We start from the raw sequence: 144,179 nt of genomic DNA on the forward strand, positions 1-144,179 counted from the left end.
AACATGTGGTTCTTTATCATTAGGATACAAATGGCACAATATGGGCATATTATGAACTAAGATCGATGGGTTCCGCAGTTCCAACCATGAAATTGAAACTGTTAATTATGTCTCTTCTGACTTGTTTTATTGGGGCTCCATATGTCTATAATTAGACACAATTTTCTCCTGTATAATTTAAATAACTTTAAGTCCTGTAACATAGTGCATTTTCTAGCATGGTAAGGTATTTATACCGTTAGTTTTAAATCTGTTACACTTGTGCTTTGCACGTTTGAAACTATCACAATCTGGTATTTACACCATTACTCATGTGATTAATAATGCATGTTACATGCAACCAATTTTGGGCTCAAAATTGTGTAAACTCCTGCTTAACATCGCAGCGCACCCTAGATATTTTAAAACCTGTCTATTTTTGCACTCGCACAAGCACTTTTCAGTCAGGACGATTCAAAGATTTTTGTCCTTGCTCTATTTCACCATTGCACTTTATATTCTCTTTTTAAACTTGGGTTGTTTATGTACCTCTGATATTGACATAATGTACTTTAACTGCGATGTTTTTAAAGTCACTGTTCCTTGAAAAAACTTTTCTATGTCTATGGTACTATGCTGATGTCATCAATCCTAACCAGCATTTAAACCCATGTGATTGATTACACTGTGTCATGTGATCAAGGTCCAAGGAGGGACCGAAACGCGTCGTGACGCCTAAACACCGAAAATAAACCTTTGCACAAATCTGAGGACCGTGTCCGTATCTTCATTTTCCACGAGGACTGTGGTTTTTGTTATTTTGGATATGGAACCTGCACAAATATATATATATATATGTATATGTATGTATTGACAATAATGTATAAATATATATAGGGATATATAAGAGTCAGACAAGATAATGATTGTATCAACCACGTTATCTGACCCTTGATCAACATTATATTGATTCGGCTGTTATGAAATAGAACATAATTTGTGTGGACAGACTACAATATAGCCTTTATATGTGTATTGTATATGTATATATTTTTTAAAAATTGATAAAATTGTAACTTACTTGTAAGAATGAGTTTAAAAGGAAATTTAAATCGTGTACGGGTCGCTACTCCTGATGAAGACACCGTGGGCGCCGAAACGCGGGTCGGAAGACTTTACTTTTGCCACCGAATTGTTTTTTATCTAGATGAAATAATTTAAGTAATTGAAATGTACTTTTTAATTGAATGTATTTTATAACTTTGATTAAAATCTGATAATTTTTTTATCTTCTGTTTGAACTCATTTATTGTTACAATAGTTACTAATATTTATTGCTGTGTATACTTCAAGTTGCTTGGGAATGATATTTTCCAGTGTGCCAATATTATGAACACCAAGATCAGGAGGAAACGGATAAAACTGATAAGAAACATAAGGATTTAAAGATGAAAGTGTTGTTGCAGCAGGCATTTCGGTGTAACACCAGAGGATAGGGAGGTACTACTCGACAACTCCCACATACTAGGCAGCCCTCAACGACCCCTTTGGGACAAAATCAGTGTGCGCATTGTAAGGAAGAAGGACATTGGCCTAGCCAGTGCCCTGTGCTTTTATAGAAGGCTGTATCCCCTAGAGGAAGGGGCTCTGGCGGCAGGGTCCATGGGACTGATCGGAATCAGAATCCCACAGCTTCTCGGGCCACTTTGACAATAACTATTTCAATGACCCTAGAGCAGGGCAGTATTATCATGATGATTATGATGTGACATGTATGTCTTATAGTTAAGACAGACAAGGACAGGGTGGGGGACCAGTTCAGATACCTGTAGATTAGTGTGGTCCTTATATCACAGCAGATTTGCAGGGTTGGACTAAGTAATTTTTGGAGGATACAAGTGCGACAAAAAGTTCTGTTTCTCGACATATGGTCCATGGGGCTGCCCTGTCTGGCAAATATAATGTCTAGATAGGTTTTTCAAATGTACTTTTTGTCAGCCCCATATCACGCCCCCTTGCACTAATTGCTGGTCCTTTCACTGTGAAATCTGTATTCTTGATAACATCCAATTGTGGGGAGAATTAGATGTGTTTGGACTTATTAAAGAAGTTACATACTACTATTTATTGCTCCCCTGCTGGTGTTTATATTGCCATGGGTCCAGATGTGTGTATTAGGCAGTGATTGTTTCAGGATGCACTCAGGTACAATTCACTGAGGTACCACCCACACTATGGGCCACAGGTGATACAGATGTAGGTTTGTTGCATATACCACCAGTTTCTATACAAGTGAGAGAAAATGCTATTTTGCCCCTTATTCCTCAATAAAAAATACCACAGGCAGGAGAACGGGCCCTTCTTCAGATTATTCAGGATCTGAAATGAAGGGGGTGGTTGACGATACGTCTACCAACATTTGCAATAGCCCTATTCTTCTAGTCCTAAAGAGGGCACCCTCAGGTCCCTCTGAGACTATTGATGATGTTTATTGCTTTGTGATTGATTTGAGAGAGGTTAATAAAATTGTAGTTGCGCAGTTTCCCGTGGTTCCTGACATCACTACGCTTTAAATGATGATCGCTTCTGCTGCTAATTCATTTTCTGTTATTGATTTGCAAAATGCATTCTTTAGTATTCTTATCCATCTGGGCAATAGGTATTTGTTTAGATTTACACTGGCCGGCAGAAGCTCTAGATTCTGTTGGCTTCTAAAGGCTAAACAGAGAGTCCTAGTATTTATAGTCAAGTATTGAAGAGCCAGTTGGATTCACTATCGCTTTCCCCAATCAACGTATTGGTGCAGTAACCTATTATTTGCTTCTGATACGGAACAAGGATGTAAGGACCAACCTTGTAGCACTTGTCAGCTGCAGGATCCTCAAGTATCCAATATATTTTACGGGGAGAAATTGCTCTAGCTGAACCAGAAGCATACAGGTGAGTCAATCCACTTGTAAAACTTTGCTTCGGTGTCTAGCAGCTACCTAGCTCCTTAAGGTCTTGGCCATCGAACATTAACTGGTTCAGCAGCCAATTAGTCATCTGATGTGCCTATGGTCGAAAGAATTAAGTTTGACAGCAATCTACCGGGAATAGATCCCTTTTTAAAAATACAAACAAGTCTGAAACACTTCTGTTTACTACAACGTGGCCACTGTGAAGTGGAATTCAGTCTATACCTCAACAGCTTGGAGTATGGAATATCGAGTAGTAAATATTGTGCCACCTTAATATTGTAGCTAAAATATTGAGAACAAATTTATTGAAATTTAAGTGTATGTAGGGAAGTATAGATTTACGGTTTTATTCTGTTCTATCTATATATATATATATATATATCTTCAAGGTTAAATTATGTGGAATTAGGTGTCAAAATTTGATACAAACTTGCCTATCAACACTTTTGTCCTCGATATAAAAAAGCATTTTTGTCATAGATATAAAAACCATGAGATGAATGCCCTATAAGCTGTAGACTGTAGACCATAAATATTCAACGCTGTGCTGTTATATTGTAAAGAGGTCACAATTTAGAAATTGTGTACCTTGATTCAACAACACGGGTGACGTGATCAATTAATCTAATTCTCACCTCATCCTCACAAGTGCACTAGAGCCAAAATGTACCTAGAAGGTACAACAGAATTTAAGAAGAATGGGATTGAGAGCAAAAATAGGCAGTAGCATTAATAATGCCTGCCTACTGCACCTATAGGGAGAAGAGGAGGGCAATGTATTAGCATCAAACATAATGTGTAGGAAAGATAGTGCATGTACACACCATAAATTCTAAAACTGCACTATTTTCCTGTTGAATATGTCAGCTAGGATCTGCAAAAAATGTCATGTTTAATATATTCAGAAATGGGTTTTTCCTATAGTTTAATATAATGTGCCTCTCAAGATTACCTATTTACTTAATACCTTATTACACGTTTGGCAGTATTAGAGCAAGCCACCATACCAGCGTCCTGCTACAAGACTGCCAAACCCATTGTCAGTACACGCGCCAGATTACAAGTTGTAATCCTTGTGGCCGGTGCTGGGGTGGTGGTCCCATGGCGGTGCCATTCTAAGGTTCAAAGAAAGAGCATTAGAAAGGCACTACAGTAGGAGCACAGCACCCCATTCCTGCACAGACAGAAATGCACAATGTTGTGCATTTCTGTCCCTGCAAGAACAGGGGGTGCAAAAATACAGGGTTTCACTATGTGCCCCCCTTGATCAACCCCATGCACAGAGGCCCTGCCTCCGTTTCCTCACTGCCACCCTTTTCATGGCGGGCTCACTGGCATGAAAACGGTTTCCGTGAGGAAACTCTTAATATGTTTGGCGGTGGTGCAGTGGCTACACCAGCGTATTTCAGCCTCACACCGCTGTGTCAACGACACGGGATGAGGGCTCCCCTGTGGTTAGGGCGGTCCTGTGTCGGTCCCACCACCATCATTGTAATATGGAGGGTGGACCGCCAGTCTGGTGGTCCAGGGACCACCACCTCAGGTTCGGCAGTCCCATGGACCGGCAAACTCGTAATTAGGCCCTAAGTGCCTTATTTAACACATGCTGAATCAAAATCTAATGAATAACAAGTCCTTCTCTCCAAAGAATATATTACATCATGTCTCAATGTTTGAGTCAATTATGAAGGCCTTCACTCATCATAAGAATTCTGTTAATTCAGACCAACTTCATTGCGCTTTAAGCAAATATATTTTGCTTGATTTTAGAATTTTAAAATTAATTAGGCTCTTTCGATTCAATCCTGACACACAGTTCTTTATATGCATTCGGGAAAATGAAATGTTTTTAAACCAGTAAAGAATAAGTGTACTTAAAAATCAAATAAATGTGAACAGACTTCAGTTTCTGATAATTTAGCAACTTAAAAATGTTTGCTGTTGACTCCACCAATTAAAATGGTCACAGTGAGCATAAATCGTCCAACCTATACCAAAACTGGGGCTTTGAGGTCCCGGGAATTCTCAGAAAGAGAAAATACAGCCTCCTGAAATTCAGCTAACCACTCAAACAGTTGAGAAGAGGGGCTCAAAAGGTCAGAAGGTCTTTTATGTTGTAATGTCATCTCAACAACTAGACCACATTAGGAAATTCTGTACTTTCCTTTGAACTCATCTCTCTCAGTACTTTCACTTCCTGTCAGATTCGAAGTGAGCATGGATGTCTCAGCATTTTTGTGGTCTTCCAGGCTTCAGTGAGCATCTGATAATTCATGTTAAGGTAGGAATTAACCGTACATATTGCAGCCACCTTCTTACCTAGCCTGAACACTCATCTTCTATCCCTGGCAATTTGACCTGGAAAAACCTTGCAACCCGGATGTCCTACCCTAGCAGAGGTTAGCGGTCTAGCTGCCAACCTTCCAGCAACTTAACTTCCACAACCCCACTCTCTTCCCTCTTGATGTTTATTGATCTTAGAATTGTTGTAAAGGTCCTTATTGGTTGAATCTTGGCCCTTTTTAAGATCATCTGACCTTAAATCCTGACTCTTCCAAACATTTTTCCCAAACATATGCTTTCATATTTGTGCCTTCTTATTTCCTGTTCCATAGAAGGTAATTTAATATCTCGTGACAGACTTAAAGGCTTCTTAATCTTCTTGAAGTGGTGTAAAGTTGGAGTTTATTTTAAACACTTCTATTTTAAGAACATAGGGCCCGATTCACATAAGTAATCTGAGACAAAATCCTAACTTTACGACTTTTGGTATTCTCAAAAGGCCTTCAGGAGTAGTAAAGTTAGGAATTTATTTATTTATTTATTTACCATATTTATAGAGCGCACAGCTACTCAGAAGAGTGTCCCGGCGCTAGCGAAGACAAAGCGATAGAGGGTGACGCGAGTACGGAGTGAAGCCAGAGTTAATGCTGAAACAGCCAGGAATCCTAACTTTACTATTCCTAAATGCCTTATGTGAATGCCGAAAGTCGCAAAGTTAGGATTTTGTCTCAGTTTAGGAGTAGTAAAGTTAGGAATCTTAACTTTACTACTCCTCAATGCCTTTTGTGAATACAGAAAGTCGTAAAGTTATGATTTGGTCTCAGATTTGTTTTGTAAATCAGGCCAATACTGTTTATGTAATTTAGTGTCCTGTAGCAATACTCATCAATTTAAAATCCTCATCATTGGTTCTAATTACATGTCTAATACAATGTCACTGTGATATGAGGGATAAAATGGGTCATGATTACTATCTGTCTCAGAATTGTTGGAGAATAGGATAGATATGTTGGTACATTTTGTTAACTAGTTTGAATCCAAACAGATTAAGCAAGCCTTCCATCCCATCAAGAGCAATTTGTTGAGTACCAATAAACTGGATTACAGTGACATGCGTTATTGATAGCATTTTTAAACAGCTGAAGCTCAATATGAAAACAAGTATTCTTAACTGAGGCTTATATTTTTGTGAGCAGTGTGTGTAGGGTTTACTTGAAGTGGTCTGATCAAATGGTATATAGCTATAGCTCTAGCATCATGATTTTAACACTTTCAAAATTTGTTTGCATCCTGTTATATTGTTTCTTTGGGCCAGATGTATGACCGTTGGGATGAGCGCCTCACAATTTGAGACAAATTTCGAGTCACAAATTGCGAGGCGCTAACTCCAATGTACAACAGTGTCTCAGACAGTGTTTGCGATTCCCAATGGGGTCACAAATTAGGAGGCTCATGAATATTAATGAGTCACTCGCAATTTGTGAGCCCATTGGGAATGACTGGCTCTCCCAGGGATGGTGGCCTGCTAGGCTCAGCAGACCATCATGTCTGGAACTGCTTTTCAATAAAGCATTTTTTTTTTAAATGCAGCCGATTTTCCTTAAAGGAAAACGAGATGCATTTTTAAAAAAAAATTAAGCAGATTCGTTTAATTTTTTAAGGGAAGGGTAGTGGTCCTTACGACATTACCCTTCCCTTACGACATTTTAAGCAATACATGGTGCAAAATATCCTCTTGTTTTGTTTAAAAACCCTTAAACCATTCTCACTTCAATGGCTTATTTCAACTGTGTTCCTAAGGTCAACTTCCAAAGAAGGCATGTACTATATTTGTTATCTTTAAATATAAATAGTTCACACAGGGCTCGTTTATTAGGGTGTTCAGTTCAACTAGGTTGCGTCCTTGCAATCTTCTATCATCTCTTTTTAGAAGTTTAGGTAGAGGGCGGAGGTCTGTGCCTAATGAGTCTAATGTATGGAATAATCTCCAAAGTTCTTTGGTTGATGTTAAACACAGTGTGTTTATTTTACTTCCATTTGTTTCAACTATGACAGCATTTAACAAACAATAGCCAGCACGTGTTTTCTCTTGTTGGCCAATCGGCCGGGGGCTTTTTCAAGGCAGACGTGACTGGTAATCATGTTCCTCAAATGGTTGAATCAGGTGGTCTTTGCAGTCCCAGGAACACGACTTTGTTCCTAAGGTCAACTTACAAAGAAGTCATGTAATATTTGTTATCTTTAAATTTAAATAGTTCACACAGGGCTCGTTTATTAGGGTGTTCAGTTCAACTAGGTTGCATCCTTTCAATCTTCTATCATCTCTTTTTACACTTTGTTTGTTTTTAAAACATTCTCTTGTGTTCCCATTCATTAGTGCCGGTATTAAAACTCCTCTCATCCTTTTGTTCTCCTTCTCAGGCATATAGCGTCTTCTTTCTAAACCAGATACATTCACCACCACCGCCTTGGAGTGACGCCCGTTGCAATGCTGAAGAATATTCTGTGGCAATTTAGTACTCCACCAGTGCTTGACAAAATGTTAGATCTGTGTCATTTCCGTGAGCCTGTTTGTCCTATCGAGTAAATTACTTTAGAAAAGTAATTATTTGATTCCTATAGCTCCTTACATATATCTGAGGCTGTAAATGAATTGTCTTCTAAGTTTGCTCTAATCATTTGTTGATCTATCCTTTCAGAGCTATCTGCTGGATTATTGTGTTCCACTTCCTGCCCTCAGTAACAAAACATAGGGGCATATTATCAAGCCTGGGCGGTAAAATTATCGCCGCTTCATCGGCAGGAAACTGCCGATAAAGTGGGGATAATGGGCTTGATAAATCAAATCAAAACAAGCTTTATTCGATTTTGTTAAAAAACCATAAAAGCGTACATTTAAAAAAAACATTTATGAAAGCACACATACATTACCATAAAGTATTTACAAGTTAAAAATAACATGTACATAACCTGGGACAACGGAAATCCTTGTTAGTGTTGTATTTTTCCAGTGAGTCAAGGTGCGCGAAAACCTCAATTACAACAAAGGTGCTGTGGGTACAGACAATAAATAAAACATTCTGGACTTGTAACCGTCATACAGGGACCCGAGGTGGCTAATTTTTGAGTTAGCTCTGTCACTCAATACGCAGGGGATTCTGCCTTTCCTATAATTAAACTCAACCTTTGCTCTTGGTAAAGGGATATACGACCTGTAAGGATAGAAGTCATGTAAGTTCCAGGTAGATATAGGTCCATCTCCTTCCTGGGGGTGATAATTTTGCATATACGGAACAATGAGATCACTCTTAAATCTCACTAAAACCAGGTCCCCAGTAGTGTCTTTGGGAAGGGACCCTAACCACCCTACCAGCCTGACACTCAGTATTGTTCCATCAAGGCTGTCTGGCAGGGATCTGTTTTTTGTAAGCCAGAAGCTAACCTTGTTTAACAGATCTGTTTGCCTTTCTACCTTCCCCTTAGTTAGTACAGGCACACCTGCAAGTACACAGACAAACGGGCGGCCTCTGGAGGTAGGTTTATATGTGAAGGTTTATTTGGCTCTACTCTGTCCCGCGTGTATTGTCCCGCCGCAGAATTAAGATTTTTGGTGGAAGCTATTGGTGCTGGTGGAGGAAGGGCCAGTGGTTGCTTTGGCACTATACTATTTGCCCATGGCTGAGAGCGGGGCATGGTCAGCATATTTTTAGTTAATTGCTGATTAGCCTGAATAGTGTTTTCTAGTACCAGTAACCTATCCCCTAGGCTATCCATTTTTTCTATCAGAGGCGACACTGTTGATGTGAGCAGTTGTTCAATTTGATATACTAAGGCCGACAAAGAGGAAGGGTCTAACTGGTTTACATTTTTAGCATCCCCTAGAGCCTGGGAGGGTACTACAGTTTGAATGTTAAGTGTTCCAAGTTTAGGGGAGGGATTCCGCGGACTATCATAAGAAGGTGGTAAGGTGCTTATTGCCGGGCAGGGTGGGTTATCTTTTGGGGATTCCACTAAGATATGTCTTGTCTTGCACATATTGTTTAGTTCCTCTAACCATGCTAAATCTTGTACTAAGCTAAGAGTTGGTAGGGGAGAGTTATTGCAGGATGGGCTATCCACAGATTGGGTAGGGGCGGCATTTTCTTGGTCTCTGAGAGGGGACAGTATGGCTCTATCTGAGATACGATCATGAGTCCCATGATACAAACCCTTCTGAAGCATATCAGGTGTTCTATTGTCTATTGTTCTATTGTCGGGCTGGCAACAATCTTTTAGTTTGTTTTCTACGTACTTGGGCGGGGTTACCATATTCAGCGCGCGAACTTGAGACCCAAGGGACAAACCTCTCTGCAGCGTAGCTTTTTTATTGACTCTTTTACTAACCCCCTTAGTTGCGAGTCATGCTATGATTTACTCCCTGAAGGTCGACAACCCTGACAAAAACAAAAATATATATAGGGGCGTGTGATGCAATGCAATACAGCAACCAGACTGTTTGGGCGAGTAGATATCACAGAGATAATGTCCGGGAGAAGAGTCAAATGTTAGGTGATATGCACAGTTAGTGTATGAGTCTCTTTACCTTCTCTCTGACCGCGTGATGCAGCTGAATGAATCCGCCACCGTGCGGGAATGGCGTGGGACAGGTGGCATTGGGGATTCTGGGGGCTGTGGACCCCCCCCTCCACTCGGCGGCCACGGGATGGAAACAGTGGCGGCGGGAGGGGGATCCTGAGAATCTTAAGATTGCCCAGACTTTCGGCTGGCCAACTGGTGGGTGGTATGTGCTCAGTGCACACACTCCTCCTGCGATGGAGCCAGGTGGGAAGGCCCGACCCGGCCTCCTTGTGCCTCTGAGGGCCACAGAGGGCCCGCCCTTTGCCCGGGCTTAGCCCGGCGTCCCGCTCGCGTCCCGCGAGGGAGGGCTGACAGAAGTTTAAAGTGCCTCCTGGCGCTACGATTGCTCTAAGGTGTTTCTCTGGGTTGCTGGGGCTTGTAGTTTCCCTGTCCTGCACTCACGCAAAGGCCAGCGCTTCCCCAGATGGTAGTGGGAGCGGGCAGCGTGAGGCAGGCAGGCGGCAGGCAGGCGGCAATCCCCGTGGGTCTGAGGGGTCAGCAGTCCTCCACCCGGGCTCCCGACGGCAGCAGCAGGCAAGTTCCCAGATGCTCCCCCCGCTCTGCAGGGCTGACGGAAGTTTAAAGCGTCTCCTGGCGCTACGATTGCTCACGTGGTGCTCTGGGTTGCTGGGGCTTGTAGTTTCCCTGTCCTGCACTCACGCAAAGGCCAGCGCTTCCCCAGATGGTAGTGGGAGCGGGCAGCGTGAGGCAGGCAGGCGGCAGGCAGGCGGCAATCCCCGTGGGTCTGAGGGGTCAGCAGTCCTCCACCCGGGCTCCCGACGGCAGCAGCAGGCAAGTTCCCAGATGCTCCCCCCGCTCTGCAGGGCTGACGGAAGTTTAAAGCGCCTCCTGGCGCTACGATTGCTCACGTGGTTCTCTGGGTTGCTGGGGCTTGTAGTTTCCCTGTCCTGCACTCACGCAAAGGCCAGCGCTTCCCCAGATGGTAGTGGGAGCGGGCAGCCTGAGGCAGGCAGGCGGCAGGCAGGCGGCAATCCCCGTGGGTCTGAGGGGTCAGCAGTCCTCCACCCGGGCTCCCGACGGCAGCAGCAGGCAGGTTCCCAGATGCTCCTAATGAGCTTGATAATATGCTCTATGGAATTCCAATCGAAGCTCATGTTAAATGCCCTTCACATCTAACATGAGCTTCGATTGGAATTCCTTGTAGCATATTATGAAGCCCATTATCGCCACTTTATCGGCAGTTTCCTGCCGCTATAGCGGCGATAATTTTATCGCCCAGACTTGATATTATGCCTCATAGTTTTAACTGTGCGGTTTACCTCTATTTTTATTATTATGTATCTTTCTAACCATACCTCTCAGTCTGGGGAGAATGGTTAGAATGTCTGCCTTGATGGGCTGTATCTGGTGCAATCTGTGGGTTTTCCTGATGCTCCTTTTTGGATTTCATAGTCATCTATCCTATCAGTTACAACAATGGATAATGTAAATTTGCATGTGCTTCATTTCTAACACCATCATCTTATGGCCAAGCATAGTGACCTTAGGCAAGAGCACCACTCTGGTCACTCATGCATGACACCAAAAGGCTTCTCAAATAGGCCAAATATCAATTCAACATTCTCCCAACCATGCACTTCCCACAGTGTTGCATGCGTACAGTCCCCTAATGCACTTCAGTGCTTCCCCAGTGTTGAGAAGCATGGTATAAATGCATTTACAATACGATACAAATACGCATTTCTCCGTTTTTTAATTCATCAAAATGTGGTTCAAGTCTCGTAATTTTGTACAGTGTTTAATTTAATTAACTGTGCTTTGCACTCTACAAACTACACAGCTTGGTAGCTTTTACACACTAATTAAAGAAGATGTCTAAACCGGCCCAGACCATTGTATTTGAATGAAGTACTTATAAGCTCACGTTCACCCAGGGGCATCTTGGCACGAAGACTAAATTACTTCAAATGAGTGTAAGAAGTAATTTAGAGCTAATGAAGAAGCTCGGGTTTCATGACTTCAAGGGAGGAAGTATTCTGCGTAATGGTGCCCCTTGCTATAGGGAATCCTTTCCCTTCCACAGTTTTGGAGCTGGACTCAAAACGTCTCTTAGGTGAGTGTTTCACATGAGAAGATACATGCTCAGTTACTGGTACCATTTTCCATGCATTAAGTGCCAACATTACTACACAGAGCTTTCTTAAGGAAATATACCTTTAAAGGTCCATTTGAATGATGCTGACATGTTATATCATAGCTGCACTGTATAAATAAATACTTCGTGAATGACCCGAGGCATGATAATGTCTCCAATTTGTATTTTCATTTACCATTCTGTTTTCAATTAGCAGGATTCCAGATGTTCATGCTTTTATAAAGGACGTTTTATCTGTTCTTTTACGACCATCATCTGAAGACACACGAGGTTTATCTCCTTGAAACTTAATTAAAACATTTTTTTTCGATTTGGAATGTGAGCTGAAGAAGCGTGTCCAAATTATTGTGTAATCAGAGTAAAACTATAGTTGGGGCATACGAGTCTATTCTTGCAAGTTGTCCATACCAACAGAACATACCCTTAGACCTTGAAGTGTTTTATATCAGCTCCTAGTGATATATCAGTACACTTGTAATATGAGATGTGCTTAAACCTTGAGATTAGAACTTGTTACTAGATTCTAGTTTCATAGAATCTACTTTTCTTGATCGTAAGAATATAGAATGTATCTAACTCTCATGCTGATTTTATTACACTCCAACACATCGAGAACGCCTCCGCACGACTCATCCTGAACATCCCCCGACACAGCCACATCTCCGGCCAACTGAGAGACCTACACTGGCTCCCCGTCAGTAAGAGGATCGCGTTCAGACTCCTCACCCACGCACACAAGGCCCTCCACGACCTGGGCCCCAAGTACCTCAAAAACCGCCTGACCTTCTACACTCCCACCCGCCAGCTACGATCAACCAGCCTTGCCCTCGCAGCCATTTCACGCATCTGCAAAGCCACTGCCGGAGGAAGATCCTTCTCCTACCTGTCAGCCAAGACATGGAACTCCCTCCCCACCCACCTCCGGTTAACCCAGGACCATCTCTCCTTTAGGAAGCAACTCAAGACCTGGCTTTTCGAGCAGTAAGTACCCCTCTCCCCCAGCGCCTTGAGACCCCTCCGGGTGAGTAGCACACTTTACAAATGTCATGATTGATTGATTGATTGATTACACTGAGGTGTATGTCTATATTCATTGGAACTATGGTAATCATGGAGAAAGTGATGAAGTTTTTTGGTAGTATTTGTGTCTTATGTCTGTCTTAGGTGTTACTTACTTCCCATTACAAAAGCCTGCAGATGCAGTGCAGAGTGGCACAATACCACGTCAGAGCCTGTACAACCTTCAATAACTAACCCCCTTAGGGGATTATTTTCAAGTACCTTGCGCTGCTGGCGCATCAAAGCTGGGTCTGGTGGCTCAGTGGACTAATGTGTCCATTACAGGGGCCTGTGTTCGACCTCATGGTCAAAGGTTCAAATCCCGGCAGGTCCACTCAGCCTTTCATCCATCTGAGGTTGATAAAATGAGTACCATTGAGTTGGGTAACAATGAACATCTGTTATTCAGCGACAAGAGACCTCTGGGTGAACGTGCACTTTACAAATACACATGTTATGTTATGTTCTGCATCTCTTTTTATCACACAAAAAGTGATGCACTGGCAGCGCAAGGGGCTTGTAAATAGGCCCATTAGTGACTAGGCCTGGATGCCCATTGGAGCCCCGCAGGGTAAGCCCAAAGGTCTTTAATCACCACAGCTTTTCTGTGTTTTATTTTTTTTAATCAAAAGTTGGTAAAACACTAAAGGGCATATTTACAAGAGAATTGCTCCATCAGAACGTCTGGAGTTAGATTGGCACAACGAGGAGAAATAGTTTTATTTCTACTCATTTTTGCTCTTTCTATGTGTGCAGCATTCTGCAGCACACATAAAAAGACCAAAATGCCTTATAAGATTGTTTATGTGCAGGAAAGTGTCCCTTCCTGCACATTTAAACAACAATTCCTTGCAACTCAGACACCTTTGCACTATGCACTATAGTGCAAGGGTTCCTGCTATGCAGGGATGAACGTAGGCACCCTTGCACCATGGTGCAAAGGTGTCTGTGTTGCAGGAAATCATCCCTGCAATATAGACACTCTAACAAGGGTGTCTGTGTTGGCACTATGCAGCTATTTTTAGCACCAATGCAAGGAAAGACACAGGGGTGCTTTGTATTTTTGCAAATACTGCATATCCCTTTGTTTTTTAAATGGCACAGAATGGAGAAACAAAATTGCTTGCAGCACCACGCTGAGCCATTCCTAGTAAATATGCCCCCTAATAGTACTGCTATTTTATCTATTATGGCAGTGTGATAACTTTTGCCTTAATTTCAGATAATGGTATCCTGACTTTATATAATAGTGTATGGCAGTACCTGCTGTATTATGCCATTACTGACTCTAGTGCTACTGCCTTTTACATGATGGTTCATCCTAATTTATTTTCAGATGTACTGAAATTGTAACTATCGTCATTATTATTGAACTTTTGAGAACTTGTCAGATTTTTTTATTTACTACACCAACATTCTCAAATAATTTCAGAGTTGTTTGCACTAATGATAGTAAGGTAAGTGGCTGGTTCTACATTAGTATTGCAGTTACTTTATAATAATGTTTTCTTCCATTTACAGTGTAATTCTCTGTCCTGCAGTAAAGGTGAAATTGAATTACAGTGGTGCTTGCTAGCGTTGTTACATTCTTAGCTGAATGCCAATAGTGCGAGAACTATGATGTTTCCTTGCACACATTCCTGTAGGTGTGCAGAAAAGACAGCTTGGAAAGTACAATACAAGCCTGGTGGTTACTAAGGTTGAAATTGGACATTTTCCTCATTCAGAACGGAAAAAAACGTAGGGCCTCATTATGATGGCAGTCGGACGAGTGTCCGACCGCCATGGTATCAAGCAGGTGTCCGATTGACTGCATGTTGGTGGTTCCACCTGCCCGATTACAATGCGACAGCCATGCAGGTGGCTGGAAAACTGTTCTTATCCTTTGCGGCTTCTGCTGTGCCCTCTAGTAAAGGGGCACAGCACAAGCCGCAGTGGACAAGGGCAGTTTTCAAGCATCCATGCACTGTGTGTCAGGCATCATGTGGTTTCGCTATCAAAAAGGAAGGGAAGAGGAAATGGAGTCCATTCAGTTCCCCTACGTGAGTAATTGGTAATCAAAAGGAGAATGGACACTGGTATCTGCAAAAACCAAATAGTTTTTTATCGAGAACCCTCATAGACTTCCTGGAATCGTGTCGTAGCGGTATATCTTTTATCCGCCCCCTCAGGAGTCATGGCATAGTCATTGGGTTAACGATTAACGTGCAGGGTGCCTGCCTCACCAGAGGCTACTTCCGGTATTTACAGAAGTGTCCAGAAATAAAAAGTGGGTAGAAAAAACTGTTAAAAATAGTGAGTAGATCAGAAAAGTGAATTTTATTTACAAAGTCTAATCACTAAGCTAAAAAACATTGTGATATTAAGTAGTCGAGTTAATGAACTACTATATCGTATTCAAAGAAGGTGTCGACATGTTTCAGCTCTCGGGGCCCTACAGGGTCAGGGGAGCTTTCGTCAGGACAAGGACAAGAAACAAATATACAAGGAAATACACACACTATTTGCGTGGTATTAGATGCTGATGGCATGGAATTTCCAAGCTGTATTCAAAGACAAAAAGAACACCAACAAATAGTGAGTTGGATAGTGTGTGAGGTACGGCACTATCGGGCACACATTATGTACAGCGCATAATTAATGCTATTAACAGATTATTCTGATTGTAGAAATAATCCCAGAAAAGGTTAAAAAGTGGAGAAAATCACAGGTCCAAGGGAACTAAGGGGAGTGGGAACAGCCAAATCGCCGTCTAGTATATCAATGTCTTAGAGACGGGTATCATGCAGGAGTCTTTACACGATGACAGGGTGGGAGCAGAACATGGATTGGTGCATTAGATTCATGTCTCTGCTGCTAAAGACCCCAGCACACATCCAGCAGTCAGTGTTCGTCATACATGTATCCGAAGGATACCCAATCTTTCAATTAAGTTTACCTTTCTGATTGAGTTTTTAGGCATCAACAGGGACTCGGAGTCGCTCCAGGAGTTTCACTATGGGGGAGACAACAGCGGGTCTAAGGTTATTAGTAGAGGCGTTCTTACCTGGATAGCTGTGTGGAAAATCAGGAAACGCCATTCTTACCCATGCGGCCCGGATTTCGTGCCTAGTGCTGACTCTGCCCCTGGTTCATGATAGGTCAGAGCTCACTGCACTTATATGCTGGTTGTAGACACTAAAAAGGGACTACTGTTCGGACATGTAATTGACATACCAAGATGGTGGACTCACTGGTGGGGTATCTAGGTATAATTAGCTGAACTGATGCCAGGGGATATGGTCATTCATACCTATTATATCAGTTCCTAAGCGGTCAACCTATCTCTGTTCTTTGTTAAACAAGACTTGTTCAGCATTGTGATCTTTGAAGTCGAGCATTTCCAAAACTGTCCATTTCAGGTCATCACACGTGTGACCGGCTTCTACCAAATGGGCACATAGTTTGGTCGTGTTCTTTTTCAGCCTCACATTGCTTCGGTGTTCTCCTATACGGAGTTTGACTTTACGGCAGGTCATGCCAATGTATTGTTTTCGGCAGGGACATGTGATCAGGTAAATCACATGTGAGGAGTTACAGTTCGTATGACTCCTTTGGGTCCAGAGCAAATCGTCATTTAGTTGGAGAGTTTTTGTACAGGTGGTGAATTTGCAGACCCCGCATGTACCACAAGGGTAATGTCCGGTCACTGGAGTCATGTTGATGTCTCTAATGTTGGACCTTGGCATAGGTTTCCTCGGTCTTGTGTGGACCAGAACATCTTTTATATTCTTGGTTCTTCTGTTGGCAAACCTAGGTTTGGGCCAGTTTAGGTTGCCAGAGGTGAGTATTTGCCATTTCTTCTTGATGAGTTTTTGGACTTCATGAGTGGCTGGGCAATAGGTGGTTACGCAGGTTACAAGGTCTTTCACTGGCTCTTTGGTCGTGCTTTGTAGTAGACAATCTCTCGGCTGATATTTCGCTCGTTTTGCGCACTTCTTTATTATTGCCGGAGTGTAGTTCCTTTTCTTCAGTTTACGGCTTAGTTCTGCTGCTTGTTGTTTATAGTCAGTTATTTTGCTGCAGTTACGTTTGTGTCTCAAGAATTGGCTATACGGGAGGTTGTCTCGTAACGGCCGTGGGTGGTAACTGTAGTAAGATAGTAGGCAGTTCTTTGCCGTGGGCTTAGTGTAGGTTTTGGTCTCAAGTTTGCCATTTTCTGAAAAAATGGTTAGATCCAGGAAGTCAATTGTAGTTCTGCTGGATGTGAAGGTGAACTTTAGCCAAGGGTCTCTGCCATTAAGCCAGTCCATGAAGGTGGTTAGATCTGATTGTGTGTCCCATAGTAGTATGACGTCGTCAATGTAACGTTTCCAATATTTGATATTGGAAAAGTAGGATTGGTGTTGTTCAGGATGCAGTCCTCTTCCAAACGGCCCACATAGAGTCCTGCTACTGAGGGCGCAAACGCACTCCCCATGGAGGTCCCATGACATTGGAGGAATAATTGCCCATTATACTCAAAATAGTTCTCTTGTAATGCTAGTCTGCAACATTCAAGAATGAAGTGACGTGGGGTCTTGTAGTTCCAATCTTGTTTGAAAAGAAGGTCCTCCAACATTTTAAGCGTGTCTTCTTGCGGTAGACTGGTGTAGAGGGATTCCACATCCAGTCCCACTAGTAGCATGCTGTTTTGGTCATATTCCACATTTGATATTTGGCCCAATAGGTCTCGCGTATCCTTGAGATATGTGGGTGTTTTCTGGACCAGGGGTTTTAAGTACTCATCTGCGAACTTTGACAATGGCTCCAAAAGGGACCCTATTCCCGAAACTATCGGGCGTCCAGGAGGAGGGAGTCTATTTTTGTGGGTTTTTGGCAGGGAGTAAAAGAACGGAGTTTTGGGGTTCTTTGGTGTGAGGTATTCTGCCTCTTTTTTCGATATCCAGTCATTAGTTTCAGCCTCATGTACCATTATGGCTATGGTGTTGGTTAATCTTTCTGTGGGGTCGGTGTCAAGGCGTTTGTAGAAAGTCTCATTCCTCAAGAGTGTTTGGCACTGTTCATCATAGCCTTCTTTGGTGAGGATAACTACCCCACCCCCCTTGTCTGCGGGCTTGATGATGATCTCTTCGTTGTCTCTGAGCTCGGAGAGCGCCTTTTTCTCTCTCTTTGTCATGTTTTGGTAGACGTTTTCCTTGTGATTCATTTCATCTATCCCTTTCATCACGGCTTGTTCGAAAGCCTGGATCTCAATGGGTACTGCTGTAGTTGGTGGGCTGAACTTGGATTTTCTCCTCAAGTTTGTGTTCCCGTTTGTCCCTGGGTTTGTAGAGTTATTAAAAAATGCTTTTAACTTCAGCGTCCTGCAGAATTCTGAGACTTCACACTTGAGTTTGAACCGGTCTGTTGTAGGAGTGGGGACGAAACCTAAACCTTTATTGAGGACATTTTTCTGGTCCTCCGTCAGGGAAAGGGTAGTCAGATTCACAATTAGTGTGTCTTCTTGCTCGTGCTCGGTTGTGCTGACGCCATGCTCCTGGTTTGTACACTGGGCTGTTGGTCCTGCCACCTTAGATTTTTCTTTTTGCCTCTCGAAATGTTTTGGCCTCTCCCTAAAAAAGGCTGTGCCTGGTGTTGGTTCGCATTTGCTGGCATGTGTTGGTTGTCCATTTGGTGTTGCTGGTTACCATTGGGATGGAATGGATTCATCCAACCGGCAAAAGGAGGCATATACGGAGGGTAGTACGGCATTGGGTTGCCGTGGTAGAAAGGTGGTCTTTGCCATCTATTTCCGCGTCTCGGGCGTTGGAATCTGAAATTATTCCGACCCCTCCTCGGTGTCGATCCATCAGAGCTGGTTTCTGAGCCGTCTGACGAAGTGCCCCCGTTGGAATCAGCGTCAGATCCGTGATTCGTAACCACAAAATCCTCTTTAGAATAAGGGTGCATTTTTTCTTGACTAAATTTTTTCAATTCCTTTGATAGTTTTTGAAGTTTATTTTGTGTCAAGTATTCTTGCATTTCTTCCATTTCTTTTGTGATTTCGTCCAGGCGTTTCTTGTACACTTGGGGATTTATATTCTTTTTTAGTTCGTTCTCGCACTCTTCTATTTCTTGTAGAAGGGTGTCAGACAGCCTTTTGGCTGTTTTCACTATTAAGACTAAATAGTCTAGTGTACATTTCCATGAGATGGAAGACCAATCACGACGGAATACTAGGTCGTGTAAAAAGATTCTGGGCGCATTGGTCACCCATAGACCTTTCGGTGCAGATTTAGATCTGAGGTATTCAGTCATTATGATCCCGTGTATAGCTGTCCGGATCTGTTCTCGCTTTTTGTTTGTTAGGGTGTCCCACTCATCGGTTTGTGCTATGGTTTCAATGAATTCTTGGTTTTGTAATAGTGAGTGACCTGCCAGTATTTCATCGATGTCGCTCCCCGAAAAACTTAAACCCATATTATTCTCCATTTTTAGAAAGTACAGAATCTAGTACGGTACTGTGACTATTTCTGTAGTATTCCCTGCAGCTGTGCGCTGCTTAATACATTCGCTATCAAAAAGGAAGGGAAGAGGAAATGGAGTCCATTCAGTTCCTCTACGTGAGTAATTGGTAATCAAAAGGAGAATGGACACTGGTATCTGCAAAAACCAAATAGTTTTTTATCGAGAACCCTCATAGACTTCCTGGAATCGTGTCGTAGCGGTATATCTTTTATCCGCCCCCTCAGGAGTCATGGCATAGTCATTGGGTTAACGATTAACGTGCAGGGTGCCTGCCTCACCAGAGGCTACTTCCGGTATTTACAGAAGTGTCCAGAAATAAAAAGTGGGTAGAAAAAACTGTTAAAAATAGTGAGTAGATCAGAAAAGTGAATTTTATTTACAAAGTCTAATCACTAAGCTAAAAAACATTGTGATATTAAGTAGTCGAGTTAATGAACTACTATATTGTATTCAAAGAAGGTGTCGACATGTTTCAGCTCTCGGGGCCCTACAGGGTATGGGGAGCTTTCGTCAGGACAAGGACAAGAAACAAATATACAAGGAAATACACACACTATTTGCGTGGTATTAGATGCTGATGGCATGGAATTTCCAAGCTGTATTCAAAGACAAAAAGAACACCAACAAATAGTGAGTTGGATAGTGTGTGAGGTACGGCACTATCGGGCACACATTATGTACAGCGCATAATTAATGCTATTAACAGATTATTCTGATTGTAGAAATAATCCCAGAAAAGGTTAAAAAGTGGACAAAATCACAGGTCCAAGGGAACTACGGGGAGTGGGAACAGCCAAATCGCCGTCTAGTATATCAATGTCTTAGAGACGGGTATCATGCAGGAGTCTTTACACGATGACAGGGTGGGAGCAGAACATGGATTGGTGCATTAGATTCATGTCTCTGCTACTAAAGACCCCAGCACACATCCAGCAGTCAGTGTTCGTCATACATGTATCCGAAGGATACCCAATCTTTCAATTAAGTTTACCTTTCTGATTGAGTTTTTAGGCATCAACAGGGACTCGGAGTCGCTCCAGGAGTTTCACTATGGGGGAGACAACAGCGGGTCTAAGGTTATTAGTAGAGGCGTTCTTACCTGGATAGCTGTGTGGAAAATCAGGAAACGCCATTCTTACCCATGCGGCCCGGATTTCGTGCCTAGTGCTGACTCTGCCCCTGGTTCATGATAGGTCAGAGCTCACTGCACTTATATGCTGGTTGTAGACACTAAAAAGGGACTACTGTTCGGACATGTAATTGACATACCAAGATGGTGGACTCACTGGTGGGGTATCTAGGTATAATTAGCTGAACTAATATCACAATGTTTTTTAGCTTAGTGATTAGACTTTGTAAATAAAATTCACTTTTCTGATCTACTCGCTATTTTTAACAGTTTTTTCTACCCACTTTTTATTTCTGGACACTTCTGTAAATACCGGAAGTAGCCTCTGGTGAGGCAGGCACCCTGCACGTTAATCGTTAACCCAATGACTATGCCATGACTCCTGAGGGGGCGGATAAAAGATATACCGCTACGACACGATTCCAGGAAGTCTATGAGGGTTCTCGATAAAAAACTATTTGGTTTTTGCAGATACCAGTGTCCATTCTCCTTTTGATTACCAAAGGCATCATGTGGTGCCTGGCATACGGTGCGTGTAATGTTTTGGGGCGAACCACATTTTGACCCTCTGGTCACATAGCGTATGCCTACGGGTGATGACAGCACTGCTAAGGGCCCCCAAAGTCTTGTTCCGTCTGCCTTTACATGGCGATTGGACTGCCAAGTAAAGGCAGATGGAAGAGGGACATCGTAATTCCTATGGTGGTGCCTACCCCTTTGTAGGGATTACGGTTGGACTGACACTCTAACAGGTTTGTTGAGCTTGCTAGAGGTGTAGGTCAGTCCAACCGAACGCATCGTGATGCAGCGGTTGGACCACTATGCTGGATGTCAGTGGGCCCGCCACCGACGGCCTGTCAGTGGCGGGCCCACCGACCTCAGAATGAGGCCCATAGAATCAGGTATAAAAACTACAATTGCCAGGGCAGATATGGTGTGGTAACAGACCTAGCCACCAGATAAATGCATGTGACTCAGAATTGATGGCTTAGGGTAACTGAATGGGAGATATGTTGTCAGGCAACATATTAGGCATTGGCATAATAAAACCCGAAATATCCTCCGTGCGAAGTACTTAGACAGACTTTTAGGGCAAAGATGAGAGGCGGCTTAGTGTCCCCACCAGCACTCTTCTTCACTCTGAGGGAAGTTGGGCCTTGTGTTATTGCCCTGATATTTCGCACTGAAGAAGATAATGTAATGTTTCGATACAAAACAATTATACTTAAGGTGCATGTTTCAGTGTGTCATCTATTATTCAGAATCACCAACAGAGCTGGCATTTATATGTCTTACTCAAAAAAAACGATGAGTGGCATTTTTTATATGTAATGTCATGGTAAAAAAAAGTTATAAGCATAAATAACCTTGCTCAAAAAATTGCTTAGTAAACTTGATCCTGCGCCTGCATAGAAATTGGTCCAGCTAAACACGACTCGGACCCCCACAGAGAGCAGAACCCTTATCTACTAACTAGGTAGACTCTCATTATGTTTGGCCATATCACGATGACCAAGGGACTGTGAAACCTTAGATCGTCCCATTAGGTTATCTTTGTGAAGCCTAAAAGAGAATTACAACCGCAACCTTCTGCAACATAACCCGTCAGAAGTGGAGAATTTGTGATATTTATATTTATACATGGCAATTGTGGCCTGATTGCATATAATACTTATGAACTAATCAAAGGGGAAGGATCACTTGTCCTGCTCAACCTTGAGTGTACAGGACTAGCAAGGGGTGTCCCAGTAAAAAGGCTTCCGGTTCGGTAAGAGCAGCACAGCGCATACAGAGGGAAGCTGAAGAACGGGCGCAATAGCCCTTTCTAAGAGCTCTACCACCGAAGGGAGTGTGCATATTTTATGCGCGAGGTACCATAAGACCTCCAAACATAGGAACAGGTCAATAACCTTTTTCCTTTTTACACCTTTGAGCACTTTAACTACTTAATCCTTCACTCCACTCACTATTGGTCCTGATGAATGCCCGTAAGTCCTAGCACCCAGGCAGCCAAGGCAGAAACATGTCGACCTATTTGTAACCACTTCCCCCCCCCTTTTTTCTATTTTTTCTATTTTTATGACTCTTAGTGCAACTATAACTCATCATCAAGTTAACAAGCTGCACTACTAGAGAGTTTACCAGACCATAAACCAGACTGAATAAAATTTCCTTTTGCTGAGTTTTTGGTTTTTTAACCAATTTTTATTTCTGGCTCACTACTGCACCAACCTTGGGTACAATACCTCCGGGTGGAGGCTGCATAACGAAACTAGACCTTATGATTATGCACTCACGTGACATAAAAGCGGAGAACCAAGATATACCGCTCTGAAACCCACCTTACCCATCACGTGCATGAGGGTCTTTTTACTGGGACACCCCTTGCTAGTCCTGTACACTCAAGGTTGAGCAGGACAAGTGATCCTTCCCCTTTGATTAGTTGATATCTACCTGGAAAATGAATGGATCCGTTTTCCACCTCCCCTCTTTTGATTAGAATATATAATACTTATGGTCTACAACACAACCATTTTTCCTTGGTCTCCTATGGTCAGGGGACAACAAAAGATCGCATTTATTCAGAACAGAAACAGAAATATACTACTACCAGCAGCATTGTATAAGGCGACTACAGAAGCCCACACTCCAATTAGGAAACGTGAAGTGATCCCTATAAAGGATCGTCAATATTATCCCAGGGGCAATTTTACATACCCTCTGGTTCTGGCAGACAAAATTTATGTCTTGATAAAGGTGATCATAATAAGGAGTTATCACCGAAACGCGTCAACACAACCTAAAGTGTATAATTCAAGTCTCCAACACCATAATAGATACGCTAATGTGGTAGTGATACTACTCTGGTGATATTAGAGCGGAGAAAGAATATACAAACCTGTATCCAACAAATGTATGTTGTAACTGTTCTGTCTGCTTGTAATTGTGCAGGTCGCAATTATATGTATTGTCTCAATGTTATCTTGTTTTAGTTCAGGGATTTAGTTTAGTTATCCCTATTGATTGTTTTTTTAATATATTCAAATAAATGAATTTTTAACTTTTCCATATTTTGTTGTATGTATTTGTTAAGTCATAAGGTACATTATTTTATACCTGTCTTTATCTGTGCCTTAAGGGAACCCTTTCTCTTACCCAGCTAAACAAGAATCTTTGATCTCAGATGTAACAGGGATATAAACATGCTGGCAATAGAAACTGTTTCCTTTTGAGATGTGAAAATAGCAAAGTGATTGCATGGAAGAGTGTGCTTGCCAGGCATGGTCATCAATGCCTCATGTGTGCATGCAACTTTCGATCTCTCAAGTAGCTCGCCTACTTCTCCGCTGAGGGATCAGAGGGACTCAGTAGATATTTATGAACATCAGATTTCTTCATGGTCTATTCTTTGGCATCTCCTGGTGAGGAGTAAAGCAGGCTGAGGCTTGCTTTAGCATCCCAGGACTGTATGTTCTGGCTGACAGTGTGCATGCTAGGCAACGTCAGCAGCAAAGGCAGAAGTAGAGGCCAGCATGAATTCATCAGAGTCTTCAGCTAAATCCAAGCCGGAGATTGTAATTAGCACACAAAATTCACAATCAACATGCACCACAACATCAGCAGGTCCACGTTCAAGAAATGATCAGAGAGCCATTGGGCATGTATTGCTTATATTCCCAAACCTGGGCAGTTGGGCAGATGCACAGTCCCAGTCATTACGTATCAAGTGCCAATCCGATAAACTTTTTGACGTTTCAAATGAGACAAGTGTGTATCTACAAGAAAATGGGTTATTTGTTGAAGGGGGAGAGCCCACTTCAAAGAAAAATCACAATCCTTGTCAGGGTGAATCACAAAAGTCCCTAAATATACCTGTGCATAATCTTCTGGTAGCATGGCACAAAAGCAGTCAGGTTATCTTAGAGGCAAAGCCTAAACTATCTATGCAGAACTCTTACAGTAATAAAGTGAAACCACAAGCCTGTTTAGAAAAGTAGAGAATATTGTAACAAATAAAATGATACCAAACCACAAAAATCCAAGAGGGAGAACCGAAGTTATGAATTGTTTATGTTTAAGGTTCAAAATAGTGCAAAAAAGTGGTATGCGCAAACCGTGGTCATCTGGTTGCGCTTGACCATGACTAATTAAGAAGTTAAGGCCTATCGTAATGAAGTGAGGGTTAGATACAGAGAACAAGTTTATCCTGGTGAAAAGTTTACCTTCAGACCTAGAAATGTTTCTGTAAATAAGTGGGTGTTGATGATTCATCAGCGAGGCACACTGCCATTTGGATCCAATGCAGAGCTCGACAACTACGGGTTGCATGAGAACAGGGTTCTGATTCAGTCATCAGCGAAAGCTGGAAAGCTCTAAGCAGGCAAAATCCGTAGTCTGTGCCCGTGAAGGCCTCTATCTTAATGGGTTGCTGTTCGATGTCAGTCCTGCGGAAGACTTCCGGACTTAGAGACTTTTCTGGAATTTGATCTCCGCTAGTGGCATGAATCAGCTAGTTGAATCTGACCGGTGATTCAATGGCTTCGGCTTGATGGTGGTGCGGGTCTCCCACAGGTTCTTTGGCGGGAAAGTTGGCAAAAAGTTTCCTAATCCCTCCGTTTGCTGTTTGGACAAGAGAAGTACACCATTCATATGCCTATGAAGTGGTAGGCACCACTGGTAGGAACCTCTCCAACAGAGGCCCACAGTGGGTCCAGCGGAGGTCCAGTTGGAACTGGTGAGCTGGGCAATTGCAGGAAAAGTCTCCTGCAATTTAGTTGTTTCCCTGTAGCTGAAACAGGAAGTCAGTCAACTGACCCTTGGGGAGGATTCTGCGGTCCTGGTTTCAAGGCAAGTAGTTCTAGTCTTCACTCAGGTTTCAGAAAACAGGGCAGCCCTTCTTCTGATTTTCACAGGTCCAGGAGTGTTCTGATAGGGGTATTGAGAATGTTTCTTTTATTACAAGTGTGAACTTGTGAACAGGGGTAACTCCTGGTCATTCCCTTACCAATGAGGTAAAAGCTCCATGCATCACCTAACCCACTTTTGCAGGACTTCCTGCATGTTTTACTGTAAATTATACCACAGTACCCTACTATGCCTAAATCTAACATGTGGACAACTTCTTCCCCTAGCCAGAGCTCCCTGTGCCTACCCAGAGGTGTGGCTATGATAATGAGCAAAAACTCCCTTGTGGTCACTCCAAACCACCTGTAGGGGAACCCTCCATTTGTTTTGGAGTCATTGTGACTGGGAGTAAAAAGGGAGGCGAGCCTAGGTGTGAGTTGTATCTGCCAATGACAGGGTAGGTACCGTTTGAAGCTCAGAAGGTGGTTGGGAAAAAAACTCAGGCAGTTCTTCTCAAGGAAGAGAAACACTTCTCCACACCCAAGCTTTTTATCCACTGTCTTGGAGCAAATCACCTCTCACCACCATTCAGGTGACACTGGACACTGGCAGAAAGGCATAGTTGGCTTTAGCAGGAAAATGACTCCTTTCTATAGGTGTCATTTTCAAAACTGAAATATAAAATCCGGCTTTCCCATAAGGTTGGATTTTAAATTACTATTAAAAAAGGCCTTGAATATTTGTCCCATCTGTCCCAAACCCCTAAACCAAAATTCAGCATTCTAAGTTGGTATAATGAAACTCAGTATTACCATATGGGTGAGGCAGCCTTGCTACAGTGAGAAAAAGGCTATGGATGTTGTTAAATGCCAGCACAAGTACAAGTTTAAGTATATAAGTCCTGCTTTTTAAAAATCATACACCCTGCCCTATTGGCATTTAGGGTCTACTAGGGAGTGACATTAATATTTTGCTAAGTCAAAATGGCAGTTTGAAATTGCCCACCCAGGCTGCAATGTCAGACCTGCAGACATGTGTTACAGTGCTATGTTAGTGGGTTGCACAATGAGTGCTGCGGTCCACTAGTAGCAGTAAATTTACAGGCCCTCAGTACATGCTGTACCATATACTAAGGTCTTAAATAAAAATTAAATGTGTTAATTAGCTAGATGGCAATTTTAACAGTTAAAAAGAGAGAGCACAAGCACTTTACCACAAGTTAGCAGGAAAAGGGTGTGCAGGGTTCCATGGCCAACAAAAAGTGGTTCAGCTACAGAAGGCAACATTCTTGCAGTATAAAAAGCAAAAGACTGTCTTTTTCAACAGCATCCTTACATGTTAGCAAAGCACTGCACCAATCCATTATGAATACCTGTTTGCCACTACATGCGATTAACACATAATGCTCACATTTACATTCATCATTTATTAGGATCTGAGAAGTTAATAGTTTTATGTTTTATTTTATGGTATTTTGTAGCTCTTTGCTTATTGCATTTATATATTTATTTTTAGTGTATCTGTGCCATAGTTTGTCACAATTATTCGATGAGGAATTTTACACATAAAAATGCCATGAAAGCATATTTATATATTAATATTACATCAAAACATTCTCCAGACCCCAAAATAAATTACTTGCTATAACTGCCAGGCTTTATGTACTCTTACCACATCTATCTCTGTGTGCATATCCTTCCCCAGAAACTAACATCATTATCACTTTCACTTATCTAGATTCAGCAAGTATAAATTTGTGCCCAATGGGGGAGGAGGAGATAATTATTCCAGGGCACAGAAAGCAAAAAAATATCAATCTTTGCTTAGCTCAGATTTGTATTTTTTGGTTGCATTCATGAATTCAGCTATGCATTGAGTAAAGCAAGTTGTTCTCCAAGGGGCATATTCTAAGCGAGCTATCACAGAGTTAACTGCAATTTATCGCCAAAGTCATGGTAAATTCATCACCTCCTTTACAAGATGGTGCTAACAGCCCATAGCACCTGTTTACCCGCGATAGCAGCTGCAAAACCATCGCCACAGACAACCCCGGCAACTATTGCTAATGAGATGCAGAGTAGGCAGTTCCGGGCCAAAAGCCGCGACAACACCATGCCAGAACATTTTCAACGAGCAGCCAGATCGGCAAAAAGACCACAAAACATGCGATAAGGTGCGATAGCTGCAGGAAACTAACACCTGCCCTGACATGGTGTAAAGTCAGACGACAGCATGCACCACAAAAGGGAGCTCAGCCCAGAGCCACACCTGAAGGTCAACAGATGCCATGGAGCCACTGAACATGCGGTCCGGACACCCAAGAGGACTACAACACCCACCACCCCCCAGGACCCTATCCAGTCACCCACCGCCCCCTGGACCAACACTGAGGCAGCGCAGACAAAGACAGCAACCCCAGAAAATGCACAACCTCACAGATCTAACACCAGAGAATGTCATTGTCCACTACAGGCTCAAAGTGACAACCCACCTCCACATCCTGACCACCATTGGCCACTGGCTGACGGTATCAACACAGCGGACAACCAACATCCCACCTCAGACAAAGCTGCTGGCTGTGATGCACCTGTTGGCCTGTGGTACCCACCAACCACCAACCGCCCGAGTCGGCGAAATCACACAGCCAGGCCAATCCAAGTCTCTCACAATGTCATGGATGACACCATCAGCTTGGTACACCACTATCAATACTTCCCACACACTGCGCAGGAAAAGCCGGAGACCAAGCAAGGCGTCTATGCCACAGCTGGCTTCCTGCACGTGTCAAGGGGCAATTGAATACACATATGTCACACTTGTGCCCCCTGGCAACACTGCACACAATAAGCGTTTAGTAACTGAGTCCAGACATGTAGAGGATCTTTAGATGTTTATTTGTAGATAGTTATAAGTCTTCCAGTTAAATCTAATACAAGACCCCACCAGGAGCAGCCAGCGTGCTGCTCAGCCCTTCTCAACTGACATCTCTGGCTCTCAACATTATGTAGCACATCATCTAATTTTTGTCTTCCATCTTATACGTCAGCAGCACAAATAAGGCTGGAGTTTGGCCTTCAACAACAAGTCTTGGCTAGATACGGGGCTTATATCATATGTTGGCATAAGATAAGTAAGGCCAATCCAGACACGCTTAACTATCTGCTGTGTCAAGACATACAACATAGGGAGTTTTCCCAAGTGAGAAACTACCTCAAATTAGCCTTAGATTCCACCAAATTGTCTGGACTATGGGAGGCGCAACTCGGCCAACTTAATTAAAAAAAACTGGTCTGGAAAAACATAAAACTATCCACCCTACTTGAGGACAAGGCAGCCTTCTCGAAAAGATCTCACGCCTGGATGACCCTTAGCTCTTACAAATCGCTCACCCCACAAACATTTTTCAATCAGCCCTACCCTAGGGTAACAAAAATGAATTTCCTAAGGTACAGACTGGGGATGCTTCCATGTACCCAACATTTACCACCATGGTTGAGGACCAAAGGCCAAGCTGCCTGCAGATTGTGTAACAACAAGAATGGTGACATTCTGCACGTAATTTGCCTATGTGAAGAACTGCATCAAGCACGGTCTCAACTTTTAAAAGACTCATTTAATCAGAAAGGGATCCGCACCAGAAGGCAAGCAGTGCTGGCCTGCTTTAACCCGGCGAACATTCAATTAAACTGCAGACTGGTAAAATATCTGAGGACAGCCGAACAAAAAAATGCAGCTAAAGTTTGCTCTAAAAGCCCGACTGAGTGAAACAGCTACTGGAAGTGGACAAGGAGCAATGGCGGGAACTTAATTGTAACAAGCAGAGACAATCTTGCCAGGATATCTGAGCATGCGTGATTCATTGACTTTTCCAAATACCGTAATTCGATCATGTTTGATTACAATGTAGTTTTTATTCTAATTCTTAACATGTTTTAACCACGTTATTCAAATTTTGTAGTGCTGCTTTTGCAATGGTTTTAATTAACTAAGCTAATAAACTTAAACTAAACTAAACTAAACATCATCTAATGAACATTCCACTAGCAGAGCAAGAGATTGCATGAATACATAAAAGCCAGGATATAACATAACCCCATTCCTTCCATATATACAACAATATTGAATGAAAAAAGAAAGAAAAACAAGTTAGAGAAAATAGAAAGGGTAAATAAAAACAGATTTAAGAAAAAACAAAAGGCAAAGGGTGAGAATACCATCCTCTTTTCCAACACAAAGAGACAACGACTACCTCAAGATATACTTGCTGGCCAGGCATAGGCATGTGTAAAAAGAGACAGTCATACCAGACACTAACAAAGAGTAGGAGAAGAAACACGCAAAAGGACAAAGAACACAACGGTAAAAGAAAAACAGAGAAGAACAAAGAAGAATGGAATCCAAAATCCACAGATGACACCAATAAGAGAAATCCAATGGAAAACTGGGCTGTAACATGAAATAGTGAGACTATTAAAATAAATCACTCATACTTCCCGTGAAATTAACATCTCAATACAAAGAATGATGACATTGAATACCAATTGAAAGCTGTAACACATTAAAATTGAGAAAATCCCCAATTGGTATTCAGACCAAATACCCTGTGTAAAGGTAATATTGTAATAAACATGTGGTGAACAGGTGCACACTGTGCACTGAACTGTTAAGACCAAACCCATTAAACACACCACGTTAAAATATTGTGCACTGTTGTGAAGGGACTAAAACCCAAATGACACACCCTAAGTAGGGTAAAACATAAAACTGATGTGCACTATTGTGATGGGAATACCCAAAATGAACACACCTCCAATAGAGGTCCAATGTCGTACACTGCAGTGATCTGATTGTGACCCATACAACACACCTCGAGAGGAGAGGTCAGCGGTGTGCACTAAATGGGAATGCAACCCATGTGAACACATGTGAAACACCTCATGTAGGGGCAAAAAAGTTGTGCACCGTAGAGATGGGAGTGAGACCCATGTGACACGTCTCCTGTGGAGACAACAAAAAAATGTTGTGCACCATAGAGATGGGACTGTAACCCATGTGAGACACCTCTTGTAGAGGGTAACATTTTGTGCACTGTAGAAGATGGGAGTGAAAAAAAATGTTACTGCGGATAAGTGACACAGGAGATTGTATGTCTCAGTCTGAGTAGATCCATAGAAATTTAGACTGGAGATCACAGGGGACCAAGGTTGTAATTATGAACTCACCAAAAGCGTAGCGCCGCCACAGTCCAGTCTGTTCAGAATACCTCAAGGGAATTAAAGACTCACAACCAACACCCACAAAGCAACAATGAACTATATTGTAAAACACTCCACAAAAAAAAATGTGGTTGGCAGCCAGAGTAACGAGAAACAGCGTAGGCTGCCGCCAACTGCAAGTTGGCGGCCGCACAGTGACGCTGCGCCTGATGCTTGAAAACGTGCAGCACAAGCAGAATCACTGCAAAGAAGAAGGCATCATAGAAGATTCTTGGAGAAAAGTGCAGCAGAAAGGGAGGAAATAGGCAGCAGGGTAGACGGTAGTAAGACATCTGGCAGGGAGAAAGGAAAGTCTTTGGCAGTATAAATTTAGTGGCAGAACTCTGCAGGTGAAATTTGGCAGAGGCACAGAACAGTGCGCAGGCATCCAAATGAGGGCGCAGCGAAACAGTCATTCAGATCAGTGGCTGGTGCACAGGTAAAATAGTACATATCTTCTTCACTCCCACGGCAGAGACAGTAGGAACTGGCACACACCTGAGCACACACACTTCTTCACCAGACAGTGTGCAGACATAGGCTTACCCTCACAGAAGGATAAGCACCACTAGAAGTAGGCTTTGTCTGAAACTTAGAGATGCACTCAGGAGTAGACAGCCTTTAGAAGATGAACAGCTCCTTAAGTAGAACTTCTTCAGGAACACGAACAACTGGCAGATTGTTGAGGGCCACCGATGGGAGGTCAAGGATGCCAGTTGAAGGTAGAAACTTAGCTTCAGTTACTGTTAAGTCTGTAGTTGGGTTTGCTGAAGTTTGAAGAGGTGATAGATGCAGGTTCTTTTGAAGATTGTCGCCAAAAATTGTATCATCTAATGAACATTCCACTGGCAGAGCAAGAGATTGCATGAAAACATAAAAGCCAGGATATAACAAAGCGCTACAGAAAACGCATGTATCCCGCTAATGTGCAGGCACTAGTGGACCACTGAGGAATCTCCACCAACGTCGCCGTCAACCACCCAGGCAGTGTGCATGATTCATACTAACCCTGGGCGTAGTTCGCGAAGTAGCACTATGAACTTCACACTACGGGTAACACTACGCGAACTGCATAGTATCCTGTTCGCATTGCGCAAGATGCCGTTTTCAATGTTTGCACAGTGTGGACAAGCATCCAGCACTGTGCAATAATTGAAAATGGCATCTTGCACAGTGCGAGCTGTAGTTTTCTGCCGTTCAAGTAGATTTTTACTTGAGCAGCAACTTTCTCAACGCGGACTGGTACTTTCTCATCGTGAGTGGTCGTGAGCATACACGACCACTCGCAATGAGAAACCTGACCTCCCCGCATTGAGAATCTCGCTGGGAGGTTTATTTTCCTCGCTCGCAATCGGCAACTTGATGTTGCTGATCGTAAACGAGGAAAAAGTCTCGCTGTGATGTAATTTTGCTTGCTCGTGGTCGCCAACTTGACGTTGAGGACCGCGAGCAAGCAAAAAATGACCGCTGCACTACGCTACGCTATGCATGTTTGCACTGTGCTACATGGAATTCACATAGTGCGAAGACGCGTAAACTTTGCAAACTACGCGAGCGTAGCGTAGTGCTTTGCCCAGGGTTAACTCATACACCTCAGACAGTCCATCATCAACCGGCTCTTAGAGGATGGCACCCACGGAAGTGCACTGCTACTTGGCCAATACCAAATGCACACACACACACACACACACACACACCTCAACTCCACAATCATGCAAATCACAACACAGAAAATGCACACGTCACAAGTTCACATACAACATGCACACCCACCAAACATGACAGCACAACTTACTGTGGGAACCTGGGCCACCCATGTACATTATCTTTCAATGGCATGGCACCTCAGCCACACAATAGGAGAATGAGGGGAGAGTTGGGAACCAGGGATGTGCGAAGGAGGCAAGTGACCCATGAATGAGAATGTACACAATGCCAAGTGTGGCGTGGATGTGATGGCTAGACTGCATTATGCAGACCACAGACATATTCATGTCGACATACACCGCTGGTGTTTGGAGTTTAGTGGACAGTGGATGCAACCATGTCACCCCAGCCAGTGGGGTAGATCGTGAGAATATAGCTTGTTACGTTCCTCCCTGTTAACGTGAGTGGAGTGGGCTGGCCCGGCGCACTCAAGGCCAGCATAGGGGTGTGAATAAAAGGCACGTAACTCTGGCCGCGGCCCTCTTCCAGAATGCCCAACTTCTCTGCCAGGGCGGCACCTCCCACCCTGCCACAAGGCCTACATCCTCGCCGTGAGCGGGGTTGCCTGCGATCCTGTGCACCTGCTGCACCCCGGGACGCTGGTCCCCATACCTGTTCTACCCATCCCTGCGCACCCAGGCATCAATACCCACATGCCGACACCGGTGTGCGTCTAAGAAGGCCCACCACATGGTGGTGCATGCTCCAAGCCTGATGCCTGCGACCCTGTCAACCTGCTACGACTGTCATGGCCTCCGCGAGCAAGGCGTGCAGTACTCCTTTCTCGTTGACGAACTCCACCTGTATACACAGCGGAACAGTAGGCCACACATTTGGAACTGAGTCTTGATTACACTATGGCAGAGGACAATGTTTATGGCTGACTTGAAATCACCATACTCCCTTCGATGTGGTGCCACCAAGTCTGTGCTTAGATCACAACCACACGTGCATGATGGGCCCACACGGACTACTGCCCGAGGCCTACGCTGCGCTCGAGTAGGTCACACATTTGGAACTGAGTCTTGATTACAACATGGCAGAGCACATTAATTATGGCTGAGTGTATGTCACTATACATCCTTTGATATCGTGCCACCAGGTCTTACATCACAACCGCAAGATTCTGTGGGCCCATGCTGACTACTGCCCGTTGCCTACTCTGCGCTCAGGTAGGCCACAGAATTGGTACTGGACATCGATTATTCAAAGGCAATGCATGCAAGGAGAGGAATAAGAGGATGATGTGTTGCATTTGTGAGGAAAAAGGATCATCGTTACGGAGGTGAGCGAACACTACCATAAACTGCCCTGGTGTCACTAACTCTGTGCATCGCGGCCCTATGACACATGGCTGTGGGCCACTGCTGACCGCTGCCTCTGGCCTACACTGCGGTCCAGTAGGTCACAGAGTCCTGATTTAGCAATGGAAGAGTTCATATCAGTGTTCCATCATCATCGCAGACTGCATCCCCTCTCAGCCCTGGTGCCACTAAGTCTGTTCCCCGAAATTCATGGACATTCTCTGGTCGAAAATTTGTTTTGTCTGAGTCTATGGACTAGGAGGTAGTTTTCATCCTCATGCAGCTGACACTGAATTGGTGGTGGCAACGTAGCTGTCGCTCTCCACTTCCCCAATTACTGTTTACGGATAAGATCAAACCTCTGCATCATGCCCTGGAGGAAACCTTCCACTGTCCCCCACAACCCTCTGCTACATTCCCCTTGGACCTCGACAAGTACCTGCTCAGCCTGCGTGGCCCTACCTCAGTGGACTGCAAGTCACCGTCTCGTGGCGTGGTGTCTCTGCCGGTCGCTGTGCATCCGGGCCACTAACTTTGTGCTTGTCAGGTCCCGGACCCCTTCTTCGGAGCTATAGCATGGCATTCAAGGTGATGCTCTTGGGGTCATCATCGCCATGTGTCGGTGGGCCTGCGCTGGCTGCTGCCTCTGGCCACAAATGCGGCCCACCAGGGCTCACGCATCAAATCGAGTCCAGATCGGCCAGGACGTGGCATCACCGCAGGAGGCACACACCACCATCGCTAGGACGACCTCCAACCGCCATCTGCTAGAGTCGAAACGGTGGTACTGGCAGACTGACGGAGTTGCTCACACCTGTTGTGGATGCCATCATCTGCCTGATCCCCTGCTCAGCACTCCAGGTGCCACTGAGTCAGTGCATGGCAACTCAGAGACACTACTGTTTGCATGTTAGATGCCCTCTGTATGTGCTCAGGCTCCCTCCATGTCGCTCAGCAGTTGTCTCTGTTATGCTGGTGTTTTCAGTTTCCGTTTTAATGGTGTTCGCTGTTCAAGTTTTTGCCAGCACCAACCACTCCATGCGGGCTGGCTTACACTCACCCCACACACATCCAGCACAGGTGTCACTGTACATGTGGCCCTGCCAATAAAGGGTCCGGGTACACATGCCCGTAGCCAGTTCAATATACTATCTGTGTTTGTCCCTGTGGTCTTGTTGTATGCATGAGGGCCCTGGGCCCTACGACATTACATTGTGCTGTGTACAGCGGACGCAGACATGTCACCGCAGGCAGCGGGTAAGACCTTGGACATGTAGCTTTGTCGTCACCCACTCAATTCGTAAGGGGAGTGGCCTGGGCCATCGTACACAGAGCCAACGTGGGTGTGTGACTGATCTTTTGCGTGCCCCTGGGTGTGGTTCTGTACTGGGAATGGGCATCTGCATGTGTCTCTATGGCAGTGTGAGTCTCCTTTGTGGGGTGTAGGTGGTCCCTGAAGGATATTAGACATCCACGTATGTGATCTAGTTTGCCTTCCATGGGTTCGGACCCCTCCCGCACCTGTTCGGCCACCTTCTTTTGGCGTTCTGACACCTGGCATTGGGGTGCCATGTGAGGGTTGGTAAAGTGTTGTGAGCCAGCTGTGCTTGTGGGTACTTCCTTCGGTGTGGTCTGTTGTAGGGTCTGTGTTCTCCTCTAAGTAGCTTGGCTGACCTGGTCCTGGTGCTAGGTTGCATGGGATGTCCATGAGCTGTTGTAGGGTGTCGGTATCGAAGGTGTGGTGGTCCTCTCCAGCATCACTGATGTGTGGTCTTCTGTGCTCTGCTGGAGGTGTTGTGTGTCCCCCTGCAATGTGAAGGTGAGATGCCTGTTGACATTGTGTTGACGTATGTTGGCCCATTGTTCTCGTTTACAAGCAGACTGTATGAAAATGTCCAATGTGACTGTTTGGGAGGTACAGGATTTAGATGCTGGACCATGTACATTTGGTCTACATGACAGATGTGAGGTTGTACTCGTACAATTCCATTTCGCAATTTCCTGCTCTGTTACATGTAGTTGCCCTGTTTCTGCGCGTGTGCGGAGCCAGTTGTATCCTCTGTTCTGCAGTGTCAGGTTTACGCATTGTTCCACATTGTTGTCAATGTGGTTGTGCTGTTCTTGCAATGTGTGTGTGCTGGAGTGTGTCACGGGGATCAGGGACATGATCCAGGGTCATTGTGGGTGTGCAGTGGGTACACAGACAAAATATCGAGTTTTAAATTTCGATATACAATTATATCGAAGTTTAAATATCGATGGGACATAATATAGAAGGTAAGTAATATCGACAGTCTTAATATCGATATTAGTATGATATTAGTAATATCGAAGTTTTAAATACCGATGTCAATAATATCAAAATAAATAATTTCGATGTTACTAATATCAATTTTTAAATAAATTTTGTGTATATTATATTGTATTTATTATGTTTTATTATTTATTTTTAATGTAATTTAATTAAATATTGTCTTTTAGTACTGTAGCGGGTTGTGGGTTTATAGGGGAATAGGGTGGGAAGTAATTTAATTATGTTAAATTAATTATTAATTAGTAGGAATTATTAATTAATTAATTGAGAATTAATTTTTAATTAATTTTAATTAATTGATTAATTGATAAATATGTTCTGTAGCGGGTTATGGGTTTATAGAGGAATAGGGTGGGAAGTAGTATAATAATAATTAATTAATTAATATATGTTTGTAAATATTTTTAATTAACAATTAATTGGTAATTAATTAATATTCGTTAGTTATTTAATTAATATAATTTTGTACATATTTTTAATTATTAATTAGTTGGTAATTAATTAATATTAATTAGTTAATTACATTAATTAGAGTGATTTTTTATATATTATTTTTTGTTATTCTTAATTAATTAATTGGGAAAAAATAATATTAATTATTACATTAAATTAATTACAGCTAATGTGCTAATATATTTACTTTATTGTTATTGTTAATTAATAATGAATTGGTAATTAAATAATATAAATTAATTTTGGGTAAAGGAGTATTTTAGGGTTCAGGGTCAGTTTTGGGTTTTTGAGTAAAGGGGTATTTTTAGGGTTCAGGGTCAGTTTTGGGTTTTTGGGTAAAGGGGTATTTTTAGGGTTCAGGGTCAGTTTTCAGTTCTTGGGTAAAGGGGTATTTTTAGGGTTCAGGGTCAGTTTTCAGTTTTTGGGTAAAGGGGTATTTTTAGGGTTCAGGGTCAGTTTTCAGTTTTTGGGTAAAGGGGTATTTTTAGGGTTCAGGGTCAGTTTTCAGTTCTTGGGTAAAGGGGTATTTTTTGGGTTCAGGGTCAGTTTTCAGTTCTTGGGTAAAGGGGTATTTTTTGGGTTCAGGGTCAGTTTTCAGTTTTTGGGTGAAGGGGTATTTTTAGGGTTCAGGTTCAGTTTTGGGTTTTTGGGGTACAGGGATATTTTTAGGGTTCAGGGTCAGTTTTGGGTTTTTGGGGTACAGGCGTACAGGGTAAAAATAAAATAAGTTTTAATTAAATCAATTAAATGAAATTAAAAAAAATAAAATTACATTAAATTATTAAGTGTTTAATTTATTTTAAATGTATATGTATTAGTTTTAATTTTTTTATATGTTTTAATATTTTTATTTAATATTTGTAAAATTATATGTATTTTAAAATTATTTTTACATTATTATTAATAATACATTTAAAAAAACGATATTTTTAATTTTGATATTTTTGTACTACGATATTAATTTTTCGATATTTTTGTACTTACCTTTATGAAGATATGACTCCGATATTTTTGATTTCGATATTTTTGTGCCGATATTTTTGTATGTAGATATTATGTCTGTTGATATTATGTCAGACATTCGTGCAGTGTGCTACACATCGTTGTGCATGTGTACCATTGTGCCCATCTCCCCCCATGCCCACAGTCCCAGGTCATTACTCACCCTGTTGATGTTGTGTCAGGTCCTCTCGAGCTGTGTCCATACTCCTTACTCCTTACACCGTCTCCACACTGTTGACTGTGGCCACCATTTCCTCCAGCTCCTCCTGTAGTATAGGACTCCCATCTCCTGTCGCCGTTGCTGCCTACCTGTTGACAGCAGGTTTGTGCCTGTTTTAGTTTCTCAATTTATGCCAGCGCGTCTTGGCCTCCTCGATTGGCCTCCTCAACACTCTGACTGCATTCCCTGTGGTCTACTTGTGGGTCAGTTGATGGTAGTGTTCTGTCACCTCCGTGACGCTGATCTGGTTTTGCTGCGGACGGCGCCCTGTCTTCCTCTCCCTCTTTTCCTTGGCCGTCCCTGTCCCCATTGTTCCTTGCTGGTGGTCTGTGGGGTTTGTGGGGTTCGCGTTGGCCTCTGCGCTCGGTCAGGGTGCATCCATGTTGCTACGTGCTTTGGATTGTTTCTGGTGTGTTGTTTCTGTCGTTTGTATAGTGCATTTTCCTGCCAGACACGTGGGTTTTTGAGTCCTGTCGCTGGTTTTTGCTGCTTTTTTTACAGTGATTGGCCTGATTGCAGGATTTTTGCGTTCGCGTTTCGCATTTTTGTGTCGTGGCAACGGTTTTAACACGGACATTTGATGCATTATCTGGAGACTATCGCATGGTACCGCTGTGTTGGGAATGCTTCATTAGCACGGCGTAATTTTCTTGCAATAGACTGCGATGTTGGGAGCTGCGTTAAGTTTTTTTTGCGATGGTTATCACACTTTCTTGAGAATATGCCCCCGCTGTCTTCCTATAAGGGCAGCATTTAGGAAACAGTTTAATACTATCCTGTTTCAGTCATCACACAATCAAGGCAGAACGACTTAAATACACAGATCTTCTATTTTAACAAAATGGCATACGTCAAATAGTTTATGTGCCTATATTTTGTTTTGCACAATATTTTCGCTTAATGCCAATATTTTGCCATCCGTTATTTGACATTACAATTCACAAAATCTGATATGGGTACTGCAGCCACATTACTGAGAGTTATAGCTATTCTGGCCTCGAATAGAATACAATTTGTTACAGAATGCTAACCTTTTGGTCAAACTTGTTCTAGGGATTACAAAACCACCGTCGTAACACAAACACGCAATTTTCAATTGCGCTGAGTGGTATGGACACAGCTCTGTGCAGTAATTGCAGATGGGAATGTATTATTTTACACTGTTGTAATCCAGCTATAGCCGTCTGTAGGATAAATCCTAATAACCATTCAATTCCCACTGAACAAATTCCAAGTCCTTAAGCAAAGTAATAAGAGCCGCAATTAAATTAGGGTTGCCAAAGATATAAGCGAACTAATACCGGTAAAATAACCCCTGCCACGCTGTAGTTAGTCTAGAGTATTGCTTAAAATGCATTATTGATTGAGGCAGATTACTTCAATACTTACAGCTCATTGGGAAATTTGCATGATCCTTTCATTTATAATTCATATGTTTGCATACATATGCATGAGCTGTGGCAAAATGAGAATACACGCACATTGACAAAGTAGTGCTATTGCGGTATATTTGAACTGTAAATTCGTTTTGCCATAACAAGATGATTATCCCTTCAGAACATTATTAGAGAGACAGATTACACTTCTGTAACTAAGGGGCTGATTCAGACCTCCGAGGACAGCCTTTACTCCATCAGTAAAGTGCTCCGTCGCGCTGACGGAGTACCCGTCCTCGAATCTAGAAACGTCCAACGGCCCAGAGGATATCACTTCACATTGGCAGGAAGCAACGTCACTTCGGTTCATGTCAATGTACTCAAAGTTTGACGGACGGCTCCAACAAGATGACAGTACTGTCTTTCAAACTTTAACCTGTTTTTTCATTTTCTAAAACAAAATACCAAAGCAGTGTTTTGATTTGAAAATTAAAAACACAAATGACCCTCGCACCTTGCGAGTTGTTCTCTACAATGTGGAGGTCATTTTCCAGTTTTCGCTGCCACTTACCACCAGGTTTTACCTAGTGGTGAGAGGCAGTGAAAACGGGCCATTTGACCACAAACTTTAAATTGGACGGAGAATCAAACGGCCAACCCTCTTGCAGGCCTTACTTTGGTGGACTGTCAGAGGTGTATGTCACTGGATAAACAGAGGAGTCTCTGTCACTGACATACTGAAGTTCTGTCCGACACTAAATCAGGCTGGGGAACATCAGGTTGCTAGAGAGTGTCTGTCACCATTGCAACGGAGTACCCTATCCACCAAACCCCAAATCAGGGCTAAGTTTGAAATCTAACTCCAAAGGAAATGCCAGTTTCGCAGTGTTAATAACTTTGTGTTTCCTTGATCAATTTTCACTAAAGATGTAAGACACTTGCTTCCAGTGCTTAATATGTACAAGAATGGATGCCAGGACCAAATGTTTTTCTCAGAAGCCCACTGCTGGTGCTTCTGAATGTTGTGGTTGCCAAAACCAAGGTTGTGTAGTTTTAATTCTACCTCATGCCTCTTTCTTGCACAGCCCTAGACTTCCTGCTCCTATATCGGAATCTTGCAGGTTCTTTTTAATCCCTGCATCCTCCCTTTATCATTGTTTTCCCAAATCACTTCCTACTTCCTTCTCCTGTTGCTACATTTCTAACTCTCTTTTTGGGTCAAAGTCTGATGATGAAAATACATCCCAGTTCCCAATAATGAGTGCTGGTTGGTGCACTTGAAACCACTGGTTCTAATTAAGAACTGCTGGGTTCATATTTGTACTATAAACCAGGCAGATTTGTGGAAATATTTTCACATTTTATTGTCGATTCCAAAACTTGTCGCTGTTGAAATGTACACTGGTTCTCAGATAGCCCAATGTAGTCAAGCAAAAGTTGAATATTTTTAGGACATTAGCAGAAACAAAATAGTTTAGTTTGCTTACATGACTATTGTATATTTTGTAAGATGTTCACAGTAACTGAAGAGATCCAGGCAATTGTTTGCTAAAAATGGGAAAATGGGAGAGTTCAATATGGTGGTCATGTAGGAGCCCCTCACGCTACTCTGTATTCCGATCTCTTCAGAGGTCAGTTCCTGCCTCTGCAACTCCAGTACCCTGGTGGGATCGGATTGGCAACCATCCCTAGAGAGAGGGATGCCTTGCTAAGGCCTCCAAACTTTCTGAATGAATGACGAGAGGCTCAGTCAAAAGGCAACAACATAGACCGCTTACAAAATGGGGGCCACTTTATAACAAACTCAGACCAACCGGCACCACCTTGCCATGAGCTGCAGCTTCTTGAACGACCACAAGAATATCAGTAAGTCTGGCAGCTGCCAATAATGCAAGGACACTAGGGGGCATATTATCAAGGGGGTTTATCTCCGCTTTTTTGGCTTTAAAAGCCAAGAAAGCGGAGATAAAATTATCTCCCTATTACCTAGCTGTCACTAACACCAGTTAGTGACAGCTAGTAGGAGATAGCGACCATCTTGGGCCCCACTTTGCATGTCAGTGATATTTATCACTAATGATATGCAAAGTGGGCGTGCCAAGATGTTAGCGACTGAAAACAGTCGCTAACATCGCTATCTCCTATTACGAACCTTTGGAGATATTCGCGCTAAGCGCGAATATCTCCAAAAGCTAACACCTGCCCTGAGCAGTTCTTAGCCATGTTATCCAATGGGAGGTGGATAACATGGCTAAGAGCATTAGCTCGGTAATGCATGAATATCGCTGACATTTCAGCGATATTCATGCATTGCGGCGATTTTTATCGCATTTGCGATAAACCTTGGTAATACCATGGTTTATTTGCGGTAAAAATGGCCGCAGCTCAGCGGTAAATTTTTGTCTCTAACCAAGCAATAGCGATAATTATCGCTATTGCTTGGTAATATGCCCCTTGGTGCCTAATTTCACCCAGTTGCAGCATAAGAGGCAAGGGTCCGTGACTTAGACAGCACACCAGCTGGCATGCCACATGGGCCTCGGGGGAGACAAGCCAATACAAGTCCAGAATAAGCTGTGGCAGAGGAGAGGGATCGGCCCCGCCTAACAATACCGAAACCCTCCGGAACAAAAGCACCCTTCTGCCGCACAGTGAGCCCACATCTACAAACATTGCTGGCCTGGGGGAGAAGAGAAGGATGCATAACGAGCTGTGTCCACAAGCAGCCTGCTGAACGCTCCCCAATGCTGTGCAGGAGGATTAGAATTGGCCACTGACTGCCAAGGGAGTAGAGGCAGGTACCCGTGACCCTCAGCTGGGTAGAAGATACCTTCTGGCAGCACCCCCTAATGGATGAGAGAGGCACAGTACAAAAGACAGAGGCTGAGACTATTGCCACAGAATGTGAGGCGCCGTATACCTCAGTGGCCCACTCAACCTACAGCATGCGTCGGTGGCACTTGGTAAAGAGGCAAGGAGAGCACCCAGGAGACAATTGATGGCAGTTCCTTCATCACTAAAGGGCATTGTCCTGAACAACGATAAGCTGCAGATCTTGTTGGTTGTGCCACAGTCTACATCCGGGTCTAGAGGGAAGGAGAACATCTAGGAATTTTCAGCTTCTCAGGCATTGCCAGGGATAGCTTCATCACGGCACATAGATTAAAGAAAGAGACTACCCTCAAGGGCTCCTCTCCAAACCATAATTCAAGAGAATGGTGACTGGGAGCCAGTCCATAATTACATTATTACACAGAGTACAGAACTAGGAGGAGCAGACACACACATCATGAAATCCTGCCTAGAAACTCTGTTTGGCACACGTAGGGAAGACTTTGTCACTCCATGAAATGAAGTAGCCACAGACATAAAGGCTATTAAGTGGGATGTGGCTGAAATCGGACAGCGCATGTGAACTCCAGAAGAAATCTGCAATGCTAAAGATGAAGAACTGGACCACCACAGTCATAAACTACTGGAGCTAAGAATCTTGAACTGCAAATTCACTTGGAGGACCCGGTGAATAGGTCTCGTCACTTGAACATTACAATTAAAAGGGTCCTACTAAATGTGGAGAAAGATGATATAGAAGGATACTTTACATGCCTCTTTAACCAGCTACCCCCAACTCTGGCTCATGCCGATATAATCCTTCACTGCACCCATAGAATGGGCTGCCAGCAAACTCCCCCAGTGGGCCAAAGGACATCTTCACATGTCTCCACTACTGAAAACAGAAGAAACAAATAATGACCGCAGTGAGGAATCAAAGTTCAATCACTTTTGAAGGTAGTATAGTGTGGCTACATCAGGACCTCTCCACTATCACAGTACAGAGTCAACGCTCTCTTAAAGAACTGACTACCTTGTTGAGAGATAAGGGTCTCGAATACAAATGGAGATAACCCTTCCAACTCAGCTTTGTCTGGGATCAGGAAACGTTCAGCAAGCGCATGGTCGACGAGGCTCATGAGTTTCTCAGCTTTGGCCCCTCACCTGACGACAGCACCCTACTCATGGACACTCACAGATCACATCCTTGCAAGTTCGATGCCCTGTGAACGACCAAGGGCTGCAAACACCCTCCCACCATTCATAGGCATGGCACCATTTATAAGCATGGTTAAAATATTGAACTTAAATGGGCATGTCTCAAAACCCATGTGAATCGTGTGGCCACATTTTCCCTGCTGCAGGACTCTGACTGCGATATCTGCCTCCTTCAGGCAGCCCACCTACAAAAAATACTGGGAGAGATTGCGGTCTAAATGGTTCACTAATCGATTTTATTCATTATAACCAAGAAAAAAGGGTGGGGTGTGCTTTGTAATAGCTAACAAGTGACGGGGTAAGTCCTCGAGTTCAGATAGAGATTACAGGAAGACATCTTGCACTCCAAATTTCCTTGCACATGTACATCTTAACACTGGTAATCCTGCATTCTCTTAATCAGCACCAAGAGCAGTTTATCACTGATGTTATCAGCCAGGTCTTCTCAAATGCAGCAGGTAATTTCATATAAGAGGAGACTTCAAACAAGTACAACACCCTCAACTAGACAGATCCATACAAAGGCAGGCACAAACTAGAGGAATGTGTACTAACAGGCTGTAATGGATAAAGGAGGTGGGACTCACTGAGATTTGGTGGGCACACCACCCTACAACTAAGGCATATTCTCACCTTTCAGCCTTCCACTAGACTTATGGTAGGCTCAACTACTTTTTATCATTGTCCTGAGTCTTTGCTACAACCACCTAGACCACGATTGAAGTGCGGCACTGTTGGACCATTCCCTGATATGGCTCACCTTTGAATATGACACTTTACAATGCACACGTTCCAACGCGTGTCATTACAATGCATTTTTTACATTGCAAAATCCATTACAACGCATGGTGTTACAACGCATGTCGTTACAACGCATAATCCATTTCAACGCAATTACTATTCTAACTCCGCTGGGGCATTACTTTGGGGAATGCATTGTAATGGATTATGCGATGTAATGACGTGTTGTAATGGATTTCGCATTGTAAAACATTAGTTGTAATAACACGCATTGTAACACGTGTGTTGTAAACAATGTTTCCCCTCCCCTTTACTACCCCCATTCTGCCATTGCGCACTCACCCATGGAGACTTAATGACCAACTGCTAAATTATAATACCACCTTGAAAAAAATTTGAGAGACCATGCAACAATATATGCAAATAAACGATACCCTGGAAGTGCACATTACACTCTTATGGGAAGCAATGAAAGCAGTAGCCAGGGGGATTCTATTGGTGATCTCAGTGAGCCTTAACAAAACTAGGAGAGATAAATACACAGAAATGGAGGAGCGAGTGCATGCCTCAGAGGAGGAACACAAACGCACAGGAGCACATATCATCAAGAGGCAATTCATGCTGGCTAGGAAACAACTCAAAGCACTAGATTATGACAATGTTGAATATGCACTTGTGCACACTAGTCAAAGATACTAAACAGAGGGCAATAAAACAGTGCATCTCCTTGCTTGTAAACTGGGGGGGGGGGCAAAATTCACAAAAGAATAGTTATAGAAAGGAAGACAGGCAATAGCCAAAGCCTTAATACAGATGATGCTATTGCATGTGCATTCAAATGCTTCTGTACTAACCTCTACATGAAGGAAGAGACAGATAAGACAGAAATACTCGGATTTCTTTCTAAGGCTAATACAAGAAGCCTGCCCACCCAAGAAGCACACTCCTTGGAAGCAGACATCCATGTGGAAGAGGTATTTGCTGCCACTGCATACCTCCAGCCAGGTAAAGCCCCAGGACTAGATGGGTTTACCCCATGCTTCTATAGCACATTTGGCTCCATACTACCTTCCCATCCAGATCCACCTATACAACTCATTTGTAGACTCAGGTATGCTCACAGATGTTAAATGTGAGGCTGTCATTACAGTGATCCCTAAACCAGGGAAAGACCTGACCTCCTCTGCTTCCTTCTGCCCCATTTCCAATCTTAACATTGATGCCAAGCTCTTCAGGAGCATCCTGGCTCCCAGACTTCACCAATATATATGCAAGACCTCATAGATCCGGATCAAACAGGGTTTATCTCTGGGCGGAATCGTAGCGCAACACAAAATGTTATTACACGTAATCAATAAAACATTTAGGACAAGGTCCTATTTGTTTATTTAGAGGATATCGGGGATCATTACTTTATGTTGAATTTTTGTTTTAATTTTCTTATAATCACTTGCACACTTCGCTTTTACTGTGTCATCTGCACTTCATGACTTTTTATGATAAATGTATGTCTTTCACCTATGTGATGTTTGAAAACATATAAATGAAGATTGCAAATTGAACTATGGAGATCCGAATATTGTATTAATTACAAAATTTGGAATGATTTTTGCTTCAGTCAGGGTGTAATGTTGCTATTTCTCTAAATAAAGAAGCGCATACACTTAAGTGGAGCTGATGTACTTTATTTCCTATGAGCAGGAGAGCGCAGGCAAATCGTCCGTTGCACTCTGAGTTCGGCGCTCAATGCGCCTCCAAAATGGCGGCCGCGCTCTACGTCATCACGTGGGTGCGTGACGACTCGAGCGCGAAACTACATATCTCCCTTCTTTACATTAAACAACAATATATATAGAAGAGTCTATAAGGCAGCAAGTTACTTCACTTCTCCCAGTTCACAGTCTCTGTATTTGGCTGGCCTTACTACTGTTCTTCCTGCACGTGTACGTCTTACCGGAGTAGTAATGGGACTCGCCACACTGTCCTCCGCCTGCTTGTCCGTCTCCTACCAGTTCCCCTAGGGCACTCTCTCTCTCTGGAGTCATGCCATTTTTCTCCTGATGTTCTTCTGCAATGGGATTGTCTTCCCCTTCCTGCTCAGCTTCTCTCCCTTCTGCTCCTGAGTCCATCTCTCCTTCCCATGATAAGACACAATCCGTAGGTGAACCTTGGTTCTCTTGTGTTCTTGATCCTTCCTCTCTGGCTCACTGCAGTATCTTATTGCACTTGGACATGCGATCCTGCGACCAGACGTTTTCATCGCTAGGCAATGCAGCTCTGTCATACACCTCTTTCACTTGCATGGGCACGCTGTATTTGCTATCCCTTTCCTTCTTAACTGGGCAAGTTTGACTCTGACCCACTCTCCTCTTTCCAACATTGTCTCTTTTACGTTGCGTCTCTTGTTGTAGTGCTCTGTGTATATTCTCTGTGCTCTCTCCAAGTTATGGTGAACTAATGCCGGTGACCATTTACTAGTGACTGTCCTTTCCTTCCACACCAGATTGTCCTTGATGAAAGAATCACGTCCTCCTAGGATTTGGAAAGGGCTGTATCCAGTGCCAGTAGGTGTAATTTGGTAGGCCCACAGCGTACTCCTCACTTCCTTTTCCCAGTCTTTCCCCACTCCAAACGCTGATTGTATGGAACCCATTATAACTTGGTTAACCCTTTCGGCTAGACCATTACCTGCCGGGTGGTAGACCGATGTGTGTTTAACTTTGATGCCATTTCGCTCCATGTACTCGTTCCACTTTTCTGATGTGAATTGAGGTCCATTGTCACTCAGAATGGAGTGGGGGAAGCCTTCGCTGAGGAATGCGGCCGCAAGGAATTTGCGAATAGTCTCCTTGTCCATCTCCTCCTGTATGTCTATTTCTGGCCACTTTGAATACCGATCTATGAGAACTAGCTCATATTTCGGGGTTCCCTGTGCATCCAGAACTGGACCAAGAATGTCTATTGACAATTTCTCCAATGGGTTGGCAGGGTTGCCGAACTTTCCCAATGACGGACGTAGTAAGGTTTGTGATTTATCCGCCCTTTGGTACTGGTCACATTCCCGCGCATGTCTCTCGATCAGGTTGTCCATTACCGGCCACCAGTACATCTGCTTGGCTCTCATCTTTGTTTTCATCATGTAACACCGCAAGCAAGCATGGTATTAGTGACACTGGAGGGACTACTTTATCCCCTATAAATAGGAACGTCCCTTAGTCTTCTATGGATAACTCCTCACGCACTTCAAAGAATTTTCTGTGCTCCGCTTTCAGGTGCCTTTTCTCCGGCCATCCTTGCATTATGTAGCTCTTAACTTCTTGGATGTCGGGGTCATCCCCATAGGCCTGCTTCCACTCTTGTCCACTTATTACTTTCTCATGATCTTCTGTAAATGCCACCTGGGCTTCGTCTTTGTCAGCATATGTCGGGGCCTCCTCCATAGCGGAAGCTCGGCCGAGATAATCCGCACCCTTATTATTAGCTCCTGGGATGTACTCAACATCATAACTGTAGTCTAGTAATTTCAGAGTCATTTTGGCGATGCGTGGGGTGGCGCTCGCATGACCACATGATGTGAGTACTTTGACCAGTGGTTTGTGGTCTGTCTTAAGCTGGAATCTCGTGTCTCATATGAATTGGCAGAATTTTCCCATGGCCCACACTACAGCTAGCATCTCCTTTTCTATAACACTGAATTTCTGTACTGTTGGTGATAGTGACCTGGACGCAAAGCTGATAGTGCCCATCTCTCCATTCTTCCTCTCCTGCATAAGGACTGCTCCCAGTCCTTTTTCGCTCGCATCGGTGCTCAAAATGTGTTTCCCTTGTGGATCATATCCTCGTAGAGGAACTGCTTTGATTATGTCCTCCTTGATCCTCTGAAACTCTCCTTGTGCCTCTTGTGTCCACCCGAAGGCCGTTTTGTCTCGTATGAGTAGTCACAGATAATGTGTCTTGGTGGCAAAATGCTGTACGAACTTACTATAATATTCAGCCATCCCTAAGAATGATCTTACTTCTTCCTTGCTCTTCGGTGCGGGTGCCTTGCATATCGCTTTGACATTAGCGTGTTTGAGCGTGATGCCTTGATCACTGATCTCATGACCCAAATAGGTAACTGACGCCATTCCAAATTGGCACTTTTACCATTCTGCTGTCAGACCGTTCCTTTCCAAGACTTGTAACACTATTGCCAGCTTTTTGTTGTGATCGGCTTGATTCTTGCCCATCACCAAGATGTCGTCCTGGAAGTATTGTACTCCCTCTACATCTTTAAACAGTTTGTGCATCAGTTTTTGGAATACAGCTGCTGCTGACGCCAGTCCGAATGGCATCCTGCGGAACTGGTAGCATCCAAAGGGTGTTATGAAGGATGTCAGTTTGCAGCTCGTGTGATGCAGAGCTATCTGGTGGTAGGCCGAGGCGAGATCGGTGGTGGAAAACCATTTTATCCCCTTCGTTTTTGCAAAAATTTCAGGTAATGGGAATTTCTCCACTATTATGTACTTGTTCAGTTCCTGCAGGTCCACGCACAAACTAAACTTGCCATTGGGTTTCATCGCCACTACCAACGGGGCCAGCCATTCCAAACTATTTATCGGTTCGGTGATCCCATTGATTCCATTGTCTTCCATTCTCTGCAGCTCTTGTTGTACTGCGTCTCTGAGTGCTATTGGTACATTTCTCACCTTGTGGGGACACTGGTTTGGCGTTCTCCTTGAGGTCGATTCTGTGTGTGAATTTCGTTAATTTTCCCACTCTTCCACCAAACACTGTGGGGAATTCATCTTTCATTCTTGTGAAGTCTGGCTGATGTTCTACGCTGGTCATCAGGACTTGCGTGTCCCCTCCTGGGTTCAGTTGTATGCCCAAGTCGCCTTGGTCCATCCATCCTAGAACAGAGGTACCCTTTTCTGCCACATATAGTTTGCAATCTGCACTGCGATCCTTAATTTCGAACTTCAGGACACGATATCCGACCATGGGGATGGAGTCTCCTGTGAATGTGACCGGATGTAAGTCTGGAGGTTCGAGGTGTGATCCTAGGCTGGGTTTGAAGTTTTCACACCACACTGTTTGTTGTATAATGGTATACGGAGATCCTGAGTCTGCCACCATCTTGATCGGCACTCCTCCCACTACCATGTCGCAGTGTTGTTTCCTGGAGCGTTTTCAGTCAAAGCCCAGTACCTGTTATTCGATGCACAGCACATTGTCTTTCACATCTTCCCCTCCTTCCTCTTTAGCTCCCATCTCCTGTGCTATCTACTTGACTGTTGGTCTTTTTAGCTTCCGACGACACACCTTTTCGAAGTGCCCTACGATTCCACAGTACATGCATTTGGCCCAGAAGGTAGACAGTCAAAATATCGAGTTGGAAATATCGACCTACCATAATATCGAGTCTGAAATATCGAAGGAGCATAATATCGAAGGCAAGAATATCGTAGGACAGAATATCGACCCATGGTAAGTAATATCGAAATACTTAATATCGATGTAAGTAATATCGAAGTTAGTAATATCGATAGCATATATATCGATGTTAATAATTTCGATGACACTAATATCGATATTTGTATTATTTTATAGTTTTGTATGTGTTATATGTTTAATTTAAGTATTTAAAATAATTACTATTATATGTGTATACATTTTCTATAATAATATAGAAATTTATAAGGAAATTTGATGTTTTAGTACCGGAGCGGGTTGTGGGTTTATAGGGGAATAGGGTGGGAAGTAATTTAATTATGGTAAGTTGATTAATAATTAGTAGGATTAATTAATTAATTATAATTATTTGCTAATTAATATTGATTAATTGGGAAATAATTAATTGATTAATTGATATATATTTTCTGTAGCGGGATGTGGGTTTATAGGGGAATAGGGTGGGGAGTAATTTAATAATAATTAATTAATTAATATATGTTTTTAAATATTTATAACTAATTAATTGGCAAATATTTAATATTAATTAGTTAATTATTTATTATAATTTGGTACATATTTTAAATTAGTAATTAATTGGTAATTAAATAATATTAGTTAGTTAATTACATTATTAGAGTAATTTATTTATATATATAATTTTTAGTTACTGTTAATTAATTAATTGGGGAAAAATGATATTAATTATTAAATTATATTAATTACAGCTTATGTGCTAATATATTTACTTTATTGTTAATTAATTATTAATTGCTAATTAAATAATATTATTTAACTTTGGGTTAAGGAGTATTTTTAGGGTTCAGGGTCATTTTTGGGTTTTTGGGTAAAGGGGTATTTTGAGTGTTTAGGGCAGTTTTCAGTTTTTGGGTAAAGGGGTATTTTTAGGGTTCAGGGTCAGTTTTCAGTTTTTGGGTAAAGGGGTATTTTTAGGGTTCAGGGTCAGTTTTCAGTTCATGGGTAAAGGGGTATTTTTAGTGTTCAGGGTCAGTTTTCAGTTCATGGGTAAAGGGGTATTTTTAGGGTTCAGGGTCAGTTTTCTGTTTTTGGGTGAAGGGGTATTTTTAGGGTTCAGGGTCAGTTTTCAGTTCATGGGTAAATGGGTATTTTTAGTGTTCAGGGTCAGTTTTCAGTTCATGGGTAAAGGGGTATTTTTAGGGTTCAGGGTCAGTTTTCAGTTCATGGGTAAAGGGGTATTTTTAGGGTTCAGGGTCAGTTTTCAGTTTTTGGGTAAAGGGGTATTTTTAGGGTTCAGGGTCAGTTTTCAGTTCATGGGTAAAGGGGTATTTTTAGGGTTCAGGGTCAGTTTTCTGTTCATGGGTAAAGGGGTATTTTTAGGGTTCAGGGTCAGTTTTCAGTTCATGGTGAAAGGGGTATTTTTAGGGTTCAGGGTAGGTTTTCAGTTCATGGGTAAAGGGGTATTTTTAGGGTTCAGGGTCAGTTTTCAGTTTTTGGGTAAAGGGGTATTTTTAGGGTTCAGGGTCAGTTTTCAGTTCTTGGGTAAAGGGGTATTTTTAGGGTTCAGGGTCAGTTTTCAGTTCATGGTGAAAGGGGTATTTTTAGGGTTCAGGGTCAGTTTTCAGTTCTTGGGTAAAGGGGTATTTTTAGGGTTCAGGGTCAGTTTTCAGTTTTTGGGTAAAGGGGTATTTTTAGGGTTCAGGGTCAGTTTTCAGTTTTTGGGTAAAGGGGTATTTTTAGGGTTCAGGGTCAGTTTTCAGTTCGTGGGTAAAGGGGTGGTTTTTGGGTTCAGGGTCAGTTTTCTCGACTGTTGCACTCTCTGGAGTGGGAATAGTAATTTTATCCCTATGCTATCAAACGCTTTATATAATTAATTGTTAAAATATCACATGTTTATTTTATTTTTTATATTACTTACATTTTATGTATGTTATTGTTTTATGTTTGTACATGTATTAGTAAATTAGAATATATTTCATTAATTTAGAAATTAGTAAATTAATTATTAATACTTATTGTTCAGTACATATATATTATATCTTTACTGTATATATTTAATTAATGTATTATTAATATATATGTTTTATTTATTAATTTTAAACATTATTAGATACTTTTAAATATGTATATTTTATTTATTAGTGTTATATACTTTCTTTTACATTTATATATATAAAAAAAAATCGATATTTTTAACATCGATATTTTTTACAACGATATTATTTTTTCGATATTTTTGTACTTACCATGTTGTAGATAGGATGCCGATATTTTTGCCCTCGATATTGTTGACTCGATATTCTTGTAGGTCGATATTTTTGTAGTCGAAATTCTGTCATAGATCCGGCCCAGAAGGCTGGGCAACGTTTGTCGTATGCCGCATGGGATGGGCTGCCGCACCTCTAGCACATGTTTGTGCCCTCCTTATTTGATTTCTTCGCCTGTGCTGGTCGTGGAGTCCATTTGGTTTGCACCTTCCCTTCCGCTGCCGTTTTACCCGTCTCTGACGGTACCGCTTTAGTGACTCTGCTGACCATGGGCCTCGTGGTAGTCTCTCTCTTCGCTGCATCTGCGCACCTTTTGGATAGTTCAGCCTTATTTACCATGGCTATGACTTCTTTCAAGGTAGCATCCCCATTTACCCACAGTTTGTCTTGGATCGCTATGTTTGTAGTGTGCATGACTATTTGTTCTTTGATAAATTCGTTGTGCAGAGCACCAAATTTACATGTGATCGCAAATTTCTTTAACGCTGCAACTTAGTCATCTATGGACTCACCCACTTCTTGTTTCCTCTGTTGGAAGTTGTATCTGTCTATGGACGTGCATACTGCCGGTCTATAATGGTTGTTAGGGCCTCTATTGCGTGTCAGAACACGTCATCATCGGCAGCCTGTCGCTGTGTGGGAACCAGGTTCTGGAAGACCCTGATTCCTTCCGGGCATAAGCTGTGGAGTAATATTCTTTTTCTCCTCTTGCTGGGGAATACTTCCCCACTTTCGTCTTCTAGGGCTTCTAGGTAGTTCATGAAATATTCTCTCCAATCCTCCCATTTCATCAAGAGATCCCCCGGTTTGGGTAGGAACGGGATTGGTGTCGTGAGTGAAGATGCCTGCGCGCACATTTCTGCGTGCCTTTTTGGTATTGCTTCTTCCTCTGTGGGACTGCTCGATGCACTTGTGCTTCTGTGGCGTGTTTGGTCTTGTTGGGGCTCCAAGGTGCCCCCTTCGCTGTGCAGCGCTTGTTCCGCCAGTATCTTGGATTAACCGGTAGGGTGCTTCTAGCTGGGTACGTTGCGCTTAATGGGACGTTCTTTCCCTCTGCTACTCTTCTCCCCCCCCACCTTGTGGGTAGATCCTCTCTGTGGGTTGCTTTCCCTTTTGTCGCGCTTCTCTAGCTCTTGGGTGTGCCAGTGTGGCCCCACTCGTGAAGCTCTGACTCTGCCCTCGTCATGGGGTTTGCGTGCCCCCCTTCCGCCTTTATTCTAGGCTGTTTATGCCCCACTGGTTGTGACTACTGTTCTCTGTGGGTGCTTGCCTGCTGTGATGCTGTCCACTGCCATGCTCTCCAGCTGTATCTTCTGCTCCGGGCCAGTGTTCCACGTGGCCTCCTTTGCAATGATCTCCGGTGGGTCCTCGTGTTGCACTTTTTTTTTCCAGGTCCCAGCCTCGTCGCCACTGTATGTTGCAATTTCTCTAAATAAAGAAGCGGCACACTTATGTGGAGCCGGTGTACTTTATTTCTTATGAGCAGGAGAGCGCCAGGAAAGCGTTGGTTGCACTCCAAGTTCTGCGCTCAATGCGCCTCCAAAATGGCGGCTGCGCTCTACGTCATCACGCGGGCGCGTGATGACTAGAGCGCAACACTACACAGGTACCTCGAATTGAGTTTGGGAAAGTACCTATACATGCAAAAATAATCCTCCAGGGCCATTGTCATTACTATTATAAGTATGCCCTGCTCCCTGTGGGGTTATTGGGTCTATCCAGCTACTTAAGAAACTGGAAGCATTTGGTAAGTTTTCGAGCTTCTAGGCCAATGTCCAAAAAACACTTATTTTAAACCTTAATACCTCACAGCAAGACAGGGCTCGATAGAGAGACAGTATTCATGCCCATGTGCCACCCAAATGGTACAATATCTGGAACTAAACATATGCTGCTCCACCAACAAGACTGTTACCTGTAACTATGCGGATTTAGTGGACACTTCCCAATCAGGCTTACAGACTTGGAAGTTGGAGAGGTCCTCTCATGGCATGGGAGAATATCAGCAGTCAAGATGACCCTTCTTTATGTCATGCAGGCCCTGTCGCTAAAACCGTTTATTTGGTTTTTAAATAAGTACCTAGACACATTCATATGGGATGGTAAGGGATGTCACATGGCTAAGAAGACACCCTACATACCAAATGGCTGGGGAGGCATGGGCTTACAACACCTCACACACTTCTATACTGCAGCACTGCTAAGGTATATAATAGGTACTTCATCAATCAAATTATAGAAGGGATTCATATCTGGAAAATCAATTGGCTCCCCAAAATACAGCGACCCACGAGTGTTTATACTTCACAAATGACAAGAGCAATAGTTAAAGGCTGGGAAAAAATAGTAACCCGCAGACGGCTCTCCTCTCATCGCTCTCCATTTACACTAATATTTGGCTAACCAGACTTTCCACCAGTGCTTACAGGCACTGACTACCATGCATGGCAGCTGGTCAACTGCAAAAGAACAGGAGACCTCTTTGATCACGAAGACCTCATGACCTTTACACAATTACAAACCCAATCTGGCCTCCCTGACTGAGAGCACTGGAGATATACCTATAGCAAACACTTTGCCACACATAAGAGCAAATGCTAGCAGAGAACTCACACCATTCAAAAAGTGACTGATCACCTGAACAGATGACAAATAACTCTTATCAGATATCTATGGCTTCCTGACAAACCACCCGCACAAACGAGATGGGCGCAGAGTTGGAACACCCCTTCTCACCTAAAGAATGGCCAGACATAATGCGCAGACCTTGTACCGCCACCCATAGCGTATCTGGAAAAGGAATCATTGTCATAATCACGCATTGCTGGTATCATATACTGGCAAGAATGGCATAATGGACACCAAACACTTTTGATAAATACTGGTTCCATTATGGAAACTGGCACACTGACCTTCCTTCAGTCTCGCTGCTCCAAATTAAAATAATTTTGGGATGACATCTTAAAAGACATTGACAACATTTTAAACACTGAGGGGCATATTATCAAGAACGGTGATAAAATTATCGCCGCTTTAGCGACAGGAAACTGCCGCTAAAACTACGATAATGGGCTTGATAATATGCCCTTGTGAATTTCCACAGCAGCCCAGGTTAACACCAGAACCAGGGCTCCTATGGGATTTCACAAGGGCATATTCTCAAGCCAATTATCGCCGTTTTAGCTGCAGTTTCCAACCGCTAAAGCGGCGATAATTTTATTGCTGTCCTTGATAATATGCTCCTGAGATTCCATGCTTCTTCAGCTAGCCCTTACTGAGGCTCTCTAACAAATTGTTTATCCCCTTTAAACAATCATAAGGGGAGAACTATAATGTTATCCCTCAGTACGGCTAAGCACGTCATCACAGCCATCTGGGGAAAGGGCATGACACCAGAACATGGCAACTGGATGCAAAAGCTATGACACCAAGTGGGGATGGGAAAACTCAGAGCATCCTGAGAGCATTAGCTACCAAAATTCGCCAAAATATGGAGGTCGTGCGTGCTTTTCCTGGCATAGGAATTTATAGATCTTAGGTTTCCGGCTTACCAGTGAGTGTTGTGTTTCACCACCACCGAGTCCACTTCAGTAGCATAAGAGGTAAATCCTGCAATCTCCACAGACTCACCCGCCTGCTTGATAGAGATTGTTCTTGAGAGGAAGACCACCCCTCTAACCTCAGCCCTTACTTTTCGACCTGTTTTCAGTCCTACCCTCACCCCCCTTCTAACCTGTCCCCTCCTCCCCTACACTTGCATTGCCCATCTTCGCCTCAGCTGCCAGTGGATGTGTGTGTACGTGTTAGAGTTAAAACCCAAAAAAAGAGATTTGAACCATAAAAACAAGCACTTGCAATGCAATGGGTTTCGCCTTTGGGACCTTATATGTATTTAGCTATGCAGCACATTAGCCAGGGTGCTGAAACATCTACAGTTCTTTAACATGGAGGGAAAGTAAGCACCAAAATGCGTGACACGCTAGGTATGGAAACACATGGAGAGAAATGTTGCCTTTCAGCTGGAAATGGTATAGTCAAATGCCCCTTTTTGAATATAAAATCAGGGCCTTGGGGGATCATATCACTGAAAATACAAGATTTGATAAAAATATTATTGTCTACGGATGCTCATGGAAGACAGTGCCCAGAGCCCACAAAGTACATACACATATAAGTATATACCGAAGTATATACCAGAGGTCTCGAATCCCCAACCTAATGAGAAAAGCAATAGTAAGCACATGGCAACATGTCACATGCACACTCTGCAAACAGGTATATGATGGAACACAATAAACAAACATCCCCACAAAAGCGCAGACAAACACATAGTCGCACCTGTTAAAAAACATCAAGAACAGCAACCAAGCATAAATTCTCCCAAAAATATTAATACAAAACATGCACAAACACACACACATGACCAACAAGTGGTGTGTGAAATTGCAAAACATTTTGTGGAATTTTGAGAAAACTGTAGGTAATTAGTAATTACGAGAATGGGACAGTATGTGCTTTGAAGGTATCGCGCGTGAAATTTTCAAATGAGGTCATTAAAAAACCTTTGCATAAAATATGTCATGTGAGATACCGAGAGAGACTGGTCACAGCAGAATGTCTCTTGGTGAGGTATTTGCTGCTTGAACCAGTCTAACGAGATCAACAGATGCTAAAATATTATTTAACAGGAGATTACATCCATTTCATGAATTTCACATAATGTAAAATTCATACATTTCTCGCGTTTCACAAACGTAATTAGAATTTCCCCAGGACAAATACAAACACGCAGGAAGCATACGCATATACACACAGACACATGTGCACAATATATATGTATGCACTTACAAACACTTATGGCACACACATATAAATACATATAGAGTTTATAGACTTAATAATATCCAGAATAAAACATAAACAGAAAAAGATGTGTTTGAAAATATAGAGGTCGGCTATTTTTGGGTCAAAGTGGTGATTCGCAAACAATAGGCAATATAAAACAAGACACACACAACCACATAAACATACGACACACATATAGAAACCCGCGGACAGTTGCACATATGGGGCTGCAAAGAAGTCGAAGGTGTAAAATAATCCTCTTCACTTACATAAAAATGTGGTACGGCAGCTCTTCTAGGTCCTCTCCTATGAACAGTAGGTACTCCGGGCTCTGCGATTTTAGGCACAGTCAAGGGAGAGATCCCCAGTATGACCCCCATGTAGAAACGAAGATGACGCGGTGTAGTGGGTTAATAAGATTTATTCATCAAAACAGCCCCTACACATCTGTGCGGTGAAGACTCCCGGTTCTAATTACAGTTAGAACCGTTGGGGTCGCAGGGAACCTGGGGAATGGAATGTTGGACGTGGGAGGAACCAATGGGGTGAGAGGGACGACACTGGTGCTCTCGCACAGGAGAGCAGAGAGACTTGTGATGTCACATGCCAGAAATGAAATGACAACAAGCTTTCTACATTGTGGACTATCTCAATTACTGGCCATTTGGAGAAGTGATCAATGACAACCAGGATGTATTTGATTTCCCCATCATGACCTTCAATGGGACCAGTTATGCCCAGACCTATCCTTTCCCAAGGCATCCTTGGAGATTGTAAAGGATATAGGGGAACCTTAGCAGTTTTGAGGCTTTTATCTGAATCATTGCAACTTATGCAGTCTCTTATCATGACCTCAATCTGTTAGTTAATTCCGGGCCACCAGTAGCTGTTTCTGACTCTCTGCTTGGTTTTGGAGATACCAAGATGACCTATATGGCATAAACTTAAAATTTTGCTTCTGAGTGTGTTGGGAGGAACAGCCTTGCCTATTCTGTATAGCACATTGTGTTCTACACTCAGTTCATTCCTTATCTCCCAATAAGTTCTTGCTACTTCATCCAGAAGTCTTTTCTCAGGCCAGCCGTCCTTGATGTATCCGCAAATCTTTTGTAGACTGGTGTCTTTTAGCATATTTTCTTTCCATTTAGAACTTGTGATGCCATCCAAATCTGTCTTGAATAGTAGAGCAACTTTCTCAAGATCAAGTTGCTCCTCTGTTATCTTTTCGTTGGGTAAGGGAAACCTGCTTAAGAAGTCAGCAACTTTGTTTTTAACCCCAGGCCAGTATTCCACACTGTAATTGTATGTCTAGTAACTTGACTGACATTTTACTGAGTCTAGGGGAGGCATTTTGTAGACGTAAAGCTGAAAGAATTTTAATTAATGGTTTGTGGTCTGTGCGTAAATGAATGTTGTACCCCCATATGTACACTCTGAAATAGTTTAGAGCCCATGAACATGCAAGCATTTCACGCTCGATCACAGAATATCTTTCCTCCACTGGGGTCAGTGAACGCGAAGCAAAGGCTACAACCCATTCATGGTTATCTGAATCTTTTTGTGAAAGGACAGCACCAAGTCCCTTGTTGCTGGCATCCGTGGTGACATAAATCTGAGCTTTGGGGTCAAAACCTTTCAGGAAGGGAGCATTAGCAATATCCATTTTGATGCGCTCAAAAGCCTCTTGGCACAATGGGGACCACTCAAATTTGACTTTGCAATTGTCTTATGCTGTATGTTTTTTCAGAAAAATTGCAGATGAATTTAGAGTAAAATTCGGTTAAGACAAGAAAAGCTCTCACGTCATCCTTGTTAGTGGGGGGGGGGGGGGTAGCTTTAAGACTTTGTTCTGCGAAAATTTACATTTATCTAATTCAAGTCAAACCATGAATTTTCAAAATTTCAAACACCTGCCTTAAGCGTGCATCATGTTCCATTTGATTTCCACCCATAACAAGGATATCGTCCTGGAAGAACCTTACCCCTACAGTGCCTTCAAAGAGAGATGTCATAACTCTTTGAAATAGCCCTGCAGCGGAGGCCAAACCAAACGGTACTCTTGTGAAAGGATAGCAGCCAAATGGTGTTATAAACGTTGTATATTTTCTGCTTTCCACATGCAAAGGTACCTGATGGCATGCTGATTTCAAATCCAAAATAGAAAATACATTAATATCTTTCATTGCATTGAAAATTTCACTTATGCAAGGCAAGAGGTATTGATCCACAATGATATTTTTATTTAGATCTCCGAGGTCTATGTAGAGTCTTATTTTTCCATTGGGGCGTTTAACCACCACCAGGGGAGAAATCCACTCTGCGGATTCAACCTTTTCAATTATACCATTAGAGACCAGTCTGTTGAGTTCTGTGTGAACTTCATCTCTGAAGGAGACAGGTAGATGTCTAACCTTATGTACACACGGGGAGGCATTGTCTTTTAACTCAATTTTATGCTCAAAACTATTCAGTAAGCCCACCTTTCCTGTAAACACATCAGGGTAGTCTTTGATAAGGGTTTTATTGTACATGTTGACATCCTCAATAGACATAACAGGGTCTTCACTGTTGGGATTAAGAATGATCTTCAAGTCAGCTTGATCATTCCATCCCAAGACATAAGGTCCTTTTTTAGCCATGAAAAGCTTACAGAAAGCTTTCCTATTAATAAATTCAAACTCCAGATCACGAGTACCCATGAATTCTATGTCATCCCCTGTGTAGCTTTTAGCAATGACTCTTGACTTTTCAAGGGAAGTGCCAATTTTGCTTACAAAATGCTGCTTCCAGACATTTTTATTTACAATTGTGAAAGGGGAGCCAGAGCCTGCAATTATGTTCATGGGTACACCACCCATTTTGATTTCACAAATGGGTTTCTTGACCTTGGTGGGAGTAAGTTCCAAAATGTCATATTCAATTGTAAATACGTAGTTAACTACTTCAGAATCCGAATCATCAGACTCTTCAGACCTGGATTCATACTGGCTTTGGATGTGTCTAACAGGCTTGCTCTGTCTGACTTGTTTCCTGTTGCATGCTTTAGCAATGTGCCCTGTCAGACCACATGACGTGCACTTTTGATATCTAGCTGGGCACTTTTTGAAATCAGCTAGATGAGAAGAGGAACCACAGCGATAACATCTATGTTCCTTATTTTCATAGTATTTTTCCCTGACTCCCATATCATCCTTAAGCATATACCTGTTAAATTATTTTTTCTTGTCACATCACTAGAATTTCTTGCGTTAGAAGTTTTGACTGCTTTTACAACATTGGGTTCGTCTAAAACAGCTTTGGCACACCTGCCTGTAAGTTCTTCCTTTTTAACCAAGGCAACTACCTCTTTTAAAGGTGACTCTCCATTAACCCATAGCTTATCCTGGATGTTAGGATTACTGGCGTTCATTATTATTTGATCACGAAAGAACTCTTCTTGTAATTGCCCAAATCTGCATGTTAGGGCTAAAGTACTTAAAGCGGAAACATACTCTTCTATGCTCTCATTTTTACCCTGTTTTCTTCTTGAAAATTTGTAGCGGTCAACAGCAACACATACAATAGGTGAAAAATGTGCATCTAAGTCATCCAAGGTATGTTGAAAAACATTATCACCCTCCCTCACTTTCTTCTCAATTTGGTTGTAAGTCTTTAAACCGCCAGGACCAAGGCAATAGCACATTCTTCTTCTTTACAGCTGTGAAGTCCTCGTCTTCCACAGTTTCAATGTAATTGCAGAAATATTCCTTCCACTCCTTCCATGGCATGCAAGGTTCACCCTTAAGTGGAAGAAATGGTTGTGGCTGAGAGAGATTCAACGAGTTTAGGGCACACATTTTTTCACTGTAGTTTTAGGTAAGGATAGAACTGAATTGTTTAAAAACCAACAACAATGAATTGAGGGCTGGTGAAAAGTGTGGGTTCACTGGTGAATAGGGAGTGCAAAAACCTTGAAATATGCGGCACGCTAATAAATAGAACACTTGTGACTCCTTGGATGTTCTTGATGTGATAAGTGTCACTGTTCAAAAGTTCCTTTAATTTTCACTAGCATGAAACATAAATACACTAAGGGATGCCACACAAATCTTGTAAAAATCTGAACTTGGAAGTGTGCAAATTACAGATGTAACCACAATTCTCTTTGTCAGATCGAAATCCTCGAAAACTTAGAATATTTGTGTTGACACTTGAGGAGAGATTGAAAAAAAAATCAATAATCACAGCGTGCGCATCGCTGAAAGTGGAAACGCACTGAAGAGTTGAATACGATGACGATCTTACTGAGGGTGCCTCAAAATGGCTGTTACGTGTGCAGCACTGATGTTGAACGTATGCGTTTCAGTGATGATATGCGTAAGCTTCAAGGCGTGATGAAGGCGGGAAATCAGCTGACAGGATGGATCGATCAGCTGAATGCTGCGTGTGGCGTAAAGTGTACGGCAGATCGAAGAATGTCATTAAACATGAAATGATGGTAGGGAGGAATGCCCAATTTTCTTAACTGTGACAGTCCGTTAGCCTCCGCTACTCTTCAACACACACGCAGGAAGCGCCGGTATACCTGGTGACTGAAGAGACGCCTCAGCACAGTGATCCGAAATGACACAGCAGGCCCATAGACATCGCGCAGAAGTGCCGATCTCACCGTGTGTCAGAAGAAGTGCCACAGCTGGCAGGTTAGTGAAAACTCATCATTAATGACGGGTCCAGCAGTGACATGAAGAATACCGCAGTTGGGGCTGTTGTTGAAACCGCTGGTCGCCACCTGTAGAAACGAAGATGACGCGGTGTAGTGGGTAAATAAAATTTACTCATCAAAACAGCCCCTACATATCTGTGCGGTGAAGACTCCCGGTTCTAATTACAGTCGGAGAACCGTTGGGGTCGCAGGGAGCCTGGAGAATGGAATGTGGAACGTGGGGGAACCAATGGGGTGAGAGTGGCGACACTGGTGCTCTCGCGCAGGAGAGCAGAGAGACTCGTGATGTCACACGCCAGTGTAGGCTCGTGACATTAACCTTAGATACAACACCCTATCCCCCGCACTTCTTCGTGCTCACCAGGCACCACCGTTCCGCAAAGTATTTATCTGCTCTGCTACTGAACAGACTGCTTAACGGCAATGACCACTTTTCTGACAACATCTGTACCACCCTACTTAAGAAACAATAGAATTGTCACCTTCTGTGTCCTAAATACAACGAAGCGCGTAAAACCGACTTAAATTTAAAAAAAACAAAGACACACTTGACAGAACATGTTCATTAACCTATAGTGTTGAAAGTCATAAAAATTCAACAAATACATTCTAAAATATTGCTATATGTACGTATTTTTTATATGGTGTTACAAATGTGCTGTAAAACTTAGAATCTTCGAGATGGAGTTGCTATAGTGAGCCTGGTGTAACTGATTCTGACCAGTATCACCATATCATCTCTATCCCAAGCTTTTAGGGCCAGAAGTACTACCCTAAATGGTATGTGCAAACGGGGTTGCGACCAGTTTGCGCATGCGGCATGGCCCTGTGCCATGTACAATTCCTAAATAGCGAGACGCAATTTATTTGCGACACGCTATTTAGGAATTGCGATTCGCTATTAGGAAGGCGCATTCCCTTCCTAATAGCGTCCGCAATCCAATGTATTAATGTTTTGTGACCGTAATAGAGGTTGCAAAAACACTCACAAATTACCACCCTCTTCAAGAGGGGGGTAATGCAGTCGTAATTTGAAAGGGATCCCCAGGGGACTTTGTGATTGTCTGTGAAAATATTTTTTAAGGACAGGCAGTGGTCCCAGGAACCACTACATGCCCTTAAAAAAAGAAACGAAAACGTTTCATTTTTCTTTTTTTAAATGCAGCCCGTTTTCCTTTAAGCAAAACGGTCTGCATTTGAAAAAAACTGCTTTATTTAAAAGCAGTCCCAGACATGGTGTCTGCTGAGCCCAGCAGGCCACCATCCCTGGGAGGGCCCATCCAGTCTTTCCCAATGGGCTCGCAAATTGCGAGAGGTTCATTATTAATAATGAACCTCACAATTTGCGATCCCATTGGGAATCGCTAACAGTGTGTTCCACACTGTTGTGCATGGCATAATGAGCCTCGCAAATTTCGAGGCACAAAAGACTCGCAATTTGCGAGGCGGCGCAATTTTTATCGGCGTTTATCTGGCCCATAGTCCGCAATAGGGAATATCCATAATAAGCCATTTTCCTTACAACTTCACACTAAATACTAAAATGCTTTCAGTGGGTGGGAGATGTGTGCAGAACCGCATTTGACTTTAACTGATCCATTATATCATGCAGGGAGGTAATCCCACAAAAACATTCAGAACTACACATTCACGTGATCTGGAACGGGGGACATTCTACGGTTGCAGTCACACCTTAAATACACTTGCTAAAAACACTATAAACATGCTGACCGGAATATCACTAATATGCATGCAGATGTTTTTAATATTAACCGGTATTGCAGACAGTATATGTTTTAAATGCTACATGTCTTAAAGAACGATATTACATATTTGTTTAATATTCAAATTATAATTCAAATATCTTATCTGCATTGGGTTGGGGAACAGCAAGTTATCTGTAATGCGTTTTGCTGCTTTTTGGAGTTAAGTAGTTTATGCTAAAGCAGAAAGATGACGCACGCACGCACGCACCCACACACACAAGTGCCTGAACACTCTCCCCTTCCTCTAAACACGAGATTTTTATAGTCAGTTAATGCTGGGAAGCCTGAGATTCCTTCAACAGCTTTTCCCCGAAGGCTACCTCGCATTAACCTCTCAGCCCTTCTCAGTTTTTGACAAGGACGCTAACACAAAAGAAATCAACACTTGCTGCCCAATCCCCTCTTAAGTCAGAGTAGGAAGGCCATTTTCACTCTCTGTTTTGAAACCTGTTAAATAAGAAATTTAGGTTCGATATTTCCCAAAAGATAATCAGCAGATGTAGTTCCGTTTCCTGCCCTTAAAGTCTTGATCTTATCATTCTTATGCTATTCTATGACACAATCATATACTCATATATCTATACATATCCTAATTGATGTTCTGTCTGTCTCTGCTTTTGCACTACAGCTGAACACATGAAAAAACAAGTAATGTGTCCATGTTCACACTGTGGTGTTTAGCTGGAAGTCCGACCTAAGGTCCCTGACACCCGCCTACTACCTCCCCCCCTACTATTTTAGAACCATTAAATAAATGTTACAATTTGATTTTACGGTTTTACATTTTTAAATGGAAAACCTTATGATATATTATACAACATCCTTTATTATTTATAGCTAGAGGAGAGACAGGCTGACTTCGGTAGATTTCTTCCCCCAGGCCACTCCAACTAGCCCCATAGCAAATAATGACTGCCGCTCCACCCCCTCTGGACTCTGAGCTGGAGAAGGCTTAGTGCCAATGTGCAACTGCTCTTATCCGCTTCTTACAATGCGTTGCTGATCTGAGACAGAGACTGTACAGAGGCGGGAGGGCTGTACTTGTCTATTTCTTTTGTCTACAAAATACTTCAATAAAATAATTTTGAACTAAACACCCCATTGCCAAGTAAATTGCAAGAATTAGAATATTTGCTTTAACCAGCAAAGTGAGCTGACAGCTCCTCTTGACCATCAGGTTTTGGCCCTACTTTGAATCTAGATTCAGCGGCAGTCCGTGCAACCTGTGCAGGTAAGCGCGGTGGGGCAGAGTGAAAGGGGGGGGGGAGTCGACAGACGAGGGAATAGGGATAATTAAATCAATAAATAATTTCTATTCTGTCATCTGTCGCCATCCCCACCGCCCCACCGTGCTTAACTGTACGGACCGCTGCTGCGTAGATTTCAAACAGGCTTTGTGCATCTACAAGCCCACCTATCGTTTAGCATGATTAATGTGAATCCATGACATTAGCTTATCTTGTAGCACTTTTCACACTTCCCTAAACACCCCTCTGCTCCTTTGCTCTCGTATCCTTGTCCAGCTGCTGGCAATTAAGGTAACAAGAAAAGTGTGAAGGAGGTATTCAACAGTCAGTATTGGCTGCCTGTCAGTTCAGGCATTGAGCACCTAATGTAGCTGCTAAGAAAACGTTCTGCATGCATGTTTTTCACTATTTTTCCGGGACAACATATAAACAAAAAACAAAAACAAAAGATTGTTTTTGATCTATAATTATGTCTACAATATGATAGAAAATAAGTTAAAGTGAGTTTACAGTTAGGAGAAATTGTCATTAAAACATAGCATTTTAAACAAACAAAAAAAATGCTAAAGTTCACCAGGTTTAGTTGACTGAAGTAGGTATAACTTCCTTTAAGCTTACATTTTCATATAACTATAACATCACTTTTCAGTGAACTTCTGAGGGTTTTTAAGAAATGCTAAGTAAGATAATATTACCATAACCTAACTATAACATCACTCTAACCGCTGTATTTGTTCAGTGAATTTCTGAGGTTTTGTTTGGCATAAAGTAGTATAAAGGGTCCTATTTTAACTAAGACAAATCTACCGGCGTTGCCAAAGAGTCATAAAACCAACATTTAAATGGCAGGTCTATTACGTTTACCAGGGAGTCAGCATATGAACTTATATAAGGTAGACCCATGGGCTTTGTCAATAAATCGCCACAATAATTTATCAATAACTATAATGTAATGTATTTCCTTGTAGATACATCACAACGATTAATAATGATTACTGTCACAAAAATATTTTAAATAAAGCATTTTTATTCAAAACAACCATATAATAGGAAGATATGGGCTACTGGCTGAATGCACCGTAAACCACATCCCCATCCACTTCCAGGATGCTCTCAGAGATGCTACGTTCACGGCCATAATGGCCACGGCTGATTTCACGAGTGGGAGCTTGTGAGGCTGGGGCGCTCGCTACGACCCACTTGGAGCTACTGTACCTCCCAGATCCGCAGACAGCAAGTCAGCTGGTGCGCTATGTGAGAGAACTGCATTGTAGCCGCAGGACAGCTAACAGGGAGCCTTAAGGTCTGTGCATCTAAATTGCTGACCAGCCAAGTAGTGATTTAAAAGTACCTTTTAGGTGGAGAGTTTATGAGACTAATTCCTGTATCGTCGATAATCGGCTCAATAAAGGATCCATCAGAAGATTGGACAAGTCCTCAGCGGTTTCACAAGACTGTAAACTGGAGCGCTGTTCCATTTGTTCTGCAACCAGAAGAAAGGCTGAGGAAGTATTAAGAAATTCCGGGAAGGACAGCACTACCTCCTAGAATCAGGTCAACTGCTTTTGAGACTTGTTTTTTGTGCCATCAAGGACCACCAGGTTTCTCGCCACGGGGAAAGGGCATGTGCTCTGCTCCTGTTTGTGCATAGGGCTTTCGTACTACCTGGTAGAGGGTCACTGGAAGGGCTCTATGCTTAATAGTTTCTTTATTTTTTTTGAAACACCTGTAATCTCTTGCAAGGGCAGCAAGAGAAACCTTTTGGAACTCTCAACAAGTGACATTTTTCTAAAAATACTGCTGCAACCCATCTCGATTCCCCAGTCTTGGTCCAGAGGGTCAAAAAAACGTGTAAGGCAAGCAATAGCCCAGGCTAATCCTTAAGGAAACACCTCAGACTGCCCACAGAAAATTTGGAGATGGCCACCACAGAGCTCTCTCAGAAAGACTATCCAGGGGTCCTCAGCCGATCTTGACACGAGTATTAGCCACGTCCTTGCTGTCCCTGCCGGAGTGGGCCCTCAACTTCACAAATATCGGAGGAATCAGAGATGATTACCTCCGTGGGTGATGCTGAGGCTGGGAAATCTAAGGAGCTTGAAAAATACCCTTTATTCTTCAAATACCAAACAGATTTAACGCCTGGTGCAAAGGTGCAGGAGAGTGTTCTACCAACAGATGGACAGTCTCCTGGCTCAACCGAGGGCACGTCTCTTAGTGGCGACAGCAATTCCTTTTTACAGCCTCCACCACAATCCCACCCGTCTTCCTCACAGATCCTATCTGGATTACCCACCCTTAAAAATGCTTTGCAGGCAGTACCTGATAACACTGAAACATTTGTAGCATCTGCAGCTCAATCCAAATCTCAGCCTGAATCAACTCAGGAAGACACCTCTCAGGATGATAGATCCTTTACTTTGCAATGGGACACTAAGAACCTACTCAAATTATTCTTCGAGGAGATTAGGGAGCTCCAAGCCTCTCATTCAGTGGAAATTGCTGCTATACACGCCCGGCTTACTAAAATCGAAGGTAACATGTCCCGGTTTGACCCAATGAGGCAAAAACTAGGATTTCGCAGCTGGAGGATCAATCTCTATAATAAATGATAAGGTCGCTGGCTTATCAGAGCCAAAATTCTGCAATGGAGTATAAATTGGAGGAATTAGAAAATCTTTCTAGACGCTCTGATCTCCGTATCCTTGGTATTCTGGAAGGTCTTTAAGGGCAGCAGACACTACATTGGGTAGACTCTTTCATAAAAAAAATTTCCTCCCGTAAAAGAGATGTTACTCTTACGTGGGCTCATCGTGTGCCTGCACATCTTCCTCCCAATGCAAATTTCCAGTGTACAATCCTTGTTAATTTTGGTGATTATAGGGTGAGGGAACAAATCCTTTCCAAGGCAGTGAAGCAGCGACAGTTCACCTCTTCGGATGTACCATTATGTCGTATGTTCCCAGATATTTTGTTACTGCACGCTCTCCGGTCCACCATGGGTCTTTTCCCATTTGTTGTGGAGAGAGCGGCAGTCGGTACAGTTTCCGGGTTAGAGGTGCAGGGAGGCGGGGTCTGCTTACTCACAAACGCATAAAAATCAATGACAGTCGCTTTGCGCAGCAGACACATGCTGGGAACCAGAGCCTGATTTTAGAGGCAGTTCTCTACTTCTTTTAAATTGTTTCAAATGGTCTTATGAGCTTTTAAATCTGCACTGTCACTTTATATATTGTAACTTCGTCGCTGTTTGCACTACTTTGCCTACCTATAAATCGGACACCCTTTGTTACCGCACGCTTTCTGGTCCACCGTGGGTCTTTTCCGATTTGCTGTGGAGAGAGCGGCAGTTGGTACAGTTTCCAGGTTAAAGGTGCAGGGAGGCGGGGTCTACCCACTCACAAACACATAAAAATCAATGACAGTGGCTTGCGCAGCTGGCGCGCTGGTGGAGCACTGAAGGTGCGCCAAAGGCAAGCCCGTCTGCACCTGTCCGCTTCCAGCTGGGGCCAGGGGCTACAACCCCTGCTCAAATTTTAAATGCCCCCCTACTGTGTTCTCAAGAATCATTAAATGTTCTACGACCCAAGCTGCAACTTAACTGTAAGCTTCTTGAACTTGACAACCCCCCCTCTAACTGCCTCAGTTGCGGTTTCTCTTCTACCTCATTACCCCGTAGGGATTCGTTCCCCTTGAACCACAATAAATCAACACCGCTCTCTGCTAACAATGATGTAGCGCCCATCAAAGAATATGTATTTTCCAGTATCAACTGCAGGTCACTTCTTAAACATAAGGAAGACATCCATGACCTACTCTCGAGTACACAACCGGAGGCCATCTTTCTAACTGAAACTTGGCTAAGTGCCAGCTCTGGACCCGACATTGTGATCGCTCATCCACCTACCTACACAATCCTCAGAAAGGATGACGTGGAAAAAGTTGGAGGGAGCATAGGTATAATTTAAAAAAAGATTTATTCCTGTAAATGGGAGGACCTACCCTTTAAGGGCTGTAAAGCCAGTCTTTTTAAACTTTCATACTCTTCACAATTTACTTTCTCTAGGAATCCTGATCTATCACCCTCCGGGCCCAGCAGGAGTTTGGGCAGCTGCACTTTCAGATCTTATTGCCCCCCTATTGTTAGAAGCTACCAATCTTATGATTCTAGGAGATCTCAACTTACATTATAAATGAACCCACTTGTAACATCAGTTCCACGCTCACCACCGTTCTAGCTACCATGCATGTTCTTCTATGTAATTCTGGCCCCACCCATAAGGCGGGTTATCTACTGGACCCTATTTTCTCTAACTTAGCAAATATCTCATGTGAGAAAGCCCTCCCTATACTATGGTCAGACCATTTTGTGATTGGCTTCAAGGTGTAACAGGAAAAGGAGCAGATGAGTTCCTCTACCTCCTCCAGCAAAGCGGGTTTCAGAAATTGGAAAAAGCTCGATGTGGATCATTTTAATCTCCAACTTCAGCACACCATGCTGGCTTTTACTTCAGTTAATACTACAGATGCTGACACTATTCAAAATTGTATGACATCGTCCATTGACACATATCTTTCTCTGACGAAGAAAAAAATTAACAATCATCGCCCTCCTGCCCCTTGGTTTTCTGACAAACTAAAAAAAAAAACAAATGAAAAGCACTGGAGAGACGTTGGAGAAAAGACAATGCCCAGGCATCAAGACATACATATAAACAGGCAATAAAAAGTTACCATCCTCTATGTAATGCTGCTCGATCTGAGCATGCTAATAACATCATTTTGCTGTCTCATAACAGCCCCAAAATCTAGTTCAAGGCAGTAAGGGAATTGTCAGGTGTAACTTGCCACCTGAGCTTCCGGGGTTAACCAAAGTGCAATGCGAAAATCTGGCAGAGTTCTTTACAGATAAAATTGACAAAATGAACTCTGAATTCAATACTAATGGAAAATTGTCATCTACACCCATTGACTTGCCACCAGACCTTAGTCCTCCCACCGTGCCACTGGACAAAACCGGTGGACCAGGTAATACGCTTGATAACTGGCTGCCTTTTGATTATAGCATTTTAGCTAGTATCAAAGCAGACTCTCCTAAAGATCCCCTTTTCATCTCCAACCTCCAAAAATTGGAATTACTTAATCTTAAAATTATTATGGAACTTCTCAATGCCTCACTACACGAGTCTTAACTTGCTAGGTCCCACTGCCTCCCCTCACAGTCTGCTTAAGCGCAGAGATACCACTTCGGGGTCAATTCTAGTGCTATACAAACAAATAAATAAATAAATAGTGCCAGCAGCGTGGAAACATGCCATGATCCTTCCGTTGTTAAAGACAGCAAATGCCATTCCTTTTGTCTGATCTCATTTCTCCCGGCTTTCTCCAAAATCTTGGAAAAATATATCAATCTCTAGCTGACACAATTTGTAGACTCTCAAAATATCCTACACTCCTCTCAATCTGGCTTTAGGGTGGGTTTCTCTACCGAATCCACGCTCCTGGGAGTCACCGAAACTATTAGTCAACGGCTGGATATGGGAGATACTGTGGCACTCATAACCCTTGGTTTGAGTGCTGCACTCAACACTGTGTCCCATATGAGTCTTCTTCAAGTCTTACACTCTAGGGGCATTGTCGGATCAGCACTTAAATGGCTAACAAGCTTTCCGTATAACTGAACCTTTCAGTTTTTTTTCCAGACGGCAAGCTCTAAGTACAATGTTTCCCATTATGGAGTACCTCAGGGCTCAATACTTAAACCTTTACTTTTCAAAATATATGTTAGCCCTTTGGCGACTATAGCTGAAGAACCTTGGCTAACTATATACTCATATGCGAATGATACCCATCTTATCGTTTCCTTGTCGACCAAAGAGACTTCTAGTGTGTCTTCTCTCCAAACAGGTCTACAGGAAACAGCTAGATGGATGCACACTAGCAAGTTGAAACTAAATGGAGGAAAAACTGAACTCCTAATCCAAGGGGGAAACAAAGATCTCTGGGGCCCCCAACATTGGCCTCTTCAAATGGGTGATCACCCCCAACCATCACAATGTGTCCGTAACCTCGGCATAATTATAGATGATCAATTATCTATGCGACAGCAAGCGGTTAAGGTCGCCTCAATCTGCTTCACAATTTTGAAATGGCTCAAACAGAATTCTCTGGATGTTACCACCATTGACACAAAAACAGTGGTTCAAGCCTTGAACATGTCCAGACTGGACTACGGCAACATCCTCTATTTAGGTGCTAATAAGGAGGTACTTCGGAAGCTGCAGGTTGTCCAGAACTCTGTGGCCAGACTTCTATGCCAGCTACCTTGAATGGCCTCTGTTTCAGGCCCTCTTCGCAACCTACACAGGCTGAGGGTACAAAATCGTTCTAAATTCAAAGCCCTTTGCTATCTGCACAGGATTAAGGCTGGTACAGCACCACTTTATCTTAGGACCTTTGTACACCCATACCTCCCTATGCGTCTCCTTTAGTCATCCAATCAGGCTAAGTTTCTGGTGGGGTTGAGTTCATTGGATAGGGAGAGGATGAGTTCGGCGTTGTCTGCGTATGACACAATGTTGAGTCTGTAGGTTGTGACGATGGGTGCGAGCGGAGGCATGTAGACGTTGAAGATCGTAGGGCTGAGGGAGGACCCCTGAGGGACTCTGCAGGTGGTTGGTGTAGGGTCCGAGAGGAAAGGGGTAAGTCTGACCCGCTGCGTTCTGCCACAGAGGTAGTTACTTATAAACAGGCAATAAAAAGTTACCATGCTCTATGTAATGCTGCTCGATCTGAGCATGAAAATAACATCATTTTGCTGTCTCATAACAGCCCCAAAATCTTGTTTAAGGCAGTAAGGGAATTGTCAGGTGTAACTTGCCAACCTGAGCTTCCGGGGTTAACCAAAGTGCAATGCGAAAATCTGGCAGAGTTCTTTACAGATAAAATTGACAAAATGTACTCTGAATTCAATACTAATGGAAAATTTCCATCTACACCCATTTACTCGCCACTAAACCTTAGTCCTCCTACTGTGACACTGGACAAAAATGGTGGACCAGGTAATACGTTTGATAACTGGCTGCCTTTTGATTATAGCATTTTAGCTAGTATCAAATCAGGCTCTCCTAAAAATCCCCTTCCCATCTCCACCATCCAAAAATTGGAATTACTTAATCTTAAAATTATTATGGAACTTCTCAATGCCTCACTACACGAGTCTTACCTTGCTAGGAACCACTGCCTCCCCTTACAGTCTGCTTAAGCACAGAGATACCACTTCGGGGTCAATTCTAGTGCTATACAAACAAATAAATAAATAATAGTGCCAGGAGCGTGGAAACATGCCATGATCCTTCCCTTGTTAAGGAAAGCAAATACCACTCCTTTTGTCTGATCTCATTTCTCCCGGCAAGCAGGAGGACGAGACAGAGTTGATCTGGTGGTCCATTTTGAGCTCGGAGTCCAGGATGATTCCTAGGTTTAGCTGGTGTGTTTCCGAAGGCACAGGGCCACCAGGTATCGTTCAAGGCGTTGGGGTTTGGTCTGATGTTGAGTACTTCTGTCTTTTTGGTGTTTATTTGTAGGCAGCTGTTATTCATCCATTTGGCGCCAGCTTCCATGCCTTCTCGTTGTGTCTGGTGGTGTTGAGTTCATTGGATAGGGAGAGGATGAGTTGGGTGTTGTCTGCGTAAGACACAATGTTGAGTCTGTGGGTTGTGACAATGGGGGCGAGCGGAGGCATGTAGACGTTGAAGATCGTGGGGCTGAGGGAGGACCCCTGAGGGACTCTGCAGGTGATTGGTGTGGGGTCCGGGAGGAAAGGGGTAAGTCTGACCCGCTGCGTTCTGCCAGAGAGGTAGGAGCGGATCCAGTCGAGGGCCTTGTCCTGGATCCCTGCGTTATTGATTCTGCATGTTAGGGTGCGGTGGTAGACTGTGTTGAACACAACTGAGAGGTCTAGGTGGATGAGGGCTACTGTTTCTCCTTTGTCCAATAGGGTGCAGATGTCGTCTGTTGCGGCGAGGAGGGCGGTTTCCATACTGTGCTTTTTTTCTGAAGCCGGATTGGGGGGAGTCGAGGATGTTGTGCTCTTTGATGAATGTGGCGAGTTGGCTTTTGATGGTTTTCTTGATGACTTTCGTTGGGAACGGGAGCAGGGAGATAGTTCTGTAGTTTTTGAGGTCAGTGGGGTCTGCCAAAGGTTTCTTCAGGAGGGGGTTGACCTTGGCATGTTTCTAGTCATCAGGGAATAATGTGTCACCAGGGAGCTGCTGATTGTGTGGCAGAGCACGGGTGCAATGGTGTCGGTGGCTTTGTTGAAGATGTGGTGGGGGCAGGGGCCCGTGGGGGCCCCATAGTGGATTGACTTCATCATCTTCAGTGTGTCCTCAGTGGTGATGGCTGTCCAGTTGTCAATTGCTGGCTTCAAGGTGTCAGGGTAGTTTGTGGGGGTTCAGAGTGTTAGTTGTCTTTGTCGAAGTTATCATATATGATCTTGATTTTGTGGTGAAAGAAGGTGCTGAGGTCTTGTAAGGGAGGAATGTCAGTAGACTCGCTGGTGGGTTGGGCGAACTCCTTGATGATGTTGAATTCTTTGCTGCATGTGTTGAGATTCTGTCTTTCTATTCCACCGCTTTGCCTACCTCATTGTTACATCGACCGAAAATTTCCCTTTTTTTGTCTCACAGTCTCATTTTTATTTTGTATATGTATTTATGTTTGTAAAATGTCAAATGCCTATATAAAGTATATCAAATGAACTAAAATATTTATATGAAAAAGAATACATAAAAATAAAAACAAAAACAATTTTTTGTATACATGGTTTTGATTCGTTTATTAAATAACAGAAAGTCGCTTCAATACTGAATAATTTAATGGGCAGTTGTTAACTATTTGTTTGGTAGAGAGAGTTCACTCTCTTCTTTTCCTAAGAGATTCTGTCTTTAATCACTTTTTTCCTCGTAATTCTGATGAGTTGGTGGTGGGCGTTGGTGGCGGCTCTGAAGTTGTGTGTTTCTGTTAAAAAAATGTATTTAAAGAACAGGGGGCACAGGCAATGATCGCACAAAAAGTAAAGCTCAGGAAGTACTGTAACAAATGTCTTAATTTTTTCTAACAAGTCCACATTTCTTAGTTCTTAGGTAGCTGCTGTCACTAGTTGGATATATATATATATATATATATATATATATATATATATATATATATATATATATATATACAACTAGTGACAGCAGCTACCTCTATCAGGATTCTACTCTCCATGCCACATGTCCCGGCGTTCGTCAAAGATGAGAGAAACAGACACTATATATAAAATCCAGAATAAAAGCCTCACTAAAAATCCATAATACATAAAATTAATGTATCAGGCTATACTTTCTTTAAATCACTATCCTATCTCAATGTGAATTTTGTTGTGTAGTGGCCTGTTTTGAAAATATATATTTTGTTCGCTCATTACAAGAAATGTCACAAATATTAAGGCCCCACGGACTCTTAGTGTCCAGGTTCACTATGTAACTGGTTTCTAGGCGACTAAGTTGTTTTTCTCTGTCACCTCCCCTTTTGGTGTTCGGAACGCTATCAATGGCAAAGTAACTGAGCACGTTTAAGTTGTTCCCGTGTTCTGCTTTGACATGTCTAGCTACAGGGTACGTAGGGTCAGAATTTACTGTGGCCCTTAGATGTTGTAATATTCTTGCCTGTAAAGGTAGCTTCGTACTCCTGACATATTTTAATCCGCATATACAGGTTAAAACGTACACCGAATATTCAGTTTTGCACGTAAATTGCCCTTTTATTTTAATTGGGCGTTCTGAAAATGCATTGGAGTAATCTGCGGTATTGGTGCCAAATTTGCAAGCCCGACATGAGCTGCATTTAAAGAAGCCGTTCCGGGAGGGAAACCAGTTTACTTTATTGAATATTTCTGGACTAGTTTTAACTAGATCTGATCTCATGGAATGAGCTTTGCGAAAGGTAAAGTTGGGTTTATGAACATAGATTTCATTGAGAATGCTGTCTGTCATCACTATTGGCCACTCTTTATTCATTATTTTTCTGATAGTTTGTGATTGCCTGCTGTAGGTGGATATAAATCTACAGGTTTTACCTGAACTTTTCTTATCACTGATTTTATTAGGCGGAAAGGTATCTGCTTGGGTGATAGTATCTTGCTTTTTCTGTAGCAGTGTACTTCTTTCCAATTTGTTGGCCTTGTATAGAGCTGCTTTCAAATTTCTCTCACTGTAGCCTCTCTCCAATAGCCTCTGTTTTGCTATTGATATTGCCTCCTCGTAAGTAACTCCTGTGCTACAGGCTCTCCTAATTCTAAGGAATTCACCATGGGATAAAATTGCTATGGTATAGTGGGGGGTGAAAGCTACTGCTGTGAGTTTTTGGAAAAGGCTGGTTTCAATGACATTTGCCCTGATAGTAACCAAAATGTCAAGGAAGCTGATGGAGGTGGAATCTATATGATGTGTGAACTCCAGATTAAGTGTATTCACATAAATAGCATCAACAAATCTCACTGCTTCTGCTTCTGTACCCCTCCAAACGATAAAAATATCGTCTATGTATCTCCATAATTGTATAATATGTTTATCATACAGTGCTTTATGTTCCCCCCTCAGGACATGCTCCTCCCACAAGCCTACATGTAAACATGCAAAGCTGGGGGAGAAGCATGCCCCCATAGCCACACCCTGTTTTTGTCTGTATACTTTTCTGTCAAAAAGGAACCTGTTATTGTGAAGGCACCAATGAATCATTTTCAATAACATTTTGTTATGGCTATAACATTCAATATTGCGCAGTTTCAAGTAGTATTCTACTTCCGCTAAGCCATTGTTGCGTTTGATACTTGTATAAAGAGATTTAATGTCCAATGTTAGCAACAGGTAATCACTTTCCCATTGCACTTCATTTAGTTTGGCTAAAAATCACGGGAGTCCTGTATGTATGAGGGCAATCCTATGACAAAGTCTTGTAAGAAAAAATCTACGTATTTTGACGTCTTTTCAAAGGTACTATTATTGGCGGAGATTATCAGTCGTCCTTGTAGAGGATCCGTCCCCTTATGTATTTTTGGGATGAGATAAAATGTGGGTAGGGTGAGGTGAGCATTCAATAAAAATGTGTTTTCATCCTTTGTAATTAACCCCTCTCTTACCCATTTATACAATTTCTTTTTGTACTCCTCATTTACTTTATAGACGGCTGCTCCATTTAAGATTTCATAGCATTCTTCTTCATTTAGATGCCTAAATGCTTCATCTCTATATATCTTTTTATCCCATAGGACAAGATTTTCCCCTTTGTCCGCTCTATTGATGACTACAGAGTCATTATTTTTCAATTTGCCCATATATATATATATTTTTTTTTTTAAATAAAATTAGATGTTACATCCCTTTATACGTTTATCCGGCACTATGATGGGCTCAAGGCTATTGAGCATTACTTAAACCAAAGACCCATGCACCTCTCAATGCACAATAGCATGTTAACTTCTATGATATCTACATGTCTGGAGCAGAATTTCTTCTTGTTTGATAATCAAATTTATCAGCAAATACAAGGCGTTGCCACGGGGGTCTGCTTTTCCCCCAGTTATGCTTGCTTGCATATGGGGCTGTGGGAGGAGCCGGTCCTCATGGGTCAGCACAAAGACACAATAGACCAGCATATATTGACCTTGTTACTCTATATAGATGATTTGTTTTTTGTTTGGAGAGGATCGGAAACCAGTGCATTGCAGTTCATAGATCAGATTAACAATAATTGTTTGAATCTCCATTTCACCTCTACTATCAGTAAGACATCAGTGTATTTTTTGGATGTGGTGGCATTTGCAAATCAGGACACTATCTCTACCAAGCTATTTAGGAAACCTACTTCGGGCAATACAGTGCTGCATGCTACTAGTCACACTCCACGTCACTTGATACAGAGCATCCCCAATGGGGAGATGCTACGTATCAAGTGCATTTGCAGCACTGAAGAAGATTGTGAGGCAGCCCAGAATTTGAGCAGACAGAGGTTCCAAGCAAGAGGATATGTCTCCAACATCATAGACAGGGGAATTGATAAAAACAAAAAATCTGTACAGAAATGGGGCTCTTGCATTAAAACCCAGACAGGTAGAAACTAGCCCAGAAAACTCAAAGCTGCAACCCATGATCATACGTACCTACAACAAGCAGCACCAGGTACTTAGAAGGCTTCTTAATAGGAATTGGAGTCTGGTACGGGGTGACCCAATCCTGGGCAAATACCTACCTGTGAAGCCTGTTCTGACCTTTAGAAAAAATAGGTCAATGAGCAACAGCTTCGTTAAGAGTAGTCCAGAACTCAAGTCACCTACAAACTGGCTTACAAAGCATAAAGGTTCCAAAAAATGTCCAAACTGCAAAGCATGCAAATTTGCATGTAACAAGACCCACTATAATAGTCCTTTCAAGCCAGTTCCCATACTCATTCGTAAGAGACTGACTAGTAAAACGGAATTTGAAGTTTATGTGCTTGAGAGTCCCTGTGGGTTGAGGTATATCGGCAGCACTAACCTGCCAGCCCACAAGAGGATACTCCAGCACATAAGGGCAATTAACAACAAGGATCAAGGGGAAGTAAGAGGGGAAAAAGAGATCCATTTTAAAAATCTAGAATCATCTAAACCCTATTCACAAATCAATACCATGTCAGGGCAAGTGCGGGATTAATGATAGAACTTGGGAGCACCCAGCAAAGTTCAGTTTACTTTACAATCCCTCTAGGACCAAAAAGTGCAGCGTGCTAATAGATAAAAAGGCAATCCTAAAGGTGGTCTCTTTTAATGTCAATGGTCTCAATAATAAAAAGAAAATGTGGGCTATCAAAACATGAATTAAGATGGAATACCCAGTGGTAATTTTAATTCAAGAGACCCATATACTGGATGGGAAATCTCTATGTTTAGATCCTGGGCAGCATATCGGGGCTTCTCCTCTTCTTCCGCAACACATCATGGCATGACGATCATTTTGGTTAAAAAATTTCAAGCAGAGTTTGTGAACTTTGTAAGCGATCAGAAAGGAAGGTGGGTTTGGGTGTCCTGTAAGCTGGGGAATAGATACCTAACCTTTGCTAGTATTTATGCCCCAGTAGAGGAAAATGTTGTACCATAGGTAGAGCTTTTTCAATCCTTAATACAAATTCTGGGTAAAGGTATCTTTGGGGGGATTCGATTTTCTAGCAAACCCAAAAATTGATTTCTCAGTCATTTCCCAAAAAACTATTAAAACCTAAAACTCTTAGAATTATTCAAAACTATAGTAGGACTCTGGGTATAATTGACCCCTGGAGGGAAGCATTTCCAACAAAAATTGCATATACCTGTTTTTTGGACAGATTCTGCACTTCCTCACGTATTGATTTTTTTCTTATATCCAAGATCGTGAATTTCAGTCTGCAGAAAATCCTTCCGAACAGATTTTTGAATCATGCTATGATTATTTTAGAGATTGAGTTAGGCAAAATCTGGGTTCATTCTAGGAGATGGACTCTAAGTAGGCAATACCTATTGGAAGAAAGTTGGGTGCTAGTCTGTAATACAGAGAAAAAGGAATTTCTCGCTAGAAATCATGGGATGGCTCCTTCCCATATTGTCTGGGACTCTCTTAATGCATATATTCATGGTTTGGCTTTAGGTAAAGACGCTTATAGTTTTAGAAAAGAGAAAGGAAAAAGAAAACCCTAGAACAGAAGGTTCAAAGGTGCTACAATACCCTACTTAGAACCCCATTGGCCCCCATGCATTGACCAGGCTAAACGGGCCCTTAGCAAGGCCTAATATTTAAAATGTGAAATCTTTAATAGTAATTATAGGCAAAATGTATATGAAGAGAGTAATTATACCGGGATATTCCTTGCATGACAGGCTCGGGAGAGGGCCGCAAGAAATCGGATTAGCATATTGAGATGTCCCGTAATGGTACTAGAAGTGAAGTGGCCCACTAATATAGAGAACATAATGTTGCAACATTACAGGCGTATTTATGGTCAACAACAATGAATTGATAATGCATCCCTACTAATGCTCCTTCAGGAACAGGAAATTCCGATACTCTCCGAGGCAGATAAAATTAATATGATACGCCCCTTCTCTAAAGAACAACTGTGGGATGTTGTAAAAAACATCCTGAATGGTAAAGCTTGTGGACCGGATGGTCTTCTGTCAGAATTTTTAAAGTCATTTTCAGAGGCTTTTTTGGAATATTTTTTGCTGATCGCTAATTCAGTCTTGGAAGGAGGCCCGATACCAGTTTCATTCCAAAAAGAGAATGAAGTTGGCTTTTTAAAAAAGGGAAAAGACTGTGTAGACCCTATTTCATATCGCCCAATTACACTTTTGAACTCTGATTATAAGATTATCACTAAACCTTCAGGAAACATATTTAATACAATAGCTTCTAACCTGATACATTCCTATCAAAATTGTTTTATTTCAGGGAGACTGCTTGAGACTAACACATTATTTAGCAGAAGTCTTGGAATATTTTGAGACCAAGAAAATACTGGCCTTGGTCCTTCTGTTAGACGCAGAGAAAGCGTTCAACCTCGTGGTCTGGGAGACCTTATTCCATATTCTCCGTACGTTTGGTATACCCCCCCAGATCATTGGGTTGATTCAGAGAATGTATAATAATCGAGAAGCCAATATTATTGTTAACGCCTCCGAGGTAGAGCAAATTAGAGTCAAACGGGGAACCAGACAGGGTTGCCCATTGTCCCCCATTTTGTTTGCTTCTTTTATTGAGCCTTTGGCCATTGCTATTCAAGATAATGCAGAATTTTGTCCCCTTCTACCTACTTTGGAGAAATTAAAATTGTACGCGGACAAGATTATGCTCATCATCAATTGTGATAAGGAGTTCAAGCAAATGTTTTTGAAGTCTTCAAGCATATTGAATAGCTAGGTGAGTATAAAATTAATGAAAAGGAAACAGAAATAATTCAGTACAGATGCAAGCCGCATGTCCTACACGCTGATATTTTGTCATGTGCAAATTTTAAACATAAAAGATACTTGGGAGTTAATTTTTCGTCACTAATCTCCGACCAGTATGATTTACATTTTGCTCCGCTTCTGCTGAAAATACAGGAATTATTGCACCGGTGGAACTCGCTCCCGTTAACTGTCATGGGGAGGGTCTCACTGATCAAGATGTCTGTTCTTCCGTTATTTAACTTTTTATTATGGGCAATGCCATGAGTTTTAACAGTACCTTTCTTTGCTAAATTAGAGTCCATTTTTACATCTGTCCTTTGGGGAAAGAAAGCCCCCGAATTGCCCTAAACACTTTATATGAGGAGTTTGAGAACGGTGGGTGAGCCCTCCTTACTCTTATTTCACCTATTATGCACAATATATGTCTAGGTTTAAGTTGGAATTGCATACATGACTATTCGTAAACTATTTTATGAATTTAATTTGTAAAGAGCACAAGATACGCTGTCCATTAAAAATCAAAAAATCACCCAAATTAGCGCACTTTAAGTGTGTGCAGTGGTTCTTTTGTAAACCTCAGGACTTCTATAGAAGATACACAATCCCAGTAATCAATACCTCAACCCCTTTATCTGAACTCAATTTATTATTTGGGGTTAGAGAATTTCCTGAAATTATTCAAAAAGGGGCCGAGGCTGAAGGATTTCCTTCTTCTCATATCCTTATCAAGCTCCTTAGTAATCTGGATCTGATACAGATAATGAATGTAAAAATAGGGTGAATCGACTATTCACAGAAATCGCAGTTAGGAAACCCGGGGAGTGGAAAAAACCTTTAGCCCCTATCAAAGGTCTGGATCTCTTTCAGAAAGCAATAATAACATGTGAAAAACATGAACAATTGGAAGTCATCGCGATTATGTGGTCCTAAGTAAATAAACTTAATTTCAGTACATGACAGGAGGCTTACTGGCGCTGGATGCTATTCTTCAGGAAATGGCTTGTATACAGAACCCCATATTTGATATCCAAGGTCTCCCCTAGCCAAACTAGCCAGTGTTTTCGCTGCTCAAATCCCCCAACAGCCGATTGGATGCATATCATATCACAGAGCCCTTTAATTCAGGGGTTCTGGAACTATATTTTCCGTCATATGGAGGTTGAATGTTTAATTTAATTAGATTCTAACAATTTACAAAAAATTCTGGGCTATGATCCCTCTCTACGCCTATCCGATAAGCTAGTAAACCTATTATCTATTGCAATGGTGGTTGCCAGGTCACTCCTGCTTCAAAGATGTTGATCAGGCCTCGTACCAACAAAATATGAGTGGGTTCGGAAAATGAAGCAGGTTAGAAACAGTGAGCACTTGTTTGCACTGCACTGCAAAGTGGGGGGGTTAGGAAGTTTAAAAAAAGTTTGGGAGGCTCATTTCGATTAAATTCCAAATAAGTGCTTAAATTCAAAAGGTACTTCTAATATGCTGAAAATATATCAGATGTTTCATGTGTTGAAATATTTGTATATTCTATTGCACTTTATTGCACCCTAGATACTTATTTTATAGCACTTTATTGCACTACAGACACTTTAGCTCTTTTTAACAGACAGTTGATGCCGTGTTAATATGACAAAACATTATTCAATGTCACACATGTTGATATTTTTGCATAGTCTAATGTACCTATTGTACTACAGACACCATAGATCCTTCTAAAACAGGCAGGTGACGTTGCATTTGTTAGTTTTGATGCCAAAACACTACCTGCAGCCTTATTTTTGGCTTTACCGTGAAGTTTTACTCGGACTTACATTTTAATGCATTACAGGCACTTTAGTCGTTGTCTTTTCAATTATGAAATTATACTGTATCTGGTTTCTAATGTTTTTCCTAGTCCAATGGCATTCTTGATTTTATTCAGACTATGTCCTTTTCTTGTTGACTTTGTGTGCTATATTTTGTTATTATGAAGTGCATTGTTATTGGAAAATTATATTGCCTTACATGGATGAATTTGTACATTTTGGATAAATCTCAATATTAAAAATAAATAAATAAATACAAAAAGTGCAAAAAAACCCATAAAATAACTATAATGTAATCTATTCCCATGTAGATACATCACAACGATTAATAATAATTGCTGTCACAAAAATATTTCAAATAAAGATTTTATATTCAAAACAACAATCAACATGTTGAACCTTTAAATCTTCCAGCAACAAAATGCAACCATATGACCAACTCCAAGGAATCGCCAGACTCCAGCTGAAGAACATACAGCTCCAGCTTGGAGTGCTTGAAAAACTTATGCTAAACTCTCCTGGGGTCATGTATTCAATGACCCAGGAGACCTACTGCAATTATTTTACTGTTCATAGGAGGGATCTGCTGCTCTCCCTGCAGACCCCCACAACATAAACAAATGTTTTGTGGTGCTCCTGCTTCTAGGGTTACCTCGAGGATGAAATAATGCCTCTCAATAGTCCTTGTGGGATACTCCTCTCATTTCATATGTGTGGCATGTTTTTTATTTATAAACTTTTTTGGGGTGCCTTGGTCTCACCCAGGGTACACAAAAACTGTGACAAAAGTGTTGGGGGCTGCAGAGAGAGTCTCAAGGCCCACGCAGCCTTGCCAGCTCCCCGCTTGCTCCGGAGCAAGAGCTAGCCAGACGTTTTTCACAGGAGCTCCGGTCCCACCCAGGGCATCCAGAAATGTTAAAATATTGGGGGATGCGAAGGGAGGCCCAGAATACCTGCTGCCCTACCAACTCCCCCGGCTTCACTCATGCTGGATGCCAGCAGGACTCAGCAAAACTATTTTAGCGGGTACCCACAACATTTATACCCCTAGAGGGGTTCCATGGCCCCAGCAGTCATGCGAGCTCCCCTGCCAGCACCCATCCTGAGTGTGAGCTGCATTTAGTTGCCCCTGCCCAGCAGGAGTAGCTTTTGTTTCTGCTCCCACAGGACGAGAGCAAATCTATGTTTCCTGCTTGGGATAGCCCAGGCAGGGAGTTAGATTTCTGATCCCTGCCCGCCCTGCCTGCCCTGCCCGCCCAGCCCACCCTCTCCCAGGAATGGCACAACACTGAGTCACAGGGATGTGAGTCCCATGTCACTGCCTGGATTCAGGCCAGGGGGATGGGATACCTGGGGCCCCAAACCCCCCAGGCCAAGGAGATGAGATCCCTGGTGACCCAAACCCCATTCAAAAATAAAATATACATCAGGCCCTGGGGGGCATTCATTAGCTAGAGAATGGGGGCTGCACACCCCTCCTCAAAAATAGAATATATTGACATGCCCCAGGAGATGGTGCTTGGGGCCATTAAATGGCTTGGGATAGTGGGGCTGCACACCCGCATACCCTAATATTAAAATGATACAATGCTCCCCTGGGTCATGGACCAGCCCTGGGGGGGGGGGGGGGGGGAGTTCAAATTGAAAATAGTGGGAGCCCTTAATTTTATTTTCTTAATATTTTACTGTGGTACAACTGTCCTTCTCTTTTTAGTATATGTATTGACCAGGGATGCATAGTTTTGGCATTGAAAGCATTGCGACTATATATGTGTGACACCTTCCTGTGTAAATGTATCTAAACTGTACAAAAATATTTACATCAATCAGCTTGGGGTATGTTTCAAAGTATGTTGTGGCTATAGTCGAAGCCTATTAAAAAATCTGTAAGTCAGTTCAAAGTTTTTGTTGACAATAAATTATCCACCAGTGGCTATCTAGACGTGCTCATATCAAATAGTTCTAATACATTGTTGTAGACAAATTATATGTAGCTATGACATTTATATTGCATGGACGCTTATTTCCAGGACTTTGCTGAAGGTCTTGAGGCTTTGCAGACTGCTGAATAATGTCAAATGCAGGGATACTCCACTTGGCAAAGCTTTAGCTCACACAGGTATTGTAAACATGGATTTAAGGCCGCATGCCACTGTGTCCGTCTCAGTAACGTGTGTAGTGTGCTTTACTAAACCATCAAAGGTTGTCAATGGGGTCTGGCAGAAGGTTTCTTTTTCAGAGGAAAATGTACACCTGTCGACCGCTTGACTTACAATTGTGGGTCTAGTGAAGTCTTTAATAGAGTAATGTACCGAAGTTGAATAGAAAAGTGGCCACAGTTGTAGTGTGGTGATTTACAACCTTCGTTTTCTTCATGATTTTCTGTGTCTGTAGTATTTTTTTGCATCTCAAACTAAGATACATTGTAACCATTTATCTGCATATATTTTGGCTGTGACTGGTAGGACGCACAACCACACACACATAGGTATTGCTATCTTCATTATTAAGGTTCACACATCGCAGCAAAATATGTTAGCATGAACTTGCTCAAAATTTCCATACAAGCTAAATGTTAATTCTACAAAATGGAACAAAATTATAGAGTGGATAGGTTTGATGGCAGCAAAGCTCATGAAATCAAATATTAGCATTCATTGTAAACTGAATTGTCACAATGCTCTAAAAAAAGACCATTACTATGTTTGCTTACTACAATGTTTCAACTTTTTAAATAGTGGAAAGAAGAAAACACATTACAATACAACTTTGGAACTTACAACAGCACTTTGTTGTGAGGAAAAGTTTGATTTGTCCAATATTCCCAAAATGTTAAAGAACTATACATGATTAAACACAATAAAAATAATTGGTCGCAAGTGAGTTGCATAAAGTACTGCATAAAGCAGTGCACCACCAACATCATTAGCACCAGCACTGCTAGGAGATGCAATGGTGAAAAAGTAATCCAAAATTAACATGTGATAAGGGGAAATGCCGAGTAGAATAAATTGCAGTACAAGATAATTTTATTATTTTATTACCTCAACTTACCTCCTCACAAAGAGCCATTTTTGATTAAAATGTAAATCTTAGATCATGATGCAAAAATGCTCTTATTCAAACAAATCACACATTATTTTGTTTACCGGTAGAGAAGATGGAACACGCGAAAGTGTCATTATTAAAGTAATGACCACCTTTATGATTACTCTCACTGGTTCAGCACTTTAGTAGTCAGTGATCTGTGTTAAGTAAGAGATACTTCATTATTAGAAGCCTTTAACATAAAGGAAGTAACGTTGTCACCTGCCTATTTTACTGTGGAACATGATAAGAGGCTGGTAATGCAAAAATGAATTGACGAAGCTAAAACATTTTAAGAAATATAAAAGTTCTATCTTCTTCTGAAGTGAACAGAATCTCACATTTAATATTAGTTATTCATCACTTATTAAGAAAGAGTTTCCAGAGGCAGAAAATGACCCATACTGTAGAGGGAAAGATATAATTGTTTTTGAAGAGCTATTGCAATTATCAACATTAAAATGTCTCCGAAATGATAGCTAATAAAGAAGTTAGAAATGTCTATGAAAGCACGGTCATTTTTCAACTTTTACACTTCTCCATAACACACCAAAAATATGTTTGGTAAAAGAGGGGAGAGTGGGGAACCCAATAAACCCTTGGAGGCTTGCGTAATTAGAGTATCAGCAGGTAAGAGGGCCTACAAGGGATTCTTTCTTCTGCTTATTCTCATAGGCTCTGAACAGTGCTTACATAGAATTATTTTGAAAAATGAATTACTTACTTTAACATAAACAGATCTACGAAGAGCTGTACAGGAACAAAACACAGACTGATGTATTCTTTTGAAACCTACATTTATGTTGAAAAATATATTTTAGAGGGTACACAAAATACAACAATTTAGCTGACTAAAATTCAACCTGGAGGTCCAACTCAATCTCATTTCTCTCTCACTCCCTTAAGAAGACTAAGGTGGTGCCAGGTAGGAATCTAAAACTCCCACTTGCCCTCTTTCTCCACTAATTCATATGTTTACTTTATCATACCTGCATTGTTTGGCACACATCACATATGTAGTTCTCTAAAACACCCTCTAATACAACAACTATGAATTACTACATTTCATAGTTGTTTTTTATAATTCTTTCACACAACATCTCTTTCGAGTCGATTAGTAGCGTCAGCTGGTGCAGGAGTCATTTCAACAGCAAAAGAGCAACACACAAGCAGCTCATGCATTGCCACCCATCTACACACACAGGCAAGTCTTTATGCTGACTATCAATTTAACACACTATACGCTATTTCTATCACTTGTTTAGGTGAATCCAAACACGTTATTTGACAATGTTTTTTTGAACGGCTTTTAATTGTAGACAAACTTGACATTAATACCCTTACCCTGTAACCTTAATATATGTATTTTTTTATCGTTTTCAAATACACCACCAACCATAACTCAGACTTCTGCTCATAGCTGTGCATCAACACCCAGACTGGCACCACGCTGCATACAGATGGTAGACAACTGCTAAATGAAAGGACTGCTCTTTTGCCTTTGAATCTAACCTATTATTTTATGACTGACAGGGTGCCTATATGTCTTCAGTCACATATCCATGTTTGCCCCATGCTTACTGTTTTTATACGTTTTATATGTTTTGATTTTCTGTTTGATATATTGCCTCTTCATACGGCTCATAGGCTTGCAAATCTACATTTGGGAAAGTGCCTCTTTTTGCGTGGTCACCCCTAATTTGTTTTTGACTGATGCTGCTGGTTTTTTGATGCTATGCACATGGACACTGCTAACCAGGCCCAAAGACAGGTGCTTGGATTCCTAAAACATGCTGAGTCGGCTAACACCGTATTAGTATATTTAATTGTTCTAAAAGGTCCATTGCATATGATGTCCACAGTACATCTATAGTAGTAAGAAAAATGGGGGTTGGGTCTTTATATCCAAGCAAGATTGATAAAGAGCAAATGTGACATAGCACCTCCCCTGAAGAACTCATAAAAATGAATTTATAAGTAGATCAAGACATTTAATTTCATGATCTAACTGGTTAGTCTTGTTTCAATCAGTTCTTTGCAAAACATTTAAAGCAAATACATTTCAAGTTTGTACACATGGTCACATTATTCAAGGCAAAACATATATCTGCACAAGGCTAGTAAGCACAAACAAACGACATGCTGAATTGTGCTATTGTAACACCACTGTGCGTGAATGATGTGCATGAAAAAAGAGAGGTGCCACCTCAGTGAACGAGGCAACAAAAAAAACAATGATTACTTTTGGGTCATTGTAGTGAAAACAATTTTTATCTAAAAATGGAAATTGTGAACACAAGATTAAACAATGTTGCTAATTGCTAAACTCATTTATATAGTTTATGTTGCTCATGGCTAAAGACCATAATACCACTACAGAGTGCAAAGTACATCTAGAGCATTGAAAAGTAATTATCACCAATGAACTACAGCACGCCTGTGCCATCCACTAGTGTAACCAGGCAAACATTACTTCAGGCCTGCCACAAACGCCTGACAACTGCAGTTTAAAACTGCAACTCTATCTGTCAAAATAAACCCTTTTTGACAGGAGAAGACCTTCCTTATTAATATTAATAAGTCACCCCTATGTAGGCCTAGTAGGCCACAAGGCAATCAGCACAGTATTTAAATCTAGATCTTGTAGGAACTTAAGTTAGCATGGCCTTACAGTGACTACCACCTAAAAGCTATTTTTACTGGAGCAAGACGGGTGTTCCAAATAAAGAGACTGTAATGCACTATTCCATTTAATACTGCAATCTTTATTAGGAAACAGTTACAGATCTCAGTACTGGACTTGTGATATTTAATAAAATCCGAAATCACTGGTGAAGTCAGAGGTGTGATAAATATTAAGGAAATATTTAGAAAGTTTCTTTTTTCCTGTTTAAAGCCTCTGGACGCTAATTTGCATTAGCCTCCAGCTGCCCTCCTCTGAGTGTGGGGAGGTGTTTCTGTTCCTCTGGCAGGATGACCATTTGGGCAGTGCCCAATAACTTCATTAATTTAAAAGTGACTCCTCTGTCACAGGCAGATGTTAGGACGCACCTGCATTGGCCCCTTTTTTGTTCCCCCAGGCTCCTATTCCAATAGGGAGAGAACTACCTCAGAACTGGTTTGAAGTGACCGCAGATGAGACATTGCTCATTTCCCTGGCCACATCATTTGTGTGAGCACACAGGTTCTGCACAAGGGAAGAAGAGTATCACCATTGTGGAGTTAGCACTGTGCCATTGTTTGCAGTAGGGCACACAGGAACTGCAGTTAAAGTGGGTAGAGCTATCCCTGGGAAAGGTCTCCCTATTGATTACGGGGAAGCAAGGATTCACCCCCACCCACATGCTGATTTAGACATAAATGTGGCATCCCCTGGGCACTCTCTTAAGAACACTTTAGGCCTGTGGAAAAACAAGAGGACTGCACTTGCTGTTTATTATTCCTATGAATTAAGGAGGGCTGTGTGTTCAGACAACATAGTTGTCAGAATGTGATTACTGAGGCTGCACATATCACCAGGGTATGCAGGCCCAGTTCCTAGCTAGCTCATAGTGCACCATTTTAACCCCTAACCTTCCAGGGTACGAGATGGTATCTGCAACCTCAGAACATGACCACTCTAATTCTCCAAGGAAATCATGGAAACAGATCTACCCTTTTGTTGTTTCTCAGGCATGCCCAACGGAGACAGAAGAATGATACAAATTAGCTTTTCAAACATTTATGAAAACAATGTATTTGTTTATTTGAAAAATATATATAGAGTGAATATTACCTAAACAGAGAATCCGAGTGCTGTACAAAGGAGGGTACATGGCAAGAGGTCAAAACATGAGTACAGAACAAAATAGAATACAAGAAGTATCTAAGAAAAGTTACAGAAAACAGTACATCAAAAAGGACCAGTGAAGAAAAACATAACACATTTTGAGCAAATGGTATAAAAGACTGTCAAGCTGGGCAATGAAAGTGGCTTGATGATAGCAACAGGGCTGTTGTTGCAGGTAGTCATTCAGGAGAAGCCACTCCTACATGTTTCTTAAACAAGGTAGACGATGGGTTGGATCTGATCGAGGGATGATGAGCGTTGCAAATTCTTGGAGCAAGAACAGAGAAAGCACAGTTGTATGTTCTTTTCTGATTGAATTTAGGTGGTTTCAAAGTAGAGTAGTAGAGCTTCTTAAGTTCCAACTCGAACCAGATATCTCAAGTTTTTTGCTAGGTAGATGGGGCTATTGTAATGAATAGCTTTGTGCGCCAGTCAATCTATCTTGAACCGGATCTTTACTTCAATGGATAGCCAGTTCAGCTGAGTTAAGTCAGGAGTGACTTGGTCATGTTTTCTGGAGCCTGTGATAAGTCCGGCCAAGGCGTTAAGAGTGGCTCTAAGCGGAGCCCATCTAGCTTTAGGCAGGCCAGCTAAAGTCACCAAACCATATTCCAAGCATGAAATAACTAGAGATCGGACTGCTGAGTGGATATCCCCAGGAGGTAAGAATGGCTTGATTTTCCTAACAGTGTTAAGCTGGTGATTGGCACCCCTAATAGTGGCACTAATGTGAACTTGAATATTTAAGTGTTCGTCCAGGGTGATACCTTAAGATCTAGCAGAAGCAACAACATAAGGTGTGCAGCTGATTGCAGTGAGTTGTTTGATCCAGTCTTGGGTAGGAGCTGAGTGGTTGCCGGGGTGGAATCAGAAGGAATTCTGTTTTGAGGGTATTTAACAGCACACTATTATGTGTTAACCATTGTTGAGTTTTCAAAAGTGCATCATTTAGAGTTTTAATGTCATCTGGAGAGGAGATCTTCAAATATAGTTGATTGTCATCAGCATACATGTGGTATTAAATGTTAGAGCAGTTCAGAATATCGGAAAGAGATTTCATGAAAAGATTGAAGCGTGGGCAAAAGTGCAAAACCTTGAGGTACTCCAATAGTGACTGGGGTACTAGCAGCAAGTGATTGGTTAACTTTGAATCTTCAGGTATGGTTAGGCAAGAAGGTAGCAAACCAATTTAAGACGGGGACCAATAAGCCCATCCTATGCTGAATAATAGCAATCAGGTTTTCATGTTTAATAGTGTCAAATGCTGAGGACAAGTCAAGAAGGATCAGAAGACAAGAGACATTTTGATCAAGGGATCTCAAGGTGTCATCCACGATGTGAGTTAGTGCTGTTTCAGTACTGTGCCCTGCTCTAAGACCTGACTGGTAAAGGTCAAGTGGCTAAACACACAAGATGATGGACGGAATGTTGCACAATGGTAAAACATTCACCCCCAGTCACAGATCTGGGTTTAATCCATCGTTATTTTGCTCACCAAGCCACCCCAGTTCAGACATGGCCATATGCAAATCAGTCTTGACCCTGTGCCTCATGGGAACAGTCCAGACCGAACTGCCAAGCCATGTCTTCCCTGGACTGGAATCAAGCATCCTAGGACTGGTTTCTGGCTATCAGTCTTCGTCAGCCAGGATAGCTTGACGCCAGTGGTATGGTGAGACAGGGACCCATGTCTGGGCATATCCTTCCCACATAGGGTGAACAGCAAAACACACAAGATGATGGACGGAATGTTGCACAATGGCAAAACATTCACCCCCAGTCACAGATCTGGGTTTAATCCATCGTTATTTTGCTCACCAAGCCACCCCAGTTCAGACATGGCCATATGCAAATCAGTCTTGACCCTGTGCCTCATAGGAACAGTCCAGACCGAACTGCTAAGCCATGTCTTCCCTGGACCAGAATCAGGAATCATAGGACCGGTTTCTGGCTATCATCCTTCATCAGCCAGGATTGCTCTACTCCAGTGGCATAGTGAGCCAGGGACCCACGTCTGGGCATACCCTTCCCACATAGGATGAACTGCAAAACCCACAAGATGATGGATGGAATGTTGCACAAAGGCAAAACATTCACCCCCAGTCACAGATCTGGGTTTAAACCATCGTTATTTTGCTCACCAAGCCACCCCAGTTCAGACATGGCCATATGCAAATCAGTCGACCCTGTGCCTAATTTGAACAGTCCAGACTGAACTGCCAAGCCATGTCTTCCCTGGACCGGATTCAAGCCTCTAGGACCGGTTTCTAGCTATCCGCATTTTTCAGCCAGGATAGCTTGACTCCAGTGGCATAGTGAGCCAGGAACCCACATCTGGGCATGCCCTTCCCACATAGGGTGAACAGCAAAACACACATGATGATGGACAGAATGTTGCACAATGGCAAAACATTCACCCCCAGTCACAGATCTGGGTTTAATCCATCGTTATTTTGCTCACCAAGCCACCCCAGTTCAGACAAGGCCATATGCAAATCAGTCTTGACCCTGTGCCTAATGGGAACAGTCCAGACCGAACTGCCAAGCCATGTCTTACCGGGACCAGAATCAAGCATCCTAGGACCGGTTTCTGGCTATCAGCCTTCATCAGCCAGGATAGCTTGACTCCAGTGGCATAGTGAGCTAGGGACCCACGTCTGGGCATACCCTTCCCACATAGGGTGAACAGCAAATCACACAAGATGATGGACGGAATGTTGCACAATGGCAAAACATTCACCCCCAGTCACAGATCTGGGTTTAATCCATCCCAAGCCACCTCAGTTTAGACATGGCCATATGCAAATCAGTCTTGATCCTGTGCCTCATGGGAACAGTCCAGACCGTACTGCCAAGCCATGTCTTCCCTGGACCGGAATCAAGCATCCTAGGACCGGTTTCTGGCTATCAGCCTTCATCAGCCAGGATAGCTTGACTCCAGTGGCATAGTGAGCCAGGGACCCAAGTCTGGGCATACCCTTCGACATACCCTTCCCAAGTGGTCAAGTGGCTGACATTTATCAATGTGGTTGCATAGCTGTGTGTGAATGCATATCACGAGTAATTTTGCTAATGTCATGATGCTGGTAAACGGACGGAAATTATTGGGATCCGCAATGTTGGTATTAGGCTTCTTAGGGATGGGAATGCTTTGCCCCATCTTGAGGCAGTCAAGAATCCTCCCCTGCAAGAGAGATTCTTGAATGATCCGGGTCGAAAGTGGAAGAATGGTCGAATTGAGATCTTTGAGAAGCTCAGCGGGAAGAGGATTGCTGAAGTGATTAGAGGATTTTAGAGACACTGGAGAATGTTCCAGCTCCTCATTATTAGGGAGCAGGAAATAATTTCAAGGAGTGCTGTTTTGAGGAGAGCACACTATGGGGTAGGAAGGTGCACTCGCTGCCTTAATTAAAACAAATGCAGGGGAGCTCAAGGACCGCCGGTTTGGTGCATCACATTCCAGTTTAAGTTCAATTTTCTTTGCCTTATCCAAGAAGTGAGCTGATAAGTCCTCCTCACTGGGGCATCAAGAGGAATACAATTGTATTCTTGTATAAAAAGCATGAGCTATAATTATTAGTAGGATTAAACAAAGAATTATAAATGGCATTGCAAGAATGGTGAGAAAGATACATAGTTCAACCATTATGACATTACTGTGTGATCATGATTATATTGATACTCCTACCTAATACTACCTTCAGTAGCGAGAGCACAGTGGCAGTACTCTCTGCCAGATCTCTAAGGACAACCAAACCCTTAATATCTGCATATGATGTATAAGGAAGTTGATTTGGTGTAGAGCAGGCTACTGTCCTTTGAGGATAAAAGTTTAGAGCCAACAGGGCTGCATCTCAATCATAGGCAGAGCATTCCTGGATAATCCACAGTAGTGCTCCTCTGCGGATATTGGCTCAGAGGTGGTTTATATATTAAACGCACTGTTCAAATCACACTGTGTCAGAGGTGCAGTGCTGATGTGATTGTCTTGACAGTCAGAGTTGTCTCGAACTGGACAACCACGTTCTGTGTTCCTTAACCTTGGACAGACAGTATGAACGACATGATATGATGCTTACTAAGAAATGTACCGCAAGCAGAATTACTTGTATGTATGTTATTGTGTAAGTACATGGCATGTAAAAAGCCATAACTTAGAAAAAGGTGTCAAACCAAAGAAGTGTAATTCAAATGGAGACTTGTGCTCGGGTCCTGTTGAAGCTTAAAACACCAACTCCTTGGCTGGAGGAAGACTCTTGCTTCAAACTAAAATTTAAAACCTAGTCTAAACAAAATAAAACCTAATATATAAGCCTACTGATTATAAAACGTATTAAATGCACTTTAATATTAAAAGCAGCAAAAAGTCCTAATGCATTACAAATGTCAATTAGAAGCACACAATTGTTAAATCGAATAAAAATCTATTTGGAATAAAAACAAGGTGCTGGATTAAAGTATAGGAGGCTCCCAAAATGTTTTCAATGTTTGGACAGTAAATCTGATCCAGAAAGCAACCCACAACTGCAGATGATGTTCCCACAGTGGCATGGACTGCAAGTTGCATTGCAAGACATAGACCCAGTGCACACTTGAAAGTGCGCAATAAACAAGTGTGGTAAATTTAAATTACCTATACTTAATTTATGCGGTAAAGTTCAATAAGAATAACTCAGTCAAAAATAAGAGACAGAATCCGTGGTATTTGAGGTTTTAAAAGGGGTTTTATTCCTTAAAAAGGAATTGGTTCGAACCAGGCAATCGGGTTCCATCACCACGAAGGTTCAGGAAGGGATAGACAATACTTTATTGACAGGTTATCATATATATAGTCAATGCATTACAGTAAAGACATATGCAGGAGGCGTAACAGCTGAGAGAAACGAGATAAGGACATATGTACGTAACAGAAGGCGTGCATGAAGGCGTACACGGAGGTGTGTTCTAGACAACGTCACATGAAACGTATTACAGGTGGGTGGATCCATAGAAGAATCCTGCAGTGTCAGCAGAAATATGTGGCAGAGATGCGCGCGCAGCAGCATGACGTGTAATTGACGTGGAACTGGAGGGTGAAGGGGACTTGACATTTAGCCCTACATGAGGAGACAGAAGTCTGGGGTGTCAGAACAACCTAATACCAAATCATATCTAATATCTTGTGTTTGAGGAACTGTATTATCTAGAAGGAAAGGTCTCTCGGGCAGAGGCTATTCTATACTGACTGCTAGTGCGTGCATATGCCACTACGTGTCTACATGAGATGTGAGGGGCCATGGGCCTACCATGGTAACGGAAGCTATGAATTACTTGCATGGAGACAGTGAGGCCGGGCCCTTTGCTCTGCAGCTGGGAAGGATGTTTTCGTAAACTACTAGACAGGAATGTATTTTCGAGGAGCGGAGCAGATAACTTGAAGGTTGAATACAGTCTTGGCAGGCAAGGCAGGCCGAGCCAGGCACCGCTCGCCGCGCAGGGAGTAAGTCAAGGGTCAGGAAGCAGCAGGCTGCGGCCTTCAGAGACAGAAGGCAGGAAAAAGGCTCAATGGCAGAAATCAGGGCCTAACTCGCCAGAGCTAGAAAACATGAAAGTGCACCATATAAAGACGTTGGCAAGGCACACTTAGGAACGGAATATCTGACCCATTCATGGTGGATCTGAAAGAGGACATGTTAACGTTGGACGCAAATGTATTTGCATCTTCATAGCTGGAAGTGGAGGGAACATACATGTACTTAAAGCATGTACATGGAGCCGGTGGGGTCTACGATAGGGGACACAACTGGCCATAAAATTCATATTACCTCACAAGGGAGCAAGTGCTGTACACAGTGTAACTCCATAGGTCGAAAGGGCAAAGAATAATTGTCATTCAGTTCCTGAAGTAACACGACGCAGCAGGACGTGTGGTAGTTTCATCACCATTTGGCCTTGAGGTAGAACATCCTTTCTAGACCAACAGAAACAGGGCCAACATTCCAACAATCAGGAATAACACTAGTGGTATGCCTCCAAATACACCTGGAACCAAAGAGTGTATATAGGACTAAATCACTCCGAAGACACTCTGGAAAGTGCTGACAAATTCTGTTATATATCGAATACAGATGATACAATACTATTCATGGAATAAATATGAGTGGACAATGTGGTCATGCGAATATCTACAGCAGCTAAAACCTTTCCCAAATTAGCTCTGTCAATTTCTCTCCAATTGTCAGCCGTTTGCTGCTGGGAAACTTTCTACATTTCATTGTGTATGATGTAGAAAAAACTTTTAGGACATGGTGATCTAGGACCCAACAAGAAATCTTGTAAATCCATGTCATCAGAAAGGAGAGACAAGTTCCTTCACTGCAGATAAAGTCAAATGCTATACCCATTGCTGGCATAACTTGCCTACACTGTAGGAAGTAACCACTTCTGAGTGTTGTGTCTGCACATATCGGCAATCTGGTCTGCTTGCTTTAAACCCCTTTGTGGTGTTTAAAAAATGTTTATGACAACCATTAGCGTCTATTGGCCATACTAACCACCCATCTGAACCTGAAAGTTAAGAATGATATTACCATAATGTATCATGACATTGAGCTGTTCTTCTGTGTAATTTGCAAAATCTTGCCAATTGTCAAAACATGAAAAAGAGGGAATGTTAGGTGTGTTCATCTCTTTATTTGTAGCCACACCATGGCAGGTGGTTTGCTGCACTGTCTTGTTTAGGAAAATAATTTGTCTAGGTATTAGACAAGCTCCAAACAAAGCCACATTGTGACGAACCTGCCAATTGTGTGTTCCAAAATAGATTTTAACTCAATGTTGTCTTTCCAAAATTCATATCCTTGTATGCACAGCTGGGAAATGAAAGAGTCAAAATAGATTAATTTTGCATGGGTCAGTATATTTGTCTTCACTGGGGAAGGGGTATGTTTATAACAATAAGAAACTGGGTCTAAAGGTTTGATACCAGACAAATATGCAAACATATGCAGGTGGTGGTGTCAGGCAATGTTCCCATTGTGTGTAATTGAAAACTGCATGTGGAGTACTAGCTCTGTGTAACTACTTTTGTGCATAATGATAATAACAAAACATGTCACCGTAATTAGCAGAATTTAGTTATAAATCCCCAGTTTTGAGCATGAAAAAAGATTCTTGTTCAGACATCCCAATCATCAGAAATACTATCAGGAATGGCATCATCATCCATGGAGACCATATATACTTAAGACATTTGCAATGTTTCTATACGACCAAAAATACCAAATGGGACCTTATCACAAATAATTCCATCCCGGACAGGTAATGCAGAATTGTTCACATGGGACAGGTCTCTTCAGACTTTATGTGAAGCCCAGCTCTGACTCTCGCTGTTGGAGCCCGACCAGCCAGATTTTTGCCCTCATTGTGCCTCATTTGACCTTTTTCTCCTGCCTGTGCCTGTTCCCTCCTTTTTCTCCTGCTTGCTTTGTTCCCTCCTTTATTTCCATCTTGTTTTGCTGCCACCTGGTTCCTGCCTCATGCCAGCCCACCTACTTCCATTCAGTGCCCCTCCCTTCTCTCAGAACCTACTTTAAGGAGGCAGCAGCTTGGCTGCAAAGCAGACACTGGCACTCCACTGGCACTTCAAAGGCAAGCCCGTTTGTGACCTTCCACACATGGACTGCACCCGGTGCCAGGAATACTGGTTCTCCTACACCCTCCATCAAACTCTGAGCCCTAGACCACAGATGCCATTCTAACAGCCGCTGATGCACCTCTCCAAAATCTATGCTGGGACCTTTGTCTTGCAATTACTGAGGCTTCTTCTGTATATTCTGATCACCCACAAACACACCATCAACCACCACATGAACCAACAAACACAACACACCTACCTCACAGCAACTTGCCTGCCTCCTCCACAACAAACACTGAATTTGCATATATGCCACAGTGATCTGAGACCTCATCACCACCCTAAGCCCTGACATTGTCTTCCTCACTGAGACCTGGCTCACACATGGGTCCACTCCCAACATCCCCACGGCAACTCCTGACAGATACAAGATCACCATCAAGATCGCACAAACAAACCTGGAGGCGGGAACACCATCATCCATGGAGAAAACATCCACTTCACTGCAGAGACCGAAAACACCCTCTAGACCATGGAACACCTCAACTTCACACTCCAAACAGACAGAAAAAACACCATCAGAGTTGCCCTTACCCACAGAACACCTGGACCATGCCCGCATCTTCTATGCCGTCATCCCCAATTTCATCTCTCCTCTCGCCTTTGACTCAAAAGACTACAGCTTCCTCAGAGATCTGAATTTCCACCTCAACGACCCAAACACTGCCAGCCTACTTGACAGCAGAAATATAATTAGACTCACCTAACTTGTCACAGATCGCACCCACAAGCAGGACACATGCTGGACCCCAACTTCACCTCCAGAAACAGGTTCAAGTATAGCCACATCACCCAACTCACCTGTACAGACCACTCAATCTTAAACTTCAACATCTCCAGACCCTGCACCTCCACTGCTGAGCCACCAAGTACCCCCTTAAAGCAGCTGGAGCAAAGTATGAGAGAGATAATGGGCAGACGACCTCAGCACATCATGCCTAACCTTGACAAAGCTGTGAAAAAGTTTAACTCCAGGATCACCTACAGCACTGACGTCATCGCTTCCATCAAAACCAGTAGACACAAGAAATCCGCCAAGCAGGCAATGATGGTACACCTAGGAACTAAGAACAGCAAAATTCCATGGCAAGCAACTGTAAAGAAGATGGTGCACATGCAGGGACACTTCAGGCAGGACCACCTTCAAGACCTCCCTCAACCTCTACTACTTGCTACTGAGAGACACAAAGAGAAAAGCCCTAGCCTGCTGCATTGAGCCCAGTTCCAACCACAGCAAAGAGTTCTTCAACTTTGTCAGAGCGATGGCCAACCCCGAAGCCGTAGAAACAGCGTTACCCCCTCCCAAGAACTATGTGACAGACTCACCAACTTTTTTTCTAGCCCAAGTCCTAAGATTTCCTTAACCTTCACACACTCACAAAAATCAACATGAACTACTGACTTACCTCTTGGGACCACCTCACCCCCGGGACGCCACCTTCATCATGAACCTTGGCCAATATCATCAGATCCCACGGACTAAAGATCATAGCCTACCCAAATGACACCCAGCTCATTCTCTCACTCTCAGAAGATCCTGCTAACTCAAGACGTAACTTCTACAGGTGTATGATGAGCATCACCAACTGGATGAATAAACTCAGCATGGACAAAACAGAAGTGCTGATCTTCGGCAACAACACCACCCCTCAGAAAGACTCCTGGTGACCCTTGGAACTAGGACCATCACTCAAATAGACCAACCACACCAGAAACCTCAGCATAATCCTGGACAACAAACTGACCAGAAAATCCCAGATCAACGCAGTCGTATTTGCCTGCTTTTCCACACTTTGCATGTTAAATAACGTCTTCAAATGGCTCTAATTGAACACTAGGAGTATCGTCTCTCAGGCCCTAATCACCAGCTGATTAGACTACGGCAATGCACTATTCACTGGGATCACAACACACCTTCTGCAGAGACTCAAAACAATGCAGAATTCCACTGACAGGCTTATCCTCGACCTCCCCAGATGGCCTCATGTCACCCCCCAACTCAGAAAACTCCTGATGATCCACATCTACAAAGCCCTGCACAACCCTGGACCAGCCTACTTTAACTATTGACTCAATATCCACCACCCTACCAGATGACTACGCTCCGCCTCCCTCTCCCTAGCTAACACCACCTGCATTCACCAAAGCAACACCGGTGGACGCTCCTTCTCCTACTTTGCAATAAATCTATGGACCTCCACCTCTCTACTGAAATTCAAGAGAGCACTCAAGACATGGCTGTTCGACTGAGTCACCAGAACCATCTTGACCTGAAAGTGCCAAGATACCCTCTTGGGTGTGAGGTAATATGAATTTTTATGGTCAATTGTGTCCCCTATCGTAAACCTCAACGGCTCCATGTACATGCTGCTAGTACATGTAAGTTCCCTCCACAACCAGCTATGAAGACGCAAATACATTTGCGTCCAACGTTAACATGCCCTCTTTCAGATCCACCATGAACGGGTCCGATATTCAGTTCCTAAGTGTGCCTTGCCAACGTCTTTACATGGTGCACTTTCACGTTTTTCTGGCCCTGGCGAGTTGGGCCTTGTTTTCTGCCATTCAAGCTTTCTCCAGTCCTCTGCCTCTGGAAGCTGCAGCCTGGACCTGCATCTGTATCCATGACCTTTCACTCACTCCCTGCGCGGCTAGCGGTGCCTGGCTCAGCCTGCCGGCCTGCCAAGACTGTATTCAGCCTTCAAGTTATCTGCTCCGCTCCTCGAAAAATACATTCCTGTCTAGTAGTTTAGGTAAACATCCTTCCCAGCTGCAGAGCAAAGGGCCCGGCCTCACTGTCTCCATGCAAGTAATTCATAGTTTCCGTTACCATGGTAGGCCCATGGCCCTCTTGCTTTACACGTAGACACGCAGTCGCATATGCACGCGTTAGCAGTCAGTATAGAATAGCCTCTGCCCGAGAGACTTTTCCTTTTAGATAATACAGTTCCTCAAACACAAGATATTAGATATGATTTGGGATTAGGTTGTTCTGACACTCCAGACTTCTGTCTCCACATGTATGGCTAAATGTCAAGTCCCCTTCACCCTCCAGTTCCATGTCAATCACACGTCATGCTGCTGCACGCGCATCTCTGCCACATGTTCTTGCTGACTCTGCAGGATCCTTCTAGGGATCCACCCACTTATGACACCTTTATGTAACGTTTCCTGCACACACCTCCGTGTACGCCCTAGTGCACGCCTTCTGTTACGTATTTCTGTTCTTATCTCGTTTCTCTCAGCTGTTACGCCTTCTGCATTCAATGTTACTGTATGAAATGACTATATATATGATTTCCTGTTAATAAATCATTGTACATGTCCATTGCAATTCCCACTCTGAACCCTCGTGGCGATGAGTCATGCTACCTGGTTCGAACCAATTCCTTTTTAAGGAATAAAACCCCTTTTAAACCTCAGATACCACGGATTCTGCCTCTTCATTTTGACTGAGTTATTCTTATTGAACTTTACCGCATAAATTCCGTATAGGTAATTAAAATTTACCACATAAATTGGCGCCCGAACAGGGACCGCTCCCCCACCCCACGCGCCGGCGGTGCGTTGCAGGCCCGGTCCCCTGCCACAGCGCTGACGGACAACTACGCGTACCCGCAGGATTTCCTGTATCTCCCTCAGGCCAACGGAGGTGACTGAGGCTGCGATCGACACCCAGACGAGGCGGTGAGGAGTGCGGAGGATCCCGACCAGAGCCTAGCTGAGAGAGCAGAGTCCGAGGTATCCGGAGGCCCACCAGGTCCGAAGTTCCGAAGTGCTTACGTCACGAGTCCAGTCCAGTCGAGTCCAGTCCAGTGTCGAGTTTCCAAGGCCTTCTGTTCTGTGCTTCCCGGTGAGTACCGTTGCTGGGGACGCATCTAGACGAGCGCATTAATTTGTGCCGGTCAAGACGGGTTTGGGTACGAAGACCCGGTCTGCACTGTTTAGCGGTGTATCTGTACTGTTTAGCAGTATATCCAGTATGAAATTAACCTCTTCGCCGCTAATGACAAGGGTAACTCGTCATGCACTTTTCATTGATTTCAATGGAAATTCAATGAAAAGTAAAATATTGCCTTAGCAGCCAAGTGGCTAACTAGTTTTATTCTAATCATTATTGTTCGCTCTGAAATGTTTTAGTATGTTTTAATGTCGTGGTATGAGTGATTGTCCAATCTGCATTATTGTGTTTACTGTATTAGTTGAGTCCAAGTTCGAGTAAGTATCAAGCCCAGAGTAGCACGACTGAAACATGCCGCTGTTCTCCAAACTAAGACAGATAGGAACTAGAAAAGGGATTCTAGAAGAAGCAGTGCCCGTTCCACCTAGGGACACTCCAGGGCACTTTATGTACCACAAACACGGCCTAGATGCTGTATTATATCTCGATTTGTGGGTAGACTATACTAAAGATTTAGCAGAGAATCAAAGATGGCCCGCCACAGGGACATGGGATGCCGAGTGCATCATGAGAGTAGAGGAAGCGTTATGGAAAAAGAAAGCCAGACAGTCACAGAAAGACGCCATTGAACTATGGCGTAAAGAATCACACAGACGCACAGAGAAAGCACTCAGAAAAGCAGAGAAACATAAAGAGGATTCAGACAAAGCCCAAGAAAACGTATTAGTTGAGGAGGGGATACGAGTAAAAGCAGAACAAGTAGACCGACAACGAAACACTCTTATGAATGGTATGTATCCTTTGCTGGCCGAGGGTTTACCTAAGGCCGCTCCGGAAATACCGAAGGATCTGCCCCCTCCCTTGCTCCCGACTAAAGTACATCACAAGACCACAAAAGACATATTCCTTTCTTCCTATCTAGACGACGTAGCTCCCGCATATACAAATCCACGTGATCAAGCACTACCCGCTGATGGTACTCCACCCCGAAATCAACTACTCCCACCTCCGCAACGAACTCCTTCTCCCGTTCCACCCCCTGCACCTGTTCCCCCAACCCTTCCTGCACCTATTCTTCCGATCATGCACTCATTAAATCCTTTTGGTCCTGGCACCTCGGGAGGTGCGACAGGTTTTCAAACACCGCCACCAGCACACCGATTGACTTATAGGGATTTAGCGCAAGAACGTACACCTAAATCAGCCGATTATGACATACTTAAAGAACGTCTCTCAGACTGTAGATATGATCCAGTACCCGGTAAGGACGACAGAATGATGCTCGCATCAGTACGATTACGACGAGTTACAAACTTTTTATTGTTACTACCAGGAATGGTTGATCATCTAGACAGAATATATCATTTTGTTCAAACGGGGGAAGGCCCCGAAAGTATTGGCGAGGCCATGGCTTACCAGAAAGTTGACACTCAAGGCAAGATATTACGTTTTTTTATAAACTGCCTAATAAGAGAACAAGATAGGCCTGGTGTAGACCAGGAAGAAATGAAAGCACTCAATAGATGGGGTCAGAATATAGCCGATGGAAAACATGATAAACAGAGTAGCATAGACAATATGTACCGAAGGATCCGCAAGGCAGTAGAACTGATACACGAAAGAAGACAGTCAGCACCAGAAATAGATTCAGATAAGAATGAATTTTCGGAGGAGGAGGAACAGCCAGAAACGGCAACAGGACAATCACAATTACCAGTTAGAGAAATGATAGCATATGTAGGTAAGGGAAGACCCTATAATAATTCAATGCGTCCGGTACGTCCGGAAAGTAAAAGAATCTTTCAAGCTGCCATGTCAAATCCAAAGACCCCCGAACATCTATTCCAGGCTACCGATAGAATACTTCAAGAACGCATGGGGTACCATGTACTCAATTCCATGGATGAACAAGAATTGGCCAGGTCAGCCGTACAATGGACTGACGATCCTGATAAATATAGTGATGATGGTTTAGTGCAGACCTTTTTAAACCTTTCCCCTGATGAACAGAAATTAGGTGGTATATATATGGTTCAGCAGCTCATTACATTATTCAAAGGCCAACATTCTGATCCAGGTCCCTTACCTGATATTTTAATAGAACTACTCTCACCACAATGGAGAGGTCTAGGTACTGACTTGATTAAAGTAATTCTAGAACATCGACACCCGGTTTGTTCCCGCTCCACCTGTAGAAAGAAAAATGTATTACATAGACAGACAGAACCCCTTGCGAGAAGTACATCCAGTCCAGAATGCTGATAATACCCTTAGACGCGTGTTTGTGTACACGCCCATAACGAAAATGGAACTGTTAGAAATGAAAAAATTAGTACCCAGTCACGATAAAGACCCAGCAGGTTTCCACCGCGAAATCAAAGACATGTTACTCATGGGGGATTATACCTACCCCGACATTATGAAAATATTAAAGGTGTTAATGCCTGCCGGTATTTACGAGAAACTCAAAGAAAAAGATTGGGAGGTAGGAGAACAAAAGATTGATTGGGCTGCATTAGAAGACGAAGAAAAGACTCGTACCCCAGGAACAGGGCTTGGGGACAAATCTAAAGCATTACCAGGATTGTTAGTGCAAGTATTGCCACGTCTATTAGCAACTAAAAAGGAGGACTGGGATGCAATCTCAGCCTGTAAACAGAAACCCGATGAAGACACTAGCGATTTTTATTCCCGATTTGAGAAATGTTTTGGTATGAATAGTGGCCTGAAAGCAAGTAGCGAGTCATATCCACATCTTTTCGTAACAAAGCTAGTCGAAAATTCCCTGCCCCAAGTTAAGAATCGTGTACAGAAAGTCGAGAGCACATGGCAAGCAAATACGCCTTCACAAATGTTACAAATGTTACAGTACCACCAGAATAGAATTAGACAGGAACAAGAACACGAACAGAGACGCATGAAAGACACAAAAATGAAAATGTTAGTTGCTCAGTCGGTTTCAGCTGACAGTCAGAAAAAGGGCACGACACAGTCAAATAATTCAACAGCTCCTGTTGAGGGGACATGCAACTATTGTAAACAGCCAGGTCACTATATAAACGATTGTGCAGTTTTGAAACATAATATACTCACTGGAAAAACTAAAGAGAGACCGCATCCTCCTAGACAGGACCAGGTCCAACAACAAGTACCACAGAATACCCAGCCTATGCAAGCCTCACAACAGACAGTACAGACAGTAGCGGTGCCACAACCCCAACCGATTGCTGCAACTCAACATGCATCACAGCAGATGTACCAATATGCCCAGACTGATTATCCCGATTATCAGCGATACACATGAAACAGCCTAGAGAGGGAAGTTGGCTTGCCTCTTATTGAGGTTCCTGTAGATCAAGAGGGCCCTTATGTACACAGTCAAGTATTAGGGAAAGACAGAACGTTTTTAATTGATACAGGGGCAAGCCGAACAACGATAAGTCATGACGAGGTCCCAGGGGCACCCCTCTCAGGCTCACAGAATGTTTCCCTTGGTTTTTCAGGCAAGCCTATTATTAATGAAGTATCGCAACCACTTCCCCTTGCAGTTGGTCCTTTAACATGTACTACAAATTTACTGCTCACAAAGTCATGTCCAGAAAACTTGTTAGGTATCAAGACTCTGAAAGCTCTAGGAGCTGTTATTTGCTGTTCTCCGGAAGGAGTACGGTTGTTTCTACGTGACTTTAAAGGTCACTATGTGTTGAGAGATATTGATCCCCGATTACAGAATGTACCTGCACATTTATGGGCGCAAGGCCCCACTGATGTAGGTTGTATGCACATTACACTGTATCGAGTCACACTCAAGCCAGGTGTTGTTTTACCACGAATTCGACAATACAAATTACCCCCCGATGCTGTAGTGGCTTTGCTGAAAATCATTGAAGAGCTCATTGCACAAGGAGTAGTTGTAGAAACCAACTAGAATTTATGTAATTCTCCTATCATCCCAATCCTTAAACGTACAGATCCCAATGCACCACCCGTTTACCGATTGGTTATTGATTTGCGCGAATTGAATAAATGCATTGTACCGCAGAACCCTGTGGTCCCAGATATCTCATCTCTATTGACAGCCATTGATTCTGAAGCAACGTTCTTTACTGTTATTGATCTTAAGAACGCCTTCTTTAGTGTCCCTATTGATCCGGAAAGCCAATACCTTTTCGGATTCTGTTTAAATGGACGAAGCTTCAAATTTGAACGCGCACCTCAAGGATTCACAGAAAGCCCCAGCATCTATAGCCAAGCACTGAAAAGACAACTCAACAGTATTCACATGCCTGAAAACACTGCCCTACTCCAGTATGTCGATGATCTACTGATCACCGCCCGAAGTGAACCTGAATGTGAACTGGCGTCACTGACGGTTTTACATTTCCTGGCTGACAAGGGGCACAAGGTATCCCCTTCGAAGCTGCAATTCTGTGTTCAGCAAGTTGTTTACTTAGGTCACTTGCTGTCCAAATGGGGGAGACAGCTAACGCCCGATCGCATCCAGTTAATTGCCGGTATGTTACCACCCAGGACACAAAAGGAGGTGCAGGCTTTTATAGGCCTCACTTCTTACTGCAGACAATGGATCCCTCAGTATGCATTTCTAGCAAAGCCACTCATTCAGTTAACAACTCAGGAGGCAGCGTCTTCGACTGTCCTCCCTTGGACTCAGGAACATACACAAGCTTTTGACGACTTAAAGAAAGCCTTATGTCAAGCACCAGTTTTAGCGACACCATGCTACAGTAAGCCTTTTACACTTTTTGTCACAGAACGTGAAGGTACTGCATTGTCGGTACTCACGCAGGATCAAGCAGGTTCACACAAACCATGTGCTTACTTCTCTAGTACATTGGATCCAGTAGCCCAGGCTCTGCCTGCGTGCTTGAAATCAGTTGCAGCAACAGCTCTAGCAATCAGACAAAGTGATTCAATAGTGTTAGGACATCCATTGACAGTACAAGTTCCACACTCCGTGGAAGTTCTTTTAAATCGAACACAGACTCAACACTTGACTATAGCAAGATTGACAGGTTATGAATTGACATTATTTCAGCCACACATAGAAATAAGACGTTGTAATACACTGAATCCTGCTACACTTTTGCCGTTAACTGAAACAGACCCATTGGCACATGATTGCATTGAAGTCATTACTATCACGACGAAACCCAGACAAGACTTGACAGACACTCCATTACCAGATCCAGACCTGACACTTTACGTGGATGGTTCATGCATGAGAACAGGTACAGGAGAATTAGTGGCCGCCTACGCAGTCACAACAGAAACTGAAGTCATAGAAACAAATTGTATTGACATCCTGTCAGCACAAGCAGCAGAGCTCATCGCTCTGACACAAGCCTGTATGCAAGCCAAGAACAAGAGAGTTAATATATACACAGATTCCCGTTATGCATTCGGAGTTGTTCACGACTTCGGCGTCCTCTGGCGAGAGAGAGGTTTTTTGACTTCTCACGGTGCCAAAATTCAACACGGTCCCCTCATTCAAACTCTATTAGATGCAATACATCTGCCTACAGCAATATCTATCATGAAGTGTAAGGCACATACAAAAGTTACAGATACTATTTCCCAGGGTAATGACCTGGCAGACCGAACCGCAAAACATACAGCTCAGAATCAGATTCACGCCACTGACCTGACAAAAACAATAGTTGCGACACCGACCCATTGCATGACAGTTAAGGATCCCGCCCTAGATGTAATTGACATACAGACACATGCTACGCCAGACGAAATAAAGAAATGGACTGAACTAGGAGGGACCCAGACAGATCAAGGATAGATGACGAAGGGAAAATCCACATGGTTTCTCCCCGACACTATGGTTCTAGTTATCATTAATACCGTACACAGTCCAGCACATCTAGGAGAGAAAGCCATGTTAGACAGTATTCAACATCTCTGGTTTAATAAACACTTACGAGCAGCAGCCAAACAGAAAGTGCGTACTTGCATGATTTGTTGTCAGTTCAACCCAGGTAAAGGCGTTCCCGTAGAACAAGGTGGTTTTCATCCTCCCGATCACCCTTTTGAAGTCCTCCAGATGGATTATATTCAGATGGAACGTTGTTGAGGTTTCAAATATGTCCTTGTAGTCGTATGTGCACTTTCCCGTTGGACAGAAGCATATCCAGTCCCAGATTACACTGCTCCGACCACTGCCAAGCAGCTGGTCCGTGAATTCTTCCCTCGATATGGTTTGCCCCGTGTCGTGTACTCAGACAACGGTCAGCCATTCTCGTCCGAGCTTATGAAGCAGGTATCACTCCTGCTAGGCTACCAATGGAAGTTCCACTGTGTCCGACACCCTGAAGCAGCAGGTCTCGTAGAGAGACACAATCAGACCCTGAAAACTCGTCTTGCAAAAATCTGTAAGGAGAAGGGTGTCGACTGGATAGTAGCTTTGCCGGTCGCCCTTTTTTACATGAGAATGGTCGCCCACTCCAGAACAGGGCTATCCCCGTATGAGGTGGTCTTTGGTAGGCACCCGAATATGTGGGGGACGCCTTTGCCTAGAAAGATTACTGATGTCGATTGTAATATGTTGACAGATGACCTTGCCTCCTTGATGTCTGCACTACAATCATGTCATTCACAGGTCGCTGCAGCCTTTCCCGACAACACCGAGGTGAAGCCGCATGATGTTGTTCCAGGAGATATCGTACTTGTGAGAAATTTCGACAGGAAAAGTCCGCTGGTGTGGTAAATTTTAATTACCTAATCGGAATTTATGCGGTAAAGTTCAATAAGAATAACTCAGTCAAAATAAGAAGGCAGAGTCCGTGGTATCTGAGGTTTAAAGTGGGGTTTATTCCTTAAAAAGGAATTGGTTCGAACCAATGGTAGCATGACCCATCGCCACGAGGGTTCAGGGTGGGAATTGCAATGGACATGTACAATGATTTATTAACAAGAAATCGTATATATAGTCATTTCATACAGTAACATTGAATGCAGAAGGCGTAACAGCTGAGAGAAACGAGATAAGAACAGAAATACGTAACAGAAGGCGTGCACTAGGGCGTACACGGAGGTGTGTGCAAGAAACGTCACAGAAAGGTGTCATAAGTGGGTGGATCCCTAGAAGGACCCTGCAGAGTCAGCAAGAACATGTGGCAGAGATGCGCGCGCAGCAGCATGACGTATGATTGTTGTGTAACTGGAGGGTGAAGGGGACTTGACATTTAGCCCTACATGTGGAGACAGAAGTCTGGAGTGTCAGAACAACCTAATCCCAAATCATATCTGATATCTTGTGTTTGAGGAACTGTATTATCTAGAAGAAAAGGTCTCTTGGGCAGAGGCTATTCTATACTGATTGTTAACACGTGTATATGCAACTGAGTGTCTACGTGTAAAGCAGGGGGCCATGGGCCTACCATGGTAACGGAGGCTATGAATTACTTGCATAGAGACAGAAAGGCCGGGCCCTTTGCTCTGCAGCTGGGAAGGATGTTTACCTAAACTACTAGACAGGAATGTATTTTTCGAGGAGCGGAGCAGATAACTTGAAGGCTGAATACAGTCTTGGCAGGCCGGCAGGCTGAGCCAGGCACCGCGAGCCGCGCAGGGAGTGAGTGAAAGGTCATGGATACAGATGCAGGTTCAGGCTGCAGCTTCCAGAGGCAGAAGGCAGGAGAAAGCTTGAATGGCAGAAAACAAGGCCCAACTCACCAGGGCCAGAAAAACATGAAAGTGCACCATGTAAAGACGTTGGCAAGGCACACTTAGAAACTGAATATCGGACCCATTCATGGTGGATCTGAAAGAGGACATGTTAACGTTGGACGCAAATGTATTTGCGTCTTCATAGCTGGTTGTGGAGGGAACTTACATGTACTAGAAGCGGGTACATGGAGCCGTTGGGGTCTACAATAGGGGACACAATTGACCATAAAAATTCATATTACCTCATTCCCTCCTTGTCCCCTACGGACCCTTCATGATACATCAATCCTCATTAATCTATCAATCTGTTCATGTAACATCATTTGCTCTTCTTTCTTCTTATGGCGTTTTGAATGAGGACTTGAATGAGGAATACATGAAGTGGCGCACAAGCCGCAAATCGCTGGCCCACATTGCAGACATAGGCAACAACTGAATACTATGAGAAGGCCAATACCTAGGAAGGATAGGACTTTCCATCCCCAGGCTGACAACGTTGTCCAGAACCAACCGGACCAAGTCCAGGTGCCTGGATTCTGATGTATCAGACTTGCAATCTTATGAAGGCGAGTTATGTCTCTATATACTGATGGCGCGTTTTCTGGAATGAAAACACAGCAGCTCGACCCGATGACCTTACAGGCTCCGCCCCTATCGGCCAGGATGACGTCAAGGACGAGACGATTTTGAAGAACAACAATCCGCATCGCAGACTGCTCCACTGTTAAGTTGCCCAGGGCGGAAGTAGTTTCATTCACTACAGCTTCAAGGGTTCTAGTTAATTTTCGTATCAGTTTACTATTAAAGACAGCACCTAGGTATGGAAAGAAACCTTTATTGAAATCTGTGTATTGTTCCCATGCCGTTTCAGTATAGTCGACAATCGGGAGATCTCTCTGTGGTCTATTGTGTACTAGATGGGTGTTTCTATGATAATCAGGAGGGGCTAGGAAAACAGGTGGCAGAAGGAATGCAATGTAACAGGTGCCATCCCAATCTAGAGGTAAGCGTATATATGCGGTATGACCACAAATGAAGTAGGAATGACGTGAAGCTTTAAAGGTAGACTTGCCCTTATCACTGAATTCGATCACAGTAGTACATCTACTATGACCTAGGTGTACTGAACCATTTTTTCTGACACATAATTCACCTTTGACTGGAAGTACGGACATGGCGGGCAAGACTGGTTCTGTTTCGGATTCAACACTGAGAATCATGAGGTTAAGTGTAAAGTTACCTAATCCATATACTTCATTTTCTAGATCAGTTCCTGTCCTTTTGGGGAGACCCTCCTTGTCAGGGAAACAGACTTCATGCAGAACGACGTTCAGGTTTCCCCATACCCAGTTACCCTGGTAGACTACGGAGTCTGAATTCAAGGAATTATTCAAACTAAACCATGCTCCACAGGACCCATTATGTGTGAACGGATACGGAAAAAGAGGCAGAACTCCTTTGTATTTCTGATAGGGAGGGAGTCGGCCACATATCCAACAATTAGTGGCATTGCTGGTCTGATGGGAATGATGTAACATACTAATGAATGTATTGTTGCGCAGCGCAGCGCAAGTCTGTAAGATAACTCGTGCGGGGGCAGTTCACTGAAAGAATGCTCGGCAGTGACGTTGAAGGAAGAAAATTCACGCTTGAATATAGGATAGTATACGTGTAGAAGCACACTTGCAGCAATAATCATAAGGCTCAGAAAAAACATAATCAATAAAGTCACAATACAGTGGCTGCGGAGAGATTTGCAATATTCACGTTTCTTGAGCTGTTTCTGTCTATCTCTCTCTCTGTTGGGGTCTAGGGGATACATGTCAGAAAACACGTCTAACCGATTCACCTAGGGGAGGACTTAAACAATTAAACTGTCTGACTTGCTAGACCTCAATTTTTCTTTGTACTCCTGCTGTGGAGTTTTCTCTATCAGGGGAAGTTTAGAGTCACTAGAATCTGGACAGTCCTTAGAGGGGAGGGTGAGTCAGTCTCTGGCAATGTACGAAATTTCTTCACGTGACTTGAGTGCAACCACCCTTTGCGGCCCTCGACCTTGATTGCAGTCCTCGTCGTGAGAAGTACCAACTTCGGCGCCTGCCACCTGGGCTCCAGCGGACTTTTCCTGTCGAAATTTCCTACAAGGACGATATCACCTGGAACAACATCATGCGGTTTCACCTCGGTGTTGTCGGGAAAGGCTGCAGCGACCTGTGAACGACATGATTGTAGTGCAGACATCAAGGAAGCAAGGTAATCTGTCAACATATTACAATCGACATCAGTAATTTTTCGTGGCAGAGGCGTCCCCCACATATTCGGTGGTCTACCAAAGACCACCTCATACGGGGATAGCCCTGTTCTGGAATGTGCGACCATTCTCATATAAAAAAGGGCGACTGGCAAAGCTACGATCCAGTCGACACCCTTCTCCTTACAGATTTTTGCTAGACGAGTTTTCAGGGTCTGATTGTGTCTCTCTACGAGACCTGCTGCTTCAGGATGTCGGACACAGTGGAACTTCCACTGGTAGCCTAGCAGGAGTGATACCTGCTTCATAAGCTCGGACGAGAATGGCTGACCGTTGTCTGAGTACACGACACGGGGCAAACCATATCGAGGGAAGAATTCACAAACCAACTGCTTGGCAGTGGTCGGAGCAGTGTAATCTGGGACTGGATATGCTTCTGTCCAACGGGAAAGTGCACAAACAACTACGAGGACATATTTGAAACCTCGACAACGTTCCATCTGAATATAATCCATCTGGAGGACTTCAAAAGGGTGATCGGGAGGATGAAAACCACCTTGCTCTACGGGAACGCCTTTACCTGGGTTGAACTGACAACAAATCATGCAAGTACGCACTTTCTGTTTGGCTGCTGCTCGTAAGTGTTTATTGAACCAGAGATGTTGAATACTGTCTAACATGGCTTTTTCTCCTATCTGTAACCTTTGTATGTGCCTTACACTTCATGATGGATATGGCTGTAGGCAGATGTATTGCATCTAATAAAGTTTGAATGAGGGGACCGTGTTGAATTTTGGCACCGTGAGAAGTCAAAAAACCTCTCTCTCGCCAGAGGACACCGAAGTCGTGAACAACTCCGAATGCATAACGGGAATCTGTGTATATGTTAACTCTCTTGTTCTCGGCTTGAATACAGGCTTGGGTCAGAGCGATGAGCTCTGCTGCTTGTGCTGACAGGATGTCAATACAATTTGTTTCTATGACTTCAGTTTCTGTTGTGACTGCGTAGGCGGCCACTAATTCTCCTGTACTTGTTCTCATGCATGAACCATCCACGTAAAGTGTCAGGTCTGGATCTGGTAATGGAGTGTCTGTCAAGTCTTGTCTGGGTTTCGTCGTGATAGTAATGACTTCAATGCAATCATGTGCCAATGGGTCTGTTTCAGTTAATGGCAAAAGTGTAGCAGGATTCAATGTATTACAACGTCTAATTTCTATGTGTGGCTGAAATAGTGTCAATTCATAACCTGTCAATCTTGCTATAGTCAAGTGTTGATTCTGTGTTCGGTTTAAAAGAACTTCCACGGAGTGTGGAACTTGTACTGTCAATGGATGTCCTAACACTATTGAATCACTTTGTCTGATTGCTAGAGCTGTTGCTGCAACTGATTTCAAGCACGCAGGCAGAGCCTGGGCTACTGGATCCAATGTACTAGAAAAGTAAGCACACGGTTTGTGTGAACCTGCTTGATCCTGCGTGAGTACCGACAATGCAGTACCTTCACGTTCTGTAACAAAAAGTGTAAAAGGCTTACTGTAGCATGGTGTTGCTAAAACTGGTGCTTGACATAAGGCTTTCTTTAAGTCGTCAAAAGCTTGTGTATGTTCCTGAGTCCAAGGGAGGACAGTCGAAGACGCTGCCTCCTGAGTTGTTAACTGAATGAGTGGTTTTGCTAGAAATGCATACTGAGGGATCCATTGTCTGCAGTAAGAAGTGAGGCCTATAAAAGCCCGCACCTCTTTTTGTGTCTTGGGTGGTAGCATACCTGCAATTAACTGGATGCGATCGGGCGTTAGCTGCCTCCCCCATTTGGACAGCAAGTGACCTAAGTAAACAACTTGCTGAACACAGAATTGCAGCTTCGAAGGGGATACCTTGTGCCCCTTGTCAGCCAGGAAATGTAAAACCGTCAGTGACGCTAGTTCACATTCGGGTTCGCTTCGGGCGGTGATCAGCAGATCATCGACATACTGGAGTAGGGCAGTGTTTTCAGGCATGCGTATACTGTCGAGTTGTCGTTTCAGTGCTTGACTATAGATGCTGGGGCTTTCTGTGAATCCTTGAGGTGCGCGTGCAAATTTGAAGCTTCGTCCATTTAAACAGAATCCAAAAAGGTATTGGCTTTCCGGATCAATTGGGACACTAAAGAAGGCGTTCTTAAGATCAATAACAGTAAAGAACGATGCTTCAGAATCAATGGCTGTCAATAGAGATGAGATATCTGGGACCACAGGGTACTGCGGTACAATACATTTATTCAATTCGCGCAAGTCAATAACTAATCGGTAAACTGGTGGTGCATTGGGATCTGTACGTTTAAGAATTGGAATGATAGGAGAATTACATAAATTCGAGTTGGTTTCTACAACCACTCCTTGTGCAATGAGCTCTTCAATGATTTTCAGTAAAGCCACTACAGCATCGGGTGGTAACTTGTATTGTCGAATTCGTGGTAAAACAACACCTGGCTTGAGTGTGACTCGATACGGTGTAATGTGCATACAACCTACATCAGTGGGGCCTTGCGCCCATAAATGTGCAGGTACATTCTGTAATCGGGGATCAATATCTCTCAACACATAGTGACCTTTAAAGTCACGTAGAAACAACCGTACTCCTTCCGGAGAACAGCAAATAACAGCTCCTAGAGCTTTCAGAGTCTTGATACCTAACAAGTTTTCTGGACATGACTTTGTGAGCAGTAAATTTGTAGTACATGTTAAAGGACCAACTGCAAGGGGAAGTGGTTGCGATACTTCATTAATAATAGGCTTGCCTGAAAAACCAAGGGAAACATTCTGTGAGCCTGAGAGGGGTGCCCCTGGGACCTCGTCATGACTTATTGTTGTTCGGCTTGCCCCTGTATCAATTAAAAACTTTCTGTCTTTCCCTAATACTTGACTGTGTACATAAGGACCCTCTTGATCTACAGGAACCTCAATAAGAGGCAAGCCAACTTCCCTCTCTAGGCTGTTTCATGTGTATCGTTGATAATCAGGATAATCAGTCTGGGCATACTGGTACATCTGCTGTGATGCATGTTGAGTTGCAGCAATCGGTTGGGGTTGTGGCACTGCTACTGTCTGTCCTGTCTGTTGTGAGGCTTGCATAGGCTGAATATTCTGTGGTACTTGTTGTTGGACCTGGTCCTGTCTAGGAGGACGCGGTCTCTCTTTAGTTTTTCCAGTAAGTATATTATGTTTTACAACTGCACAATCGTTTATATAGTGACCTGGCTGTTTGCAATAGTTGCATGTCCCTTTAACAGGAGCTGTTGAATTATTTGACTGTGTCGTGCCCTTTTTCTGACCGTCAGCTGGAACTGACTGAGCAACTAACATTTTCATTTTTGTGTCTTTCATGCGTCTCTGTTCGTGTTCATGTTCCTCTCTAATTCTGTTCTGGTGATACTGTAACATTTGTAACATTTGTGAAGGTGTATTTGCTTGCCCAGTGCTCTCGACTTTCTGTACACGATTCTTAACTTGGGGCAGGGAATTTTCGACTAGCTTTGTTACGAAAAGATGTGGATATGACTCGCTACTTGCTTTCAGGCCACTATTAATACCAAAACATTTCTCAAATCGGGAATAAAAATCGCTAGTGTCTTCATCGGGTTTCTGTTTACAGGCTGAGATTGCATCCCAGTCCTCCTTTTTAGTTGCTAATAAACGTGGCAATACTTGTACTAACAATCCTGGTAATGCTTTAGATTTGTCCCCAAGCCCTGTTCCTGGGGTACGAGTCTTTTCTTCATCTTCTAATGCAGCCCAATCTATCTTTAGGTCTCCTACCTCCCAATCCTTTTCTTTGAGTTTCTCGTATATACCGGAAGGCATTAACACCTTCAATATTTTCATAATGTCGGGGTAGGTGTAATCCCCCATGAGTAACATGTCTTTGATTTCGCGGTGGAAACCTGCTGGGTCTTTATCGTGACAGGGCACTAATTTCTTCATTTCTAACAGTTCCATTTTCGTTATGGGCGTGTACACAAACACGCGTCTAAGGGTATTATCAGCATTCTGGACTGGATGCACTTCTCGCAAGGGGTTCTGTCTGTCTATGTAATACGTTTTTCTGTCTCCGGGTGGAGCTGGAACAAACCGTGTATTCAGGAAAGTATTATACCTGTGTCGATGTTCTAGAATTACTTTAATCAAGTCAGTACCTAGACCTCTCCATTGTGGCGAGAGTAGTTCTATTAATATATCAGGTAAGGGACCTGGATCAGAATTATGGCCTTTGAATAACGTAATGAGATGCTGAACCATATATATACCAGCTAATTTCTGTTCATCAGGGGAAAGGTTTAAAAAGGTCTGCACTAAACCATCATCACTATATTTATCAGGATCGTCAGTCCATTGTACGGCTGACCTGGCCAATTCTTGTTCATCCATGGAATTGAGTACATGGTACCCCATGCGTTCTTGAAGCATTCTATCAGTAGCCTGGAATAGATGTTCGGGGGTCCTTGGATTTGACATGGCAGCTTGAAAGATTCTTTTACTTTCCGGACGTACCGGACGCATTGAATTATTATAGGATCTTCCCTTACCTACATATGCTATCATTTCTCTAACTGGTAATTGCGATTGTCCTGTTGCTGTTTCTGGTGCATCCTCCTCCCCTGAGGATTCGACCTTGTCTGATTCTATGTCTGGTTCTGACTGTCTTCTTTCATGTATTTTTATTACTGCATTTCTGATTCTTTGATACATGTTTTTTATACAACTCTGTTTATCATGGTTCCCGTCTGCTATATTCTGACCCCATCTATTAAGTGCTTTCATTTCTTCCGGGTCTACACCCGGCCTATCTTGTTCTCTTATTAGGCAGTTTATAAAAAAACGTAATATCTTAGCTTGAGTGTCAACTTTCTGGTGAGCCATGGCCTCGCCAATGCTTTCAGGGCCTTCCCCTGTTTGAACAAAATGATATATTCTGTCTAGATGATCAACCATTCCTGGTAGTAACAGTAAAAAGTTGGTAACCCGTCTTAATCGCACTGATGCGAGCATCAATCTGTCGTCATTTTTACTGGGTACTGGATCATATCTACAGTCTGAGAGACGTTCTTTAAGTATGTCATAATCGGTTGATTTAGGTGTACGTTGTTGCGCTAGATCCCTATAGGTCAATCGGAGTGCTGGTGGCGGTGTTTGAAAACCTGTCGCACCTCCTGAGGTGCCAGGACCAAAAGGATTGAATGGGTTAGTGATCGGAAGAATAGGTGCAGGAAAGGTTGGGGGAACAGGTGCAGGGGGTCGAACGGGAGAAGGAGTTCGTTGCGGAGGTGGGAGTAGATGATCTCGGGGTGGAGTACCATCAGCGGGTAGTGGTTGAGCATGTGGATGTGTATATGCGGGAGCTACGTCGTCTAGATAGGAAGAAAGGAATATGTCCTTTGTGGTCTTGTGATGTACTTTAGTCGGGAGCAAGGGAGGGGGCAGATCCTTCGGCATTTCCGGGGTGGCCTTAGGTAAACCCTCGGCCAGCAAAGGATACATACCATTCATAAGAGTGTTTCGTTGTCGGTCTACTTGTTCTGTTTTTACTCGTATCCCCTCCTCAACTAATGCGTTTTCTTGGGCCTTGTCTGAATCCTCTTTATGTTTCTCTGCTTTTCTGAGTGCTTTCTCTGTGCGCCTATGCGATTCTTTACGCCATAGTTCAATGGCATCTTTCTGGGACTGTCTGGCTTTCTTTTTCCATAACGCTTCCTCTACTCTCATGATGCACTCGGCATCCCATGTCCCTGCAGCGGGCCATCTTTGATTCTCTGCTAAATCTTTAGTATAGTCTACCCACAAATCGAGATATAATACAGCGTCTAGGCCGTGCTTGTGGTACATAAAGTGCCCTGGAGTGTCCCTAGGTGGAACAGGCACTGCTTCTTCTAGAATCCCTTTTCTAGTTCCTATCTGTCTTAGTTTGGAGAACAGCGGCATGTTTAAGTCGTGCTACTCTGGGCTTGATACTTACTCGAATTTGGACACAACTAATACAGTAAACACAATAATGCAGATCGAACAATCACTCATACCACGACATTTTAAACATACTAAAACATTTCAGAACGAACAATAACGATTAGAATAAAACTAGTTAATTGCATACTGGATATACTGCTAAACAGTACAGATACACCGCTAAACAGTGCAGACCAGGTCTGCGTACCCAAACCCGTCTTGACCGGCACAAACTAATGCGCTCGTCTAGATGCGTCCCCAGCAACGGTACTCACCGGGAAGCACGGAACAGAAGGCCTCGGAAACTCGACACTGGACTGGACTGGACTCGACTCGTGACGTAAGCACTTCGGAACTTCGGAACTGGTGGGCCTCCGGATACCTCGGACTTGGCTCTCTCAGCTAGGCTCTGGTCGGGATCCTCCGCACTCCTCACCGCCTCGTCTGGGTGTCGATCGCAGCCTCAGTCACCTCCGTTGGCCTGAGGGAGATACAGGAAATCCTGCGGGTACGCGTAGTTGTCCGTCAGCGCTGTGGCAGGGGACCGGGCCTGCAACGCACCGCCGGCGCGTAAGGTGGGGGAGGGGTCCCTATTCGGGCGCCAAATTATGTGGTAAATTTTAATTACCTATACGGAATTTATGCGGTAAAGTTCAATAAGAATAACTCAGTCAAAATAAGAAGGCAGAGTCCGTGGTATCTGAGGTTTAAAGTGGGGTTTATTCCTTAAAAAGGAATTGGTTCGAACCAATGGTAGCATGACCCATCGCCACGAGGGTTCAGGGTGGGAATTGCAATGGACATGCACAATGATTTATTAACAAGAAATCGTATATATAGTCATTTCATACAGTAACATTGAATGCAGAAGGCGTAACAGCTGAGAGAAACAAGATAAGAACAGAAATACGTAACAGAAGGCGTGCACTAGGGCGTACACGGAGGTGTGTGCAAGAAACGTCACAGAAAGGTATCATAAGTGGGTGGATCCCTAGAAGGATCCTGCAGAGTCAGCAAGAACATGTGGCAGAGATGCGCGCGCAGCAGCATGACGTATGATTGACGTGTAACTGGAGGGTGAAGGGGACTTGACATTTAGCCCTACATGTGGAGACAGAAGTCTGGAGTGTCAGAACAACCTAATCCCAAATCATATCTGATATCTTGTGTTTGAGGAACTGTATTATCTAGAAGAAAAGGTCTCTTGGGCAGAGGCTATTCTATACTGATTGTTAACACGTGTATATGCAACTGCGTGTCTACGTGTAAAGCAGGGGGCCATGGGCCTACCATGGTAACGGAGGCTATGAATTGCTTGCATAGAGACAGAAAGGCCGGGCCCTTTGCTCTGCAGCTGGGAAGGATGTTTACCTAAACTACTAGACAGGAATGTATTTTTCGAGGAGCGGAGCAGATAACTTGAAGGCTGAATACAGTCTTGGCAGGCCGGCAGGCTGAGCCAGGCACCGCTAGCCGCGCAGGGAGTGAGTGAAAGGTCATGGATACAGATGCAGGTTCAGGCTGCAGCTTCCAGAGGCAGAAGGCAGGAGAAAGCTTGAATGGCAGAAAACAAGGCCCAACTCGCCAGGGCCAGAAAAACATGAAAGTGCACCATGTAAAGACGTTGGCAAGGCACACTTAGAAACTGAATATCGGACCCATTCATGGTGGATCTGAAAGAGGACATGTTAACGTTGGACGCAAATGTATTTGCGTCTTCATAGCTGGTTGTGGAGGGAACTTACATGTACTAGAAGCGGGTACATGGAGCCGTTGGGGTCTACGATAGGGGACACAATTGACCATAAAAATTCATATTACCTCACTGGAGCCCCGGTGGCAGGCGCCGAAGTTGGTACTTCTCACCACGAGGACTGCAATCAAGGTCGAGGGCCGCAAAGGGTGGCTCCACTCGAGTCATGTGAAGAAATTTCGTGCATTGCCAGAGACTGACTCACCCTCCCCCTCTAAGGACTGTCCAGATTCTAGTGACTCTAAACTTCCCCTGATAGAGAAAACTCCACAGCAGGAGTATAAAGAAAAATTGAGGTCTAGCAAGTCAGACAGTTTAATTGTTTAAGTCCTCCCCTAGGTGAATCGGTTAGACGTGTTTTCTGACATGTATCCCCTAGACCCCAACTGAGAGAGAGATAGACAGAAACAGCTCAAGAAACATGAATATTGCAAATCTCTTCGCAGCCACTGTATTGTGACTTTATTGATTATGTTTTTTCTGAGCCTTATGATTATTGCTGCAAGTGTGCTTCTACACATATACTATCCTATATTCAAGCGTGCAAATTCTCCCTTCAACGTCACTGCCGAGCATTCTTTTAGTGAACTGCCCCCGCATGAACTATCTTACAGACTTGCGCTGCGCAACAATACATTCATTAGTATGTTACATCATTCCCATCAGACCAGCAATGCTACTAATTGTTGGATATGTGGCTGACTCCCTCCCTATCAGAAATACAAAGGAGTTCTGCCTCTTTTTCCGTACCCGTTCACACATAATGGGTCCTGTGGTGCATGGTTTAGTTTGATTAATTCCTTGAATTCAGACTCCATAGTCTACCAGGGCAACTGGGTATGGGGAAACCTGAACATCGTTTTGCATAAAGTCTGTTTCCCTGACAAGGAGGGTCTCCCCAAAAGGACAGGAACTGATCTAGAAAATGAAGTATATGGATTAGGTAACTTTACACTTAACCTCATGATTCTCAGTGTTGAATCCGAAACAGAACCAGTCTTGCCCGGCATGTCCGTACTTCCAGTCAAGGGTGAATTATGTGTCAGAAAAAATGGTTCAGTACACCTGGGTCATAGTAGATGTACTACTGTGATCGAATTCAGTGATAAGGGCAAGTCTACTTTCAAAGCCTCACGTCATTCCTACTTCATTTGTGGTCATACCGCTTATATACGCTTACCTCTAGATTGGGATGGCACCTGTTACATTGCATTCCTTCTGCCACCTGTTTTCCTAGCCCCTCCTGATTATCATAGAAACACCCATCTAGTACATAATAGACCCCAGAGAGATCTCCCGATTGTCGACTATACTGAAACGGCATGGGAACAATACACAGATTTCAATAAAGGTTTTTTTCCCTACCTAGGTGCTGTCTTTAATAGTAAACTGATACGAAAATTAACTAGAACTCTTGAGGCTGTAGTGAATGAAACTACTTCCGCCCTGGGCAACTTAACAGAGGAGCAGTCTGCTATGCGGATTGTTGTTCTTCAAAATCGTCTCGTCCTTGACGTCATCCTGGCCGATAGGGGCGGAGCCTGTAAGGTCATCGGGTCGAGCTGCTGTGTTTTCATTCCAGAAAACGCGCCATCAGTATATAGAGCCATAACTCGCCTTCATAAGATTGCAAGTCTGATACACCAGAATCCAGGCACCTGGACTTGGTCCGGTAGGTTCTGGACCACGTTGTCAGCCTGGGGATGGAAGATCCTATCCTTCCTAGGCATTGGCCTTCTCATAGTATTCAGTTGTTGCCTATGTCTGCATTGTGGGCCAGCGATTTGCGGCTTGTGCGCCACATCATGTATTCCTAATTCAAGTCCTCATTCAAAACGCCGTAAGAAGAAAGAAGAGCAAATGATGTTACATGAACAGATTGATAGATTAATGAGGATTGATATATCATGAAGGGTCCGTAGGGGACAAGGAGGGAATGAGGTAATATGAATTTTTATGGTCAATTGTGTCCCCTATCGTAAACCCCAACGGCTCCATGTACATGCTGCTAGTACATGTAAGTTCCCTCCACAACCAGCTATGAAGACGCAAATACATTTGCGTCCAACGTTAACATGCCCTCTTTCAGATCCACCATGAACGGGTCCGATATTCAGTTCCTAAGTGTGCCTTGCCAATGTCTTTACATGGTGCACTTTCACGTTTTTCTGGCCCTGGCGAGTTGGGCCTTGTTTTCTGCCATTCAAGCTTTCTCCAGTCCTCTGCCTCTGGAAGCTGCAGCCTGGACCTGCATCTGTATCCATGACCTTTCACTCACTCCCTGCGCGGCTAGCGGTGCCTGGCTCAGCCTGCCGGCCTGCCAAGACTGTATTCAGCCTTCAAGTTATCTGCTCCGCTCCTCGAAAAATACATTCCTGTCTAGTAGTTTAGGTAAACATCCTTCCCAGCTGCAGAGCAAAGGGCCCGGCCTCACTGTCTCCATGCAAGTAATTCATAGTTTCCGTTACCATGGTAGGCCCATGGCCCTCTTGCTTTACACGTAGACACGCAGTCGTATATGCACGCGTTAGCAGTCAGTATAGAATAGCCTCTGCCCGAGAGACTTTTCCTTTTAGATAATACAGTTCCTCAAACACAAGATATTAGATATGATTTGGGATTAGGTTGTTCTGACACTCCAGACTTCTGTCTCCACATGTATGGCTAAATGTCAAGTCCCCTTCACCCTCCAGTTCCACGTCAATCACACGTCATGCTGCTGCACGCGCATCTCTGCCACATGTTCTTGCTGACTCTGCAGGATCCTTCTAGGGATCCACCCACTTATGACACCTTTATGTGACGTTTCCTGCACACACCTCCGTGTACGCCCTAGTGCACGCCTTCTGTTACGTATTTCTGTTCTTATCTCGTTTCTCTCAGCTGTTACGCCTTCTGCATTCAATGTTACTGTATGAAATGACTATATATATGATTTCCTGTTAATAAATCATTGTACATATCCATTGCAATTCCCACTCTGAACCCTCGTGGCGATGAGTCATGCTACCTGGTTCGAACCAATTCTTTTTTAAGGAATAAAACCCCTTTTAAACCTCAGATACCACGGATTCTGCCTCTTCATTTTGACTGAGTTATTCTTATTGAACTTTACCGCATAAATTCCGTATAGGTAATTAAAATTTACCACAGGTGAGCCGCTGTGCTTTGTAACTCCACTTGATTGATTGAAGAATAATGAGGCTTTAATACCTCAGCTACCAGTTCAACAGTTGAGTGTTTTGGGAGATAATGCCCACTTAAGAGCAAAAACAAACCTGTGACAAATCCAATCCAAATGAATAGGAAAAGCAGTGAAATGGAGGTCCATATGTTAGACAATGGTGGAATCAGGTAAGGTTTTTCAGCCAGAAAGCAAACACACGCTTCCCATGCAGTGAAATATGTGATGTATTCGAGGAAAAGGCATCAATGGAGGCAAAGCAGCCGAAGGCTGCCAGTGCAAAAACAAGAGCATCATAGGGTAAAGTAGAACTAGTTGGTACCTCCAAAGGTGATTAAAGATAAACACCTTTGTTGTTAGGAATGGCAGTCGAAGACTGTGAATACACATATGGTGTGTTTACGGTGTTAGTAGATGTAACAGGAAGTAGTTGAACTTCAGTATCAGTCATTCCCTGCTCGGGAGTACCCATTTCTGTATTATTTAATGCTTGTAAAGGTATTTTCTGTATTGTAGTGAAAGGAGACAAAATGCTACCCTGAGCCACTGACCCTAGTTAGACTATTTGCAAACATTCATCACATCACCTTTCAGGTGTTCAATTGCAGAATGCCTTAAAATCTGAGATTGGCGGTGCTGTCCAAGCCAACTGCTGCCAATGTTTGTGAATTTCAAAATGTAGTACATTTGCACAATTCAACTAAAGCCCAAACTGCTGAATGGAATTACACCAAATTTGGCAAAAAGCTAGATGTTAGTCCAGGAAGCGTGCTTTTTGTGATTTGGTGTAAATCCATTCAGTAGTTTTTGAGATATTTAAGTTTACAATTTATAGATATCTGAGAGTCCAAAATCCTACTGAAATCCTACAGAAATTTGATTGGCTGACAAAACTTAAACCAGGAGGTTTGGCAGAAATGTTCAGACTTGGCTTGAAGCCGAGTCCCACAACAATGTTTTTTTTAATGAAAAGGGGCAGGGTAAGAACACTCTGACCCCCTAGGCCTCTCGTGAGGGTCCCACAAAAATCCCCAGGGCCCAAAAAAGAATTATTGATTTTCTATTTTTGGCTCCTGCACTTCATTTCTAACTGGCGGCGGGTAGGCCAGGTCCTGGGAGTGTAATAAAGGGGGAGGATGCACGTCCCTCCGCTCTGGAGCTCATTGATGCCCTAGGGACCACAACCTCCCTGAGGCTAATAGTACAAAAAATGCAGGGTGCCCAATACGGCCTCACCCTGGTGACAGCCACCTCCCCGGGGTTTTAAGTTTAAATAATGTGTGGGGCAGCATAGACCCTCCACAGCCCTGGGCTTCCACCTCCCCATGGCTTTAATGTAATACAGTGCAGGGGGGCCTTGCTTGTGGACACCTTGCAGCCCCGTGGACCACCACCTCTCTGGTGCTTTGAATAAATTCAGTGCGGGCATCACTGACCCCCCCCTCTCCCCACCTCCCCTCCCCCCACAGCTCGAGGGACCACAACCTCCACAGGGAAAATCTAACAAAAGAATCAAGGGGGACCACCATCCCTAGTGCCAGCTCCTGTAATATCCTGTGGTGTCAACCCCTGGGACATTGCATCTTTTTGGGGCTTGGCATTGGCAGGAGTTTCCCGATAAGCCACTGCAAACACTCCACATTCAGCAAGCGGGAGCTCACAAATACTCTTGCTTGCTCAGCAATTTGTCTGTTTCCCTGCCCACTATCAGGCGAGTGGGGAAATAGACAAATTGCTTCGAGATCCAGGGAGCTGCATGTGTTTTTTCTACGAGAAGCCTTGATGATAAAGTTGCAAAATAAGTAAATGTAGGCAGGACTCCATGTTTCTATTCATTATCTTTTACAAATCATTTTATCAAGTGACTGATGCCCTCATGCACTTACCCAGAGTCGCAAACAGAGGTGGGTGCACAAGCAATTTATTAGGGCGAACTGAGTAAGATTCGAGCCAAGGGTCTGGCTTGGGTCTAAGAGTCCATGCAGGAGTCGAGACATGAAAACATTTAACCTGTATATTGTGCAACGAACATAATGTAAAAATATGATACAGTCTCTTCAAAATTCAACAAACAAATTTCTTTACATGCAGAATTGTTTCAACTTAGTACAGACATAAATTTAAAAATGAACTTACAAACATTCATGGCTCGCCAAACATTCATGGCTCGCACCCTTAATGACAATACTGTGAACTGAGAGGCAAATAATTTTGATGTAAACACTAAATGTGACCTAGATACTTACAACAGATAGAGCAACATTGTAGTCTATTAAGTCAAACATAAAAGGTGCTTGTACAGCTTACATCCTGAGCTCAAGCATTAAGAAGTGCTCACGTATGTAATACTAGCAGCCTGCCCCGGCATTGCCCGGGGGCAGAAGGGGGCTGGGGGCTGCATTTTGTGCATTTGCTTAGTCCCGGCCGGGCCCCCCGCGTCCCGGCCGGCCCCCCTCCCGCCCCGAAGTACAGTCCTGTCTGGAATCGAAGGATGACCAGGCTTCGGAGATATCTCACTGCAGATAAGAAAGTGAGGGCACAGGGAAGGCGCTCACAAAGCCCTCCAGGGTGGACCTTTGTGCACTCTAAGATTTGCCATCCTGTCAAAGCGAGGATGTGGTGAGAGGATGAGGGGTAACTGCCAGGGCTGTTCACTCGTATATAGCTGGCCGCCGCCCGCCTCCTACCTGCCTCCCGCCTCCCGCCTCTGCCTTACCTCCGCTCCGGACTTAGCCCCCACTCCTGGGCCCCCGCCAGCACCGACATTGCCTGGACCGGCTCCCACCTCGCCTTACCTGAGGTGCCGCGCCACTCCTCACCGCACGTCGCCGCTCATCACCACTCCTCCCCGCCTGTCGTCATCACGCAGGTGTAGGTAACAGTTAGCGCTACATCATGGCCGGCGCTTGTTTTAGGGGACTACTTTGTTTTAAAACTTAAATTTTTTAATTTACGTTTTTATTTTATTTTATACAGCCTATGTCCAATCTACACACCCTTAGGATTACAACAATATATTGGGTGTGTGGATTGGCGCTGTGGTTCCCGAGTTTACCTTGCCAAACGGTGTCTGTTCTCTCTTTATAATAGTAGTATAGATAAAGAAGAAGGAGGCTCTGTGCAATAAAAATAAATTGCCTAAGAACACACAATTTGGGGAATTAGGGAAGATGGTATTGATTCCAGGTTATTTCGTTTCACATTCTGAAATTCAACCACCAGATGGATATCTTGATGGATCACTGAAATATTATCGACGGTCACATTATCGACTTGCAAAAATATCGTTGAAAAATTATCGACGACAAAAATATCGACTTTCTATACTTATTACACCAACTACAAAAATATCGAGTCAAAAATATCGACTCTTTAGAATATTGAGTACATAAATATCGCCTTAATAAATATCGACTACAAATATATCGTTTATCATGAAATTACCCCTAACACTACAAAAATATCGACTACTAAAATATAGAGTACTAAAATATCGTTTCCAAAAAAATATCGAGTTCATTTTTGTACCCTTTCATGTCTAAAATACCATATTAATCGTCAATAACAGTCATTGCTCTATACAAAATACATTTTACATATAATACCTGTTACTTTTATAACATTCCTATTTATCTACATTTGCTATACATTCTATTAAATGCGTTCTATCATTTTAAAAATATTCTTTACATTTAACTAACATTTTCATTATTTTTTTTCACTTACATATCTATTTTATTTAACAACTAACCTGCTTTAATGCGGAAATCACCACATACCACCATTCTCACATCAACAAACACACCAATTAACAAAAAAAAATTCAAACTAGCCTATACAATGCTTCATTTCATCCTACAACCAATCAAATCAAAGCACACAAAATACACATACTATAAAAGGGATACATGCATTCTACCATTTGTTGCTGCTAACTCTATAGAAAGAAGATGCCAACACTCTGAAGATTTTGTTCCTGAACAAACATCTTTAAAGATCCAGCTCACTAGCTAATTATTCAAGTAAGTTACAGTGCATTATTTAGAAATCTAAATTAGTAGTCTACTATTTTACTTATATCTCCTAACTCTTGCACTTATTTTATTTTTATCTCCTCCTACATTTCTGATAGAAACTACTCCAAATAAATTCATAATACATGCTCCTATTTCTTCACCTGGAAAATCAGATAGTAAGTATATATTAATGCACTGTTATACACCAACTGCTGTTTTTAAACACTATTTCACAAGATTCATTCTTTATTTTAAACATTTTATTCACAGATATTCTGAGATTTTCCTATTTCAACACTACAAATGTATAAAACTACACTAATTAAACATGTAAGTATATATGTTTTTGTTATTAAACACCCAATATAAAAAATGCTATTTTCTAAACAACATATCTTGCATATTACATCTTCCCTACAGATCCAATAAAAACATCCAACATCAACTATACCAAAAGACAAGACTACCCTTGTAAAAAATGTAAGTATACTTGTAATTTGTCTAAAACTTCCGAAAAAACCCGAAAACTATGTTCTTAACACCATGTTATATATTTTATATTTCCTCTACAGATATTCTGAATACATCATACATCTATTCTACCTACAGCAAACAAAACTACTTATTTAGAAGTTAGTATACTTTTAAATATTTCCCATTTCCCAACGGTTCCAAATATTATTTATAATAATTTACATTTATTTATTCTATCTTCTCTACAGATCTGAACTTTACTACCTTGATGTACTCCACCAAATACTACAACTCAACTATTTAAACAAGTAAGTATATGTAATGTTTACATCAAATGTACTACTAAGCAAAATAGAAAACTGCTTTTTCCTAGGAAAAACTTTTGTTATGTGTAAACATTACCTTAGCATTTCTATATTTTCATACCAACAGTAAATAAAGAAATACATACAAGAAAATCCTTCAAAATACAGTTCTGCATTTGTGATTACTACTTTTAGTAACTGTAAGTATAAATACATCATTAATTATATTTGCACCACAAAGTGAAATATATGTTTCTTGATTTAATTTCTTTCTACTCTTTCCTAGAACAAGTAAAACAAAATGACAGAAAGTGCAGAATTTGTTATGTCACAGAAAAATAAATTACTGTTATGTTATATGGGTTATGTTTATAATCTGGAAAGACAAAGTGGTAGAAACGTTTTCTGGAAATGTACCAAATATTACTCAAACAAATGTTATGGGAGGGCTACTACTGAGGAAACTAATGTGTTATTTACCAGGGAACACAATCATCCCCCCAATGTTACAGAAATTGAAATAGGAGATGCTTTAGAAAGTATAAAAACTGCTAGCACACAAAGTGATAAACCAACAACACAAATCCTTAAAGAAGAAATGTTAAAAGTCCCAGCCCATGCTTCAGGTCAACTACCCTCTATTGACTCCCTTAAACGCACAATTGCACGCACTAAAAGACTCACTACCACAACCCAACCCAACCCTACTACTTTTGAGGAAATTATTATTTCACCAGAAATGTGCATCACACACAATAAAGACAAATTTATCCTTTTTGACAATGAAAGCAGTACAAACAGAATCATAATGTTTGCAACTGCAAGTAATTTAAGAAAAATCCAACAGTGTCCCCAATGGATGATGGATGGAACATTTAAACCATGCCCAAAACCTTTTTATCAACTATATTCCATCCACGGTTTATACCATAACTATAACATCCCTTTCATTTACTGTTTGCTACCTAACAAACAGCAAAACACTTATACAGAAATATTAAATGTTCTCAAAAATGAAATCAATAATTATTTTCCACAAAAAATAATTATTGATTTCGAATTAGCTATGATTAATAGCATTTTGAAAACATTTCCCCACACAGCAATCCAGGGTTGCTGCTATCATTTCAATCAGAGCATATGGAGACATCTCCAGAAATCAACTTTAAGTATTCTATACTCAACAGATAGCACCTTTGCCTATCAAATTAAAAAATTGATAGCACTGGCCTACGTTTCTGTTACCGATGTAGCGGAACACTATAATTTATTAATTGACAGCACATATTACAAGAGGAATGAAGATAAACTAACCCCATTACTGGACTATTTCGAAGATACTTGGGTGGGAAGGTTGCACAGATCTGGACATCGACGCCAACCCAAATTCCAAATCCCTTGGTGGAATGTCTATCTTAGTACTTTAAACCAAGAGGTTAAAACAAACAACAGTGTAGAAGGGTGGCATAATGCTTTCCAAGCTACCACAAGCAGAGCCAAACCCACATTCCATGACCTACTAGAAGCTTTGAAAAAAGAACAAAGCTATCAAGAACTAAGAATGGAACAATCTGTGACCCAAATTGGTCCAAAACTAACTAAACAAACTAAACAAATGTTCCGACTACTGCAAAGTCAAGTCACACTATATCCTACAACTAGAGGATTAGAATACCTGTCAATAATAGCTAAAAGCCTACTATAAAAATGTCTACAAAATATACTAATGTCTTCTTACAAAAATGGTAAATATAAAAATCATAAGCATTTCTAAACAATTATAAATAATACATATTTGTTTAACAAACTTATCAAAATTTGGGACATTATTTCTGAACAAATATGCAATATTTATAATTACATCACACATACACATTACATAAAGATCGACATTTCCCACCCAATAAAAAAAGTACTTTAAATACTTACAATTTTTGTAGATGAAAAAGACGTAATCAAGCAAAACACAATCCATACAATCCATTCCAATGTAGGACAATTCCAATATGGGAAACCCTCAAAAACCCGAAAATTAAGTAAAAATGAAATAAACGCTTCAGGAAATCCCGAAAACAGTAGTGTGGACACTTTAGTATTTAAAGTGATATACACACAACTTTTAAAAAACGGTCACGCATATCAATGTATCAATCCAATACGAAACCCTCCAAAAACCCGAAAAATGTTTAAAAAATTTAAAATCCGCTCCTGGCAAACACGAAAAATAGGAGATACATGTCAAAATATAACCATAATAAGTCATACATTAGTTTCTCCGGAAAAAAACACGCTTCCTTCCATGTAGTTTTCATGCGAGGAACCGGAACTTGTAAAAAAACATACATAACAAAACCCACCCACAAATAGCCCATAACATTTGTAAATACACTCACAATTAACATTAACCATGTAAGAAGACATTTCCTAACACTTAAAATAACACTAGAACTAAAACATACACGACGCATCTATAACGACGACATTTCACCTAAACGCTACATAAACAATTCATACATACATACAAAAACACTACACAGTTCGAATATACCCCCAAACATTACCACTCAGTTATAAATAGTATGTAAAATTAACCTTACCTCTCTCCACGAGAAGCAACTCCCAACCGCGAGCTTCTCCAGTCCTGAATGAAGCGCAATAACCTTACGCGGTAAAAAAGTAGTCCCCTTAAACCATTTTTGAAAAGGTATCATAGAAAATACAATGTTATAGTAAAAAAATATAATACATACAAATTGTTATTTTAACAAATTAATACACTAGACTCATTATAATTTAAACTGTTTAAAAAATATAAATATATTTAATATTAATTAATATATAGTAATTATTATATATTAATACTATAAAAAAATTATGTAACACTTAAATAATATATGTAAATAATTTCCTATTGTGTACATTTATTGGAATAACTTTGTGTTTGTTTTTAACTAAACATTATAATTGTTTATGGTAATAATTAATAATAATAAATAATATAACTTATTTATTGTTAATAATATAACAATTATAACCATTTAATATATAAACAATGCCCTGAAATAATGTATTTTTATTTGTCTGAATGTATGTTTTTCTGAAAAGAAGAGATAAATGATTATGTTTAGTAATTAATAATAATAATTTATAAATATATTTGTTATTATTCTTATTAATTATTACAAAATGTTTTATAATAATTTCTAAGTATTATAAAAGTATATAATTGCATAAATAATCTTTTGCCACTACCAGATATTAATATTAAACATATTCTTCCCCTATACTGTTATAAAGTTTACAACATAATATATTTATATGTTTCATTTAAAAACAACATTGTCTGAAATATGTACCAAAAAATGTCTTAATTTGTATTTCCATATCTTGAGCAAATATAATAATTGTCATGTTACTTCATAAAAATGTAAATTTAAAAAATATATATTTAATAATATTAATATATAATATTAACATTATTAAATATAAATGGAAGAAGCTGACAAAAAACTGTTTTTTTATTTAATTCAATATAAATAATGGTTACTCAAAGTTAATGATGAAAAAAAAATTTATTTACAGAAAAAATGTTGTTAAATAATTTTGTGTGATAATTTACAGCATGTACATAAATGATAATGTGTTATTCTGCGAATACTTTGAAGACAACAAGGGTTCCCTGTATACAAATTAACAATACAACCCCTAGGTCAGGGAAAAAATCAATGGAAAAAACTACCTAGGCAGTCATTTATAGATTAAACACACACTGCGAAAAAGGACCAACAATGAGAATGAACAGCTTCCAATTAAAAACATAAGTTTATTACATAAACAATGGTTAAAAAGTACATTTCATAAAAAATTGTAATCACATAAATCATAATATAAAGAGTTTTTTGAACATAGAGGGGTGAGTTGTAAGTCGACGCGTTTCGGCGACCAGCGCCTTTCTCAAGACAATTGTTACAACTATCACGAATGGGTAATAACGTCAAAAATGAATGATGATATTGACGTAAGGACGGTTGCATCTATTATTCTGAACCGGAAGCGGAATTGATACAAAACTGATTTGGCAATGTTGATGACTATTTTAAAGACTTGTCATGTCCTATGGTCTTGCTAGATGGTTGATAAATATTTCAAACTGTGGTTCTAGGATTTAAGAGTACCCAATTATGAGCATTAGAAGAGTGTCACCTCCACACTGTATTTATATGTTAGTAGGGTCTCAGGGTCTGAGATGCTCACGATATCAGATTTGTTTTCAAGGGGAGACCGTCACTGATAGGGAGTCACAAGCTGAATAGAAGTTTCTGTGTATTAGAAGACTTTCTATACACTAACGCCTGATTCCGTTATGTATCACTGGTAACTTCTCTGCACAATGGCAAGATGAAGGTGGGGCGTGTAATTACAATCAATACAGCTTTCCAGCTACCTTTAGATACTGGAGCTGAGGTAGCGTGGAGGCGAACGTCTGCTTCGGGCGTAGTCCTTACGTCAATATCATCATTCATTTTTGACGTTATTACCCATTCGTGATAGTTGTAACAATTGTCTTGAGAAAGGCGCTGGTCGCCGAAACGCGTCGACTTACAACTCACCCCTCTATGTTCAAAAAACTCTTTATATTATGATTTATGTGATTACAATTTTTTATGAAATGTACTTTTTAACCATTGTTTATGTAATAAACTTATGTTTTTAATTGGAAGCTGTTCATTCTCATTGTTGGTCCTTTTTCGCAGTGTGTGTTTAATCTATAAATGACTGCCTAGGTAGTTTTTTCCATTTATTCTGCGAATACTACATTTCAAAATAATGTTATGTTATTTTTGATTGTGATGGTATTGTAGTACACATAAAAAAATTAAAAAAATGTAATAAAGTTTTGTGAAAACATCCATTTTGCATTATTTTGTAATATAATAACACAGTAATGTACAATTATATGCAAATGTGCTGGACACTGACCAATTAATATTTACTATTGCTACTCCAGTCAAGCTAATATCATAGAAGGTGCTGGACACTGACCAATAATTATTTACTATTCCTACTCCAGTCAAGCTAATATCAGGGAAGGTGCTGGACACTGCCCAATGATTAATTACTATTCCAACTCCAGTCTAGCTAATATCAGGGAAGGTGCTGGACACTAACCAATTAATAATTACTATTCCAACTCCAGTCTAGCTAATATCAGGGAAGGTGCTGGACACTAACCTATTAAAAATTACTATTCTAACTCCACTCTAGCTAATATCTGGGAAGGTGCTGGACAGTGACCAATTAATAATTACTATTCCTACTCCAGTCAAGCTATTATCTGAGAAGGTGCTGGACACTGACCTATTAATAATTACTATTCTAACTCCAGTCTAGCTAATATCAGTGAAGGTGCTGGACAGTGACCTATTAATAATTACTATTCCTACTCCAGTCAAGCTAATATCTGAGAAGGTGCTGGACACTGACCAATTAATAATTGCTATTCTAACTCCAGTCTAGCTAATATCAGGGAAGGTGCTGGACACAGAACAATTATTAATTACTATTCCTACTCCAGTCAAGCTAATATCAAGGAAGGTGCTGGACACTGACCAATTATTATTTACTATTCCTACTCCAGTCAAAGTATTATCAGGAAAGGTGCTGGACACTGACCATGTATAAATTAGAATTGCTACTTTAGTATAATCTTATAGTATAACATTTTGTCAAATATTTATATATTTTTTAGTAATTTTATTTAAATTTATTTTTATTATGTTTTTGCAGAGTAGTACTAAATTTATTTTTTTGCAGAAAAATTTGCAACTTTTTGTCACAAAAATGTATGCAATAATGTTTAATATTTATATTATTTTTTTGCATACTTTATATTCCTAATACTAATATTATGTTGAATGTATGACATAATATCGACAGACAGAATATCTACATACAAAAATATCGACACAAAAATATCGAAATCAAAAATATCGGAGTCATATCTTCATCGAGGTAAAAACAAAAATATCGAAAAATTAATATCGTAGTTCAAAAATATCGAAAGTTAAAATATCTTTTTTTAAAATGTATTAATAATAATGTAAAAATAATTTTAAAATACATATAATTTTACAAATATTAAATAAAAACATTAAAACATAACTAAAAAACTAAAACTAATACACATACATTTAAAATAAATTAAAAACTTAATAATTTAATGTAATTTTATTTATTTTTTAATTTCATTTAATTGATTTAATTTAAATTTATTTTATATTTACCCTGTACGCCTGTACCCCAAAAACCCAAAACTGACCCAGAACCCTAAAAATACCCCTTTACCCAAAAACCCAAAACTGGCCCTGAACCCTAAAAATACCACTTTACCCAAAAACACATAACTGACCGTGAACCCTAAAAATACCCCTTTACCCAAAAACTGAAAACTGACCCTGAACCCAAAAAATACCCCTTTACCCAAGAACTGAAAACTGACCCTGAACCCTAAAAATACCCCTTTACCCAAAAACAGAAAACTGACCCTGAACCCTAAAAATACCCCTTTACCCAAAAACTGAAAACTGACCCTGAACCCTAAAAATACCCCTTTACCCAAAACACTGAAAACTGACCCTGAACCCTAAAAAATACCCCTTTACCCAAAAACTGAAAACTGACCCTGAACCCTAAAAATACCCCTTTACCCAAGAACTGAAAACTGACCCAGAACCCTAAAAATACCCCTTTACCCAAAAACTGAAAACTGACCCTGAACCCTAAAAATACCCCTTTACCCAAAAACTGAAAACTGACCCTGAACCCTAAAAAAAACCCTTTACCCAAAAACTGAAAACTGACCCTGAACCCTAAAAATACCCCTTTACCCAAGAACTGAAAACTGACCCTGAACCCTAAAAATACCCCTTTACTCAAAAACCCAAAACTGACCCTGAACCCTAAAAATACCCCTTTACCCAAAAACCCAAAACTGACCCAAAACCCTAAAAATACTCCTTTACCCAAAATTAATTAATATTATTTAATTACCAATTAATTATTAATTAACAATAACAATAAAGTAAATATATTAGCAGATTAGCTGTAATTAATTTTATTTAATAATTAATATTATATTTTCCCAATTAATTAATTTACAATAACAAAAAATTTTATAGATAAAAAAATTACTCTAATTAATGTAATTAACTAATTAATATTAAATATTTACCAATTAATTACTAATAAAAATATGTACAACATTATATTAATTAATCAACTAATTAATATTAATTAATTATCAATTAATTATTAATTACAAACATACATTATTTAAATAATTATTTGCAGACTAGGGAAATTAAATTTTATTTGCAGACAATTTTGCAACTTATTTTTTTACTTATCTATTTATTCCACTATTTTAATTTTTTAATTTTACTACATTCCTTTGTATTAATCTTTTTATAATACTTTTATATATTTCAAATTATTTATTTTAATTTACTCCCCACCCTTATCCCCTATTAACCCAACATCCCGCTCCTAAACATTAACTACAATTTATATTTCTAATAATACATTTTCTTTTTTTTTTTACCTTTTTTCTACATATTATCGATATTTTTTACTTTGACTATTTATCGATATTTTGTCTTGTCGATTTTTTTGAGTCGATATTTTTGTACTCGATATTTTTTTTTCATTATTTTATTCGATATTTTGGCCAACGATATTTTTGTTATCGATATTTTATTATTGTCGATATTTTTAACTCGATATTTTGTCCATTCGATATTGTGGAGTCGATATTATGTCTAGTTACCTACCTTGATATCTTCTCCCTCTCCTGTTTTACATCAAAGGTTACTGTTTGTCTTTTATTCTCTGTGAAGACAAACAACCAACACAGACAGAACAGACCTGACTCAGGGCCCTCAGATTCAATTAATAAGCCAAAAATGCATTTATTTGGGGGTGTCACTTACTAAACATCCCCCTAGAGCTACACCCCTGTTCATCTGCCACTGCTAGACTCCTCCGATCGAGGGTACTGTGGGTGGGATGCTGTCACAGTGAAAGCTGCCCATTGATATCTAGGATATCTAGGGGCTTATTTACAAGCCCCTTGCACCACTTTTGCATCACTTTTCCAATGTTAAAAATGACGCAAAATTGGCCCAAAGGGCTTGTAAATCTGCACCCTAATATTTTCAAGATCTTTTTAGAGTCCAATAATGCAGCATCCCCCCAGACGGTGGTAGACCAGAAGGCAGCTGAGATTGAAATCAGCCTCTCTATGACAACTACCAACTAGAAAATCCACGCATCAAGCTACTCATCCGATGCCGACCTCTGCTCTAACATGCAGCTGATACCAGCCACAGCCCGTGGAGGGAGTTTCGGTGGGGCGGAGAGGCGGGGAGGGGCAGAGTGGGGAGTGCTAAAAACTGGAGTATGGATAATTGAAAGTAAGTAAACAATTTAATTAATAAAAGGAATTTCGTAGCTCGCCCCCTGCATCGCATTTTGCGATGCAGGGCTTGCTACGAAATTCGTAGCCCCTCCCCCGCCCCGCCTCTCCGCCCCACCGAAACTCCCTCCACGGGCCATGGCTGGCTGATACTATTGTTAAATGTAACTAATAACTACAAACTGCCATCACAGGCATAGAGACTATTTTTGAGACAATCTTATAGCCGTCAGGGTTAGATGTGTGGGGCTGGATGGTTATTTAAACATATTTTAGTTAAAATAACATGTCAGATTTGTTTGATTTTAATGAATAGAAAATGTTATGTTCGTCAAAGCATGTGTTTAGTGGCACTTGTGTGTGCGTTCAAATCGCAGTGACTCCTAGTTGAGCCTACAGAACAAGAAAAGGTAATGCCTGATTCTCGAGTTCTGTTGGTATAGTTGTGCCTGCTCTTCTATAAGGTACATGTGTTGGCAGTGGTGTAATGAAACTTGTGGGGGGCAGCCTCCAACTTACATGGCGAGGGCCCACCACACTCTGGATCTCTGGATCCAGTCAGGAGCTCTCAGGCCAGGGGCCAGCAGCCCGTGCACAGAGCTGGGAATGGAGGGGGTGGGAGTGTGACACCTGGAGCTCTGTGGGGGGGGGGGGGGGAGGGAATGCATTCTGCGGGGCTAATGTTAAATCACTGTGTGTAGGTTCCCTAGCATGGTCGGGCCTTTTCCTGGTGAATCAATTTTTTAGCACTTCCTTATATCTCACTGACTCCAAGAGGCACATTAACCCGGTTAATGTACAGATTCTATGCCCTAAAGCAACCCTGTTCACAGAGGCAAGCTGCAGAGCAGGCCTTTCAGGGGGAGCAGTGACACTCAAAACACCTGCAGTGCTGCATTCAGGGGAGCACCATCCACACCAAGAGCATTCGTGCCAGGCTGGCACCTCAACTGCAACCAGCCTAAAAACACAGTTTTCAGCCAGGTGGCCCCCAACGAGGTCTTACTTTAAAGACATGTTCTGCTGGCTCACCTTGGCAGTCACTTCTTTGAACGTGGGAGTCCAGTCGAGCTCTGGGAACTAATAGGGGCACAGGTATTGACATGGCTGAAATGGGTGATCTTTCCCCTTCAGGTAACTGCGTGTAAAGTAACGCTGCGCGCGCCTTAAAATGAAAGATAAATGCAAGTAAAATAGTCAGTGGGAAAATGCACTCTAATATTATGAAGCCTCGTGGGTTAATGCTGTACCTGCATATGTCCATGTGTGTGTGTCACCAGAATTGAATCATGATTTGTACAGGCTAATACTGACTTGCATATTTGTACTGCCTCAAAATACTTATGTATTGCTTAATATCATGCTCCCGCAATTATGTCACAGCATCATAGTCCTTGAAGGGGGCAGGAGGTTAGAGACCTTCCATTTCAGGGTTTGTTTTTTGCAGCAGTTTCAAGATGTTTTTAGAGATTCTCATTGATCAAAAAGGTGTATTTTTTGATATTTATCTCTTTACATGGACTTCAGTGCTTGGGCTTCCTTGAGTGAAAGTGTCACTCAAAGTGTTTTTTGAATGTCAGTCATAAGTACACAGAATCCTTGAAAATGCCACACATATGCAGTCTGAACAATTGCCAGCTATGGCCTGCAGAGGCCTACTACCGTGAACTCAGCCACACGCACCAAATGGCATCAAGCCCGGACACCAGTGATTGGGCCTCATTTAGTTATATCCTCATCAATACCAGTCTTCAGGTTGTATGCTGAGTGCATCGCAATCACCGTAGTGGATGGATGGATAGATAGATAGCTGATAGATAGCTAGATAGATAGCTAGATAGATAGATAGATAGATAGATAGATAGATAGATAGATAGATAGATAGATAGATGTCAGTCTAGAAAAGGAGAAAAGAGCAAACACAAGGCCCATTGACCCAACGTGATTGATTATAGAAGAAGATAGTGACACTGCATACCCACTAAAGGTCAAATTGTCAATCTTCACAGTTGGAACATTTATACCAAAGTAAAACACAGCTACCTGAGGAACATTTGGTATCATATTTTGCATAGCATTCTGTACCTTTTCAAACGAAATGCGATCTTAACGCTTCCTCGTATTTACATGGAATTGTGTATTCCTAGCAGAATATTAGTATTCATGTAAGGGTGCCCTTTATATTTACCAAGGCTTATATTCCAAGTTTTCATAATGCTGTTTGAAATTGATGACACATTCTGATGCAGCTTTTTCCTGGATGCTATTTCAGCTCATCAGACCATCACATTCCAATATTTCATCCCATGCTGACATTTTGCAAAATTCATGCTCTCTGTAAAGCTAATCCTACCTCACTGTCCTCATTGTTTTTTTGTATGAAGAAAGCAATTTGCCTAAAAGCCATTCACAATGCCTTATACCATTTATTTACACTTATGATTAATGTGGATCTAGAATAGAGCATCCTTCATGACTGGTGAAAACTGCAAAGAAAATTACATGTATTATCCATCTGTAAGTTTATATTTTATTGCATTGAAAAAGTACCTTAAGTAGCTGGATCAGCATATTGCAGTAGCGAAAACGATATTTTCATTCCACGGTGGAATGGCTCTTCCAGAGCAACATGAACGAGAAGGCACTGTATAACTTCCTGTTCTGAAGCTTAGTAAGCAATATAGAGCTCCTTCGGGGTATTTTCTTTCAGCACTCTGAATGTGTGCGTGCTGGATAAACAACATTGCCTTTTTATTAAAATTGTGGCCCTTGTAATTATCAGTCGCAGACGGTGCAGGTAAAACCAGAGGGGTGGGGCTGGGGGAAAGTCGACAGACGATGGAATAGGGAAAATAAACAAATAAATTATACTACTTACGTTACGCTTGCTGCATCACAAGTGCAAGGTAAGTGGTTTTATTTATCTTTTCGTTTTATTTTAAGTCATCTGTTGACTTACCCCCTTACCCGCCCCACTGCTCTAACCTGCACCGTCCGTGACAGTATTAATAGGCAAACTCTCCTGTCATCCCTTTATTAGGAACCATTGCTGAGCGCGACATGCCACCAAGTAGTAGTCAGATTGTGATGTTTGATTAAACTCCATAGGAGTGTTTAAGCTTTTAAAAGACTGTCACCTGTCTTCCGATGTTGCCTATTTAAATAAATTGTGATCTTCTTTCCTCACCTTATATAGATTTAGTCTCGCTGCTCATTAAGAGGCATATTTATTAAATGTTCATGCAACTCAGGGCACCAAGTAAAGTTGCACCCTTTGTTGTGTGAACGGAGAGAGCTGACTCTCTCCCTGCACTAGCACCCTTGAGACTGCCTAGCGCCAATGCAGGCACTCTCAAACTATTGTGCAAGGGAGCCTGCATTACAGACCGGATTGTTTTTTTGCAGGAAAGGATACCTTCCTTGATTAAAACAATTTTCCTTTTTCTAAGTGTGCAGCAGAATACAAAGAGAGAGTAACAAGGAGAAATAAAGAAACTTCTCTTCTTTATGCCTCTTTCAGGTAGGCACACTGTTTTGGTGAAGCCTCAGGTTTACAAGTCTTTGTAAATCTTGGTTTCTATCAAAATACATGTAATGCTTATGTGATACAAAGTAATGCAAGGCAGCACTATGGCTGCAATGTGCTACTGTGTATTTATAAAGCCACGCAAAGCCGCACTAATCAACTTAACATGGCTTAGTAAATCCCAAACAGAAATATGTGCCTGGGCTGCGCCAAAAAAGTGATGTGACTTCAATGTAAAATCATGATAAATCTGGGCCTGAATGTCTTCCATTTATAAAATAGTTTGTTCTGGTGAAAACTGTGATAAACAGATTTAGGCCCTTATTACTAGGGGTCCATAATAATTCCTGGAATCTTTCTTCCTCTTGAATAAGCATTAGCTGGGTTCCAATATTTTCACGTGGGAGGACATTATTTGGATATACATTTTAAGGGAATAGAATACGGGAATTACCCCAGGTGTTGAGAATGCTGACTCCACAATTGATCCCTCAGTGAGGGCATTCTGCCAGTACCTTGAAGATAAATCAAATGTACTGTGATGCTTGGCAGCCACCAAATAGTCAATGAGCTCATCAGCTCTGGGATGGGGAGTGTGCCAATCACAGCATTCAGTCCTCTGTAGTCCTCGCAGAACCTGAATTCTGGTGTCCTCCCTTTTGGGTTAACCTTGAGCAACTGCACCCCTGGGCTAGCTCTGTAAGTACTAGAGGGTTCAATCATACCCAAAGACAACAATTTGGAGACTTGGCTGGACCAGAGGTCCCCTAGGGGCCAACTAGCCCACCAGGTAGCTCCAGTAAGCGCCACGGAGGTGCATTGCAGTGTGTTGTAAAAAGGAGCGTGGCCTCTGAACACCTCTCTGCAACGCAGCTCCCTGGCGCATACTGGAGGTACCTGGTGGGCTAGTTGGCCCCTAGGGGACCTCTGGCTTGAACGGGAATTAATTCCCCAACTTAAAACGCGCCACAGGGCGTGTTTGCACACATGTCACCTCAGGCCCCGCCCCCATCCTCCACTATTGAGCAAAATATTCCTCTAAAATCAGCCGAACTACGAATTCCGATTTACTCACCTGTTATCAGGAGAGACCTCAGTGCTGCATCTTTCAGCCCACTACTGATCCTAAAAAGTATTTCTAACCATACTTACAGTAACTTGAGTTTCCTTCCATAGGCTAACATTGACTGGTTTCACTTGGAAATTCTTCTAAGTGTGGAGTTTTGGAACTTTCAAATATTGCTCTAAAATCAACCGAACTACGAATTCCGATTTACTCACCTGTTATCAGGAGAGACCTCAGTGCTCCATCTTTCAGCCCAGTACTGATCCTGAAAAGTAATTTAACCGTACTTACCAGTAACTTCAATTTCCTTCCATAGGATATCATTGCCTGCTATATAAAATATGTATACATAAAAAAATATATAAAATAAAAAAAACAAATATTACATTTTCAATATTTTTAAAAACATTTTTTTCAATTTATATTAAAAATATGTAATGTAATTTAAAAAATAAAATATCTAAAAATAAATATTTTAAAAAAATGCAGTAAATCAGTATAAAAAAATATAACAATTAATACATTTAAAAATTATCATTTATAAAACCTTTGAAATTCAGTGAAAAAACTATCGGTTTCAGCCACGTTATAGTTAGGAATTAGCATTGAAAAAATCTTGGAAATTCACTGAAAAAACGATAGGTTTCAGCCACGTTACTGTTAGGAATTAGCATTTAAAAACCTTAGAAATTCACTGAAAAAAACATAGTTTTCACACATGTTATAGTTAGCTGGACATTTCACTCATGCAAAAGCATTGAAATTCCCCCGTTATAGTTAGTTCAGCTAACTATAACTCGCGCGCCTGCAATGCACTGCTGATGATGTAACATATTACATCACTCATGACATGGTCAGTGACATCACTCATGACATCACTGATGACATCTCAAATGACATCACTGATGACATCACTGATGACATCATCCTTGCAAAAGAGTGTCAGACCTCCTCTCACCGTAATATAACTTTTGACAAACACATTCAAAAATAGAAACTAACATTTTCAAACAAATGGAGATACCAATACCAGTTACAACAACTACTCATTAATTCCAACATCTACATACACATCCACTCATTCACCAACAGTTCTATAGTCACTCATACATGTACTCACTCATCATATGTACTCATACACCTATGCATCCTGTTACACACCGATACTCATCCATAGAGTTACTCACACACAAACTCACACATGCAAATAAACTATCAAACATCCATTTACTTGCATATACAGCTATACACACACCACTACACTTACTTCTACAGAAAAGTACACATACTTACTCTCTTAAACAATCAGTTATAGAAACACATACTTATTTACACAGGAACTCTTCCAATCTCTCATTCTTACATATACTCACTTATATACATCAATACTCACATATATTAGTTTAAAACATATGTAGTTACTCATAAAGATACTATTGAGACAGTCATTCACTCACTAACACACCCATACACACACTCATCCACCCATACAGTCCTGCACACATGCTGTCTTCAAAACATATACAAACAGTGAGTCAGTCATTCATGCATCTGTGCGCTAAGTAATACCCCCCACCAAACCATACAGACACTCATACTGATACTAAAAAAACAACTAATAACCCATATAGACACTCATGTAGATACTCACCAACCAATGCAGCCACTTATACACAAACTGAGACACTGATACAGATATTTACATATTTAAACATTACTCGCTAATACATGTATTCACTAAGATACACTTAATAAATCAGTTATACAATCAATTTTACCCAAAAAATCCATTTAGACACTTATTTACCCATTTAGTCTTCCATCGACCTTTAGATATACATATATAAAAAATATTCATTTTTCAGAAAGACACACATTCACTGGATGATGTCATCAGTGATGTCATCAGTGATGTCATTTGAGATGTCATGAGTGGGAACTAATTCCCCTTGCATACTAGGGGTCCCTGAGGGCCAACTAGCCCACCTGGAACCTCCAGTATGCGCCAGGGGGCTGCATTGCAGAGAGGTGTAATGAGGCCATGCCCCTTTTTACACCTCTCTGCAATGCAGCCCCTGGCACTTTCTCAGAGGGGGAACTAATTCCCCTTGAATACATGTGGTCCTAGAAGAGAAACAGTTAATTAGCTACAGTGGGCTTCAGTTGTCAGTGAGAGGCTACTTCTAGGACCACATGTCCCTGCATACAGTTCGGCGCATGAAGCACGGCCCACTGGGGGCAATTAATTGAATATGCTGAAATAAAGGAGAGTGTTCAGGCGCCAGGAATGAGAAGCTAGCCCCTGACGAGAGGCGGACGGCCTCGAAACGCGTAGGGCTTACCAACGACACTCCAAGAAGCTGAGGCGGAGGTGAGCTGTTGAGTGACTCCTGAAAGCTTTGAGCGCATTGGGATAAAAATGACTGGCGCGGTTGTTCGGCTGCGCAGGAGAGCACCATCTGAAGTGAGAGGCTACGGCTGGAAACTAGGTCCATCCGTGTAGCACAGCAAGCCCGACTTACCAAAGACATTGCCTCAACGAACTTGGAAAATTAATTGAAATGCTTTTACACAAACCTGACAACTGAAGCCCACTGTGGCTAATTAACTGTTTCTCTTCTAGGACCACATGTCCCTGCATACAGTTCGGCGCATGAAGCACGGCCCACTGGGGGCAATTAATTGAATATGTAGAAATAAAGGAGAGTGTTCAGGCGCCAGGAATGAGAAGCTAGCCCCTGACGAGAGGCAGGCGGTCTCAAAACGCGTAGGGCTTACCAACGACACTCCAAGAAGCTGAGGCGGAGGTGAGCTGTTGAGTGACTCCCGAAAGCTTCGAGCGTATTGGGATAAAAATGACTGGCGTGGTTGTTCGGCCGCGCAGGAGAGCACCATCTGAAGTGAGAGGCTACGGCTGGAAACTAGGTCCATCCGTGTAGCACAGCAAGCCCGACTTACCAAAGACATTGCCTCAACGAACTTGGAAAATTAATTGAAATGCTTTTACACAAACCTGACAACTGAAGCCCACTGTGGCTAATTAACAGTTTCTCTTCTAGGACCACATGTCCCTGCAAGCAGTTCGGCGCATGAAGCGCGGCCCACTGGGGGCAATTAATTGAATATGCAGAAATAAAGGAGAGTGTTCAGGCGCCAGGAATGAGAAGCTAGCCCCCGACGAGAGGCGGACGGCCTCGAAACGCGTAGGGCTTACCAACGACACTCCAAGAATCTGAGGCGGAGGTGAGCTGTTGAGTGACTCCTGAAAGCTTCGAGCACATTCGGATAAAAATGTCTGGCACGGTTGTTCGGCCGCGCAGGAGAGCACCATCTGAAGTGAGAGGCTACGGCTGGAAACTAGGTCCATCCATGTAGCACAGCAAGCCCGACTTACCAAAGACATTGCCTCAACGAACTTGGAAAATTAATTGAAATGCTTTTACACAAACCTGACAACTGAATCCCACTGTGGCTAATTAACAGTTTCTCTTCTAGGACCACATGTCCCTACAAGCAGTTCGGCGCATGAAGCGCGGCCCACTGGGGGCAATTAATTGAATATGCAGAAATAAAGGACATGACAAACCCCCCGGGTCGCCCAATTGTTTCTGGCTGCGGCTCTATATTGGAACCACTGGGGAAATATATTGATTTCTTTATCAAACCACTTGCTGAGTCCACTCCGTCATATCTTCGAGACACCATGCACACCATAAATATCGTTGAAAGTATACCTTATGATCCGTTGAACCAAAGATTAGCTACTTGTGATGTAGTTTCCCTCTACACATGTATTCCACAGCAAGAGGGTCTTACAGTGATAGCTAGATGTCTTCAGAAACGTCCTGCACCTGTGCAAGTTCCTTCAGAGTTCATTGTAGCTCTGCTTAAGATTGCGATGACTCGAAATTTCTTTTTGTTCGACAATAACTTTTACCTTCAAACTTCCGGTGTAGCCATGGGCGCTCCCTTCGCTCCCGATGTAGCCATTTTTTATATGGCAGCTTTTGAAGAGGACACTGTCCTTAATCAATTGAACCCATTCAGAGACCAGGTTGGCCTCTGGATGAGGTATATTGATGATATTTTAATGATTTGGAACGGCGGTCCCGAGCAATTGAATAGTTTCTTTACTTGGCTCAACCAGCAATCACAATATGTCAAGTTTACGATCCAATCTGACACTAACACCATCGATTTTTTAGATGTTACAATTTACCATCACTCTGGCAGACTATGTACGAAACTATATCGCAAACCATCTGAGAGAAATTCCCTACTGGCTTACAACAGTCACCACCCTCGAGCTCTCCGGGACAACTTGCCCTTCGGGCAATTTTTAAGGATACAAAGGAATTGTTCGAGCAGAGATGATTATTTTTCTGAATCAGAGAATCTTTCGAACCGCTTGCTAAATCGGGGATACCCAAGACGCCTGATCAAAAAGGCACGCAAACGTGCGTGGTTTTACCCCCGGGAAGAACTATTAACACCTAAAGTTAGAACTAATTGTGAAGAGAGCCGTATTGTCTGTGTCACTACTTTCAATACCAAAAGCAACAGCATCAAACGGATCATCAACAAGCACTGGCATTTGATCTCTGAAGATATCAAACAAATCGAGACACCGCTCCATGCGTTTAAGAAGGCTAAGAGCATCAAGGACTATGTTGTCTGCTCTTTCTTATCCCCGGATAACCAACCCACGATCAACACCATGTGGAACTTACCACCAGCTATTGGTCATTTCAAATGTGGCCATTGTAAAGCCTGTGACTTTGCTATTCAAACCAAGGAATTTGCACACCTTCACCTCACTGTTAAACTCAAATCCCTCAGCAATTGTAACTCCAATAACATCATTTATGCCATTGTATGCCCATGTCAGAAAATCTATATTGGCCAGACTCAGCAAAAAATAAAAGCACGGATCCTACAACACATGAGCCGAATCAGATGTGATGTCCCTGGCGCACCTCTTGTAGAACACTTCAAGTTGCATTCTCATCCCCCTGAAAGTCTACGTTGGTTGGTCATCGAAAAAGCAACGTTGGGACCACGAGGTGGTAATATCTCTGATATTCTAAACACTCGAGAATTGAAATGGATCTATTTCTTTAACTCAATTGAAACTGGCCTCAACGAACTTGACAGCTCATTTTCCCAACTGGCTACACTACCATGATGGATTATAGAACACTTCAAGTTGTATTCTCATCCCCCTGAATGTCTACGTTGGTTGGTCATCGAAAAAGCAAAGTTGGGACCACGAGGTAATATCTCTGATATTCTAAACACTCAAGAATTGAACTGGATCTATTTCCTGAACTCAATAGAAACTGGCCTCAACGAACTTGACAGCTCATTTTCCCAACTGGCTACACTACCATGATGGATCTGTCAGCTCAGATATTCCTCATCATTGGATTCACTTGAATTTCTTTACCCCTCCCTCCCCTTCCCCGTTCTTTACCACTCTTAGACGGGTTCCCCCTCTTAATCCATCTAACTGTTTCTCAGTTTCAACAAGGTAGCCTTACCCTCATGTTTGAGAGGTACGCTACTGTCCAATTGGTGTGTATCATATGTTCTGTGATTATAGGTGCTGATTGACTGTCTGATGGGCTTTTACCCTCATGTTTGGGAGGTACGCCCACAATATACTAATTTGGTTGTTTTGAGATGACATTGTTTTTATTTATTTTTTATTTTCCAAAAATTCAGTTATCTTAAATTAGTGTTTAGAATGTTGTCTCGCAATTATCCGTTTTCGGATGATAGTGCACTGGCGATATCACAATCTATACAAGGGCTTTAGTTCCACCAATCATTCATGACGAGATTGGAAGTCTTTCTTCACGTTTCACGGCTCTCACGGCCACCACGTGATCCGTTACCATGACTATTTTACTAAACAAGGAAACGCGGCACCCATCGGCTGCCCGCGTACGGAGCTCCGTGATTGAATCTAACCCAGTAAGTAACACTCCCTTACTGGCCTACTACTCACTTTAAATCATTCAATAG

This window comes from Lissotriton vulgaris, chromosome 3_1, assembly GCF_964263255.1.
Source record: "Lissotriton vulgaris chromosome 3_1, aLisVul1.2, whole genome shotgun sequence".
Classification (NCBI taxonomy): Eukaryota; Metazoa; Chordata; class Amphibia; order Caudata; family Salamandridae; genus Lissotriton; species Lissotriton vulgaris.